At 30.5% G+C, this 123,351-nt stretch overlaps 3 protein-coding genes across 4 annotated transcripts; 2 read left to right on the top strand and 1 right to left on the bottom strand.

Annotated features, from left to right (window-relative positions):
- Window positions 1-3,871: 3,871 nt before the first annotated feature.
- Window positions 3,872-11,282, top strand: LOC142321626 (replication termination factor 2). 2 transcript variants are annotated; one of them, XM_075359876.1, is made up of 5 exons: window positions 3,881-4,217; window positions 5,340-5,519; window positions 7,783-7,995; window positions 8,761-9,010; window positions 10,973-11,282. In XM_075359876.1, exons 1-5 carry the CDS (start codon window positions 4,149-4,151, stop codon window positions 11,161-11,163), a joined length of 903 nt encoding a protein of 300 aa, XP_075215991.1. In that variant the 5' UTR covers window positions 3,881-4,148; the 3' UTR covers window positions 11,164-11,282. The 2 variants fall into 2 exon arrangements, with proteins under 2 accessions (XP_075215992.1, XP_075215991.1); XM_075359877.1 differs by lacking the exon at window positions 5,340-5,519 and having other exon boundaries at window positions 3,872-4,217.
- A 1,737-nt stretch (window positions 11,283-13,019) lies between these two features.
- On the bottom strand, window positions 13,020-91,705 carry pigeon (gamma-secretase activating protein pigeon). The gene is made up of 17 exons (XM_075359874.1): window positions 91,457-91,705; window positions 85,712-85,854; window positions 77,649-77,718; window positions 73,849-74,052; window positions 65,923-65,966; window positions 63,580-63,810; window positions 55,545-55,715; window positions 47,035-47,197; window positions 42,493-42,845; window positions 39,817-39,993; window positions 38,844-39,053; window positions 34,587-34,769; window positions 30,641-30,825; window positions 28,284-28,498; window positions 26,428-26,640; window positions 19,011-19,082; window positions 13,020-15,200 (listed from the first exon to the last, which is right to left on the bottom strand). Exons 1-17 carry the CDS (start codon window positions 91,521-91,523, stop codon window positions 15,127-15,129), a joined length of 2,775 nt encoding a protein of 924 aa, XP_075215989.1. The 5' UTR covers window positions 91,524-91,705; the 3' UTR covers window positions 13,020-15,126.
- A 48-nt stretch (window positions 91,706-91,753) lies between these two features.
- ND-23 (NADH dehydrogenase (ubiquinone) 23 kDa subunit) lies at window positions 91,754-92,554 on the top strand. Its single transcript, XM_075359875.1, has one exon. The coding sequence runs from the start codon at window positions 91,789-91,791 to the stop codon at window positions 92,416-92,418; it is 630 nt and encodes a 209-aa protein (XP_075215990.1). The 5' UTR covers window positions 91,754-91,788; the 3' UTR covers window positions 92,419-92,554.
- Window positions 92,555-123,351: the final 30,797 nt, after the last annotated feature.

Genomic DNA, 123,351 nt, shown 5'->3' with positions numbered 1-123,351 from the left:
GTTACTAGTGGTGGGATAAACGATTCTTTCGATTCGATTCTCAGAAAAGATTCGTAAAAAAGAATCGTTCGTCCGATTAAATGATTATTTTCCTTCCCACCCTAACAGAGCTGTAAACTCTAATGCGTATGCTCTCTTTCTCTTCTTCAGCCAAGTTTAGCAGTTCATTTCTTTGTACTGCTGTTCGATTCAACTGATGCATACATACTAAATGTCTTCGATTCTTCTTTTTTCAACTCTTATTCTTCTCCTAGTAAACATCTGATTCTTTTTCAGTTCAATACGATGTTTAGTAATATAAACTTAGAAGCCTATCACTTCTAATGCGCATGCTCTCTTTCTCTTCTTCACCCAAGTTTAGCGGTTCATCTCTCTTCATACTCCTGTTCGACTCAATTGATGTATACCTACTAGATGTCTTAGATTCTTCTCTTTTCATCTTTATTCGACTCTTAAGTAAACAAACATCTGATTCTTTTTCGGTTGAATACGATTTTTAGTAGCCTATCACTTCTTATACGCATGCTCTATTCCCTTCCATCTACCCAACGATTCTCCTTATTTCATCACTTATTCGATTCCTTTACGAAAACAAGCTTATATAAACAAACCTCATCGCTAAACAGAGAAGGGAAAATTTAAACTGTTACGCACACATTCTATATGACATCATTATTCTTTTTTCTTTTAATTTCATTCGGGCGGGAAGCTATGTTGCACAATATTAATTACTGTCGTTCTTTTGCGCATACTACCATGCTCAAGATATATTTTACATCTTAGTAGATATCTTTTTATTCTTAGTAGACGGATAAAAGACGACAGTCGATTCTGTTTTCATGGTGAATAATTTTTGCGTGTTCTATTTAGAGTTACGTTTTTAGTTTGTTTACATTTTTTTTTATTTGGGCCTACTCAATTTCCTAAGATTTTTTTACTTTATATAATCAGAAGACGATTTTTTTTCTAAATGTTATCGGTATTATTTTTTAAATCATTAGGTTTTACGTAAGTAGATATTTTATAAGCACTTTTAAAAAAGAATATTTTGTTTTTAAATTTATAAACATGAGCTGCAGAAAAAGAAGTCACATCTGGACTTGCTTTTCCGAAGCAAGCTCTGGAAAAGCTTTGCGTAATCTTTGCCGTAGTTTAGTATCCTATGTCGGTGGGTCGACTAGTAATCTTATCTCGTCATATTAAAGTTAACCACCCAGGAGTTGATATTTCAAGACAAAATAATCCTTGTCCTGATTATGTTTCAGAAATGCATTATAACTTAAATCTTACTACGTTTACTGCGACTGAACCAAATGAATCGCAGCAATTAGCCCTTAAATTAACAAACCTTGTTGAATCGCCTAATCCTTCTTCTGTGCTTCCAATAAAATCTTTGTCCTAAAAAAAACACAACAGTTGTCCCTTACTTCCTTTGTTGCAAAACCTGTCCCTCAAAGTAAAAGCCGAGCGTTAGATATTCAATTAATTAGGTTAATAACTAAAGAATATCAACCTATTTCACTCGTTGAGGATGAAGAATTCAAGAAGTTTGTTCACATGTTAAACCCTGGGTTTTCGCTTCCTTGTCGGAAAACAATTACAACTAGTTTAATTCCACAATTATATGATAGAATTTCTTGTGAGATTCGTAAGTCATTATATAATATAGAAACATGCGCAATAACCACTGACAGTTGGGCATCAGTTTCAAATAATAATTATATGGCCATAACTATCCATTTCATTGACCATGATTGCAATTTAAAAACCCAATTACTTACTTGTATGGAAATCTAGTCAACATACGGCTGAAAACATTGCCAATGAATTTACAAGGTAAATTCAATGAATGGGCTATTACTGACAAAATAGGAGCGGTTGTTAGTGACAATGCAGCAAATTTAAAAGCTGCTATTCCCAATTGTCAGCTACGCCATATTCCTTGCTTAGTGCATACAATTAATTTAATTGTCCAAACAGCAGTGTCTGAAGTAAAAACAATTGTGGTAAAATCGAAGGCAATTGTCGAATTTTTTAAACGACGTTCTCATGCTGCCTCCAAACTGCAAAACATGCAGCGACAAATGAATTTTAAAGAATTAAAATTAGAACAGGAAGTGCCTACCCGATGGAACTCACTCCTGCACATGTTTAATAGATTATTAGAAACAAAAGAACCACTAATTTCAACTATCGCTTTGGTGAATCCTGTTCTAAATAATATTTCATTTGATGAGTGGACAGTTATAGCTGAAATGTGCAAATTATTGAAAATCTTTGAAGAGATAACTATTGAAATAAGTTCTCAAAAACTGTCACTATTTCAAAAAACTGTTTATTGGCGCGAGCGATGACAAGACATGTTTCATTAAATCTTCTACTCAGAATTCTGAAATCGTTAAGTATGTAACAAGATGTTAGATCAACTGCAACATAGATTTAAGGATGTTGAAAATAATAATATTTTGCTTGAAAACTTGCTATTAAGATCATCGCTTTAAAATACAAGGCTTTAAAGATGAAGCATCTTACCAAAATGCTTACACAAAACTTTCACATAAAGTTCGAAGTATTCAGATCGAACAAGGCGATAGGTTTGAAACCGAACCCTCCATTTCAACTGCATGGGATGATTTTGATAAAAAAGTAACACCAATTTTAACTAATTCAAACCCAACAGTAGCGGGAATTTTAGAGCTTGATTTATATAAATGAACCGCTAATCTCAAGAACACAAAATCCTCTCTTGTTGGAAAGAAAGGCGGTTAATTTATCCAAGATTATTTAAAATAATACAAACTAGACTTTGCATTCCTGCAACCTCTGTCCCTGTAAACGAATTTTTTTAAGCGGGACAGTTAATAACAGAAAGGCGAAATAGACTTACATAAAAGAATTTCGAAAAAAATTATATTTCTACATGTAAATATACAAAATACTACAAAGTTTATTTGAAAGGTATTAACTAATTATTTATTTTGCTTAATTTTTATTTTTTTGTGATAATAGAACCAACAATTTTTAAAAACAAAATTTTTGTGTGTGTGTGTAAGTAACTGTGCGCGTATTAGTAAAAACATAAAGTAAATATAAAATAACATCGATGTGATAAAAAAAAACAAAGACGGAATCAATGGGTCGCTCAAAAATAAGGTACGGTATAAGCTATATTATTTTAAATGATTCATTTTGTCATTTATAGTTTTAGAGAAATTAGTTAAAGATAAATTTTCTAGTTACAAATACTTTTACTTGGTCTAGCTAGTAGTGAACGCATTTACGCAAATCAGCTGAATCGAAGTCGAGAATTCTAAGGTTCAAGTCCTAATAAATGCAGATACTTTTTTATACGGATTTGAATACTAGATCGTGGATACCGGTGATCTTTGGTGGTTGGGTTTCAATTACCCACACATTTCAAAACTAGTCAAACTGAGAGTACATGACTAAACTTCATTTACACCCTTATTCACCTTCTGAAGTAATTCCTGACGGTTCTTCCGAAGGTTAACAAGAAAAAAGATATAAATACTTTTAATGAGTTGAAAAAAAAAAATTTGGCTCTTATTCGCTGTAGTTGATGATAAAAATTGTTTTATGGGGCTTAAGATAACATTTAATTGTTTAAGATTAACTCAGTTAACTAGCACAGTCAATGAAAATATTTTATAATCAGAAGTAATAAATTTGCCGAATGTCAATAAACATTAATGTAATAAGTTATATTTAAGTATTAAGTATGTAATAAGTTGATGTAATAAGTTATGCGTCACGTGTGGAAAACAATAAATAAATAAAATAAACGCAAGCTAGAGTTTGGTATGGTAGGAGGATCCACCACTACAAGCTATGCATAAGAAAGATTGTATGAATCGAATCGTAATTGAGAAAGATTTGGTTTCCCGTCGCCTATCCATTTCATTGTTAAGAATCGTAAAAAGAATCAGTTTCTCCTGCAAACAGATTCTCGATTCTTTCGTTCAGTATAAAAAATCGAATTGAAGGAACGACTCGTTCACGATTCTTCCCATTACTACTAGTTATTGACACCTGATTTCTTACTGTCATGGTTGTCTAGTGGTTGATCGGGTGTTTACAAATAGTTCGTGTAAGAAGTTTGGTTATAGCATATTGTTTATTTCTTTAGTATGGGTTGTGATGGTGGTACAATTCCTAAGCGCGATGAGTTGGTTCGAACAAAGAAAAAACCGGAACAGGTAGGTTTACTGTATCTTTTAAATTGCGCCTTATAACTGATAGCCTACTCCTAATTTATATTATTTTTATTGTTACAATTTTCCATATTTCATAAGTGGTAAGAGAGAAAAAGAAGTAGTCTAGTATAATTATTTATTTACAAAACGTGCGTTTTGAGTGATAAACTGCTTGGATAACAGAAAGAGAAGTTTGCGTAGTCGTCTACAATACACGATAAAGTTTAGATTTTTTCATATTTATACTATTGTTCACTTAATTACATACCAGTCATGAATGCACAATAGAAACACTGTTTCATAAAAATATCTCTGCTACAAATGATCAGTTTGTAATTTATGAATTTGTCGTTCGTTATTTACTTATGATATTGCTGTTACTTGCTTGGTCAAATTATTTATATAATTAGTTCCTTATATGATAAGTTAGTTATTCTATAATTAGCGTCTAAAGGAACTAAAAATTCAGTACAATTTTTAATAAAAAGCATGAATAGATTCTTACAATTTCTAACAGTCAAACAAGCAGCAGCTTACACAAAATAATTTTAAATAAAATTAAAGAATAGCTTACAAAGTTGCCATAAATCTTATAATGTATATCTCGATACTTTCAACATATTGACAAATGTATGTTGTCAACTAATTTGTATGTTATTATAATTTCAAGTATTAAAAAAATACAGCTGTTTCTCATATAATACATTGGTAACAATAACAGTAGTTGTTTGTTACTTTTGAATTAGGTTTTATTACTTTTTTTGGACTTTCAAAGTGACATCTCTTTTACTGTGATTTAAACGAGTTTATAGCTTTTAGAATTTTTTAACTCAAAAGGTACATGTTATGTAATTATTTAAAAAATATTAATCTTAGTAAAGAAAATGAAATTAAGGATTCTTACGGTACACTTATGACTAGATAAGTAATTTAACTTATGACATTGGATGGTTAGTATATGTACTTTTTTTTAGATTTGGTTATGCAGAGTTAACATAGCATTAATTTATCTTGATCCAGCCATACAACTAAATTATTTTACTTAGGTCAATCATGAAATATTCCTAGTAAGAAATTTTATTCATTATCTAATTACAAGTATAATTTTATTTATATTTTTTTCAGAAAGATAAAGATTCAGAATTATCTTTCCGATGGCGTCATTGCACTATTACTCAGCAGCAGTTACAAAAACCAATTGTTGCTTGTCAGTTGGGAAGGCTTTATAGTAAAGTTTCTGTAATTGAAGGTTTGCTTGATCGTTCAACATTACCTGAAATTGCATCACATATAAAATCTTTAAAGGCAAGTTTCATTATTCACTAAAAATGTTTATTATTATTATAATTTTGCATTTTTTTGTGCCATGACAAAATAAAATTGAAAAGTAATAATTGTATTCTTCCAGTCTGTTTTTTTGTGGTAAAAATGTATCTAATAAATGTTGTAAATATAATCATATAGTTAAAAGTGTTTTTTCTTCTTGCTCTTAGGTGGCAATGTATAATTCTGTGGTATTCATTAAGGTTGAGGCATAACTTATGAAGGAAAAACAATTTGCTGTTGTAAAATGTATTCAACCTTGTCTGTGCAAAGCCATTGAACACTGATGTTCTGCTCCTGTTTTTATAAAAATACTCAATGTGAAGTATTGGGAAGTCTTCTAGATGAATTGTCTATGTATTTTGTGTTTTCACCATCTTTGAATTGTGGTTGAAATGAAAGTGACTAAATTATAACCAGTTGAAAGATTTTTAATTAATCAAAGTACTATTTGTGTATGTCTTGAGATAAAAATGTATTGAAGCAACTGGTTTTAGTGCAGGCAAATTGAAATATAACTGACAATTATAAAATCATAGGCTTTGCTAGTATATTACTTACAATACATCTAACAGTGTTTAACTGACAACTCTTTGTAATCAGAAAAGATCTATGTAATATGTTGTAAAGGAAAATGTTTTTAAACATCATGTTTATATTATTTAAAGTTCATTAAGATTCATCTGTATTAGAAATAAAGATACATTGAAACAGACAATTTATATAAGTGGTGTATTAAAATTAAATAATACTCTTTTATTAATGATTGTATTCTGTTATTCCCTAGTTTTACTTGCTTTTGAAGGATTTTTTTATCATACAATTACAAATTTTTATTTTCTGGTAATAATAATAATTACACTGAAGAAAGTGTACACTATTTTTTTCTTTACCAGATCGTATTATCCAACCACCATAGTCATATCATATACAAATACTCGTTTGAACATTTCTATGAATAATTAATTTCATGGTATAAATTTTTTTTGTTTGTAAAAAATATTAGTTATTACTTAAGAGAAAATTAGTTAACTCTAAAAACGAACCGCAGTTTTTTCAACAATCATCTGAATTAGATTGAAGCATTTCTCTATTAGCACTAGAAATAAGAAGATACAATTATAACATTAGTCACAGCTAATTTTCTTAGTAAGCATGGCATGGGATGCTGGTTATCTTTACAATGTTATAGAAATTTAAGAAATTACTTGTATCTTGTCAAGTCATCCACAACCTCTAGATTATGACACATCAAACATCCATTTTTGAATCTCAGTATATTTGCTTTGTTCCTATATGTTCAATGATTTGGTTTTGCATTTCAATCCTTTTTCCCAACAGTTTTTACCTTCTTCACTTTCAATTACCTCTGAGTTCCACAATATATTGTCAACTAGCAAATTTATAAGATATAAGAATTTGCTAAAGGCATATCATTAGATATTATAGAATAAAATTTCACTGTATATTTGGTAAAATCTGTAATGATATCATAGACTAGAAACCAGTAATAGTAGTTTATTTGATACTTTTAATTTTCACATTTGATACATTACCAGGCAAGTGATTCTGTATTTATTCCAACAGTAAATGCTCTTTTAGTTGTATGTGTCTCTACACATGTACATTCTTATTAATGATTGTAGAATTTATTTATTTATTATTGTTACTCTTGACTTAGATTATTATTGTCATTGCCATGCATTGTAATCTTGTAATCTGTTACAATTCACTTTCTATTTATTTAAGTATGTTTATTCCAGTTAATGGGATTGTTCATATTTCTTGTTTACATCTAATAAAACTGAGTGTAGTGTCAGTTGATTCAGTGTAAGGCACTTTTGACCTCCCTTAAAATTCAAATTTATTAGTATTCATGTATACCACCTTGTAACATTAACTGCAAGGAAGATGGGATGTTGATAAACAAAGTAGGAGATTAATTAACGTCTGTATATGTTTATCTTACGTTAATACATGTATAAAAGAAAGGACACATTTTTATAGCTTAAGTGAAATGTTTTATTCTTTATCAGTTTTAAAACAAATTTTGTCAACTTTGGTCATTTATTTTTTTTGTCTTGGGTTCTTTTTTGAAAAAATATAGTGCATTGTTTTACAGAATCTGTCAAAACTTAAAATCATATAACACCTGTAATATGTACAAGTGTTAATTACTATTTTATTGTAAATTGTACTTTCAATTTAGTTGTTAACCTTGTTTTTCTTTTGTGTTTATGTCCAGGATGTGAAAGACTTACAGCTGACTAGTAATCCTGCTTATGAAGATGGTGTAGAAAAAGGAGATGGATATGTTGATAGACAAAGTTCGCCATTTATTTGTCCTCTTATTGGACTGGAGATGAATGGGAAATTTAAATTCTGTTTCCTTTGGACCTGTGGCTGTGTTATGTCTGAACGTGCTCTGAAAGAGGTTAAAACAAAACTTTGCCACAAGGTATAATAGAACATTTTTATTTATTTTTTACACTTCTGTTATGTCAGTATTATTTCCTTGTGTTACAATTTTCATTTTATACACAGTGGTTTTGTTTTTCCTTCTATATGATTCATTTATCTTAATAGATATTTTTTTCTAACAAAAAGATATTTTAAGGGTATTGTAAACATTTCATTCATAAAATTGAAGGTTTGTTCCAATAATTAATTAAAATAGGTAAAAAATAAATAAAATAGCCACTCTTTGGCCGTTATAATTATTATTACTTATTTTTTTCTAACATCTTTATCATAATAGTTTGACTCATTTTAATTCTGACATTTTGCTTAATCCCACAATGTACTATTTTAACATTCAGCTGTATATTATCAGTGTATCATGTAAAGCTGTTTTTTTTTTAAATTGCCATTTCATTTCATCCCTTGAAAAGTATTCATTATTTTTTCAAACCAGTCAAAATGTTTATTTTATTTTTTTATTGACAGGGAAATGTAGAGCTAGTTTCCAGAATGAGGCTTTCTCTGCCCTTTTTGACTATAAGGTAGACATAAGATTTAATTGTAATTAATTTTATTACAGCAGTGCCATAATTACTATTGATTTTATTTATAAAATATTAATATTTTTATCAGTAAATCAATAGATTTCTTACAATTACTATCATTAAAGTGTAAAAATGTAAGTAATTTAATTTTCATTAATTATTGGGATAATTGAAAATCCTGAGATTTTGATTTTTCAGTTTTTTTTTTTTTTTTACAGTGTCAAAAACCATTTACTGAAGAGGATGTTGTTGTATTGAATGGGAATGAAGAAGATCTCCAGTTAATGATGACTAAGATGGAATCAAGACAGGCTAGGCTAAAAGCAGAAAAGAAAGCCAAAAAGGGTATTAAAACTGAACCTGTTGAACATAGCATTGACTCATTGAATCAGCCTTCTTCATCTTCACTTAATAGCAATGTTGATATCAAAAAAGAACAAAAATCTTCTTCCAAACTTTTAAAAAATGGTAAGTTAAATGCCTTGTAGTTTTATTTTCCATAGTTCAAAGGTAAATTTCCATTTCTCAAGTTACAATTAGAGAATATTTCTGTTATATAAGCTAAATTTTTTTTAAAGATCTTCAAATTTAGTCTCTATTCAATCCCTGTTTGAAAATAGTCTTATCATGTTGTTATCACCAACACTGTATTTGCATCATGAGTTGACCTAATATGCATAACTTGCTATGTTCCTTCATTAAATCAGTTAACATTTTAAGTGTATTTTTTCTTTCTTTCATCATTCATGCTTGTTTTAGCTAAGCTTCCTCCTTTCTTTTTACAAAAAATTTAATTAAACATTTATTGGGGAAAATATACGCTCAGTAAAATTGGTATTGTAGAACATTTTCATTTACTTTTTATTTTATGTATATATATTTTTTTATTTTTTTGGGTATATTCAGTTTTCGACCATGACAATATCACTACCTCTTTTCACTAACTCAGCTAAATATTAGATGATGCAGAGACATTGACTAGAGTGGTTACAGTGCAGGTTGGGTACAACGCATGCTAACTTGTAACTGGTGATAATCAGTTTCATCTTGCTGCAACATTTTTGAAGTACTCTATGTACACATCTTATTCATTACAAATCACTGCTGTATGGTATTAATTATTTATCAGTAGAAATAATTCTAAGGAAAAATTAAAATAAAATTAAAATTAAAATTAAAAATTAATTTAATCTGTATATTCCTTTAAACTTCACTTCCTTCAGTCTTCTTTTATCAATTTTTATTTTCCTTCTTGTATAGAATAAATATCATTTATTTATTGTATTATTTGTTTAAATAAAAAAAAAACAGTAAAATTAAAAAAATGAATCCTATCCTAAAATTATATCATAAATAAATTACGATAGTAAAAATAATTGGATTGTGATGAGTTCTTTTGTTTAAAAAGTCATCACAATCAATGAACTGAATAGGATAGTTTTGAAAAGGATTTAAATACTTGTAAAAAAGTGGTTTAAATAACCAATTATTTTTATTATATTTACTATGGTTAAAAATCTGTTAGTTGTGAAGTAGACTTTTTAAAGAAAACAAAAAAAAATCTGGGCAGCTGTTGTGGGGGGTCACTGTTTTATATATATATATATATATATATATATATATATATATTTCATTTTATTATATTTAATAGATCAACCCAAGTACGGAATAATTGAAATAGGATTTCATTACATAAACAGAAGCGCTTTCACTTTCACAAACTTAATTTGCATCATCAGCTGGATTAAATTTGTATTTATATGTTTCAAAAAAGTCATGAACTCGCAGTATATAATATCATATTAGTTTATGATGTTTTTTTGAAATATATATAAATGTAATGCAGCTGATGATGCGAATTAAGTTACTGAAAGCACTTCTGCTTATGTAATGAAATAAGGTAAGTAATCGCTTGGGTTATTTATCTATTAAATATAAATTAAATTGTATTGGTACAGAGGAGTATAGTTCATAAAAAAAACTGCTTTTAAAAATGTATATATATATATACATTTAAATTTAAAGAACTTAACCTTAAGTACAAAGATAAAGTAAGATGACGCCTACCTTTTACCTGAGTTGTTATCCATTTTTTTAAATTGTTCATGTTATTGCACATAATATGTAATTTGTAGAACTTAAATAATCATTTTGCCTAGTTGGCATTCATTTAAAAAGTCATTTTTTTAAAGATTTCTAATATATGTTTGTGCGTGTGTGCAAACGCGTGTGCATAGTCTGTAGTCTCAATGATATGTACTGTGTAGATATACTATGTAATAACATATATAATACTATAAAATTATAAATTGTAAATTAATATACTATAGTTTTATTGTAACTATATTATTGGTAATGAGGTTTCTATTTATTTTTTTTTTTTAATTTTGGTAAGATGAATTAAAAATTTATTTTTTATTTTTTTTACAGGTTCTGGAAAGCGTCAAATTTCATCATACAGGGAGATTGTTGATCCAGAATTGAAAAAGACAAAAATTGATTATAGTGTAGCAAAAGACCCAAATGCTACTGCTGTTTATAAATCATTATTTACATCACATAAAGCAGCACAACAGCAAACAAGAGCTCATTGGGTAACATACAACCCATTTTACAATTAATTTTTTTTTTAACAATTATAGCACATATTATGAATGCATGTTTGTGTAATAAATTTCATTGTAATTAATGTAATAGAGTTTATAATAGTTATTAAAATTAAAACTTTTTCATTTAAAAATCTTATGATTTACTGTAACCCGTACACCTAAGATTTACACCCGTTTTCCCTTTAAGGATATATTGATGGGCAAGAAAAATATAAATATTTGAATCGTGCTAAAATTACATCAAACAAATTTAGTAAAATTACATCAAACAAATTTAACAAATTTAGTAATGGTGGTGATACATATATACATATAGAGTATATAAAAATTTTAGTTTCCTTAAACAAAAATTTTTACAACTTTGAAGAACATACATAAATAAATAAAAAAATAAAATAATCAACTTTAATATTTTGAAGAACATACATAAATAAATAAAAAAATAAAATAATCAACTTTAATATTTGGGAAAATTTTAATTTACAAATATAAGTATAAAAACACACTTATAAATGAATAGATAAATTGTGAAAATAATGAATTGCTTTACTGGCATGAAAGTTGGTTTATTATAACTAATTTTTTAATTTAGTTGATGAGTTTTAACTTCATTGTCAAAAATTATTGTACTGGTTAAATTTCTGTCACGCCTGTTAAACACTGTTAAATTTGATGTCACGCCTTATCTGTTCTCCTTGTTTTGTTTTATAGTTATCTTTTAATTTTATTTATCAATCTCCTGTTATCAGTAAATTAAGGTTTCTGATGTATAAAAGTACATCTGCTTGATTCTTGATTTGTTAACTAAGCTACTAAACTCTTGATTCGAATCATAAGCTATCTTATCTGTACAAGTTTCTTTTCTGTATATTTTTAAATTTAGATTAAGGGATTACTAAGCGAAGTATTCTACAGAATATGGAAGAAGAAGATATACTAGATATTATGAAAAAATACAATTGCTTAGAATATAGTAGGTACATGGGTGACACTCTATTAGTAATTAAAAGAGAAACAAATAATGAAGAAAAGATTCTGGAAGAAATAAAAAAAAATTTCACCATAACATTAAATATACAATGAAAAAAGAGAGACGAAACTATTATTTTTTTAGATTTACCAATAAAAAAAAAAGAAATATATGTTGAAATATAATAAAAATAAACTTATACAGATAACATCATAGCTTATTTTTTAAATAACCCAACGGAGCATATAATAGCTATTATAAAAAGAAACATAAATACAAATAATATACTAAAAAAGATTTTTTTTTTTTTTAGTACTATTGAAGAAAAATTTACTTATAATAGTAATGGTATATACAAAATAAAATGTAAATTTAATGCAACATTACATACATTGGACAAACATTAAGAAAATTAAAATTAAGATATGAACACATGAAATCTTTTAAAAAGTAAAATAAAAAATTCACATTATGCAACTCATTTAATAAAAGAAGGACATACCCTAATGAAAATGGAAGAATCAATGAAATTAATTCACAATTGTATTAAAGGAAGAAGAATGAACATTTTAGAAAATTTAGAAATCTTCACATTAAAAAGTAACAATAAAATGATCATAAATGAACAGATCAACAACCAAGCAGATTTTTATTTCAAGAACCTCAATTTACTGAAAACAGGAATAAATAAAATTAAAAGTATAACCTTTAATAACAAATAAACAAGGAAAAGACCCGATAAGGTATGGTGTCAAATAAAGGAACAGGATTAACTAAACATTATATAAAGACAACAGAAATTTAAAAGTACCAGTACAATAAGATTTGACAATAGAGTTATTCTAAAATTCATCAACATATATAATAAAAGAATGAAGAAAAACATGTAATAGGAGAATAATAAAAATCATAATATTTTAGTAGAAAATGTAATAATAATTATCTTAATAACAACAAAGGTAAGGTTAAGTAATAACAAAACTAGCATTATTATATGATAAAAATCATGGTTATTAATAAATATTTATGTTACACTTTTTTTATGATGTATAACACAACCAACATTTGACCATAGATTAAAAAAGTTCATAAAAAAAGTACATCAGAACATAAAAACACACTCAACAACACTAAGTCACTCAAAAAAAAACACCTAAGTAGACTACTATTGTATTTCAAGAATCTAAACAACTAAAACTTTTTGTGGGATTTAAATGATATAAATAGAATAAATAAAACAAACATAGATTATTTATCTTATAATAATATTATAATCTTAAAATATACTTGCATCACATTTTTGCTACATCCAGTTTGTTTTTTAATTCTTTTTCTTATGACAGCACATTAAAAAAAAATTCCAAAAGTAACATAAAATATAAATTGGTAACATAATCTATGGTAAGAAAACAATTAAAAAAAGTCATCACTATCACAGCATTTCAATACAAGACATTTAAATTAGTACTTACTAAATTAACGTTTAATTCAAATTATTTAATATTAGCTATATAAGATGTATGAGAAAAGTAATGAGATTGGTAACACTGCGAGCGATCTGGCAATGCTGTGTCTACAGGTCTGTGCTAGGCCGGTTTGTTCATCCTTTTCACATGCTCAGTACTAGTTTCAACTGCATTCAGCGAACATATTATTTTTGACAGCGCCATCAGTGAAGTTGTGTTACGAAAATGGAGCATCGGAATTTAGAGCAACGTTGTACAATCAAGTTTTGTGTTAAACTTGGGGAATCTGCGAGTGTCACCTTTGAAAAGTTGAAACAGGCATATGAGGAACATTGCTTATCAAGTGCACAAGTTTTCTGCTGGCACAAATTATTTTTGCAAGGCTGAGAACACATTGAAGATCAACTTAAAAATCTGACGAAAACGTTGAGCATGTGAGGGTTCTTGTGATATCAGACGCTTGTTTAACAATACGGATAATAAGTGAACAGTTAAATTTAAACACTTTCACCATACATCAAATTTTGACAGACGATTTGGAGAAGCGAAAGGTTTGTGTGAAATTGGTGCTGAAAAACGTCACAACGGAACAGAAGGACAATCGAAGAAACGTATACGTTGATCTTCTTGAGAGGATTGACAATGACCAAGAATTCTTCAATTGTGTGATCACAGGTGATGAATCCTGGATATTTGAGTACGATCCTGAAACAAAGCGGCAAAGTGAAGAGTGGCACAACATTCTGTCATCTCCTCGACTGAAAAAATGTCGAATGAGCAAATCAAAGATCAAAACCAAGCTGATTTGCTTTTTTGACAGTAGGGGTATCATGTGTAAAGAATTTGTTCCTCCAGGACAAACTGTCAACCAAGTGTTTTACAAAGGTGTCCTTGAAAGGCTCAAGAAAAGAGTGATTTGCATGAGACCAGACATTGCAGAAAAGTGGATGCTTCATCATGACAATGCCCTGTGTCACACAGCCATTTACATCAGGGATTTTTTGACCTCAAAACGCATTCCTACAGTTCCTCAACCCCCCTATTCACCTGATTTGAGTCCTTGTGACTTTCCTTTTCCTGAAATTGAAACTTGTCTTAATGGAACTCTGGAGAACATTCAAAAGACTGTGACCGACCAGTTAAAAGCCCTACCAGTTGAAGCCTTCCAGCGCTGCTACCAGTAGTGGGAACAACGACTCCGCCAGTGTATAGCTGCCCAAGGGATACTATGAAGGGGATTATATTGTTTGAAAAAAATAAAAACTTTGGTAAGTAAAAAGTCAGTCTCATTACTTTTCTCACACACATCGTATAAAACATACGTATACATCATATATACGTTAAGGATTCAAATGTAAATGTTAAGGTAAATTTAACTTATCTAGTCAATATTACACCATCAGATAAGTATTACAAATGAATTCACCCAGTATTATAATATCTAAAAATGAAATTATATATTAAAGATACCAAATTTTTATTGGTATAAATAATTTAATATAAACAAAAATCATGATAAGACTTACTATACCAGCAATATTAATCTATGAAATCTTCAGTTGATGCCATTGTTGCTTCTATCAGTAAAGTAAAATCCAGCTCAGCTAAGCTTGCTTGAAAAAAATAAAAATTCTATTAAGTGTGTAATTTTTTTAATATATAGCCGCATATTAAACAAAAGAATTCTTTAAACACTTAAGCGGAATCGATTCACCAACAATGTAGATTATTTTAAATAAGAGCCAGCAATATCTTGAAAGAAAATCAAATCATTCTGGCAGTTTAAAAAAATTGTGTATCACATACTGATTCACACTTAGGATTAATATAGAATCAGATTTTAATCAAATATATATGCTTCTTCAAAAAGCATTTAAATGTGAATGATAACTACCAAGCGTTGTGTAAAAGTATCCTCATAGTGCACACATCAGTTGTCCTACAGTCATTAGGTGTTTGTAATAGGTGTGGGAAACATTTTTATTTTAAGCATAAGACAGAAATTACAAAAAATGTGTAATGACAATGTATGCTCATTAGTAAGTGTAGTGGTAAAGTTGAACTTATTTTACCACATAAAGTTCTGTGAAGAAGATTGTAGATCACATTGAGCCTGCGCATCACATTTAAACATCCAAGAACTGCTATAAATTAAATTTTTCTATTTGCTTGTGAAGCATATTATTTACAAAGTCAAGTGTAAATAATACAACATAAATGTAAATTTAAATTGGATAAACGGAAAGAAAATTAAAATTAAGATATCGCAAAGCTAACATGAAATCTTTTAAAGATCAAAAACAAGATTCTAATTATGCAATGCATTTAATAAAAGAAGGAGACATACCCCAATGAAAGTGGAAGAATCAATAATAAAATTAATTCACAATTGTATTAAAGGAAGAAGAATAACATTCTTCTTCTTTTAGTTCTCCTTCTTCTTTTAGTAAGGAAGGAGGACCTTTACCAGAAAGTATGAACCTAATTTTGTAAAATTTAATAACACAATGCGAAAAATTAGGAAATTCATTTGAAAATTGTGGAAACATATAGTCACAATTTTTTCATTTACCTTTTCCAACAAATCATTTGTATGTGATCACGGATGGGCTACTGTTAGATTCTTCAACATGAACATTTATCTTGACTTTTCGAAATAAATGACACCATTTTTTAAACACTTATGTTTGGTTATAAACATAGTAAACTTTTGCTCATTACTCTGAAGAAATAGATTATTTACTTTTTGAACCTCACACTTGTGGGCGTTTATTTTAGCACTCATTTTAATTAGAATATGTACAGCAACTAATGAGTATGACAACTATTGACATCAGATGATTACTAATACAAATAAATTGATATATAAGCACTATCTGATTTTTTTTCCAAGTATAAATCCACAGTAAAGTTAACTGTCCTAATTTAAAAAAACAAACTTCATAAATATTGGAGCACCAACTTTCCAGCACAATGACCATAACAAGTGGTCAATATGCTAGCATTGACAGAAAAAACAACTTAATTGTGTCATCTAGTCTAGTTTATCCAATTCTTCACTAATTAGTAAGAAATACTTTTATCAGTATTGGCCATCATTAATAGTGGATTTACTTTTCTTTTTTAATAAAAATAATTTCAATAGGATATATCATTTTTGTCGTCACCACATCTGAATACTTTAAGTTTTTAACAAAACATAAAATGATGTTTGACAACATAAATGTAGCTTCCTCAGACTGGGCAGCAAAGTCAGAAAAATTTAGCCCTAAGTCCCAATGTAACAACTGGTTACATTTTTTGACAACCAAACTCTTTCTAGTTTCATTAGAATTCAATACATCAAGCATTAATACAGATTGCCACAAGATTGCAGCACTGTGATCTACTCTTAACAACTTCCCAGTATCACTCAGAAGACAAAGATGGCTTCCTCCAGCAAGTTAAAGTGAGCTTCAATCGTCAAAGTACAATATTTTTACTTTATTGCAATGTCTTTCTGAAAAAACAAAAATAATAAAAAAGAATGACGTTTTTTAATTATTGGTATATCAATCATCATGGGTTATTTGAAACCCCAAGGATTAGAATATATTGGGCTGCTAAAACCAGATTCTGTCTTACAGCAGACCAGATGACATGCAACTGTTTGAGATGAAATTTACAGTGTCGTGGATGCGGGACAGAAAGAAATATAACAAGATAAATTTTGGAATATTATTGGAATATTAGAAAATCCCTTAAGCCACAATGTATCAATTGACAAACAAATGCTTCCAGTTTGGGGACATGTTGCTACACTCAATATATGAGATTAAAACCAAACCTTTGTGTCTTTCAAAAACTTTATGTCCTTCACTGATAAGCTTATCTTAGATTTTTTTCTTGTACGAAAGTAAAGGCAGTGAAATTAAAGAGAACACTGATGGCAGTCATTTGGATGTTGGTGGTAAGACAGTAATGAAACTTGTCCATAATTTACCAGATGTTTGTACTGATACATTGTTGAAAAGAAAGGGGAGAGAGGGAGGATCTTTTGTTTGGTTATTAGTTCAAGATATCAGTTGTCAATAATCAAATGATCTGACAATAAGCCTATTATAATGGCATCATGTGAATATGGAATTAAACCAGTTTGATAGTGACCAGTAATACAGTAAAGTGATTAAAAAATATGTTGATGAAGAGTGTCCATTTGCATTGGCTGATTATAATGAAAAAGTGGGTGGTTTAACTCCACCCACTGTTTCATTATAAGTGGGTGGTAACTCCACCCACTTTTTCATTATAAGTGGGTGATAACTCCACTTTTTTAGTATCTTGACTACTTGATTCCTACGATAGAAAATCTGGTCGTACAAAGGAAATGGACTGTGCATGTTTTCTTTCATTAAATGGATTTTGCCATAGTTTATTGTGATCAAATGAAGGAAACATGATGAAGCTGTTGAAATATGTAGGCAACATCATCTTGATTTCTGATCTGAAGTTGCTAAATCACTCCCCAGCTATTGAAATACTGCAGATTTCTATCACTTTCTTGATCTTTTTTGTACATGAATTATCAATAAAACTAATTAAAAATAATTTCCGAAAATTCCTTGGGTCTGAAGAGTACCAAAAAAAAAAAAATGTAACCTATATGTTATAAACAGACTAAGGAAGGTAGGTTTAAGGAAAAGTCATTGTTAAGAAAATCATTTTCATTATGGTATGTATGAGAGAATCTATTTTTTTAACAATCGTTTAAAAGTTTTGGAAATGTAACTCTCTTAACAACCTTCTAATTTTAAACAAACAATGAAAGAAAGAGGCCCAGAAGACCTTGTGCTTATTATTTATTTGAACAAGTAATTGTCTAAGATTACCACATTTGTTTGACTACTAGATCTGTAAAAATTACAGAAAAACTAGCTCCTCTAAATGGAGTACAGTAATGGCTAAATTTTACTATTTTTTCGGTGAGAAGGAATATATTTTTCTGTCCTAGATTTTAAACTAGGAAGAATTTTAATAAATATGAAAGATGAAAATGATAATAATGAAGATAAATCTAACAACACAAACTAAAAATTTAATTATGGGCTTCAGCAAAATTATATGTAGGAAGGCAATGGAAAACAGCCCTACACTATTACAATTTTTTTTTCAAATTTTATACAAAATTGTATATTATTGCACTTTCTACTTTATTAACTAGGCTTATAGCTATGATAACGATATATGTATTGTTATAACAATATTATGTATTTACATGGATTTTATACTTACTATATACAGATAGTTAAGTTTTTCTTAACTTTCCATTTTTGATAGTTTGGATTAACTGGGCCTGCTGTTTCATTAGGCCAAATTGATATGATTCCAATAAAGCAGTCTACTGTATATTAATTTAAAATAAGGTTTATTTATTAACTGCTTACCTTTAGCAGTAAGGAGATCAAGAAATGTATCTAATGGAGAAAGTCTATCAGCTGAAGGAAAAGCAGCAAGACCTAAAAAATGTAAAGTTATTACCCAATTTAAATACGAAAAACATTTTAATTTTTATAAAAGTATAAAAGCTTTATTTTGAAACCTTAACTCATTACTTACTTTTATTTCCCTCTATGTGTATGATTACAAAGGGTTTCAATTTAAAAAAGGAATGAACAATACATATGTGTACTCTGATTACACTGATAAACAATGATTTTGTTAAATGAGAGTGAATAACTGATTCTTAGAGTATTTTTCATGCTGATTTCAAATATGAAATCAGAATTCTTTTATCAGGCTTAGTTTTTTGTAACTATCACTCTTATTTTTGGGTAGTATCATGCATGAACCATAAGCATAGCATTTTGTAAATGTAAATATTCCCTCTGCAATACAACCAGTGCCATATAGCCAAGAGCTTCCAATTCCAGTATTACCAGATACATGGAACTTCGATGATGAAAATGTCAAATCTTGTGCTGATGTATCAGACAATGAAGAAAGAGATCTAAAATTTTTACTGAATCCCACTGATTTAATTAATCAGTCAGAATTAAATGATCTGGTTAATGATCTAAATTTATCAAAGAATTAAGCAGAAATACTGGTATCAAGACTGAAAAGATGGCATTTTTTACAACCAAACACTAAAATAAGTGCTTTCCATAACAGACAGTCAGAATTTGAACATTTCTTCTCTCAGTACAATAACTTAGTATACTGTAATGATGTGGACTCTTTACTGGAAGCTTTGGGTCATATGTATCATCCTGACAATACTTCATATTGGAAATAAATACCCATCAATACCGTTAGCATATGCTGTTCACATGAAGGAGTCTTATGAAAATGTGAAACTTGCATTGAGCAGGATTCAGTATGGGAGATATTTAAGGCATATTTCTGGAGATCTTTTTCTTTAACTGCAACTTTGATACACTATGTTCTGTTGCTTTTTGTTTGAGTGGAACAACAGGAATAGGAAAAACCATTACATAAAAGAGCAGTGGCCAAACAGAGAGGTACTGACTATAGGAAAGAAGAATGTTGTTTGTCAGGCATTAGTAAAACCAGAAAAAGTTTATCTTCTACCACTACACATTAAGCTAGGATTATTCAAAAACTTTGTTAAAGCAATGGATCATAATGGTCCACAGTTTCAGTTTCTAAAAAACAAATTCCCTAATGTAAGTGATGTTAAAATAAAGGAAGGTACATTTGTTAGACCACAAATAAGAAAACTAATGAGTGATCCAGCGCTTGAAGAATGTTTGAATGACATGGAGGTTGCTGCATGGAAATCACTTCAAAATGTAGTAAACAACTTCCTTGGAAACCATAAGGCCAGTAACTATAGAGAACTTGTTGGTGAACTCCTTCAAAACTATAAAGAACTTGGGTGTAACTTGTCACTCAAAATCCATTTCTTACATTCACATTTGGATTTTCTCCCTAACAATTTTGGTGCTATCAATGATGAACATGGAGAACGCATTCACCAGGAGATATATACAATGGAAACACGATACCAGGGTTAAATAGAACCCAAAAATATTAGCTGATAACTGTTGGAATCTAAAGGAGGATCTATCTACAGCCAATTACAGCAGAAAATCCAAAAGAAATAGATTTTAGTTGAGTACAAAATTCATGTAATGTACTGTCACATTATGTTCACCATACATTTTTTTTGTTTCAAAAGAAATTTCAATTACAAAAATACTGAGCAAAAAATTAAATTTTGTTGAACAGTATTATTTATAACAGATAACGTAGCTTTAAAGTAAACAAACAATAAATATTTGTATTCACATGAATAAATGATAATAAATGAAACTACTGAAAAAACCGGGGGAGAAAGGACAAATTCTTGCCATGAATTGATGGCAGAGACACAATTTAAAAAATCTAGTAACTACTACACTGAATGGAAAAAAAATATTTATTAAGGATAACTGGTCTTTTGAATAGATCTATGCATGTAAAAGAAGTCTCGGAAATTCAAACACTGAACTTATACATTTGAAAGCAAATTTTCTGTGAATGCAATTTTAATATCTGAAACTCATTGTGTCTCCAGTCTACTTCGCTATGTTGTATTACTGCATAACATTAAGTATGCATTGGAAAAACCACCAATAACAGTCTTGTGAAAAGACCTCGATCAGCTTTCTCTAATGATGATAATTGTCCTTAGGTAAATAATCTCCCTCTATGAATCATGAGACCTTGCCGTTGGCGAGGGAGCTTGAGAGCTCAATGATACAGAGAAGCTGGACCGAAGGTGCAACCATATAGGAGAGGTATCTGTTGAGAGCCAAACTAAGGAATAATTCCTGAAAGAGGGCAGCAGCTCTTTCAGTAGTTGTTAAGGGTGTAGGTCAGGACGACTTAAATGGCCATATCAACATCACTCAGTCCTCTGAGTACTGCGCAGCTGAAAGCAATGGAAAACTACAGCTGCTTTTTTTACAAGAAAATGTAGCTCTCTGCATTTTCATATAGCAATGATGGAGGCGCCTTTCTTGGTAAAATAGTCCCCCATTTGGATTTCCAGGTAGGAAGGGATCACCAGAAAATTAAAAAATAACATTCTATGAGTCGGGGCGTGGAATGTTGGCAGGTTAGAAAAAAAGGTTTGTAGGTTAGAAAATTTAAAGAGGAAAAGGGATAGGATAAATGTAGATGTAGTAGGAATTAGCAAGGTTTAGCGGGAAGAGGAAAACGACTTTTAGTCAGGTGATTTTAGAATTATTAACTCAGCTTCAAATAATGGGCAGGCAGGAGTAGGCATCGTAATGAACAAGAAGTAGAGAAGAGAGTAGAGTATTTCAAAATGCTTAGCGATAGAATCGTTGTAATAAGGATAAAATTGAAACCTAAACCGACAACGATTGTTAACGTCTATATGCCTACAAGCACCCATGATGTCGATGAGGTAGTATGTGTATACGAAGAAATTGACAATGCATAAAAGGGCATGAAAATTTAATAATAGTTGGAGATTGGAATGCAAGCATTGGAAAAGGCAAAGAATATAGTAAAGGTATAATGGGTGAATACGAGCTGGGCAAAAGGAATGAAAGACTACTTAGGCGGAACAAAGAGAAATGGTAGAAAACCTTGGATTTCAGACGATATATTGCAGATGATGTATGAACGTAGAAAATATAAGAATGCTAGTGATGAAGAAAGTAAAAGGAACTATAGACAATTAAGAAATACTATAAACAGGAAGTGCAAAATAGCGAAAGAGTGGATTAAAGAAAAGTGTTCAGAATTGGAAAGAGAAATGAACATTGGTAAAGTAGACGAAGCATACAGGAAAGTTAAGGAAAATTTTGGGGTACATAAATTAAAATCTAATAATGTGTTTAACAAAGATGGTACACCGATTTATAATACGAAAGGCAAAGTCAATAGGTGGGTGGAATATATTGAAGAGTTATATGGAGGAAATGAATTAGAAAATGGTGTTATAGAGGAAGAAGAGGATGAAAGGGGAGAAGCAATACTGAGATGTGAATTTAAGAGAGCATTAAAAGATTTGAATGGCAGGAAGGCTCCTGGAACAGACAGAATACATGTAGAATTATTTGCAGTGCAGGTGAGGAAGCGATTGATAGATTATATAAACTGGTGTGTAATATTTATTAAAAAGGGGAAGTTCTGTCAGACTTCAAAAAGAGTGTTATATTCATAATACCAAAGAAAGCAGGAGCCGATAAATGTGAAAAATACAGGACAATTAGTTTAACCAGGCAAGCATCAAAAATCTTAACTAGAATTCTATACAGAATTGAGAGGAGAATGGAAGAAGTGTTAGGAGAAAACCAATTTGGTTTCAGAAAACATATAGGGACAAGGGAAGCAATTTCAGGCCTCAGATTAATATTAGAAGGAAGATTAAAGAAAAACAAACCAACATACTTGGCATTTATAGACCTAGAAAAGGCATTCGATAATGTAGACTGGAATAAAATATTCAGCATTTAAAAAAAATTAGGGTTCAAATACAGAGATAAAAGAACAATTGCTAACATTAACAGGAACCAAACAGTAACAGTAATAATGGAAGTACATAAGAAAGAAGCTGTAATAAGAAAGGGAGTCTGACAAGGATGTTCCCTATCCTCTATACTTTTTAATCTTTATATAGAACTAGCAATTAATGATGTTAAAGAACAATTTAGATCCGGAGTAACAGTACAAGAGGAAAAGATAAAGATGCTGCAATTTGCTGATGATATAGTAATTCTAGCTGAGAGTAAAAAGGATTTAGAAGAAACAATGAACGGCATGGATGAAGTCCTACACAAGAAATACTGCATGAAAATAAACAGGAACAAAACGAAAGTAATGAAATGTAGTAAAAATAAGAAGATGGACTACTGAATGTGAAAATAGGAAGAGAAAAGATTATGAAGGTAGAAGAACTTTGTTATTTGGGAAGTAGAATTACTAAAGATGGAAAATGCCGAATAGCACAGGCAAAACGAGCTTTCTGTCAGAAATATAATTTGTTTACATCAAAAATTAATTTAAATGTCAGGAAAAGATTTTTGAAAGTATATGTTTGGAGTGTTGTTTTATATGGAAGTGAAACTTAGATGATCGGAGTACCTGAAAAGAAAAGATTAGAAGGTTCTGAAATGTGGTGCTATAGGAGAATGTTAAAAATCAGGTGGGTGGATAAAGTAACAAATGAAGAGGTGTTGCGGCAAATCGATGAAGAAAGAAGCATTTGGAAAAATATAGTTAAAAGAAGAGACAGAGTTGTAGGCCACATATTAAGGCCTCCTGGAACAGTCGCCTTTATATTAGAGGGCCAGGTAGAAGGACAAAATTGTGTAGGCAGGCGACGTTTGGAATATGTAAAACAAATTGTTAGGGATATGGGATGTAGAGGGTATACTGAAATGAAATGACTAGCACTAGATAGGGAATCTTGGAGGGCTGCGTCAAACCAGTCAAATGACTGAAGACAAAAAAAAAAGGTAAATAATAATTTAAATGGTGACAAATCCCACCTGCAATATGCAAATGTCAGATCTGTAGTTACTACAGAATAATCAGAAAGATGGTTCCCTTCATAAGGTTTCACCTTTCCTGATCAATAAGGTAGTAACTAGTTCATGCAGATCCCCCAAGAATGTAAGAAACTGAGAGACGGATTGATACAATAGAGACTTTCAGTGATGAGCAGAGTTGATCATGCTTATGTCTAATCAATATGGGCGTTAAAAGTGCAATATGTCATAAAACGTAGAATACTAGCCGAGGAGTAATTTTTTGCCAGGATCTTCTTAAGATGAACATTAGTGAAATTGTCGAAGAGCTTTGTCCCAAAGATGTTTTAGAGCTGAAGAGAATAATGGAATGTCAAGAATAGGATGCAAGAATCTACTCCCTCTCTTATTTTAACATTCAACCTTCCCACACCAACAGAGAAAATTGAAGTAGATACCTCTATTGGTTAGAATATGATCATTCATCCCTAACCAACAGTGATGTTTCCAGTGTCAAAGGTACGTGGCCATACCACAACTTCTTGCCCAAACACAATATGTGCTAGATGTGCAAAAGAACGCTACAAAGATACTAATGTCAGAAGGAAGAAAAATGTATTAACTGTGGAGGATCGCATTCTGGTCGCTCGAGATTTTCCAACTTTTAATGAAGAAAAAGCAATTCTCAAAATATGTACTGAGCAGAAACTATGGTTTCCGGCTGCAAGAAAAGAACACAAAAAGACAATGAACTCCCGGAACCTAGTTAAACCAGACATCTCTTTTGCTGCCACTACATCAAGCCAAGCCCCTGCAAATGCAGGTAACACAATCTGGAACCTGCAGTGAATTAAAACAGCTTGTTCAAATTTTTTCTGATCAAGTTGCTTCACTCACAGCAACTATTACAGAGCTACATAAGAGTACAGGCAAGAAAAAAGGTATTATTAGTGGAAAGACAGACACGTGATTTACTGAAAACCATTTTAATTGCTACATCACCTATGCAGCACACTACCAAGATTCCTTTAAAGATATATGTCAACAAATCAATGCATCTCCAGTTTCCAAATCCAAATTGGAATAATTATCATATGGCCCTCCCATCACAATATAGCAATAGTGCTGACGCCCTACATCAACTTTCCTCTTTTACTTTCCTGGTACTCAAGAATGCTAGTAGATTCATTCCACAAACATAAAAAAATCCAAGACGTCCCTCCATTCCCTGGTTGATTATCAAAACACGATTAAGAAACAACAGCATTCAACGTGTAAATTTAACCGTAGCAAATGATGAACATCATTAACCGTAGCAAATGTTCAGATGAACATCTAAATTTATATTGTAGAGCTAGAGCAGAATGTCGACATGTATTCATAGAAGCTAGGAGAAAGTCATGAAGTAATTATACACAGACACCATCCACGCACTACTCCCATGTCTCCTGTGTGGTATCACTGGAAACAGCTATCCAAAATGGTTTTCTGTTCTGCCAGCAACTCATTGCTATTTTCTTTGATATCAGGAGGGCGTACAACACAGCCTGGCGATGAGGTATTTTAAATACCCTTAAAGAATGGGGGGAGTAGTGGGTAAAATGCTTGTCTTTATTAGGAGTTTTTTAAATGTCCCATTTTACTTGAAATTGCCAATGAATGTGATTTTTGTATTATGAAGGCCAAACCTTTCTTGTTTTTAATAGTTGTAGACAACCTGAATTAAAAGAAAAATAGAATAACCATTCTTATTAATAACAATCATCCTATGTTAAGCTTAGAGTGAAGGTGGTGTGGTCTCCAACTTCCTTCTTCTTTGAACTAAATGCACTGATGCACATCAGCATGCCAAGCCCTCTGAAATGCAGATAATATTCACTCCCACATCCCACAGGTGATGTGTTCACTCTGTTCTCCACACATATAGTAATTAAATGAACATCATTTATCACATCAGAAAACAATGTAAATGGAATTACATTATATACTATAAACTTCATTTCCTGGTCATAAAAAATAAATAAATAAATATGGCCTCTGGATAGTCAGAATATTACAAATGGAAAGTATTTTTAAACTTGTTTGTAAACCTGGTTAATCAACAACTGAGAACTACAAATAAAGTAAACAATTATCATTTACAACTATAAATAAAGTTAAAATCATTACATAATACAATTATAAAAAGAACTTAATCTATAAGCAATTAAAAATATGAATTTATATTTCATATTTGCAATATAAATTCATATTTGAATTTATATCTTTTATTTTTAAAGCAAAATATAACTTGTATATAATAAAATTACTGAAGTAGTATAACTAAAATAGAAACAGCTACTTTATAAATTACCTCTGTTAATAGATTGATTCCTAAGACGATGGGGATGGCCACGAGCATGTGCTCCTTCTACCCCAGAAAGAATGTTTAAAGCATGTTCTCTAGCACGAATCATCAAGCTGGCCGGATGAGACCACTGATTCATCAAGCGTTTCCCTCTTGATCTTGGAAGAATTTGTAATAATCTGAGTTTTTTTGTAAGCCCTTCACCAGTATCGGGCAAATCTGTAAAAATGTTAAAGATATAAATTCAATTAAATAATATAACATCATCCAGCATAACATTACATTTGTAGATGATCTAAATAAGCATAAGTTGGATCTACTGTATGCTTACAATCTGATGTTATGGAACATCTCTGGAATAGCATCCTGAAAATTGAAGCACGTGAAGTAAGGATAAATCAGTCACAGTAATCTAAGCTACATTTAACAGACTGGTTCCTATAGATCACTGAAGTTACACAATGCTGATTAGTGTCACTGCATACTATTTTCAAAAGTCTATAGCAGTTGATGTCACTAAAAATTAAAAAATTATCATAAGTTTTTTAAAAGAGAAGACAAAAAGGTTTCATCAGTAACTGGATTATCTAACAGATTAAATCTAATAACCATTAAATTAAACTGGAAATTGAAATTGTTATGAGAATAATAACAAATGGTTTGAGCTTGGTCACTGATCTGCTCTTAGAACAGAACATAAATGTTTTGGTGGTGTAGGACCCATACTCAAAAGCTATGTTAGGATTTACTCCATCAGTAGGAGTTCCTCTATCTATGGAGTTTAGAGAGAGATTCTACCTTAGGGCCAAGTTATTTACTATTAGACAAATGACAGCAAAACTAATAATCTTATTAATTTTCTTTCACTTGAAAGAAAGATAAAACAATGCTGTGAAGCGTGCAGTAGATTAGCAGAAAAATGGAACAACATAAAGTGAACATGTTAATGAACAAAATGCAGGCAGTACTAGAGATCTTCACTTTCTGAAAAGCATTCAAAGCAACAAGAAGAACCAGGATTATTACTGTTAAAGATGGTAAAACTACAGAGACCAAAAATAAATAATTAAGAACAAATTAATAGATTAGACTAATAAAAGAAATGCTCGATTTAAATCTGGCCACCAATTCCCTTCAAGGTAGTTTATATGCAGCAATTCATAGCTCTCAATGTTTCTCCAACCACTGGAATGCACTGATGAAGCCCTCATTATTCAGTGAATTAAGCAGCTTCTGTGACTAACCCCAGCTTTTATCTCCTTTACGACCTGAAAACAACCTTCAGCTTCATCCTAGGAAAAGAGGAAGTTACAGGAGTCCAAATCTGCAGGCTACAATCAATGGGATGAGATGACCAAGCTATAGAAATGTCTTTTATGGTGATCAGAAGTCATCTATCTTTACACACAGTATTGTAATTTTTTCAAGGTCATCTGACTTCATTTAACTTTTAATGATAATCTGATCCTCTTAAAGAATGAATGACACTCAAAACACCTAGCATGGCTACAGCTTATTTTATTGCAATAGGTCTGCTGAACCATTTTGAAGGTTTTTTCCACAAATTTTCTAAGTCTGATGCAAAATTTGAATTTTCTGCTCTATCTTGCATTTCATAATGAAATCACAGTTGGAATTGTGATGTGGTCACAGAAATTCATGTAATACAGGTGTCACCATGTACACAACTTCACCACTTTGCATAAGGTTATATCTCACCATGACTGGCATACAAGCCTTTAATATAACAACATATTTTCATCATCAAAGTTTTTATCACTCATAAGCCTAGAAATTTTTAACAACATCAAAAATATTATATTACAAATAGAATATTTAAAAAATAATACTGGTATAAATACCTGCCATAATGGCCTTCATAACATCAACTTGCAGCTGTAGAACACTAGCTTGAACATACTGTAGAAACATTGGGAATGGTAATGTTCGATAACCAAGATATGCCATAAAAGAAGGAAATCCCTGTGGAAGTGGAAATGCCAACATCTCAACAGCCAGATTATAACGTTCCATTAATGCAAACAAAACACGCCTTTTACCTTCTTCAAGACCATCTCTTTAACAGAAATCAGAAAAATAAAGATGAAGAAATAATCTTAAAATAATAATAAGAGACATGTGCATATAAATAAATCACAAAAACAATTTGAAACAGAATAACTATTTTGATCTATGTTTGTAGTAGAGAGAAATCAAAGTTTACAGTGTGACATGTAGCTTCAGTTGTAAAGAATCACTAAAATCTCCCTACCTAGAGAGTAAATTTCTTTTGCCTCTCTTGAACTCTTAAATTCCTATTTAGAATGGTTTACTAAACGTTTTGTGTATTTAGTATTATAAATAAATGACTGCACTGTAAGGTGACTATCCAAGAGTAAATAATCAGGTAATTTCTATTTTCAACTGTAAATCATCATATATTAACTACAGAGTAGAATCATCCACGTATATGGAATTAGGCATCATTTGAAATTCAATATTTCTAATATTGGCATTAAGAAATAAAGTGCTCTAAGAGCAGTATACTCTGTAAGGTTGATTGCAAGATTACAAACTTCTACTCACCAACAATGTATTACTCCAATAGTTCATAAATAAGAACACAATAATTAAAGTATATTTTAACCTTACATAAGTTTGAATGGCATAATTTCTTCTCGTATACTCATGGATATGAATACATAACATACTGTGATGTTTCTCAAGTATAGTTTTACATGTCATGCTCTTCAATTAATTTCATGAAACCAACTTCTATACAAATTTATTTATTGCTTTTAACATCTTTTCATTATATATTTATAAATTTTTCGGTTGCTGAAGTTACACAGAAGCTTGTATGTGGAATATGGAAATGGAATTTTGTAGTGTATGAAAAATGCCATACCAAATCGGGATTCAAACTTGGGACCTCCAAGTTTGGTTTTTTATATACTTAGGTTTTTTTATATAAATGTAATAAATAATTCAGCATGTTTGGTCATTTTTAATACTACTGCTATTATAATTAGCAATATAAAAACAATATCATTAATTATATATAGTTGCAATAACAGTTATAAATATTTTGTTTACACACATTCAATGCATGGATCTGCAGTCCAGATTTGCAAATAGCCTTTCAAGTACATTGGCCACAGCAATCAAAGCATTCAGTTACATAAAACAACAGTTCTACATTATGCAAACTAGCAGCGTTCCAAAAAAAACTAAAATAATTAATAATTAGAACTTGCTACATAATTTCATATCAATTGATAAATGATTGAATAATTAAAAATATTTACAGGCAAAACAATGTAAGATCTTAAGAATATTCTGCTTAAAACTGCATTGGTCCAATGCTGTATTACACAACATATTTTGTGAGTCACTGGCTTAGTATGTTGACTATTGTAAGCTTACTAGGAACTTACATAACATCACTAACGTTGTTACTGATGTTATCTATTATTTATTAAGTATTTATTGTTATACATTTTTTGCATATTGGTGGCTATATCATCAGTACTTGATATTAATTGTATGACTCAGATAAAGACGAAAATCTTCAAAATTTGAGATTTAAATAATTTAGAAAAGGTTTTTTTTATTATTTATTACTCTGTTTGCAATTACAGACACAAGCCTAAATACAACCACAAAATAATTTAAAGGAGGTGATCCCCCACCATCACTAAAGGGGTTAATGTTTAAGACCCTTTGAAGACTACATACGTTCAAATCACCAACCTAATAAATTTCAATATTGAAAGCTTTTCATATAGATAACAGTGACAAACACCTACCTAGTTTTCTTTCAAGCTTGACCAAAAAGATATTGATAGTCATGCTGTGCACAACGAAATTCTGCAATGTAAGACCTCATTATTTTTAGATGAAACAAAGAATGATTTTAATAATTTATGATGGCAAACTATGTGATCAGACTTATCAACAGTGGTTAGAGCTGCATTCAGCCACTTTCCTAGTACCCACACCCACTATATCAAAATTAGATTTCTGCACATGTTATAGCAAGAATTTTTTGCTCCACTTCTTAATTCTACAATTTAAATGGATTTTTTTTTTTGTTCCATTTTACAGTTAAACACAAATATTTTACTAATTAAAATATTTCAAGTTTTATATTTAACTAAATTTCTATATAAAATTAACATTTGTATTCTTTCTAAAAACTCAAACAATTCATACTAACACAAGAGGAAATCCTCGCTCTTGATGAACTGTATCAACTGCAGATGATTTTGTGACAATATGACAAAGATGGTAGGAACTTTCTAACTGGGCAGCTGCATAACGAGTTGCAACTGCATGCACTTGCATTGGAGATGTGATTCCTTTGCTACGTTTCAAAAGATGCATACTCACTTCCCTCAAATTCTGTAAGATAATGAAGACAACTTTTTCCATTAAAAGTTTTCTCCAAAAAGACAACACAAGTTTTTATGATCAATTAATACAATCTACTGGCTCTAAAGTCTTAAAATGATGGACAAATCAGGTGTTACCCATCTATTTAAGCTTCAAAGTCTTCTGTCTTATTTTTATTTGTATGTGGTACAGTATCTCCAAACAGCTACATTGATTTTAACTCAATATTGTAAGCATAAAATTCATTGATTCAATCATGTGATTACATAAGTATATGCCAATTAAAAAATATTATTTAGTAATCATGAAGAGCACACCAAACATTTCTGGTCAAGAGACACATCATTTCCTTTCTTACATTTTTTTCATTACAAATATTTTTATTGTTTTTAAAGATGTGTTGACACAATTTATATTTATAATAATACTCATTTATAACAGGTTTACATTATAAAGATAACTAAAATGGAGGTTTTGGTATGTTCACAATAATTGATAACAGTCTGTAAAGGAGCTACAACAAACTAATCATGAACTATTACTGTACATTGTACTAATTATTAACTTAGTTGCTGTTCTCCACTTCTGTCTGCAATAATCATACTGATACCATATTATGTCAACAGTCTATTATGTATTGAAATCAGTACAGATTTCAGTGCTTACAGTGACCTGTCATCGTCTTCACATGTGCCTATACTGTCTGGTCCACTGGCTAACTGCAGTTTTCTTTTAACTAACATATTTTTTCCTTGTGTGTTATTAAAAATTATTCATTATGAAGTGATTTCTTTTTTTAAGTTTTTGCTAACTTAGTTAATGTTTTACTGTAATATATTAACATCTATTATTTTGAAATGTTTCAAAATAACTATTATAAAATAAAATACAAATACATGAAAAAGTAATTAAAAGTATGCAAGGCTAAAATTTAAACTGAAAGTTAAAATTTAAAGTATGCAAGATTAAACTGATAAAGTTTATTGTATTTTTTAACTACAATAAATACATACAAAGTTAAGGTAATAATAAATCCCTATTTAAAATTAACTGCAACTATAATAATACAACTTTTGACTGCCTGCCATAATAAAATATTTAGAATTGAGATCAAACTTCCCTAACAATGTTTAAATCATTTATCAAATAATGTGGAGCATAGTTATAAAGAATATAATAAAGGTCAACTACAAGAAGGTATTTTTCACTATTCAAGTTATTGTTTACATGTAAATCTCCCCTACTTTCAAGAATGCAAATTTACGTTGAATTTGGAAAGACTAAGTAATTCCAAATACAAAATTGTTACAGGAATTACAAAAAAAACTTAAAAATTATTAAAAAGTTTTAAAAACCTAAATTCCTTAAATTCATAACTCATAAATTTTATTATCTTAAGGCTGAAATAAACAGCAACAACAGAAAGAATAATGTTACTAGAAAGCATGTAAGAGTTGAACCTATGTTTTCTAATGACAATTCATTACTGATCAACTATTGAGATGTTTATAGGTACGTTTAATTTCAATTATTTTTTATCTTATATGAATACCTATTATTACAGTTATTTGACAAATAACCTCAAAAATTGTGAATTTCAGACTGGAGAAGGCTGAACTGAGCTAGAGCCTGTTGTGAAGCATTATCTCAAAATAAACAAATCGGAACTCATATAAATTCTGACAATTTTATTTTATTCTAAATTCATTTACCATTTCCATTAACAAACTATAAACTGACCACCAAATAGTGGTTAACATATTGAATTCTCATCAGTTAGTCAATATCGGAACCATACCCGGTTCCGATATTGTGTAATTACATATTTTGACTGTAATTGGTACTTTCCCATTATAATAAAATGAACTGAATTAAATATAACTAGCATGTAAAGATAATTTTATTTAATTAATAATAATTTCTACATAACCTATTAGAAAACATTCCAACATCATTGTCAATAAATTGGAATTACAGCTACTGCAATACCCAGACTTAAACCTTCATAAACATTTACTAATCTTTAAGTGACTATCCCAAGACAACAGTGCATCAGGTTTGATCATCCTGGAACTTTACATCAACAGCCAAAAAATAATGAATCTTACAGCTTGACAGGTGAGAAGTAATATACCATAAATAAATCCTTAAACTCTGTCGCAGTAAGTACATTTAGAAGGACAGATTTCCAGTTTTAGTTAAGAAAGAAACGATGTTGCAGTGCTGTAATGATTTTTGAAAAGAATATTACTTTCAGTGTTTTAGCTAGCTTATGGTGAATTTTGGATTTCATGTTATGTTAGTATCATGTGTTCAAAACAATTAAAGCTTTAAAACTGATTTTTTGGATAACAATCCCTTTTCTTCATACCAGATATCAAATTTTTTATTGTTGCAAAACTAAAGTACTATAGCAAAAATAGCTATTTTTTTTCTATGTAACTACGCTTTTTTTTATAGACTTTTCAAAAAAGTATGATATTATTTTCGGTTGCATGGTGGGAGTGAGGGATGAAAATGAAATTTCTCCACATTTTGAGGTATAAAGAGTACAAAAATCCATTCGCTTAAATTGGGGTTTCCTTACATTAAATATATAGACCTACATGTAAACTTTTGTGGCTAAAAAATTTCCAAAACTACCAGATCAATTTTACTGAAATTTAGATATGCTGTAGTAGTGTATCTGGAGTTGTGCAAGTGAAAATTTGATGAAGATTGGTGGGGTCGTTCATGAGTAACACTCACTTTAAGATCGAAAAAGATCATCATTATCTGTCACTTTTTTTTTTGCCTTCAGTTACTTGACTAGTTTGATGCAGCTCTACAAGATTCCCTATCTAGTGCTAGGTGTTTCATTTCAGTATACATCCTACATCCCTAACAATTTGTTTTACATTTTTATTATTTTATAACTGGTTTTAAATTTTTATCTGTCACTACTAAATTAAATCATACACTTAAACTAATGCTTCCATAAAAACTACAGCTTCATTTAAGTATAAATCAAATAAGCTAGACTGCAGCAAATACAGTTTTATCAAAGGCTTTTTTAAGAATTGTTATTACTTTATTTTACTTTAAATATTAAACTAATTATTCTGCATTTTTGTTTGCATTATTGTTGATATAATTTTAAAAATAATGTTTATTATACATTACATTTTAAAATAATTAGCATAATATTTTATTTAATTCAGTGGCGACAGATAATGAAGAAGATCCAATTAAAATAACAAAAAGTCTGTCTTTTTTTCTGTAACTCCAGTTGCTGTGAACCAATTCACCTGAAAATCAATAGGATTCTATTCCTAATAGGTTTACATCAAGTTACAAAGTTTCATCAAAATCTGTTAAGATTTATTCCCTATGCAGCAGACAAAAAAAATCTTATACTTACATATGTATATAATGTTTATATACATATTTCAACATATATTGACATATATCAGCATGACTGGGTGCTACTACACCCAGTCAACATGAACTAAACTTGAACCAGTATTTATTCAGAATAAAAATGTCATGTGTTTATAATTTCATCATAAACTCTGTTTATGGCTAATTGCTCCTTTCTCTAAATAATAGAACTGCATTTGAATATCATGCTGTAATCACCATGTGAATAAATAAATGTGATTGGGTACAGTAACAATTCCCAAATTCTTTAGAAATCTGCTAAAAACTTGTTTATGGAAAGACAATAAAAATCCATGTAAGGTAATTACAATTGTAATTACTAAATATTTAACAACTCTTGACTAACTTACAACAGAAATAACATGCTCTTGTTTGCTAGCAGCAGATGATTCAACTTCATAAAATGGTAATGGATCAGTAATCTGTTTTGCCCTGTTACCAGTTATCATAGCTAAATCTGAAAGAGTGCCACCAGAACCCATAAGAGGACCTCCAGGAGATAGTGGTGTACTACATCGTGATAATGCTTCTGGCTGAAATAAACAGAATATTAATTTATATATCATTATATTAATTTAATATTTTCATTTTTAAAGTTACTGAGAACATTGAACAAAAGAATAATTTGCAGCCAATTAATACATTTTTTTTTGCCACAAAGTAAAACTAAATTTTTAATAAATAATACAAATTTTAATATACAGAATTACTGTTTAAACAGTATTATAACTATAGTTATTGTGGTATACAAAAACATGTGTTGAGTCAAAAACACTAAACAATTAAAAACCAAAATGTTTTAAAAACAATTTGTAGTTGTTTTAAAAACAATTTAATTTATTCAAATTAAACATGATTGTTTTAAAACATTTTTCATCATTCAAAATTATTAACACCTTTGGTGTTTTAACAACACCAAATGTAATGAAGTTGTATTTAATAAATATTTTTACCCACATATGGATATAATAAACAACCTTCTCAGTGTCATCACTTTAATAGTATGTTTTGCAACATGGTTGCAACTGAAATTATTTTTTTTTAGATTATGATGTAGTTAAAATATGAACTAAACTTGTTCTCATATTTATTTAGAATAAAGATGTCATGTGGTTATAACTTCATCATAAACTCTGTTTAACATACAAAAGCAATATGCTCCTTTCTCTGTATAATAGAACTGAATTTGAACATCATTCTGTAGCTACCATGTGAATAAATAAATATGAAATATTAAAAAACTGTAGATTTATGCTGTGAAAATGAATTTTTAATCTTCTTTTATTTTTTCCTCTTTGTGTTTTTAATCATATGACAATATTATCAAAAAATTATTTTAGAAAATTCACTTATTAAAACTGATGTTAAAAAAATGTGCTACTGAGATTGAAAGTGAATTACAATGTGATTTTAAATAAAATTATTAATAGAAGAATTGACCTGCTCAACAACCTACTTGCTGAGTAATTACCCTTTTAGATAATATCTGAAGGCAAACAAATGCTCTTAATTAGCCATCTTTACTCCTTTGATCAACCAAAGCTCAGCAAAAGTAGGTTTCATGGTATGTAAACATTTGCACGATTTGATTCATGTCATGATAACCAGAAATGAAACATCCTGAAAATAGCACAAACATCCTCAAAAATAACAAGCATCTCTTGTCAGACTTACTACAAAAGGTGAGAAGTGAACTGGTTGCTAATGCCTTGTTCACCAAGCAAAGTAAATATTGAGATCAGGATGTTCCACCAAAAAGTCACTGATATTCAGTGCCATGTGACACTTTCACTCTGTTTGTCATGGGGACTAGTTGGATAATAATAATCATTAGTCTAACAGAAAGGAATTTGAACAACTGAAACTTACACCTCAGATATTTTACAAGCAACATAATCATAGAAAAGACTGGGTGTCAAATAGTATAAAACAAAAAATATACCCGTTTATGTGAAAAACAGTGTATTATACATAATCAGCCTCTACTCAGCAGAGGACATACTAAATTACATATACAACAAAGTCTTTCTCTTAACTCTGCTTTTACTTATCAACCAACTGAATGTCAGTTTTGAAACATGCTGTAACTAAACATATTTACTGCTACATCTCTTCTATGTGTACAAAATCTATGGTCTTAAATAAAGTAAAATATCATGTAAAATAGAGATATGTTTGTTTTTATATCACATGCATGCTTAATTAGATACAACATAAGCAATAATTCAAGGTTATTTCAAAAGACTCCTTCATAAATGAAGACTAGATTAATTAAGAATTCTTTGAAGCAATTTTCAAGTAACAAAAAGGAAGATACATTATTAATGATTTTTTTCATCCTGCACAACCTAAGGTAGCAGCTATTAATGTGCTAGTTTACAAAATAGACCAACTGTCACTTGGCCTGGAGCTTTATCACAGAGAGATGAAGTTTATTGAACATATAACCCAGTCATGTTATCGGTATAACAGACAGAAAAGAATCAACAAAACATTATTTCAGAATAACAGAGAATAAGGACAGTAAAAAGCACGGACAAAAATTTCATGGAGTCCTCCATATAAAAGTAAGGTAAAAAGTATTTTATAAAATTACAACTTCATTATTAACTTTAATTATTATTTTATAAGAGGCTAAGTCTAAAAATTTATGCCTCTGTCTTCAGAAATCTTAATAGTTAAATGAAACCCATTGAAAGGAGAAGCATTTATAAACTGATCTGTAAAGATAATAAATAATTGAAACATGTTACTTGGAGAAACTGAAAGAAAAATTGAAACTAGAACAAAAAAGTATTTTGGCTCATTATAAATATAGAAGAAATTGGTGACAGTCCAACAGTGCCTGGAAATTGGTCTCATCAATAACTACAAACAAAAGTTCATTGATGAAAAACAACAGAGGACCAAATCTAATAACATTTTAGAATTTATTAAAAACTGTTGTTTCTACCAAAAGAATACTAAATGGTTAAATGGCCTCCATTTAATTTTTATTCATTGGAAAGGATATCTATTTGATTGGTTTAAAGTCATACTAACTTTAGCCTTCCTTGTGATAAACTTTTACCTTACCCACCAAGTCAATATATTGGGCATGCATTAGGTCATAGTAGGCAATCTGAGTTTAGGGTTTCAGTTACTTAAACATCTTTAAACTTTTAACTGGGCATACTTAAAAATGATAATCTTCCCCTCTCAGGTTTATTCACTAAATACAGTTAAAAACACTCATTATACAATTTTTCTTCCTTTTTTAACCATTTTTTTTTAAATTTTTATTTGTACATTTTTTACCTCCTTGTACAAAGTAAAGGAAGTATTATGATCATGAAAAATTTCGGTTTTCAGATTTCATCAGAAATATCCATTTTGACTAGTTTCGACATGATGTCTGTATATACATATATGCATACAGATGTATCTCACATAACTCAAAAATCATTAGCCGTAGAATGTTGAAATTTTGCATTTAGTAGTACTTAAATTTTTGATTGCATAAGTAGTACTTATTCTCATTGGTTTCAGAGTTATAACCAAATAGAATTTTAATTAATGAAATATTTGGATCTTACAGGGGAAGGCATATCGGTTTAAATCAGATTTCATCTCCTTTTTTTTTAACTATTTTTTTTTTCTTTTTAATTTAAATATATTGATTTATTAATAATTATTATAGTATAGTATAGAATAGTATAGTATATACATATAATAAAGTGACAAATGAAGAGGTATTGCGGCAAATAGATGAAGAAAGAAGCATTTGGAAAAATATAGTTAAAAGAAGAGACAGACTTATAGGCCACATACTAAGGCATCCTGGAATAGTCGCTTTAATATTGGAAGGACAGGTAGAAGGGAAAAATTGTGTAGGCAGGCCACGTTTGGAATATATAAAACAAATTGTTAGGGATGTAGGATGTAGAGGGTATACTGAAATGAAACGACTAGCACTAGATAGGGAATCTTGGAGAGCTGCATCAAACCAGTCAAATGACTGAAGACAAAAAAAAAAAAAAAATAATTATTAACCTCAGAGTGTAAAAAAAATTATGATAAACAATAGCAATAAAAAAAAAAATATATATATATATATATATATATGTGAAAAAATATCACAAGTTATTAATAAAATAAACTTTTATTACTTCTTATTTAAAAAAAAAAATGTGTATATGTAATTTAATAGGTGTACAAGGAAGTTATGTGGTGTCCAGATCAGATTTTTTTATATATTATTTCCTCACTATCTATTGATGATGATGGTTTAATAGTGGAAAAGGCCATTTACTTATATATATTAATTTTTTTTTTTTTTTATAAATGTTTATTGAGTGTTTTTGCTTTCTAGTTTATTTCAATAAAAATTTAGCTTATATCTTTCTTTATAGTTAATGTAGTAAAGATTAATTAATTAAAGTGTAATTACATAATCATTAAACAAACTTCTACTTGTTGATGCAATATATTCAATTTATGTCTTTTCTAAACATAATATTATGTAATGGAGATAATGTGTCATGATTACATGATATGTTTTCTTATTTTCGTTTAGAAGTCTCAAGGAACTGCTTTAAAAAATAAAATTGATAGGGTTAATTCCTGACCTGATAACAAACAAGTGAAACCATCAATTTCTCAGCAACAGTAGCAGGTCTAAATCTAGATTCTTTGGGAGCTGAAAGTACATCCCAAAGTGCTGTCCACATATCTGCTCTGTAAGGCATTAAACGTTGACGAGGTGATAATAACATAACAGATGGATTCCAAAGATCTTCTTGTCTTAATGACATGCTCAGTCTTGTAGTAGGCGATACCTAAACAAAATACAATATCTAATAACCAATATAATTTCCTATTTAAAAAAAATTTCAGTTGTAAATCCTTAATGACTAATTTTTATTAAGCATATGCTAATACACTACTGCTAAAACTCATAGTACAATTTAGGTAAAACATTAAAAAAATGTATTATTTTTTTTTAAAGTAAGGTTTTAAATTGATATAATTATAAACATAAACCTGCTCAAATCAACAGTCAATCTTTCAATAACAAATCAATTTAAATCTTATTTACCTTTTTTTGAAAAATGACATAAAAGTCATAGATTAATGAATAATTATGAAAGACTGAAAAAACAATAGAACTGATTGATAAGGTGTAGTAAAATATTAAATTATATTGATTGAAACATACATATTCAAACTTTGGTTAAAGATGAAAATGAAATGATAGTTAAGATTTACAAATCCAAAATATTGAACTAGAAGGCAAATGAAACGGAACTGGAAGCCAGACAAGGGAAACATGGCTAGATAAAGTTAAAAAGGTAATAGGATAGATAGATAGGATAGATGTGGTAATAGGATAGAATAGATTGATATTCTTTACTCCCTGCCCACAACCTAAGATACTGTATAAGAGAAAAAAAATGTTTAATACCAATCTAATATTTAACTGCAGCATTTTTCTTATGAATAGACTTTAATGTTAACTATCTCTAACAATCAGGCATTTTACAGTTAACTTAAACAAATAATTAATTAAAAGTAATGAAAACTTTGTGTAAATACACAGACCTTTATTTGCATAGTTGTGCTTGGACTAACTGTAGTTAAAGGTAAAAGATCTAATAACGGAACAGCATCGGTAGGTAAACCTCTTAAAGTAGATGCATATGCAGAACCAACCAATACTTCCTGCATGAGCTTTGGTAAATTCAAATCTGTACAGTTTTTAGCCAGTGGTATCAGCAACTACAACACATCAATGAAACAGTAAAATATCAAATTACTTAAATTATTAGTGGTTTTAAACACCAGCTACCTTTAATACAGTTGAATACTGTATATATCTGTCTGTAAAAAATTACTCTGATGTACATAAAAGTTGCACCCTTTATTGGTCTCTGTGCAAATCTGTTTCAACCAAAGATTTTATTTACTTCTTTTCTATGTTTTGGTCAAAAGTGAATCACTGAGCACATATTTTAGAAAACATATATGTATGCTCAAATGTTTTTATAAAAAAAAAGAAAAAAATACATAAAAGTGCATAGAGATATTTTTTTTAATAAAATTAGAGACTGTAGCTAGTAAAAAAAAAAAAATCTTTTTGACTGTCATGAGTACAAAATTGTATTAGCATTATACTAATTGAAAAGCACTGTACTTCCAAAAATAGAAAACTCCACAATTTAGTAATAATAGAAATTATATAATTTTACATAAGCAAGAGGAAAAATTTAAATACAAAATATAACAAACATGGTCATGACCATTTCATTGCATTTCACTGACACAGACTAAAAATGTATTGCGTTTTATAAGTTTTCCTGAAAAACATTATTCATGATGAAAAAAGTTGTTTAGAAAAAGAAATACAGGAATTTGACTAATCAATAATTTTCATGAAAAATAATTTGATTAATCAGTTGCACAGGTTTGCTTATAAATAAAAACGTATAAATAAGAAACAAGCTGTTTCTAAGTCTTTAGAAACAGCTTTGTTTCTAAAGACTTCAAAAGAATTAAAATTCATGAGGTGAATGAGGATACAATCCTCCACTTCATACAGATCTAAATCAATGATTTATAACTAAGTCTATTTCTTATAGATTTATATTTCTCTAAGAATAATGATGATGTTTACTATACATATATTCTTTGTGATGAACAGAGTGAAGATAGAACTGATTACAGTGCATTTGGCATGCTTATGTGCGACAGTATGTTTGATTCAGCAAAGAATTCATTTTTCTTAATAAGGTTAGCATAGGATGCTTTTATGTTGAAAATAGCACTGCCAGTTTCAGAAGTGATTTTATCTCATATTACGTGGTCCAAAATATTTTTAGTTAAGGAACCCAACATATATTGAAGAGAATTACAATCTCTAACAAATTATCTGGTTCCTGCAAAAAGCTAAATCAGCACGGTTGACTACCATGGTTGTAATGCTAATTTCTTTTATTCACAAATAAATATTCATAAGGCTACAATAATGAAGAAAATTCATAATTTCTTTCAAAACTGACATTATTACCTCTGAGAAAGAAGTAGGGCTTGTATTTCTCTGCTTAGACCCAGTACACCAAAACCCATTTTTCACAGAACAATTAATCTTAGAAAGTACATAAATTCTTGGAGCTCCAAGGTAAAATCCATTATATTAGTAAGTTATTTTATAATATACATATTATTTATTATATTATATTATATTATATATTTAATATTATATTATTTATTTTTTTAAATAAATAATTAAACAATGCCGATTTTTCTTATTTGATTCTTGTAAGGCAAAACTCATCTATAAGACTGGAACGTCAACTTTTTGTGACTATCTAAAAATAATACAATAGAAGCATTTAAAAACTGATCTGTAAAGATAATAATTGAAACATGTTATTTGGAGAACCTGAAAGAAAGACTGAAACTAGAAGAAGTGTTTTGGATCATTATAAATATAGAAGAAATTGGTGACAGCCAAACAGTGCCTGGAAATTGGTAAGTTAAAATTGGAAATTGGTTAGATATGATATTCTTAGAAACCTTTATGAAAGACATTACTGTCAATGTATCTAAAGGCTACTGTATTACAAATTGCAAGTGATGTTTTCTGTATTCATTGCTTGCAGAGAAATTTCCTTATAAATAGGGAAATTACTGAAATTTGTTTACAATTTATAAATAAACTACCTTCTATTTTTAAATGTGTGAATTATCAGGTTGTACGATAATAACAACCTCGTACAAACAAAATTAAAGAATACTAGTTGAAATATTCAACCGTTACTTACCTTTCTAACTAGAATTAAAAAATTTTTTTTCAGTAATTTAAAGAAAAATATTTGTATAACGAAATAAACAAGATAATATCATAAAAATTAAAAGAAATAATGACTCTTAATAAGTAATTAATGTGTCGAAACCAGCTTTGACATGAACAGCAATAGTGTTCATTTCTCTTAATTATTCATTGTGAATTCAAACCACAAAAGCCATACTACAGGTTTTAATCACATTTTGTTTATCAAGAGCAATCAACACAAATTTGATGTTATCAACAACTCACTAATAATATTTTCTTAAGCAGTATAATTGAATCAAATTTGATATAAATTAAATGAGATAGATGGAATCAAATATTTTAGAATTCAATAAAAATTATATTAACTTTCAAGCAAAGAGTTATACATACAAATAGAAAAAAACTTAGTCCTAAAACATAATTAAAATAAAGTTAAAGGTTACCTCAGTCAGAAGATTAGTATCTCCAACATGTATTAAAAAATAATGTAGTATGGATAATTTATTTTCAAGAATCGCATCTTCACATTTAAATGCTTTAACAAGATGTTCTGAAGTAACATGAAGTGTAATAACATCCATTGTTGTCATGTTTAATAATAAATTATTGATAGAAGACTGTTCAGAATAAAATGATGAATTTGACAGTAGTTTTACTAAACGAGATGATGAAGATGATGATAATGGTGCAACATCACTCATACTGCTTAAGGCAATATGACAACATGGTTCATGATTTGGGCCAATGTCAAGTAAATGAACAAACAATCCTGGAGTGTAAACAAGCAAATGCTGATCTGAAATAAAATTTAACATTCATTTCAGTTTAGTTATACCATGAACAAAATTAACCAAATAGAAACAATTAATAGTATTAAAAGAAAATTAATGAATAAATGATACACTACAATGTTAAATTTCTGTTTTGGGAATGATATTCAGAAATAAGTACAGAGAATGATAAAATTTAAAAAAAAATATGTAATAAAACATATATTTCTTCTTCTTCTTCATTAAGGATTAGGCACACATGCCTGTATCAGTCAATAACTCTAACATTTATAGAACTGACTTTCTTCAAAAGCCTCCCTACACACTCTTTCATCAGGCCAGTAACTCACAGTTTCTCTAGAAGCAAATATAAAATAAATTACATGTTGTCACAGAAATGCACCTCCAGTAAAAGACTTAGCTATCACAGAAGTGTGACTCTGGTAAAATAAAAATTAATTAAAGCATGAAAGCACATAATTCAGCTGTAAGCCAAGGATTCAATTGTTCATATGATCCTGCTTGTGATATGTGTTGATCAACTGTGTTGATTTTTACCTAATATTCAAATAAAATAATCTTTTTAATTATGTATTTAACAGTTCTAAGAACCAAATTGAAACATGTTCAGTTGTGCATAAAAGTGAAAACCACCAAAAAAAAAAGTAACAAAAGATAATGTTGAAAGTAAGAGTCCAAGACTGCAAAGCTGACTGATTTTTTTGAACAAGTTCCATATGATACATTAATCCCGGATTAGAACCAATCTCAGTCATCAGAAGAAGATACAAATATCACTTTGATCAATTCAAAATCAAAATATGATGCTGTTGATATCATCGAGATGTCACAAGCAAATTCATCTAGGACATCTCACTACTGGCCTCACTTTGCCTGTCAATCTCTACTGCAAATGCCTGATACCTCTATTGCAAATTTTAATATAAGTTGCTTTACAAAACATTTTGAAATTGAAATAATTTTTGAAAATGAAAGTTTAGTAGGCCATGGTGATGTTGGTGAGATAATTCAGTATACAAAGGATGAAGTAAGTATAGCAAAAGATCCACAGATGTGGCTTGATTTCACTCTTGATGTGGCTTACTTGACTGCTTATGTACCCAGTGACTGTCAATACCACAATGGACCATTTGACAAATCTTTATCAACATTTCAGTAATGGCAAACCAATAAGGTACTGCTCACAGAAACTTTTTCTTGTGGACAAAAGTCAATGGTGAGAAATAAAGCAGAAACTAGTTATAACATTCATCATTAATGGGATCAGTTTATTGTCTTGTTAGTTAACGTTTTATGTCTAAAAATTTCTCACATTTTGTTACAAAAGAAGGTTTCAGTGACTGATAAAATAATATTGTAATTGTTCCAACATGAATAAAGCACTTCTCACAGAGTCTTTATGATAAGATAATTAACCAGCAAACAAGGAGAAGGGTCAGGGCAACTGTTGGAAAAACAAATTCTGAAAGTTTACTTATTGGTAACATGTCTTGAGGCTTATCACAGCTGTTATTTGCACATTAGCTGAACGTGGTTTGGCTTTTGGAGAAACAGAAGATAGATTTGGATCATCATTAACTACAAGTCTCTTACAACTCTCAGGTTTGTTCGTTTTTTTAGGTGGACAATAACCACTACAGGAATATTCATTAGGGTTGAGATATGGTTTCCACGAGTACTGGCGATATAACAGACTACTCCAGTAGAGTGTGCGTGTACTGCAGCTAGAGCTTCATACAATTGGGTTCAACCTGGTGCCCAGAGAACATCATTTAAGATTTACTATGTAGAGCCATACACCCACTGGCACAATTGTTTCCACCTTGGGTTACAGTTTTGCAACACCTGCGGTGTTGTGAACAAGGTGTTGCAACACCAGCAAGTGCAAACGTAAGAAGAAAGAGTGTAGGATGTTGTTAATTGTGTAAGGGTATAAGGTATATGTTGTAACTGGTGTAGTGTATGTGTATAGTGTAAAGCGTTTAGCAGCTCTGAGTATAGTAATAAGAAAAGCTGCATAGGCTATGGCCAAGGGGATGTCAACCCCAAAATCTTAAAGAGTAAGACTCCTCATCAGAGAAGTTGTACTGGAAATGAAAATGTCTCTACTGGAAATAACAGCAATTTTGACATTTTTCCTTCAAATTTTAGAAATGTATAGCTGAAGACCTGCCACAAAAGGGAGACACTAGAAGAAAAGAAAATGATATTATAAATAAGATGCAAGAGCTAGAATTCATTATTATGTCGAATTCTTTGAATGAGATTCTGCAAATTTTCATAGAGTAAGCCAAGAATGATAATGCTACATCCTCAGATGTAAACCAAGCTGCAGAATGAGGATGTAAACATAAAAACAAGTGCAGATCTGTATGGATCATTAGCTGACTAACTGTCCACATCACATATTGAATTTGAAAGATATGAAATTTTGTTTGAAATGAATACAGCAGCTCTACTTGTGCTCAAGAAACATTTGTATGACATGTACACAAGTGAGTATATTCAACTAACAATATGAATGCTTTATGTTATACACTTTTTTATAATTCAACTCTCAAATTTTATAGTAAATAATTGTAACTGAAATGCAAAAGCTGATATAAAGTAAAACATATCAAGCCATACCACATATGTAAGGCAAATGTATGTTTTATATATAATATATATGCACATTGTAATCCAAAAGAATCCAGACCCAATGATTTGGTGACCAGAAAAATGTGCCTGCAATCTCTATAATGAATAAAAAATTAACCTCTCTATAAAAAATTTATTAACCTCAAATAAAAATAAATAAATAAAACAGAACTGAACTTTTACTTTTAGAAGTTAAATAAATTTTTATTTTCAATGTTTCTACTGGCATAAGAACAACTATCCAACAACTTGCAATCACCAATCCAAAAATGAAAATTAATCCCAACACTGCTTAACTTTGATGATTAATTAACTTATGCATCACTGTACTAACTTACTTTTGCATAATCTGTCAGTTAGAAAAAAGTTCTTCTGACTGCACTTTAATAGCATCACAGTGAATATTTATCACTAAGTTTCAACTAAAGGCAATTCAGCTTAAATCACAACATTAAATACAAGAACTAAATTACTGTAGTTCATACAGACTGTTATACACTAATTTCAAAAAAGGATTTAAAAAATAATAATTCTCTTTTTAACAGATTCTTTTTAACAGACTCTCAGGTGAAATTAAACGCTATTAAAATTGAGAAATAAACTGAGGGCTAAATTTGGTTTTTCTTTAAGGTTTTTGTTCTAAAAAATTGAATAAAAGTGGCCTCAGACCTCTACCTCACTTAGGTTTTAAGAAAAATGGGGTAAAACACAAAAATGCTTTGTCGGAAAATACACTTTTTTAAGTTTGGAGTAAAATAACTTTGTTAGTTTATCAGTAATAAACAAATAAAAATTTCTAGTTAACTTTATAGAGAAGTTAATTCTGAGAAAATTGATATAAATAACTGTCTATTAAAATTAAATAAATTTGAGAAACTCAACTTTAATTACAAACAAAATACACCAACTGGATCAGAAAAGCAATTTAAAATCACTTTATCAAAAATAATTTTTGTTTACTTTTTCTAAAAACCTGCTGCAAATAACTGTGCCAAATATCAATCAGCTTTTTAGTTTTTAAGGGAAGGAGAATCAGCAACGAGTGAGTAAATAAATAAAGCTGTTCCATTCATTCATTTACATAGATTCACTGAAATATACTATAAATGTTAAAAAATATTGGGGTGGCATCAATCACCCCTTGACACTAAATCTCACACCATCATTTACATACCAAATTAAACTACAAGATAAATACTGCATTATAAACTTATTGTGTGAATTACATAATAAGCCTCAGCTGGCATCAGCATTTAAAAATTTAAAAAAAAATTGTTGATGCAATTTTATTTAAGAAAATCAGAGAAAATATTTATGTGTTACTATGAGTGTTTTAATACATTATAATCCATAATACTGCAGTATGTTTCATAATATAATTAATTCAGAAACATTATCATTACATATCAAAATAATTTATAACATACTCAATTAAATGAAACACACATACAAAGATTAAAAAACAAAAACCAAATAAATTAAAAAATCAATATTGCATACTATAAATGCTCAAAAAATAATGGAACCTTCTAATAAAAAAACTACTAAACTTACCTCCCTGCATAGTGAAAGTAGGTCGAAGAGTAGAGGCTTGTGAGAATGGTACACCAGGCATAACACAATGAACTACTTGACCATGATGTAATAAAGTAACAGAGTATGCAAAATGAACTGTTTGACTATCACATAACATATCTGATGCAGGTGGTTGTACTGGCTGAAAATAAATATAGTAAATTAAATGAAAGTAAAAGGTAATTCAAATTTAATCTTGTGTATAAAATTTGATTATAAAAAAATTATATTAAATTTTTAATATAAAAGAATTCTACACATCAACAATTTCTTTATAGTAGATTAATGAACAATATTCACAGCACACTCCTACAATATTTTAAGAAAAAGAAACAAGTTCCACAAACAAGTTATAATCCATAATAAGTAAATTTACATAAAAACCTCAAAATTTCAAATTATATGGAAATTGCTCTTTTGTTCTGCCAAAAAGCATTTGGAACTGTCTATGCAGTTCCATCAATGGAGTTAGTAGTGGTACAATTGTGAATGGAGCCTGCTTTAAAAATGATTAGGAAGCTCTTTTAGGTTTAGTTGAAAAATATTTTTGATATATGATGTATTTGGTTTTTCTTGTCAAACTTAGTATGACTGTAAATGTCATACTGTACCAGCATGTTAAGAATCTGAACTTACATATGCTTTGTATTAAGTTTTCATGATGTGGTTAATGTCTTGTATTCTGTCTGTATGAAGTGACTTACAAAATTCTATTGCTATTGAACTGAATGTGACTTTTTATCTTAGAGTCTATGAGTGAATTTGTGTCAGTCTGTCCAGTGTCTTATCCACGTCATTTTTAAGAGAATGAAATACAATTTTAATAATTTAAAAATATTATCACATTTTGTCATGTCATTCAACAAACAAAATAAAATATATTAGTATGAGTAAGACAACAGAAAAAGTAAAATAAAGTATATTAGTAAATGAAGCCACATGCCAAATATTAATAGAATACATATTATTCATATATTTAAAAAAAAGACCATTAGTTTGGCATTATTATTATAATTCAATCAGCATAAATCAATATCAACCATAAATCAATATATCTTTCTTTCTTTCTCTAGTACAAAAATGTGAAAATCCTAAAAAAAGACAAATTCAGAAATGCACATAAAAGAAAACTTGATTTCTGAAAATTTTTAACAAGTTGAAGAGTAAAAGAATTTAGAGAATCTAATAAAAACAAACAATTATTTGAGATCTAATTTTTATTGAAAAACTAAACTGATCTTTGTACCTCTTGATTGGAGGTTAAAATATTGTAGAAATAAGATCAAAATCGAAATATGATTATAAAATAGTAATAAAAAATAACAGATTGAAAACCTAGCCAAAATAATGCGGTACAGCCTTAACTTATTGCCTTAGAAACATTTTCTTTAAGTAAACTTTTTAAATTTTATGATGACATTCAGAAAGGAAATAGAAAAGGTGCAGTTAAATTATTTATTGTTTATGATAGTTAATCTCAACAGTTAGCTTAATATTATTTTAATTTGTAACTGACTAAAGAAATTGCCTATAAATTTTAGGTTATGTTTTTTTATTTTATGTTATGTTCAAGTTTCACTTTCATAAACTGGACCAATTCAATTGGTACTTATTTTACTTTGTAGAGAGTTCCTCTGGTAGTCCTGTTTTTCTCAGATAACTTAAGTGGAAAAACTTAACAGAAAATTCAAATTTTCTACACACGAATTAAAGATTTTTTGCTTTGTCTGTCATCACAATTGTTGGATATTTTACTTTTACAGTATAATGATAAATAATGTAATGCCAATGTGATACTAACAGTATTTTCACATACAAATTCAAGAAAATTAATTTGAAAACTACGGTAAAAAACCCATCAACATTCTTGCATTCCAAAGACTTACAAAATCTTTATATATTTCTCTGTATTCCTTTTCATCAAAACTCAAAAAAAAGAGCTGGCAATGAATTGCATAACTTTCCCAGTTATGACCACGCTACACTGGTCATGTTATGCAATCAATTTTTAATCTTATTTTTTTTCAATTCAATCATTGCAAGCTAAAAAATTTTTAATTTAAAGTTCTGAAAAATTAGAATTTCTTTACTTTTTACTAAACTTATTTTAAAAGTTTAATATTTAAAGTTTTATTTACTTAATGTTCAATTTTATACTTTCATTTATTTGTCTGTGTCGAAAATATACATTTAAAAATGAATATTATTTTCATAAGCTATCAAAAACAATTTTTTTTTTAATTTTAAGCAACTACCACATATTATTAAACATAAAGTTACGACAAAACAAAATCACATAATCAGATAAAGACTCATAATTATACTAATATTATATTATTACAATATAAAAGCAATATTATCTATAATTAATTAATGATATTATGATACTTAAGATACAGTAATAATGTGTCAAACTACATAAAAATTGTATTATTAGAAAATACACAACAAATAATTGTTGTGTAGTTAGTAAGGACATTTTAATAAAAAATCACCATATTGCATAATATATACAATAAATTAATTATCATTACTAAATGTTATTTACATATATATTAAATTAACTGATATTAATATGCTTTACTTAAAATATTACTAACATTTATAGCAAAACAGCTAACTTCTTTCTCCTAGATAATAATAATGTATTTACAACTTCCTTGAGTTCCGGTTACAGATCTGAAATTTAATCCCATGAAATTAAACTACTACAAGAAATAAACTTCAAAAAGACTATTTTGTAAAAAAAAAAAAAATAAATAAATAAATGAAGTAACTAACTAAACTGTTTTAAATATAATAAATAAAATAATTGTTATTAAAAATTTAATAACCAACATGTGGGTTGATAAGTGGTTAATATGATTACTGATCAACTAATGACATCAACAATGTGTGTTACCACACACATTGAGGTATATGTCTTAACACACACAGATTTACTTTTAGTTAACACATTTAGTTCATTTTGAACTAGATCTATGTATGAAGTAGTATATTGACACCATACTTCTGATTTTGAGGATTGGTATAATATTAACTGTTATGTTGGTGACACTAATTCAAGAAACTTAAACCATAAAATAACTAAATAAAACAACTCTTACTATACAACTGAATACAGTTTTTTCTTTCTTTTTTCCATGACTGCTTTTTTTTGTTTTTTTAATCAAGTATAATAATTACAAATAAAGTATTAACTACTTTTTATTTTGCGAGTTTTAATTGCTGGATCATAAACTAAAATATCTTTCTATATTTAGTTCTGTTTTAATACTTTGTTAGGGAATTGACTTATTAACACCAATAAATGTGCAAGCAAGTGCGCACATACACACATGCACATGTGTGTTGTGTGCATGTGTGCACATATGTAGTGTCAAAGTATTATAATTATTATCTTTTATTATTATTATTGTTGTTGTTACATTCTTTGTTAATCTATTTTTACTATTTATTTTTATATGGCATTATTTCTGTAACCATTTATTTTATTCATTAATTCCATTTGTAATTCAAATACTTTTTTGTATATATTATACAATAAACTAATAAACGAAAATGTTGATTTCTTGCTACAATTTGTTTTCATTCATTATTTATTATTTAACTTCATTCCATGCAAATACACTTATGCAATGTGATTCATGTTTATCATGGAACAAGAGATAAATATTAAAAATTAAAACTGCCAAAAAGAAATTGCTCTTTAATGTGGGAAAATTAAAGAGCATGTGGATGAAGATTTTGTTTACAGTATTAGTATAAAGTATAATTTTTTCCAAATTTATTTAATTTATCACAATATATATATATAAGGGTTGTCTGAAAAGTTTTTTAGTCTAATATAGAAAGACGTATTTTTTCTGTCAAATATAGTTTTATTTTTCAACAAAGTCTCCTTTCAAGTCGATACACTTTTTACAGTGATGCTCTAACCTTTTTAATCCTTCCAAATAGTAGCTGGCATCTTTCTCTGCAAAATAGGCATTTACATATGAAATGATAACCTCCTCATCCGATGAAAATCTCTTTCCTCCAAGTGAAACTTTAAGGTTAGGAAACAAGAAAAGTCGCTTGGGGCCAGATCTGGTGAATACAGTGAAAAGTTAACCAATTCAAAGTGCAATTCGAGAATTTTAGCCATGGCGACTGTCGAGTGTGAGCAGGAGCATTGTCCTGATAGAAAAGCACTTTCTTCTTCAACTGTAGTTGTTTTTTTGCAATTTCTGCCTTCAGCTTGTCAAGTAATGATGCATAATACTGCCCCGTTATTGTTTTTCCTATTTGAAGATAATAGATAAACAAAATTCCGTTACTATCCCAAAAAATAGTCCCAAAAATCTGGTCCAAAAAAAGGGAAGACAGTTCCATCCCGTCTTCCCTTTTTTTGGACCAGATTCACCCTATGCAGTCTACTGTTTTGTCTGTTGTTTCGTCTCAGGAGTGTAATGATGGATCCATGTTTTATCTACAGTTATGAATCGCAAAATATCATTCGTTTTGCTTAAACTGCTCTAGCAGGGCCTTGCAAATATTCATCTGAATGAGTTTTTGGTTCAAAGTGAGCAAACACAGCATTGAACATGCAAATAGCTTATGCATATCCAATTCTTCAGTTAATATATGACAAACATATTCTTTCAATATGCCCATAGCCTCTGCTATCCCTCTAACCTTAATTCATCGGTCATCCAGTACCATTTGATGAACTTTTTCTATGATATCGGTGGTGGTTGTTCAGTTCCATGTCCTCCTTATTAATGATAAACAAATTATGTAACTCTTTTCTTCTTACTTATGTAAGGAATATGTTAATATAAGTTGAGTTCAACAGCTGTTTTATAATACATTTTTGTCTTTATAATAATATTGTTAATTAATTCAGTTTTTAAAGATGTATTAATACTCAATTCAATTCAGTTAAAGATGTAACTTAAATGTGAATCTAAACAAAATACTTTAATATAATACTTCTTAAAATATAAATAATGTATATGTACATTAACAATGTAATAACAGTTAATTTATATGAGCATTAACTACAACAATGTGAAATAAGTTACTAATAAACAATATTAAAATAAATGAAATGTATCTAAACCTGTTATAAATGACATATAACAAGGTATGATCATACTAACAAGGTATTTATTGAAAGATGTTAATGATCCAACGACATAAGTTCTGAATACTGGAAGGTGCATTTAGGCACAGTTATTCAAAAAGTGGTTGCAGTTTTTGGCCATCCCAAACACTCATAATCAACCAAGCTGGTACAACCATGTTTAAATTCAGCTGCCCATCTTTTCACGGTGGAAAATGATGGGACAGAGTCCCCGTAAACAGCCCCAACTTGGTTTTAATTTGCAGAGGCATATTGCCTTTCAAATGCAAGTAATTAATCACGGCACAATATTCGATTTTTTCCATTTTCACAAAAACACTCACACTGACTTACTCAAACTATTATAAACAACAACTGAGCATCCAAAATGGCTGAAATTTTAGCGAATACCTTTCAACGCATGTGCGAATATATTCCCTATGTTTTGTTGACAAGTGCTGCCATCTTCATGTTGAGGCTCAAAAATTTTCAGACAACCCTTGTGTATAAATACAAAGTGTTTATAAAATGGTGGGCTGGCTATACTTTTTCAGATTTTACTTGTAAAACTAAACAAAAAATATCCTTAGGAAAAATGGCAATTTCTCCTTTGTTCTCCTCCGGACTGCCATTTTGTTATTTTTATATACAAATTTAAATCTCCAGTTCGAATAAACAAATCACATTAATATTTGGAAAGCGTCTTGGTAATAAAGTTTTAAAGTAGAAAAAAATCAGGAATTAGATACCTTGGCAAATTTAAAAAGTGGCGTCCATGTTTATTCTTCAATCCGTTATATCTCTGTAAGTATTAGTTTTATTAAAATTTATGTAATTGCTAAAATATTAAGCCTTTTATTTTGAACAATTTTATTTTTTAAGATCAGTTAACAAATAGCCTAATTATGGAAGAAAATTGATGTAATTTTATGTTTGTTTTCATGTCCTCCACTTTAAGTTCTATTTGATTAAATATTGTTTTTATTTATTGTTAATTCTAATATTGTAAATTAGTATTAGATTAAGTAATAGACCTAATAATTAAAAAATAATAAAATAATTGATATTAATTTTTCACTTTTGAATAATTTTATACAGCGACTACTACTGTTGATCATGTTAACAATGTAAAAATGAAGCTTTCTTCAACAAGAATGGTGTTCAAAACGATCACAACCAGTGTACCTGGAGCAACAAGAATTCTCATGGTACCTTCCAAAGTACCCATCAACAAAGATTTTCCCTGAAAATATGGGCAGGTATTTTTAATGACTATCTTTTTGGTCCTGTCGTTCTACCAAATCGTTTAAATCATTGATTCCCAAAGTGGTCCAGGTGGACCCCCAGGGGTCCACGGGAGACTCGATGGAGGTCTATGTTGGCGTAGTGAAGAACTAAAATGTTGCTTATTATTTTTAGTTTGCTTTTTACCACTCTGAATGGGAAGTTTTCTAAATAAAATAAGTGAGAATTAATTGCTTTCATGTGCTGTGAGTAGATGTCAAAAATGTAAAGTTGGATGGAAGCATTTTTTTTGATTGGCCAACTTTACTTTTTTGACATCCACTCACAGCACAGTCGATCAAAAATTAACCAATCAATTCTCACTTTTTTTTCGGAAGCTGTTAGTTCGTGGAACTCCGCCGTAACGCAAATTTTCATAGTTAGATCTAATCTTCACATTTTCTGTCGTCTGGAAATATGGCAGAAATGTAGCTGCAGGGGGTCCACCGGAACCAGCAAAATTTTGAAAGTGGTCTATGAGAAAAATAAGTTTGGGAACCTCTGGTTTAAATGGAGAAAATTATCTTGCTCATTTAACCTAAAATCTTCAATTTTTTTTGGAAAACCTACTTCTACAATTAAGAGGAAATATGTGGTTTCACCACGATGGAGCTCCAGCACATTTCAGTCAGTTTGTATCAGATTTCCTGTATGAAACTTTCCATGAAAAATGGATAGGCCGCACAGGGCCAGTGCCCTGACTACTCAATCGCCTGAATTAAACCCTCTTGACTTCTACTTGTGGGGCCATTTGAAATATATTATTGTTTATTCAACTACATTGAGGATCTTCAACAAAGGGTCCAAAATGAATTTCAAGAAATTAGGAATACTCCTGGAATTTTTGAACGGTTAAGACAATCTCTCAGTAAAAGACTGGAGACTTGTGTAATTTCTAATGGTGAACACTTTTAACATCTCTGTTAACTTTTAACAATTGTTAACAATTTAATTGCATCTAATGTTCTACAATAATTAACGTAAGATTATCACAGGTAGTTGTTTTATTTTTTAATTATTAGGTCTATTATTGTGAAAAAATTATTACTTAATCTGATACTAATTTACAATATTGGAATTAACAATAAATAAAAACAATTAATATTTAATCAATAGAATGTAAAGTGGATGACATGAAAACAGACATAAAATTATATAAATTTTCTACCACAATTAGGCTATTTGTTAACCGCTTTTAAAAAATAAAATGTCATTTTGTTCAAAATAAAAGGTTTAATATTTTAGCAATTATATAAATTTTAATAAAATTAATATTTATGGAGATATAACGAATTGAAAAATAAACATGACCACCATTTTGTAATTTGCAAAGGTATTTAATTCCTGAATTTTTCTACTTTAAAACTTTATTACCAAGACACTTACCAAATATTAATGTGATTTGTTTATCCGAACTTGAGATATAAATTTTTATATAAAAATAAGAAAATGGCAGACAGGGGGAGAACAAAGGAGAAATTGCCATTTTTCCTAAGGATATTTTTTGTTTAGTTTTACAAGTAGAATCCAAAAAAGTATAGTCAGCCCACCATTTTAGAAACCTGTTCACGCGCACACACACACGCATGCGCACACACGCACGCACACACACACACGCACACACACACACACACACACACACACACACACACACACACACACACACACACACACACACACACACACACACACACACAGGATATAGTATATATATATATATATATATATATATATATATATATATAGCCAATGACAATCCCGCTAATGTAAGGATTCCAGGACAGATTCATAGGTTCATACATCTAAATTGGTTCAGCTGTTGAGCTGCAATGGTAGAATAAACATACATACATTTACACACCCTAAATCATTACATTCCTTTTTGGGCTGTCATCTAAAAAACTTTCATCATAAGTTTTCTGCTATTAGGAGTCATTTATCTCTTAATGACAGTTTTACTTTCACTACGAAATAACAAATTTAAAGAAAAAAAATCTTAATACAAAAATTAATAACTAGGTAAACTTAAACGAATAATTTAAATATTTTAAAAGTGTTTATTTAACATATTAAATTTAGTTAAATTGTAACAAAGTACCTGGTAAAGGTAGTAATGGCAAATACAGAGGATTCCTTTGGAATCAGAAACAACAGTTACATCTAACAAACCATCATGAACTCGTAATGGTACTGGAACATCTTCATAGAGACCTTCTTCTATAAGAGATTCTTCACCAACCATTCCAGGAAGATTTAATGGTGTATTCAACTGTTTTAAGGAAACAGAAAAAGAATATTAAGCTACTATACAAAGAGAATATTTACTTCCATTTTACATAAACTCCCAAATCCAGAATCTTAATCCTGTAAGATTTTATTATACTACATTAATAAAGTAAAGAAGGGATGGATTTCAGGAAGTCTGGGCATGTAAAAATCTTTTACCTGTAAATGACACTATCTAAGAAAACTAACTAAAAAAAAACTAACAGTTTTTTTAGTTAGTTAAATAAGTTAGTTAAGTTATCACATAAAGATTAATTAATGATATTATAATACTTAAAATACAATAATCATGCTTCAAACTACAAAAAATTTTATTATTGGAAAATGCTATTACACAAGTAATTTTTGTATAGTTAAGTAAGGAAATTTTAATAAAACATCACTACACTGCATATTATACATAATAAGTTAATTATCATTATAAAATGTTATTTATATACATATTAAATTAACTGATATTAATATGCTTCACTTACACTATTACTACAATTTATAGCAAAACAGCTAACTTCTTCCTCCTAGATAATAATAATGCATTTATAACTTCCTACTATTATTATTATTGCAAGAAAAACATTTTTTTAGGCCTTTGTAAATCTTCACTTAGATTATAATGTAAGATGACTATTTAAGAAAAAAAAGGTGTGCACACTATGAAATTAAAATTAAACAGCATGATTAAGAGAAAAATTGTAAAAACCAAAGAGCATCATTTAAAAATAGGAATTTACCTTAACAAACAAGTTCTTTAATAAACTATAAGATAATAGTAAAGAAAAAACACTTATCTTTTTTCTTTTATACAGTCTTGGAGAATGATAGAAAGAATACTTTATATATAGGTTATTAGTTTAAAACAATGAAACAAAGGTTTGGGTAGCAGTGAAGAAAAGAATATGTGAAAGGAAAAAGAAAATGTAATGAAACTGCAAAAAGAAACTACTTACTGACTGGAATATAGGTAGAAATAACAACTTCATGCTAAGCAATGAAGATGAGAGAAAAGCAATAAGAGAGGTATATGAAAACAACAAAATAACATTATGGAACACCTTACAACACTTACAGGAAACTGAAAAAAAAGCAAAGAACAAAATAAAACATGGAATAGACTAGTAGTCGCTCAGAAATCAAAACATTATGACCAAAGAATCATACTTGTATAAGTATAGGCAACCCTAGTTAACATAAGAGTTCTGCTTATTGATTTGAGATTTCACTATTGAGTTGAGGCAATGTACACAAAGTGAGGAAAGTAAGGAATACATTAATTTTTTGCTTCACATTATCTATCCTAGTCTTCCTGAGATTCATGTAAAGCATCAAAAAGTTATAAGTGACACCAGCCAAAGTTGTTGCCTCTAAAAGTAATAATGTTTACATCAAAGTCCAAAGTTAATCCTCATTGCAAATAAAGTGAATATATCACTAGTATAATTAGGCATAAACTCTACTGCAATAGCCTTACTTTGCTCATTTGTAATAGAATATTTGGCTCATTGAAGAATGCTTGTTATTCTTGAGAAAAGCTTTTTTTGTAATGACTTGAAACTTATGTCAAGCCATCTAAAACTACTACAATAACGGTAACTAATACACATAAGAATTTGGCAGAAAAAAACTGGCACTTAAAAGAATGGACTTTTGGGAGAAAATAGTGTACAGAAATGAAGAACTGGAGAAAAAATTTCAAAGATGAGGATATTTTTCCAGAACAAAAATAGTTTTTATTTAATGATACTTCCTAGTGACCAAGAATAATAAATAGTATTCATTGACTAAAAATAATAACTATATTTTCTTTACATTTAATATAGTTCATATGCTAATATTTTAATTGTAACTTTCAATAATTGGATGATCATATTAACATTCTAAAATTTATTTGATAAATTATCAAAAATTTCAAAAAACATATTATTATGTGTAAGTGTGTTTGTGTGTGGGGGGGGTTTAGGAGTGAGATAATATATATCTCTGATAAACAAAGAGTGCAACATCAACTTGTATCTACGCTTAAAGAGGACTGAGAAGTGGCAATTAAATGCTTCTTAAAGATTACCGATACAGAGTAAGGGATAAACTTGTTAAAATATTAATGTACAGTGGAAAAACACGTACCACTCTTTTGAGTGAGAATACAAGATCCTAACAGAAGAAATGAGCTTTATTTTATCAGAAGTATGAAAGGAAGAAGTAGTGGATCTCAAGGAATAAAGAAATAAGGATGCTATTAGGACATGGTTAGAGAATAAGTGAAAGTAGAATAACATGAATGTTAGACAGAAGGCCAAGATGTAGATATAGGTATAGATAGAATGAGAAAGCATGTGAAAAAGAAAAGTAATGAAAGTTAAAGGAATGGTAGAAGGATAGATACAAGTACAGACTCTTTACTCATTACTCAATCCAATAAGTTGAATATAGGGCACAGCGGGTGATAATTTCTGATATATGCTATAGTTTAACTTGTAGTGGAATCAAACCCATTACTCAATACTCATTTTGTGTAATAGCTGTTTGAACACAAACTTGCTTCAACATGCATTTTGTAAACATAACTACCACTGTAATTTAGGAGTTACACCTGTATAATTATTTCAGTATGAAATCCAAATAACTCATGAACATACACACAAATTCCTATAAAAAATTACAAAATCTAAAAAAAAAAATGAATTTTATAACGCTTTATAATAATGTATAAATTTTGCAATGCGTGGGTAATGTATAATACCAAATGTTGGTTCTTTAACCAGCTTCTGAATGTAAAAAGGATATTTTAAAATTAAGAGATATTTATTTCCACAACATATAAATAAGTAGAATATTTAGAAGGACTGTGATTTCCTTTATGAATTAACTAAACATACACATTTTAATTATGAAATAGATTGACTATACATATCTATGTATAGTCATCTATTATATCATTCTTGAATTGAAAAATAAGGTAAATTGGTTGTTAATAGTATCCTACACTATTCTAATCTGAACTGAACTAGATAATACAATACATATCACAACAATTTATATTGTGAAAAAGAGGAAAATTACAAGATCACAGATCTCTTACAATAATAGAAAAAAAATAATAAACTTGATTTCATGTCTTAACATACTGCTCAACAAAAATCAATTTTTAGTTCAAATGTCTTATATTAAAGCAAAGTAGTGAATAAAACTTAAATGAGTGAATGCCTGAATAAATAAATCTTTGAATAAATAAATCTTGAATGAATAAATACTTGAATAATTAAAACTTTAATGAATAAATCTTTGAACAAATCTTAAATTAAACAAAAAAATTACATTGAATGTAATACAAAACCAAAAAAAGAAAAACCATTTATCAAAACACTGAATTGAGTTAGTTATCAGAAATTGGTAATATCACAATTTATGAATTGATCTATGAATAATTCCAATGGATGTTTAATATCTGTGATATGTATGAGACTGTCAGATGCAAGATATGTTTTTTTCAATTACACCATAATTCCACTGTAAAGGAGAAGTATTTTCATTTTGAGATTATTACTGAATCACCTGTCCAGATATTAGTTTGAGGAGTTTGCCATTTGTGTCACTGTTGCAACTGATAAACCTTCGACCACCTTTTCCAAATAAATTAAATAAATTCTTGAAGTAACTGCCGATGGCCCAAACAATTGATAATTTCAGTGGAATTTCAGTGACGTCAGCTTCAGGAATTGAAGTGATAGCAGAGGCAATAAGAAAATGTCCAGGTGTTAATGGTTGTGGATTCTTTGAATCAGAATGTATGTAAATAAAGGATGAAAATGTAAACAAACTTCGATTTGAGCAAATGCAGTGTATAATTCTTCAAAGTTAAGAATATTTTGTCCTACTACACGACAAAGATAGAATTTAGTGCTTTTTATGTTACTTTCCTAAAATCCACTAAAATGCAGAGAAGAAGTTGGAATGAATGTCCAATCAATACCTTGTGATGTTGTAAAAGACTGAATATTGGATTGAATAATTTTAGACTTGACTAGTGTAAATAATTCATGAAGAGTATTATTTGCTGCCCTGAAGTTCGTTCCATTATCGAAGAATATTTGAATAGAATGAACTCATGAAGACAAAAAATTGATATTTGACCAGAATGATGAATCTTGTAAGAACTGAAGAGGACCATACCATTACGAATCTAATTTTTGAAATCGTTCAGGATAGCAATCACAAATAGAATGTCAGCAGCAATCTCAGCTGAATTTATACGATGCCATATGGCATTAGAGTTAAATCGTTGAATTTCTGATATCCTCTTAGCAATATTTTCATTCCATTTAGACAACTCACCTTAAATTCAGTGCAGTGCAATCATAGTGTCAGAATATAAATAAATTTCATTGATGGTAGTATTTAAAAATATTATATCATTTACTGAGTCAAATGAGCTAAGAGTAAACAAGCACGTAACTCAAGCCTTCAAGTCTTGATAGAGAAATCTACTTCAGTGGTGCAACTCTAGATTTTGAACACAGTAAGTTAGGTGATATTTTTCCAATAGAGTAAATGATTCTGACATAAACACAACTTGCATAACCCTTGAGTGATGAATCAGCAATTTCATGAATTTGAAATGATTTAATGCAACTGTTTTTCTTAATTGATCTATTAATTATAATATTGCTAGCTAATCTTAACTGATTGTATAGAAACTGACAATAAATTATCAGGTAAGATGTCATCCCAATGACATTTAATTTGCCACAATGTTGCATAAAATGTTTGCCATAAGAATACTATCATCCCAATCAAGCCTAGTGAGTCATAAATTCCAGCAATGATAGTTAGACATTTTTTTTTTTAATAAGTGTGTTAGTCCTTTTTATTAAATTCGAATATTAATTTGTCTGAATGAATATTCCATTAAATTCCAAATGTACGTCTATTTTCATTTTTGCTCCATGATACATTGAAGTCTCGTTCAATGGAATTAATTACACTTGGATGAATACCAAATCATTGGAAAACCATATTGTATCAACAAATAACTTCCACCCAATTTTAATTTTTTTTTTTACATCTAGATCATTGCATCTTGCTTCAATGAATGATACACTAATTATATGAACTGAGTTCAGACATATGACCTAAGTTTAAGTATTCATGAATAAAATCAGAGCAGTCATTCTTAAAAGTACAATTACAACTAAGTCTATATTCCAAATTTAGAAATCTTTGTTTGGCATTGCCAAGTGAATCACCAAGTTTAATAGCATTTGATTTCTGAAGAAGTGCGATGAAAAATCTTCCATGTTTGGAAGATATGTGTTTTCGGAAAAATAAGCTTACACAAGAAAAGTTTTCCTTTGACAGTCATTTAGAAAAATTAAGTTTTTCAAGTTCCTAAAATTTCTCCAAGAAGGATAAAAGGTTAGAATTGTCATTTTGAACAAAGAATGATGAAATGGGTTGTTTATTAAGTTAAAAAAAATTCCAGCAAGAATGTAGCCTAACCTAGTTTCCTGAGTGACTGGATACTGAGCATTACTGAGTGAATTTATTTGGTTTGATATGGCTGATATTAAATTCAGACCAAGAAAAATGTCGATTTTAGAAGAAATGTTAAGTCTGGATTGGATAAAAATAAATTTTTATATAAGTTAAAATTACTGTTGAAAGACTCTTCTGGAAGATTGTCTGTTAAGTTTGGCAGTACAGCATACTGAACTTCGAAGCTGAAGTATTCATAATGGTAGTTTAATTTGAGTTTGATGCTATATTTGGATCGACAAAAAGAATTATTAATACCGGAGATCAGAAATTTACCCAACTACCAGAATCTAAGCGTATTCTGCAATTTCCATATTTAGTTTTTCTGCAGTTTCCATATTTATCCATAGTGTTACATAGCACAATAGATAAAAGAACAATTTCTGTTTTTCTGCAATTTAAAGGAACAATGTGTATTAGAGTCACTTTTAAAATTAATGTTTTATGGATTAATGAATGATGTATCTTCAAACAAATTTTACACACATGCTTGTTGAGACAGCCCTTAATAAGATGACCAGGATGAAAACTGTTAAAAGAGCTGTCAAAGTTCTTTATGTTTGTCTATACATAGGTTTAAGAATTTTTTACATGTATATAAGTAATGATTTGATTTAAACATGTGACAAAAATACCTTTTAAACTTACATGATAATTGAGTGAATTGTTTTTACAAGTTTTACTAAAATATCACTGTGAGCTGTTTTGATTACTGATTGGTTTAGTACCAAACATATGTAAAGTAATAGCTGATGAATGAGATATAATGTTAGGTTCCATTTTATCAACCACATTTTTCATTAATTGTCTTCTAGCTTCAAGAAAATCAACTAATTTCTAAATTAGTGACAAAAATTTCAAAATTTGTGACAAGCAATCTCTTCTTCCATTGCTTAGCTATGATAGGATCTAGTTTGGAAATTAACAATTGCATGGAAAAAAGTTCAAAGACATCCACTGGTAAATTCATGGTCTTAAGTGAATTTACGGTTGAAGTAATTCAGTAAATAAAATGAGAAATGCTAGATAAAGATTCTTTTTCCACTGAATAAATTTTTAGAATATTATCAGAATGATGAGTAATTTATTGTTAAAACTATTTTTTAATATATTAATTACTATTAGTAGTTTTCTATTGGTAATAGATAAATTTTTAATTATATTAGATGCTGTTCCCTCGAGCATAGTACAGAAATAATGGGGGTTTTTAAATATCACATAAATTACTTCCGGAATGTACCAAATCATTGAATATACTAAAATAATGTTACCATTCAAGAATATTTCTATCAAAAGATGGCAATGTAATGGGTGGTAATTGAATCTGATTAATTGTATTGAGACTTATATTTTGATTTGTATTTGAATTAAAAAATTATTAATTAATGTGTTTAGTCTACATTCTATATTGCATAAATTATCTTCAATTTGAATTCTGTTATCTGAAACATTTTCATGAGAATTCAGTTCCTCATTTTGTAATTGAATAACATCATATTTTTGGGGTAATTCATGGAGATTTATCAGATTTATTTTCAAAGAGTAGCCATCATCAATTGGATTGTCAAAATTATTAACATATGTTTGTTTCCTAATGATTGAGAATTTAATGACAGTATGTTTACTCTTTAATGCAGTCGAAGCTGTCTGTAAGTATATTGAATTATTTATCATCATTTATGATTACAATTATATAAAATTGAATAATAATAATAATAACAAATATTGAAAAAAAAAATAAGGATGAGTTGTTATGTAATCCATGTGGCTTTAAGCAATGGAATGTCCTTAACTAATAATTTGTATCTTCACAAAATATCACATCACTTTAAAGAAATATAACTCGACACTGAATTTAGCTATCCAGCCCGGAGGAATAATTTTTATGTACAATTTTTGGCATGCTTATTTACATGGCTAATACATTGTACCAAATCCTGATTCTTTAAATGAATGTAAAAAACATACTGTAAAATTGATATTTATTTTCACAACACAAAAATAAGTACAATGTTTAGAAGGCCTATGCTCTGCAATGTCCTTTATGAATTAATTTAACATACACAATTTAATTATAAAACAAACTGACTATGCACAGATATTACATCATACTTGAATCGAAAAATAAGATATATGATGACTGTTGATAGAATCCTACATCATGAATGAATGCATTCCAAATTTGAACTTAACTGAACAATACATGTCACAATAATCTATATTCTAAGAAGAAAATTGCAGAGTCTAGGACTCTTATAAAAATAAAGAAAAGATAAGCTAGATTTCAAGTGTTAACAAATATTTATAAAAACACTTACTACAGTCTCGTGTGGCATATCATCATGAAATTGTAAAGCAGAAAGAGTTGGAGCAAGTTCGGTTTCATCATCTTGCACTTCTCCTTCAACTGGTACTGGTGGAGGCTTACGGTAATGAATAAAATAAAGTGACTGATGAATTGCATCCCACTGAGCCCAACAGAATGCTCGCACTATTGTCTCTATTAACACTGCATCGGTGTTATTCTCCTGGTCTACACACTTATCCTCCTAAAACAGGGTTATTAATTTATTTTATAAATTTTAAGTAAATATTTGTACTTTATGATAAAAGAATTTTTATGAAATAGTTCCATAACGAACTTTGAAAATATAATCCATTATTTTATGAACTTCTTTACCTGTGGTTGCACAAAGCAATAATTATAAACATTCTGCTTGATTACTTCCATATAAACTAAGAAAAAATATAAATGTTCCAATTCATAATTTTTAACAATTATTTTTACATTTTTAAAAATCAGCTCATAATAATAATTCTACAAACGTTTAAAACCACTGCTTTATAAAAAGCTGTAAAGTACTATATAGATACATAGCACTACATTTTACGTTTTAAGTAAAACATAATATCACACTGTTCCCACAAAATATATTATAATAAATGCAAACATAGCTTCTGGTAAAAATAAATAAGCAAACAGTATTAAAGTGATTACTTTAATACTTACAAGGCCATATACTGAACTCAGGAGCCTAACATTACATTCACAAATTTAAATTGATACAATATAATTTTTTATTCTAAACACAAGAGGGAAATTCCATCCTGTTTTCATTTAATCATCATCAAGACAATCACAAAAAATACCTCTGCAGAAACTGAAGATTCACCTACAAGAACAAAATAATTAACTAACAACCAATTGACTCCCACAATAACTAATACAACAAACACACTACCTCTACAATAGCAGGTTCTTAACTTTATTTAAATTATCAATTCCCATGGTCATTATCAAATAGATTCTAGTTTATCATTTTATTTTTTACATTTTACTGAAAATATTATTTCTAAACTCAGAAACTAGAACATTATTTTAACCTGAACTGCAAAACCAACAGAACTCATTACAAGCTAAAAAGGGGATATTTAACAGTGGTAATGGTGAAAATAATTATACAACAGGTTATAGCATTCAACAGGTATTGAAACGTAACCTTTATGTTTACAAGTTGAAAATTCACACTGCAGAAATAGTAAAGTAATGCAAGTAAAATATAGTTTACAGCGATGTGTAATTAAACATCTGTATGATTCTACATTTGCCATGTTTTTGTGAGTTTTAACTACACTGTTACTATAAATAATGATAAAAAGGGAGCTGTCCTAAATTACTGCATAATAGGATACTATTGAAGGTCATCACGCCAAAGATCACTATCCCAATCCCAATGGTCCTATATTTATACTGACAGCTCTTTGATAGAGGAATGAGAGTGCATTGAAGTTGCTATCTATGGTTCAGTTTTCAGTTTTTATTTATCTGTAGGATGACATCAATTCATTTTGATGGAGAGCAGGAAGCAGCAATTTGTTATAAAACAGCTGTTGGTCAGATCTGAAATTCCCAAGAAAATAGTATTGTTTTGCGATTCTAAATCTGCCCCCCAAGAGATTTTGTTTCCCAATAATGTAAAGAATATCTGAAATCAAGACATGATTACATGGTGGACTCTAGCAAACATGTAATCATGTCAAGGCAGTCTGTTGGTAGATTAGGTGAAATTAATGTTTGTTATCTTTCAACAGATACCGTCTAACACTGTAATTGAAGGAAATGAGAAGGCTGCCTCGTTATGGAAGCAAAGAACCTGAATAATAATGACTAAAACACATAGCTTGTATTACCTCTCCATTAAAAATGTTATAAACTGAACGTTTAAAGAAAAGTTCCTGAATTATATAACAACTCAGATGGAAGGTAAACAGTAAATAGCTCTAATTAATGGGGAGAATACAATTCCTGAAAACCCTTGAAGGGAATCTGTGGCAATCTTCTGGATGACTATGGATCATGACTATCCAGCAGAACATCTTTTCAGGATGAAAATCCTCACATCCCCTGCATGTGTTATCTGTAGAATTGAAGGTTCTGTTATGAATTGGAAACATGTAAGAATATGTAAAGAACTGATGAATTATAAATACATATCTGATGGAAGGTCAGATGTGTTTAGGCCTCCAGGGTAATGGAAAGCCAGAAATCTAATGACATTTTATCAATAGATTGAACAATGAATAAATAAATAAATAAATAAATAAATACTACATAGTAGTTTCTATCATCATTAAAGTCATACATTATAATCATTAATTACCTCATCAACTGGTTTGATTTCTTCTAATTGATACAACTGAATAGCTGAAAAATAAAAAAGTTACAATTTTTTAACCAGCAAATTTTTTTATATTAATACAGACTTAGATTAAATATTTTAAAATGAATAGGAAGCTCAATTTTACTTTCTCAGTAGTCTGGGTTTTAATTCAACCTCTGGATAAGAAACAAATTCCTCATATAGATATAAGTTATAATACAATAAGAGACTCGTTACATTCCAATTGCCACGTGCATCCGGCTTTCATTAATTTCCTAGAAAACATTACACTCAGGAATGCATTTTAGCTGCAGCCTTTGTCTTTATTAAATTAATATTATTCAGTACTTCTTAAGATCTCTTCATGTATGGATGTTTTTCATGTACGCGTTGATTAATTAATTAACATCCAATTTATTAATCAAAATAGTATGTACACCAATTGTAATAATTATAAATTATTGAAGTGTTTAATCAATAATATATTTTAATTTTTTAAGTAAATGTAAATTATTTGTAATATTAAAAGTCCTTTTCTAAAGAAGGCATCACTGTGTATTAACATAACTGGTGCAGTAGGTAGGACCCTTTAAATTGTATCAGTGCATATTTTGATTTTCAAATCATTAATAAAGGGAACTAAATAAGTCATCTGAAGAAGTTAATGAATATAATTTCTTTGATCTTCGAATCGTATATGAGGAGCAATGATTTCTCGTAAGAATTAATGAACATAATTCTTGGCTGCAGAAAAATCATCGGACAACAAGAATAAGAGCATACTACTCAACATAGTCCAAAAACAGCGTACGTAAGCGCATATCATTTACTGTTGATTACAGTCTACCAGAGTTAGAGTATATAATTCTTGGTTGACAATCAAGGACAACAATCCTGATCAACGAAGCTTGGGGAATTCTGTTCGATCAAAAACTTCAAGGGAAACAGTCCTGATCGGCTATGATAGAAAACATCGTAGCAACCAATCATCAAAGGTAGCACATAATGTGCATAGTAAGTGAAATATTTTTATATGTAAAGAAACATATTAAGTAATATATAATAATTAATAACTGAATATAATAATAGGTGATTGGATGTATATGAATATACTTGATTAAATATGATATAATATAATAATAGCTGATATAATTGAATATGGATAATAATAACTGAATTAATAAGTGAATATAATAATTAACAATTGATTATAATAATTGAATGTGGTTTTGAACATAATTAATAATTAGATATAATAATATGATTAAATATAATAATTGGTTAAATAGAACTGATATAACTGAATCATTTAGTTTGTATTGTATATTTTGTGTAGTGTGTTTAGAAAATATTAATATTTTGTTATAATGGCAACTCCAGTATTTAAAAAGAAATATTTGGACATGGTCCCTGATTTTTCAGGAAATCCATTATTATTGGGTCAATTTATTACTTTATGTGATGAAATAATTGCTAAATTCTGTCAGAGATAACCCTCATGATTTTCAAACTGAATATCTATTTTTTTTCTATTTTGGTAAAGATTAAATCACAAGTGTTAGAGTTAGCAGCAAGTAGTAATGCCCATGAATGGAGCGACATAAGGCAAGTTTTATTAGGTAATTATTCAGAAGAAGCATTGAGTATGTCTACCAACGATTTCCAATTCAAAATGAATTGATATAACTTTGTAAATAATAATAGTAGTAACAGTAATTTAAAAAAAAAAATTGCTTTAGTTACAAATCCCAGAGGTTTTAAAACCAATTAAAAACAAACACCGCAATATCCTAACCAATATCCTAATTATTACCAAATCACTATTCCAAAAAATTTCTAAACCAAACAACAATTTGACCAAATTTTAATTGACATCCTTTCCAAAGGACACCTTCCATGAGATAACAATTCAATTATCCCCAACCTAATTATAATCAATGCTCTATCTTCCAAAATTCAATAGAACCTAACAAAAACCCCACATTAAATCAGATGATATAACCCTATGAAGAATTTGAAATTAATATTTTTATTCACAAAATGAAATTAATTTTTAATGTTAGATTATTTTAATTTACAAAACGAGTTAGATGAGAAATTTGAAATTGATCATTTTTATTATAATTTTGAATTTGAAAACAATAAATTAGGTATAGATTATGATTTGGATGAAGAATTAGTAGAACCCCATGAAAGTATTTTAGAACAAACAGATTATTTTAGTTTACAGAATGAATTTGATGATTTTAATTTGAAAAACGAATTTATTGTAAGAAATGTATACGATGATGAACTTGATAATCTGAAACAGTCAATGTATCAGAAAGCATAGGCTATGATTTAAATGAAGAAATGGAAACCAATCATGTTTTAGGGAATGTGAGCCTCAACAAATTTTAAGATGAAACCAAATTTAAGTGAGAACTCTGCTTTATGATTTTTACATTTAATAAGGGGTATAGAACCAACAGATAATTGTTACTGCAAATGGTCAATATATAATGGTACTAATGAAACTAAAAATAGAAATAATGCTAGTAGAGAATCTAAAAATAATTTTTGTAATAATAATATTAAAAATAATACAACGCAGGATAACGTAAATAACAATAATTTAATAAACAATAATATAGAGTTAAAAATAAAGACTTAAATAATGATCAGGAAATTCAAACAGGAACACTTGTTATCAGACCCATTACATCAGGGGTGTCCAACCCTTACCTTGTGGCACTTTTGATGTGGCTCATTTTATCAACTCGGGTATGAAATGTCTAAAAATTATTTGGTCTACAAAATACAACACCGCAGTTAATGGTCACAGTTGCTCAGATACTTTTTTTTATTTTAATGTACAGAAAGAAAAAAGACATAGATATTAATTTGGTCAATTATTTGTTAAGTTTTTCGGTTTTATTAAATTATTACGCCACTGACCAGGAATATTTTCGTTGGAAAAATATTTTCATTTGGAAAGGACATCACCAAAGCACTCTTTGGGATGCACTGGTTTATCTGTTTATAGTGGCTGTGCGCTGACATTGACCAGTGGCTACCGAGAGGGCAGTAAGATAGGTTTGTTGAGTTATTTTATAATACATGTATATGCAGAACTTTTATTTATCAGAAGTTATGCATGAAGTAACAAGAGGTTTCATCCAGGTATACAAATATTTGTTTCTATTTATCACAACATTAGTCATTATTATATATAAGCAATTATTTTGTAGTTACCCTAATCATGTCGGCACAGAAACCAGAGAAAAAGAAAAAAACGTGTATGCAACTATAATTTTCACAAAGAATGGGAAGATAAATATTTTTTCATCTATTTTATAAACAAGTGTATTTGTTTGATTTGTGGTTCAAAAGTTACTGTTGGAAAAAATACAACATAGAACGACATTTCACAACATTTCATAAAAAATATGATACTGAATATACTCCTAACAGCATTTAAGAAAATTTAAATTGAAAGAAATGAAAACCGCATTAGTTGCCAAACAATCTGTTTACCAGGTCCGTTTACCAGGCTATGATTGCATCATTTAAGATTGCACATATACTTGCAATGTACAAAAAACCTTTTGAGGATGGCAACATAATTAAAGAATCAAAGGTTGCTGCATCAGAGATATTATTTCAAGAATTTAAAAATAAGAATGAAATTATGTTAGCTATCCAAGAAGTACAATTATCCAAAAATTCAGTCACTCGAAGAATAGAAGCAATGTCTGAGAATATCAGAGCAGAATTAAAAAATGATTTACAAAAATATGTTTTTCTAAGTTTATATTGTGAAGAATCAACAGATATCTGCAATGTAGCTCAAATAAATATTTTTATAAGGATGGTTTTTAACAATTGCTCAGCAAAGGAAGATATACTGTCAGTTTTTCCTTTAAAAGGAAATACACATGGGGAGGACATATACCAAGTTATTAAAAACCATATTACAGAAGTTAATCTTCTGTTCATAACAACAGACGGCACACCTGCCATGGTTGGTTCTGCTGCTGGCTTCATCACATTTTGCAAGAACGATGCTGAATTTCCAAATTTTTTTCACTACCACTACATCATACATCAACATTTATTATGTACAAAAGTGCTGCATTATGAACACATCATGAAAGTTGTTCTAGAAATTGTCAATTCTATTCATGCCAGAACACTTCAAAGCAGATTATTAAAAAAATTTATAGATGAACTTGATGCAAACTATGGAACTTTAATGTTACATTCTCAAATTAGATGGCTTAGTAAGGGAAAAGTCCTGCAATAACTTTTTAGAGCTTCTTCCAGAGATAAAACAGTTTCTAGAATCTAGAAACAAAAATTATGTAGAGTGGGGTCAATCCATATCAAATCAATCAAGTCATGAAACCCATGGTCTCAGAGTGAAAATTTGACATGGTCAAAATTTTTTTATTTGTTCTATTTCCCACCCTTATTTAACCATGTAAAATTTTATTTTGCCATCAAGTTTTTTTCAGTTATTAATTTTTTTAATTTGTTAAAAAATATGTTGTTGTTTCTAAGGCTTTTAGTGATTGTGACGTTGATTCAGTAAAAAACTCATGACTTTGTCAATTTTCACCATAACACAAAAGTTTTTTCACTAAAATTTTCAGAAAAATATACAGAATAAGGGAAAAATGCATTTAGCAACTTACCTCTAAATTGCTGCAGTAAATATTAACCTCAAACCTGGATTTCATAATTTTTTTGAAGAAAAAAAGATTTTTAAATACGATTCAAGATAAAAGGCACTACAGTAACCAGAGTATTTTTTAAAAATATAATCCTAAAAGTATGAGATAGTAGGTTGTAGAAGAAAATTTGTGGTTTTTTGACTACCAGTATTTTATAACCCTTAAATAATACACATTTTACTTCCTGAAAAACACATGTAATGGTTCATATACAAGATAATGAAATTATGTTACGAAACCTTATTTGATCCGAAGTTGTTAAAATATTTATGATACAATCAATTTAACATTGATTTTAGAATTGTTATAATTACACTTATTACACTGTGCAAATAAAGTAAACAAAGAAAATGCCAGGCATCTGTGAACAACAAAAACATGTAAAGAATAAAGATTAAGCAGTTGATTCACCATCAGTCTTTCCTTAGGTGTAGGCTTAACTGAAGCATGCTGCTTGTTCTCACATGAATAATTCAGGATTCAACAAGAATGCTCTGATTCTCCTCCCCAAACTACAAGCTTAGGACTTCACCTGTTAGTTTTATTTGGACTGTATTATTAATGAAAGTTTTTAAAGTGTATTTATTAAAATGTCTGCAAACCAATCTGAACAGTGTAGTATTGGAAAAGGAAATGGAACTGAATGCCATAAGTTGAATTATACACAGCAGACAAAGCTGGTCAGCATTACATAGTTGGAACAATCAGAAGTCTGAGGAGTGGGGTAAGTTTAGAACAATTAATTTCTGTCTGCAAGCACCACAAAGCATTTTTCTTAAACAAGTTTGAGAGCTACCAAAAATTCTGTATGGACCCATTCCAACCTCACAAGAAAAAAATATCAAAATCTTTAAGAGTAATAAGTTTAGAACTCACCCAAAAACTTAACAATTTACATAAGTGTGTAAAATCAGCCCCTGGGCAGAAAATGTGTAATATTTCTAAACAAAATGTTAACAAACATGACACACTATTGCTCGATGAAAGTGAAATTGAAGAAATGGTCAGTGACAGTGAAGAGATAAGCAACTTAGAACTATCTATTTCTAAACAACAGAAATTGGAAGAACTAAATTCATCCCCATTTAAACTTCAGAAAATAGCACCACATAGCAAATCAAGCTATACAAAGAGAAAAACTGAATCTGTTACTAGTACATTAAAGTCAAAAATAAGCAAAGTTTTAGAAAAGGAATTTACTTTAGCAGATGAATCTCCACTTGCATTGACAAAAGAAATTTAACAAAAAGTAAAGAATATTGGCAGACTAATAAACTTAATGAAAGAAAAGGTTAATGTTACCACTTCACAACGAGAAAAAATACAAATTTTAACCCTAGTTCCTGCTTCATGGAGTAGAAAAAATAAGCGAAAAATTCAATGTGAGTGAGTATACTGCATGTAAAGCTTGTACCCTTATTTTCTTAAAGATAATCTCTTCTTAAAGATAAGGGTATAAATGTACTGCCTGAGCCTAGAAAAGGACATCCAGTCAATGAAAATGTGATTAAGCTTGTCAAAAGTTTGAATATTCTCGAGTCATGCCAGGTGCTAAAGATAAAATATGTTTCAAAAAATGAATGCATTCAAAAAATGTTGTTAGGAAATTTGAATGAGCTGTACTGCGCTTTTAAGTTTGAACACCCAATCTTAAATTAGACTGTCCAAGTTCTGCATGCTCTGACCAAAATGGTGTGTATTAGCAGGTACTGCTGGTATACATTTTATTTGTGTCTGTACTATTCATGAAAATGTTTCACTATTGCTTTATGCTTGTTCAATTGAAGAAAACTACAATGAACTTATTGAGAAGTTAGTATGCTCAAAAGAAAACAGAGCCTGTATGTTTCGGCACTGCTCAAACTGCCCTTGAAGCGACAATCTAAAATACTTCATTATGGAGAAATTCAAAGGGTGGGATTTTAATGATGAGGTAACATATTCCACTTGTTTATCTACTGACAGAGCTCAACAGGTGCAGTTCACCGTAATATTAGAAAAATATCTGGAAATCTTAGCTGAAGGCCTAAAAAAAGCTAATACCTCACTCTTTCATTACATAATCACAAGCCGATATTTGAAAAATCAAAAGCAATCTGAAAGTAGATGAAGCCATGGTTCTTATTGATTTTAGTGAAAAATATTCTTTTGTTTTGCAAAATGAAGACCACAGGTACCATTGGACAAGCAACAGCTGTTCTCTCATCCAGTTGTGAACTATACATGTCATGACAACAATGAAGACCTAATAGTTTCTAGTTTGTGCATAGTGTCTGATGACTTGGAGCATGATGTACCATTTGTACATGAAACACAAAAGGTTGTTGCTGAATACTTGAAAAAAGTTTTCCAGAGGTGAAAAGCATGACTTATATTGATGGATGTGCAGCACAGTAAAAAAATTGTAAAAACTTTCTCAATCTGTGCTTTCATGAAAAGGACTTTGGATTAAAGGCTATGTCTTTTTTTGCCACTAGCCATGGAAAGTCACGTTGTGACGGTACTGGTGGCACTGTCAAGTTCATTATGACAAAAGCAATTCTCCAACATAGTCCAGGTAATGCTATTGATAATGCCCAAAAATTCTTTGATTTTTGCAAGTCAAAAATACAAAACATAAAATTCAGAATGAATAAAAAAGAAACAAAGATTTGAATGCCAAAAACTAGAGGCTCATTTCTCCAAAGCCATGGGACACGTAGTTTTCACCATTTTGAACCCAAATCTGAAAACTCAATTGCAAAAAAACGTGTAAGTTTCAATGAAAACTTCTGCACAGACTTCAATTTTTCTGAAGAAAACCCATCAGTGAAGATGTTAGACGTTGGTGTGCACAACTACAGTGCCTGCACTTTTGATGACCAGTGGTTTTTTAGATTAGTTTTATCAAAACATGAAGATGAAAGTGACATTAAAGTTAAATTTCTGCATCCGGGCCTGCTCCATCTTTTCACTGGCCCTCAAAAGAAAATATCTGCTGAATTTCTGTGAGCAATATAGTTTCATGTGTCAACCCCCAAGTCACAAAAGCATCTGGGAAAATGTATTATTTTCCTAAGAAGTAAATTACAAAGATACACTGAAATATTCCAACATCACAAAACACCAGTTCATTAAACTCTAAAAATACATAAACTACCATAAATAAATCAACAGTTAATAATTAAATAATTACATGTAAAAATCATTATTTGAGAAATGTTATACTTACAGTCTTGATGTGTTAAAACAAGAAATCTATCACGTGAACAGCCTTTTTTTCTGTACAAAAACTGAACCATAGTTTGTCTTGTTTTATTGCAATCTATTGGTTTAATTTCATTACTATTTATTTTTGTCAAAAATACTTTGTAATACCACGCATAATTTTCACTTTCATTACAATTAACCACATCTTTTTCTTTGGTAACAAAGACTAAAACAAAAATAAAAAATTATACAATAAGAGATAAACAGTTTCTTTCATACCTATGCATTGTATAAATTAAATACATTCAAATATAATATATCAGCTACAAAAAACACAAGCTGTACTATATTTGTATCAACTATGGTTGCTCCAGAATGGTTTAAATGCTTTGCTGATTTAACATAGCATTTAGAATAAAGTATATTGTAAGTAATATTTATTTATTTACCAAGTATTTTTACAATATTCTAAAACACACTTATAACTGTCTTAGATTACACATATATAAGTAAAATTGGAACTCATAGGAGGCTTATAAAACCTTTGTAAGAGCCCAAATAGAATTTAAAAAAAAAACACAAAGATCTTACCCTAAAAAAATTATATCTACTTCAGTTCCTGTCAAATATCCTTATAACTTCAACTTAACCAAAAATTAACCTAATAAAAATACTTCTTATATAATTTGTTACAAATGAAAAATACATTTTTTCCTGTATTATTCTATTTACTTATTAATAGCCACCTTTGTAGTTAAGATTTAAGTAAATTTTTGCATGTATTAAATAATTTCAAGTTGTTTGGTAAGCTATTAAACATTTTAACATTATACAAATGCAATAGATTTGTTTTTTGCTACTAGATAATTTGATTCAAATAATCTAGTAGTTTCAAATTATCACAGTTATACAATAATACTCTTATATGATCAACATCAGAAATTGTCTTTGTGATCTCCTCAGAGATCCGCCAGTCCAGGATCCGCACAGCTAATTCCAGCGAAGCAAATGTCAGATCTACAATGGATCCTGTCAGGCCCCTCCTGAATGTGTAAGCTCCTCCTTTGTTGAGGCAGACTATCTCTAGCCCTACAGCAGTGCCCATGACCATCCTTTGCACATATCCATCCTCACAGATCCCCACATCACCATCATCATGTGGGGATCTGTGAGGACGGGTGTAGGCATTAAAATCGCTGGCCAGCAATTACGTGTACATCCATAGACAATTCGATCAGGATTTCCTTGTACCATTCTGTGTGAATGTTGGGCAAGATTAAGCACAAATAGTGTTACACCCTACCAAGCCTTGCCCTCACACATATCCACACCCCAATGGATGTACTGCATTGGCAAGGATGCGCACAACCAAACAGCAGCAGTGCCATCCTTGCACATTATCCAATCTGCACCATGATGGGGCGCAAACGGCTCAAACACAAGTGCAATATCCACGCCCACCTCCAAGACATGCCATGCCAGCATATCGTGTGCCAACAATGAGCGATTCATATAAAGTTGGACCACCTCCATCAACATGCTGAGGATTGACCGGTACTCTCCCAGTTCTCCTTCCTAGTCTCCAAAACCTGGTGTCATGTTCAACTTCAGGTCACCCAGCATTTCTTGTCCAGCCACCCCCACCAGTCCTTGTACAATCACCAAGATTTGAATGTTGCTCTCCAAATCCCTTATTCTTAGAACGACTGATCTGGTCTTCATGTGGATGCTTCCTTCTTAAAAGAAGCAAACAAAACTAAATAAACCAAAATAATAAAATCATTACTAAAAAAATTAATATAAAAAATATAATGAAAAGAACCAATATTGATAAATAAACCTAGACACAAAATTAAAAATACATCACCAACACGATTTATTAATAAAGTAATAAGACCAGAATATAAATAAACTCTATTTTTATAATAAATAACCAAACAATGTCTTTGTCTTCCCTAACCTTAACTTCTATCCTGCCCCAACCTATCCTGATGGAAAGAATTTGCGTGGCTGCTGGGACAACCCCCTGCGACCTGATCATTTTAAGTAATTCTGTGTACAGTGTATTGGCTTTTACCATAAGTGTCTCTGTTTTGTGAATTTCCTGTGTTAGCTAAGCACTGCTCCATGCAGCCTACCCATTGGAGCAATGACATGAAACCGGTGTCTGGTCCTCCTGCCCTCGTATTCTAAAATTTTTTGGGTGAATGCCGCCGTATCTTGTCCATATAATTCGATCTCCAGCTGTCCAAAACAGTCGCAACTATATTCCCAACCTTCTGGAAAATATCGATAAGAGCCTGTATATCGACTTAGCCTGAGCTAAGTCGGTCCCATCGTCAATCCACATACATGACGTGGAACTTGCTGATGATTGGGGCCATGCTCTCTGCATCACCAATCAATCTGGCCTCCACTATGGCTGACACCACAGTCCCAGCTGTAATGCCAGGTTTATTCAGAAGCCAGGCCACCTGTGGGTGCCTGGCTGCCAGGGCCTGGAGCACCTTGCACTCCTTCATTGAGTGCACATCAGTTACAGCCAGCGTATTAATTGCCCCATCATTTCTATTAGATATTCAACAAACATGTCTGTTTGTCTGATTAACTGAAGTGTGGTCATGCCATTGTCTAGTGTGTCGGAAATGGAGGAACCAGTTGCAACTTGCGACTGTGTGGCCATGTCTGTTGCTTCACAATGCTTAAAGGAGTACTATTGATCAGCCTCCTATATTAATACTGTGGTACTAATATCTGTTTTGAGTTCCTTAATACTGCGCTTCACATTCTTGTCAATATTTTTTCATAACTCCTTAGCCAATCATTCAAACCATCTGACCAGTTCTTCTACCTGAAGAGGTACTTCCTCCTCATCAGTGGAAGAGTGCCTTGATTTAAGCCATTTGGCCCCTCTCCTGCTCTCCAAAGAAGGTCTAGGAGGGAGACCCTCGGCCTGAGCATCCGCCAGTGTTGTGTCAGTAATAGTCTGCACAGTCGCCATATCCATTTTGTCTTGCCTTGAGGTTGTTGGCTCTGAAGCAGTCTCCGATGCTTTTTCTGGGATTCCCTCCATAACGATAGGCTGGACAGGAAAACTTTTTCTCATAACTTTTGGGGGGATATGTATCTAAACACCCTGGTCATCTTAAAAGGAAAAATATCTTATGAATAATAAATTAAAATTAAATTATCATCAATGTTAATAAAGTAAAGTTAATAGCATGCAATAATAGCCTTTATTTCCTACTGGCAATAAAGGTAAAAAATATACACGCGCGCGCGCGCACATATGCACGAACGCACACACACACACACAGTCAAAATAAAAACCTATAAAATAAATTCAAAAAGGAAGAAAAAGACGGAGCGCGCTAACAATGTCCACATTCAACAAAATCTCCCACTCAACTCCAAAACTTGATCACGTGGAGTAAATTTAAGAAACTTTTAGTATTTTAATCAACTTTGTAACTTACAATTATAAAAGGTTGATCAGTTTTAAGGAAAAAGATAATAATGCTTTCATAATACATAATTTTGAATCGTTCAGTATTTAAAACACTTTTTAATTCATGAAACATAAGCCAAATACAACAAAGTCTTCTAAAGTTTTATCACTAATTATGCTGAGATATTTTGCATGTTCTTTTATTATTGCAGCTCTTTATTAGAACTGGTATTTAAAAATCTAACTTTTAGAGAAAATGCCTAATTGAAATACAACAGTTCATGTCATTTTTTAACAACTGGACTAAACAAATAATTACTAATCAGATGTTACTACACATCAAAATACAAATATATTTCAGAGAACAAACAAACCTAGAACTGATTTTGTAGCATTAATAGAAGCCTGGATCACATTTTTAACACAACTGAACTTGTAAAGTACCTGCAACAAAAAGAAACAAAAAGCAACTACAAACAAATGCATTTACTGTCTACATTACCAAATTACCAAAATAAATTACAAAGAAACATACTGAATTACCTTAATAATATACAGTATATTACATTAAAGTATTCTATACTATAACCAAGGTTAGTAGCTTGTAACAGTTTAAATGTCCTTCTTACGCACTACTGCTATACAAGAATAAATTCATCTCTATTGTGTTAACTATGTCGTTTTCCAAGGAAAAAGTGTTTATTATTGAGACTTTTGTGCATACAAATCTTACAAATAAATGAAAGAAGGGTTTTGAATAAAATTTCCCAATTCTTCAACTCCTAATAAGTTGACAATATTGCGTTTGATTAATAAATTTTGTGAGACTGAGAGTGTACACGATCGGAAAAGCACAGGTCAACCACCACTGTTACAGCAGAAATTCTGGAGGATGTGAAAGAACATTTGACTTGCTCACATAGAAAATTGCTCAGAAAGTTATCTTCACAGGCTGGGCTTTTACTACCTACAACTTTAAGGGCTAATAAACAATTACACTTGCATGTTTATCACATCGGTATCGTTTAAGAATTGAAAGAAGTAGATCACGGAAAACATTTTCAGTATTGTCATTGGTTTCAGATGTCGAAAAATGGTGCTGATTCTTTAAATAGATTAAGCCTTTATGATCTTGTGATTATAATTATTTTTATTGTAATTATAAATATTCATACGTGTAATGTTATTACCTTTATGTAAATTTATTTTATTTATAAATTAATATCATGTAATGAGAGTTGTTGCATCCTTGAAACTTATAATAGACTTGTAGAAGATTGGATGAGGACATGAATAGGGCTGTCTGAATAAAATGAGGAGCTTGCTTATATACTGTCTAAGGAGCTGCTGAATCGTCAGGTGCCGAAAGCATCTGAAAGGAGCCGAGTGAAATATCAACAGGAGTCGAGTGTGAATCCAACTGAGACCAAAGATCTTTAAATTTTAAAAGTCCTAATTTAAATGAAAATTAATGTAACTTATTAATAGTGAATTTTAAATAACATGAATGAAACCTTAGTCTATACATACCGCCTGCCAAAAATCATATGATATATAAATTTAAATTATTATAAATGATAACATGAATCATATGATTTTTTTTTTAACTTATAATTTTTTACAATTGCAAACAAGTTACATAAAAGATTCAATTTATAATGAATTATTTAAATGAATAACAATAAGTTTAGTTGTATACATGGACAATAACAAGATTAATATATTTTTTTAAAAATAATAATACAATTGAGTAATTTGCTTTTTACATATCATAATTAAACTAATAGAAATATGTAATTAAAAACAATTTTTATAAGTGTGTTCACATATTTTATAAAAATACAGCCAAATGAAATTAAAGAAAACAAGTGTATCAAATATTTAAATTGATCAAAACTAAATATATTATTTGAATTGATCACCTGTGTTTGGTAACAGGCACAATTTATGAATAGGTCTTCTTAATGGACCGTTAGCTGTTTGCAAATCAACTCTTACAAGATTGTCAGAGCCTGGATAAACCTGGTTGGCAATTCAATGTTTCCAACGCATGAGTAGAGAGTATTTATTGGTAACTAATACTAAGTCTCCAACACAATGATTACATGATGGAAAACACTTACGCAATAAATGGCGTTGCTGATAAATGAACAACTGTGAATTCAGAAACTAATTTTAAATGAATAGCTTTAGTGGTGAGACATAAAAAGTGCATATAAGATTTGCTTAATGTTTCAGACCTCTGCCCACCAAGGCGAATCATAATTGGACCGCCATAGTCAATTGCGCAAGTAAAAAATGGTTGGTAAGGAATTACTCTGGAAGGTGGTAGTTGACCAAACAGTTGTACTTGGGTTTTTGCATTATATTGAAAGCATATCACACATTTACGAATGATATAGAAAATAACTTTCTTGACATTTATTATCCAATATTTCTGTCGTAACGAATGATGAATAAGTTGAACACCAGCATGCAAGACTCACAAGTGATTAATAATTAGTTTATTAGGATTAATGATCAGTTTCGTGATGTTAGTATTAGGATGTAAAACAATAGGATGTTTCACTTGGTAATATAACAGGAAGTGTTGCAGTCTGCCAGCTATGTGTAGTAAGCCTGAATTATCCAGAAATGGCTCAAGTGAAACAAGTTTGCTTTGTTTAAAAATAGTTTGATTATTTTTAAAGTTATTTAATTTGTCACTAAAATGTATGTATTTTTATTGTTGAATAAAAAAGGTAAGAGTGTGGTTTAGTTCCTGAGTAGTTAAAGGACCAGAAATTCATTCTGATTGTCTTGATTTGGCATTATGAATAAATTTGAAACAAAAACTAAAAGTGCGTATTAAAGTATTACGTAGTGATGAAAATTGTTCTGTGTAATCAAATACAACAGTAGATACAAATGATGTTACAATAAGTTTGTGTTTTTCTATTAGACATTCAGCACTTAAATTACAGTTATTAAAGGTAATATTAATATCTTTTGGCCAATGAGCAGCAGTTTGTGAAAGCCAATGAGAACCATGCCATCAAAGTGACATGTCAATTAACTTACTTGGTGATACAACCTTACCTTTAACTTACAACCTCTAGACAATACATCTGCTGGATTTCAGAGAGTTTGACGTAATGCCAATTAGCATTTGTAGTAATTTGTTGAATCTCAGAAATTCTATTGCTAACGAATACTTTACAATTAGATGGTTGTCCATGAATCCAATGTAGTACTATCGTAGAATTTGTGTATAAATGGATTTCATCAAACTGTACGTTTAAGGCATTAATTACCTTTAATAATAAACGACTTAGTAAACCACCACAAAGTTCAAGTCTTGGAATTGTAATTTGTTTTAAGGATGTCAATTTTGACTTAGGAACAAAGTAAATTAGAGGAAATTGTATTATTAGTGTACACAGTTCTTATTTAAGTGTAACAACCATAACCCTTTATGGAGGCATCAGAGAATTCATATTCATTTTCTCATTCATATTTTTTTTTTATTTGAATAGAATTAATTCTACTACCAATGTTGGGTTTGATGGAGTAATCTATTTTAATGGATTTAATCAAATAGAACTGGTTGACTAAGTTGAGCCACTGTGTTAGTAATGTATTGGGTAATGTTTGGTCCCAATTAATTTTAAGTTGCCACAATGATTGCATAAAATGTTTATGTGAGAAAACAATAGAATCAGTGAGTACTAAAGGACCAAATACACCTGCTAAGATGGACAGAATATTTCTTTTAGTATCAATGACATGAGTAGTTTGGAAAAGTAGCTTATCTGAGGAATTATTCCATAGAACTCCAAAAGTACGTAAATTCTGTTTTTGATTTAAAGAAATGGAAGTGTTGTGTTCGGAAATAGAAATGATGCTATTATTGGAAAACCATTTATGGAATGGAAAACTATACTGTAATAATTTAGAAATATCAATTTTTAATTGAATAACTTCACTAATGTTGTCTGAACCCCCATTATGAGATCATCAACATAAAAATCACTTCGAATGGTCTTACATGCAAGTGAAAATTTATTTTTATTTTCATTTGCAATTTGAATTAAACACTGTATGGCCAAATATGGTGCACAAGCAGTCCCATTACCATATGTGATGCGTAGTGTTTTATCTCCTGATCTGGAGAATCACACTAGAGTATACATTGTAAATTGGAATCTAGATTCCAATAACTAGATTTAACTTGGTTAACTAGATTTAACGAATACTTGATGATACATTTTAACTATGTCAGAAGTAATGATATAATTATGGATTCTGAATCTAAGCAATATGAAAATTACATCTTGTTGAACTTCAGGAACAACTAAAAGAGTATCGCTGAGGGATAAACCATTAGTAGTTTTCGCCAAACCATCAAAGATAACTTGAATTTTAGTAGTTAAACTTGATAGTTTAAATACTGGAAGGTGAGGTAAAACACATTCGATTTGTTAATTATAAAATCATCAGATCTGAGTAGTGACATGACCTAAATCTAAATACTCCTGTATGAAAGCAAAGTAGTCTTTTTTAAGGTTAAAATTGTCGCTTAGCTTTCTTTTCAAAGATAAAAATCTATTTTTAGCGTTGACAAAGGAATGACCTAGTTGAATGTTATTAGCCTTATTGGTAACGACACGACAAATTTGCCCAGATTATTTCGAGTAGTATTGGTTTGAAAATATTTTTCACGTGTTGAGGTTTCTTTGCCTGAAGCATCAGTATTAATTTCTTCAAGTTTCCAGAAATTCTCAAGTACAGTAGATAGATTTTTATAAGTGTTACGTACAAGAAAAGATACTACATTGTTATTGCCCTCAATGTTATTAGGAAGGTTAACACTAATTACATACCCTAATTTAATTTCCTGTATAATAGGATATCTGAAATTACAAATGAATTTCCCAGGAAGGATAAGACTCAAGTAATATTGAGCTTCTATAAGGATGTCAATGTTATTTGGTATATTGAAACTGGGATCAGCCAGAAATATATTATGAGGTAATTTGATGTGTGAAATGTCAAATGCGGATAAAGAGAGGCTGTCAACAATATCTGGTAAACAGCGCATTTTACCTTAAACAAAAAGTTTTTATAACATGAGTGCAATGTAAATGTAACACTGTATTTGGATTGAACTAATGAATTATTTATGGCTGAAATAGGTAGATTATTTTTATTAAGTTTAAGACCTAATTTGCAGGCAAAACTAAATGTACAAAAATTTGACTGTGAACCAGAATCTAATAGTAACCTACATGAATGTATTACCATGTATATCAATAGTATTACATACACATGTTGACAGAATTATATTTTCATTTGACTGATTTCTAAACGAACAATATGTTATACTTTCAGGCTTATTGCCATCTGCCTTAGAATGTTTAATTTACTCCATATGAATGAGTGTATTATGTTTCTTATCACAAATCGTACATAGACTCTTTTAATAACATTGATTAATAGAATGGCCTTTACATAAACAATTTAAATAACAATTACTATTTGCCAAAAAGGTTTTACGATTTTACCTATGGACAAATTTAAAAATTCCTTACATTGATATAAGTAATGATTTGATTTACAAAATGAACATTGATAAAAATTGGATTCTGTATAACTAACATTATATCTTTTGTATTGTTTATTAGGATTTAAATTAAAATGTTTTGTTAAAGATCTGGCTGTATTTTTAAGACACTGTTCCTTGATTTTGCTATCTGTATTCACTTGTGTTTGAGATGGATGTATTAATACTTTCTAAAAGTTGTTGTCTAGAATTAAGAAATTCAATGAAATCTGTAAAGGTGGAAAACTTCTCATTTGACAAACCTTTCCTTCCATAATCTTGAGGTGTTATAACGCAATTTAGATGTTAGAAATTGGACTAAGAATAATTCATATGTATTAACAGGAAGTTGCATCGCTTTTAGCGAGTTCACATTTGAGGAAATTTCATTAATAAATTTGGACAAACTATCTACAGATTCTCTTTTTATAGAATCTGATCTTAAAATGCGTTCAGCATCGTGAAGAGCAATTATATATTTATTGTTAAATATATAAATAATTTAATAATTATAGAGTAACAAGATAATTTTCATTTGTTGCTGGGAGATCTTTAATAATAGCTACAGTTTCATTCTTCAGAGAAAATGTAGATACTGTAATTTTTTAATACTAGTCATCTCTTTTATGAACTAAATCATAAAAATAGTGCTGCCTCTCTAACACATTACCTTTTTAAATATGGGTATATTTATAAGTTGTAACTGAGCTTGTTTCAATGATGTATTTGTACTAATTTCTTGATTAGATGATCTTTGACTGTTATTTATTAAATGTTATAATTTGCATTCTATAGTACACAACAAATCTTCTTCTACTTGTTCCCAATCCAATAATAAAACATCATTGTTAAAATCTAATTCAAGTTTTAATTGAATGATGTCATATCTGCCTTGTAAATCAAGAAGATTCCTTCCTTAAGTTAATTTGCAAGGCATGACTATCACTTAGTGAAGGATCAAATTTGTAAGTAAATGTGGCAATTCTAGTTATAGAGACCTTTATTGATCTTTATTGTTCCTTTACCATAACAGTAACTTAAATGAATGTAAATTATTGATAATGTAAATTAAATGTCAAATAAATTAAATGATATTACAGTAATGATGATACAATGAAAATTAAATGTAAAGTAAATTAAAGATGTTAAGTAAATGATGTAGAATTAGACACTGTGAGCCCTTTTATGCAGTAAATTATTGAATATGAAGATTCTTGAATAATGTTTCTTCAAATTATAGATTTATATACATCCGTGGTCAGAGGACTGATAAAAATGTATGTCGAAAAATGGTGCTGATTCTTTAAATAAATTAAGTCTTTATGATCTTGCAATTATAATTATTTTTATTCTAATTTTAAATATATTCATATGTGTAATATTAACTTCATGTAACTTAATTGTATTAATATATGTAATGAGACTTTTGGAGTCCTTGAAAATTGATTCGTAGAAGATTGGATGAGGACTTGAATAGGACTATCTGAATGAAGCAAGGAGCTTGCTTATATACTGTCTACAGAGCCGCTGAATTGTCAGGAGCCAAGTGCATCCGAAAGAAGCTGTATGAACTGTAAGGAGCAGAGTGATGCCGACAGGAGCCAAGTGCGAATCCAGCTGAAGCTGAAGATCTTTAAATTTTAAAAGTCCTAATTTAAATGAAAATTAATTTATCTTATTAATAGTGGATCTAATATATCATGAATGAAACCTAAGTCTATACAACAGTATTGAAATTTTCGATCTTGCTTATTTCAGCAACGAGGTATGGTTTCACTTGGATGGATACATTATCGGTAAAAACTCCCAAATATGGAACGCTGAAAATCCTTATATGTTTCATGAATGACCATTACATGCACGTACAATTGGTGTTTGGTGTGCGATCTCCCAGCATCATGTAATAGGGCCTTTATTTTTTGAAAAATCTATAGATGGTGTGGTTTATCACAATTTAATCAAACAGATTATTGCCATGTTAGATTTACACAAACGACAGCATTGGTTCCAGCAGGAAAATACATGTCATACTGCTGCTGAAACGCTGGATATGTTACAGGAATTATTTGGTCATCATTTGATATCAAAAGGGTTGTGGTCCCCAAGATCCCCACATCTTACACCAGCAGACATTTTCCTTTGAGGGGTATTAAAAAAGTGTAGTTATTAAAAACAATTGAAAAGTAACACTGAAGGTGAGATTTCAAACATTACTGAGAAAATGATATTAACTGATGATATTATGATTTCAAACATTACTGAGCAAAGATTATGAAAAGTGGCTGCAAATATTATGAAACGTGTACAAACCTGTTTTGGGAACACAGGAAATCATTTTGAACATTTTACTGTAAATTTCTTAACAGTAATTTGAATATTGTTGTATTTTATTAACATTAATATGTTCATAATAAATTCAGGTCATCAAAGAGGTTGTGTCGTTTTTGAAACACCCGTTTGTTCCTTTACAAATTATTTTAAAGCTCAATACACACATAGTTCTTAGACATACCTCAGTCATTTTATTTCATTGTAGAACAATCAAAAACCATTTTTCTTTAGATTTGGTGTCAATAACAAATACTTTAAATATGTATAACAAATCCATAGCAAAATTTCATTTTCCCCCAAATTTAATTTCAGGATATTATCCTGAAAAAATAACATCTCATTTCATATAATTTCTTGCATATTTATATTTATTTACTTATTTATCATATGGTACACGGATGTGCTGTGTCCAAAATACCAAAGCAAACATTCAAACAATTATAGAAGAAACGAATATATAATACTTACGGTTATATATATAATATTAAATTAGTCAAACATCAAATTTAAAATTACAACACTTACTTGAAATTGATTAGAGGTGCTGGTAACATCAAAGAGACCAATAATTGTAGCAGGTTCATGACTAGCAATTAAAGATGACCACCTGATAAGAAGGCAGCCATCTTGTTCTTGACCAATCACTCGCCAAACACCATTTTCTTGAACTATTACAATTAAAAGTTTTAAACAAAAGATAATAACCATAGTAATTTTATTACATTCATGTATACATTAATTTTAAGTATCACATATGTGACGACTAATAACAAAGCTGGCTATGTCCAATTTTTAAAAAAATTGCGATTTTACTTTTGCATTATAAGTTGGTAATCCTGGCATCAGAATCTGAAAGATACAATATTTTAAACAATAATAAAAAATGAGGTTTTTTCAAAAACAGGCTATGTCCACGGGACACAGGTGTGTTTTTTTTGGAACTTGCCTTGTCCCTTCAGTTACAAAATTCGGCATGTCCATTGTATATCTTAATGAACACTTCTAATAGTTTCTTAAAACTTGCCACGTCCCTCCTTCCAAATTATAAAATTTGTTTTTATTTCGAAGAAGGTTATTAAAATATTACTAAAAAGAAATTAATATTATTTAAAGATTATTCATCTACATTAATATAATATAATAAAAGTTGGAAAAATGTCAGCTGATTTAATGACTTATTAACACTGTAGCTGTTAGACGCAAACATTATGAAAAAGACATTTAAGTAATTATCTTTATTTTGACTAGTTTTGAATTGATTTTTAAAGGTATTAGCTATAATGGACAGAGAAAAGAATGTTGCATTTAAGTCTGGAAAAGGCAGAAAAAAGCAAAAAGATCCACCAAAGTGGAAAGCTAATATCAGGAAAAAATGAGGTTAGTATTAACATGTTTATTTTTTGCCTACTTGTATCTAGATGATGATCCTCAATAAAAATAAATATTGAAATTATAAAAAAAAATTGATTTTTGAGTATGTAAACATTACTTTGTTAGGTATTAAAATCAATTTAAGAAGTTCCTTTCTTCTTGTTACAGACATTCAAGAATTCATCCACCTGTCATGCCAAATTGTGGTCATAGAACTGCTGCTTATCAGTGTGGTGAGTTAACGATCCAAGATATCAATCATTTTAATAAAATCTTTTATTCTAAACCAGAAAATATACCTCAAGACTGTTTTATTCTAAAGTATGCCAGTGCTTCTTTTACAAGTCGACCAAGATCAAGGAAAAATCCTTTATTATTAGAATGTAAAAAATCCTGTTCTATCAAATATTATGTTAAACAAGCAGTAATAAACGCAACGAGTAAGAAAACTTCTGTTCCTGTTTGTAGGTAAACGTTTCTTAATATCTTACAAGTATCGAAGGAAAGAGTTCAGCGAATTTGTAAGAATAATTTACTCCTAAGTACTCCGCCCAAGAAAAATATTATTGTCGGGGAACATGTAACTGTAGAGAATACCTGCCCAGTGATCTTATATTAGCAAGCTCTGGAGGTTTTATAATAATTCTGTTCCACCCAATATACAGGTTAAAAAATCAAATTTAGAAAATATTTCAAAAACAATTTTAATATTGCTTTCTGTAAACCTTCCACTGATGCTTGTTCACATTGTATTATGCTTAAAGAAATGATTAAAAAATCAGATCAGTCTCACAAGATGAAATACATGACTGACCTACGAATTCATAAGCTGAGAGCTTCAGCATTTTATGATATGCTATGACAGGAAATAGATTGCACCAAAATTATTTTATCCTATGATTGTCAGAAAAACTTAGTTTTTCCTAAGGTGGCAGACCAATCAGCTTATTATTCCTGCCAACTTTACTATTATAATTTTGTTGTATGTGTGAGAAATTCTAAAACACAGCAAAGCAAGGACAATGTTTTCTTATATGTTTGGAAGGAAACAGATGCACCTAAGGCTTCTAATCAGATTGCTTCTCAGCATTATACCATCCATCATTTGTGTAACACCCTCTTCAATGAAGAAATAAGTGAAGTTATTCTGTTTGCCAACTGATGTGGGGGGCAGAATAAAAATACAGCCATAATATCTATGATTTCCTACTGGATAATTAATAATGCTCCAAAGTCAGTAAAAACCGTCTGTTTGGTCTTTCCTGTGGTCGGTCATTCATTCCTTCCTCCTGACCATGTCTTTGGCCGCATAGAAAAAGTTATTAAAAACAAAGAAACAATCATTTTACCAGATGAATACTTAGAAATCTTCAACGACCATGGAACTGTTGTTAGACATGGAGAAGATTCTAAAATCTATGGTTGGAAATAAGCAAAACTATCAATTTTTAGGAAAACAAACAGTGGGATTTCAAATTTAATGCCTCCAAGCAATTCTTCCTTAAAATAAGTAACGTTCCTGGTAGAATTCTCATACGTGGGGACAGAATTACAGATATTGGAGTTTATAAAGGCATTTGTAAAAGGGGTAAGTCTATCAATAATATGGAGGTACATGAAGTTAACAACGAGAATGTTGTCAAAAAGGTTAAGCTTACTGATGTTGACAAATTGTTGCCAAAACATTTTGGTAATGTGGGGCAAGAAATAGAGACTTTACAGTGGTATAAAGATGTAATTGACAACCCTGTTGCTCTCGCAGAAAATGATTTTGAAGTGGAAGAAAATCAGTGTGAATATCTTGAAGATGAAGAACCAACTGTTTAAAAATGTTTAAATTTTTATATTATAGTTTTAATTGTTATAAAATGATGTTATTTACATTGCTGTTGTATTTTAAGTGTGTTAGTAATATTTTCTTCAAACATAACTCTATGCATTTTGTAGTTCTGTTATTTAATTAGACTGGTTTTGTATACTTTTTAAGGAATAAGAATGTTTTGTTTTATGGCAATATAATTTAATAAGTTTTTTTGTAAGCCTCAAAACCAGCTAAGTCCGCATAGGTTAGAAAACGAACCTGCCATGCCCAAACATTACAGTCAAAACCAGCCATGTTCTGTGCTTTTCCCTTAATAACTTGAGAAATGATGAATACATTTTTATAATACATAAGGAATCTGTCCATGATTCATCTTAATGAAACAATATGAACCCAAGAAATAATGTAAAGCTGCACAATTGTCAGTAATAAAAAATGCTCATTATCTCAAACTCATTTAGCATGGACATAACAAGTTTTGTCATTAGTCAACACATATCACATTCCCATTTTGGCACTTATAATTAACCTACACAATTTTCTTGCATGATCTTCTTTATCTTATGTTTACTACCTTCACGTCCTAAAACGCCTGTTTAAATTTCAAAGGTTTACTTTATTAATTATATAAATATTTTTACCATTATTTATTTTCATCAGATTTCACATAATTTTATGTAAGCTATATATATATAACTTAAATAAGGTATGTATGATTTAAATGTGTTAACATGCACAATCACTCACAAAAACAAACTTCTGAGAAGATTGTTCATATTAAAATTGACGCATATTTAACACATAGATATGCTACAGACCTGGCACATATTTTACCTTCTGGTCAGGTGGTAAAAAAATGCCCTACAGGCACCAGAGTTACTGCAAATAAGAGAAAATAATAAGCAGGTCTAACCAAAGTAACAATAATGTTATTTTTTCAAAACACTGTAATACTCTGGGGTGAAATCATGCCTAATGGCCACTTAATAAATAAACAATTATGTAATAATTAATACAGAGGCCTTTTGGTGGTAGTATGGCATAGAGAGTAAGAGCCATTAAATACATTCCCCCATAACTGAATTGGAAATTGGAGATTCACGTTCAACCTCCAGATAAAAGGGAATATTTAAATTTTATAAATTCAACAAATATAAAGACTCACTGACCATACAATGTATAAATCAGTCATCAGGCTAACCACTTATAACAGAATTCAATTATAATTAATAAACAGACAATACCACCAAATACTAACAGCATACTAGAATATTAATAGGTCCCTTGATTATATAGATGATTATTTATAAAGTTAATGGTCAACGGTCTTTTAAAGTTTTATTGTTAATATTAAGTTGATTGTCTTTGAAAATAAAGTTCTGATGAAACCTTTATTCATGGCTTTTTCAAGGAAAAATATGTGATAGAACAATAAGGAGTAAAATGATTTAAAGAGGCTTAAAACAGTGAGGCCCAAACAGTGTTCTGCTTCCCTTTAACACGTGGCTTTGCTTATTATTGTTAAAGCTTAAAAAGTTAATGCCAGAACTCAATTTTATGGCCTACAGTAGGCCAGAGTATCATTCTAACAGATGACAAAGAGAGACATATTTTAATGTCTTTCATTCCTGTGTGATAAGAATGGGGAAATGATAAGAAAATGGGGACATCAGTCACTGTAGCATCTCTCCATAAAACTATTCCCATACTCAGACATTCAATCAGTGTTTTCTCACGCAATCTTTGATATTTTACGGTTGTCTATCAACTACAGAAATTGACTGATATTCTGAAATGGTATTACCACATGAATGCTGAATATAGAACCACTCTCTCAGAATATACATGTAAAGGATCAAGTTTGCATCAGCAACTATTGGTACTATAGAATTGGGTTCACTCTTTGTATATAGGATTTCTTCATGACTTAATATAAAGAGCCATTTATCCATCTGCATGTCACTTTGGACTATGGCTATGGTTTAGAGTAAGAGTAAATCATAATAGCTGTGATATGATTGAGTTGAAAGATATGTTTATTGTTTTTTTTCTATTTTACGTATGGTACACATGCAATCTGCATATTCCAAACTAGTAAATGAAGATGAATTTTTTTCTCTGAGTTTTAAATAATTATTTTTATTACTTTAATTACATTAAAAGCTGCAAGAACTTCCAGAAGGATTAATAAATGCAATGAAATGAATCTACAACCTTTCCAATAGTAAGTACCTTACAATGTAATTGAAGTCTTTGTAAATAAACAATTTAGATTAATAATAGGTCCACTTTTATGCTGAAACCTGGTATAAATGTGAATAACTACTAACCTCATATAATAAATTGCAATCCCTTCAAAAATATTACTAATAAAAGGAGATTTGCTCTTTAACCTTTTTTCACAATGGTACACAAAATTACACAAAAACATTTATTTTCTGCAATTAATAATATAAATTACTCCTCTCTTTTTTCTTTTTATCATGATTTTTCTGTGAGATATATCTTTGAGTTTATTTTATTACTTATATTTTAAATTAATATTAAGGACCTACATATAATTTTAATATAAGTGATTATATACATTACACTACTGATTAAATTTATAAAAAAAAGAAAGCAATACCATTAAATACTAGAAGTCTACACACGTTTATTTCACAAAAAGGTATGCACAATTAAATTTACAATAACTGTAATAATAATGTAACACAATAATTAAATTTTTTTTTATTTTTTAAAGTTATGCAGCAATGAAATCGTGTGCATTGTACCAAAAGGGGAGCAAAAGTGACATTGTTATATTTTTAAGTACGTAACGTCTGTGTTTTTTAAATGAATTATTAATAAATGAAACATGGGGTAGAAGTTTTAATTGGGTAAACACGTTTTAGAAAAGACAGTTTACAAACTTGTTAAAAAAACATAACCAAACTCAGCGTTCTGTATGGTCAGCCATACTTATACGTTAGGTTTAATTTGAAAAAGGACACCAAACTTCCCTCCTAAAATAATTAGCTGCACGAGACAGATTAAGCAACAGTATTAGAATACACTCTTAATTATTGAAAACTTACTCTGACCGTTACTCAATGTTTGCAAGTGATGTTTCAAACAAGATAATTTAATTTCAACCCCTTCCATACAGTGAATATAGTATAAATTATGAGCTAAACTGCTGTGTAATTGAAATAGAATTTACTTCATAACGAAATGACAATCATACTTCTAAAAACATAACGATAATGATATCGCTAAACTTTATACAAAACACTTTTCAGACCAATAATAACAAACACTGGCGGTCGCAAACGTCAGCTGATCCATTTTTCTTATATCAGCTGTACAAATTGTCCTTCAACAAGCATCAGCTGCAACCCAGTGTTCGAAAGGTTAGTCGAGTTGAAAAATGGCTTCTACCATGAAGCTATACAATGTAGTGCGATTAAATTTTTCGTCATTGAGAAATCCTAACATTCTGTCCTCTCTTCAAGTCAGAAATAAAGGAGACTATATATGTGTCAGTTTACCTGAGCCTAGCATGAAATGGAAAGATATCAACGAACGCGCTATTCAGACGATGTTTTGGACCGAACTTATTAGGGGTCTCTGTGTCACGTTTGGTCAAATCTTCAAGGAACCTGCTACAATAAATTATCCGTTTGAAAAGGGTCCTTTAAGTCCAAGATTTAGAGGTGAGCATGCTTTGAGACGTTATCCTTCTGGTGAAGAAAGGTGTATTGCATGTAAACTCTGCGAAGCAATTTGCCCAGCCCAAGCTATTACTATTGACGCTGAAGAAAGGGCTGATGGAAGTCGAAGAACAACACGATATGATATTGATATGACGAAGTGCATTTATTGTGGTTTTTGTCAGGAAGCGTGCCCCGTTGATGCTATAGTTGAGGGACCAAATTTCGAATTTTCAACAGAGAGCCACGAGGAACTACTTTACAATAAAGAGAAACTGTTGAATAATGGAGACAGATGGGAATCTGAAATAGCATCAAACATCCATGCTGATCATTTGTATAGATAAGTGCTTGATGTAATCATAGTTGTTATTAATTCAAATATAGTTTAAAATTAACGATTCTGTATTTACTGTAATTAGTAGAATCACACTGTTGGCATAATTTATGTAAACGGTAGTAAAATAAAAGTGTTGAATTAAAGGTTTTCTTATTTAACCTTTCTTTGATATTTATTAAGTTTTAGTCGTAACTGTATGTTATAACGTAACATTAACTTTAATAAATCAAATGATTATTCAACCATAAAAATAAGTTTTATTAGTTGAGGTTAGGTGAGATAGGCTTTCAAAATTTATGAAGTGTACAATAGAAATAAACTTAGACCTATTAGTAAAATAAAAAATGTTATCATTCAGTATTTTGGTATTAAAACTGGTCTTACAATTTCACCTTTTTAATTATTATTACTTTATTAATTGTAAATGTATCCATTACAATTAAATTATTTTGGTTAAGGTAAATATTACTTTATAGTAGTTGAAGCACTTTAATTAAAAGATTCTGATGATATTAGACTACAGTACCACGACAATTAATTTTCTACACTGTAAGGTGTAGAAGTTTATTCTTTCAGTGATATATTTTTAAGAGGCTTATTTTGTCATTGAAATCAAAATATTTACCAACTAAAACTAATTTTGTATTAACCTAACTTTAGGAAGTTACCATTTCACTTCTCTGTTTAATTTATAAAAAATAATGTAAAACACTTTGAGTAATAGTGTCAATGTTTACATCAATTACTGTAATGGATAACACAAACTTACTTGTAATAATATGGAAAATTGCATGAAATGAATAAACATTATATAATATTCATTTTTTTTTAAATATTAAATTTTTTCTCTGCTCTATCAGATTTAACTTATTATTTGAAAACTGAAAGGCATTACTATATAATGACTGAACGCCTACATTTTTCATATTATTATATTTTTCATATTATTTTCATATTATTATTATTTTTCATATTATTATATTATTATTTGACCAAGTTTAGTAATTTGTATTATCTGTTATTATAATAACACAATGTTACCTGATGAAAATCCTAATGCTGGAAGGAATTGCCTAACTAATATCAAAATTTTAAAACCAGTTTTGTACTTCACTTATTGTTTTGGAACATTGCCATTCAGTTTAGTTCTTAGTCACAAGACGAATAAGTTAAGTATGTATATATTTATACATAATAATCTTCCAATTTCTCTTAGTTTAAAAATTTTAGACTAGTTTTTAACAGGTACCCACTGGATTGGTCTAATGGTGAACTCATCATCACAAATCAGCTGATTTTGAAGTCGAGAGTTTTAAGGTTCAAATCCCAGTAAAGGCAGTTGCTTTTATATAAATTTAAATACTAGATTGTGGATACCGGTGTTCCTTGGTGGTTAAGTTTCAATTAACCACATCAGGAATGGTCGACCTGAGACTATACAAGACCACTTCATTTACATTCTACTTATTATCCTCTGAAGTAATACCTTATGATGGTTGCAGAGACTAAACAGAAAATAAAGAAGTTTTTAACAGGTATATGATTTTATTGAAACTTTAAAATTGATTTTTAATTTATGTTATTAATAAAAACATCAAAACCAGATTCATTTATTATGATAGTTACAGAATCATTATAAAAGCAGTTAAATTTGAGAAGTAGATTCCTTTTAGATGCTAGGTACTAGCTATGAAAATTTTTTGAAAACTACCAAGTTGATTAAATGAATTTAAATCCCTGAAATGGGAAGTAAGTTTAAAACTACTCAACTGTATTTGATCAGTTTAAACATGTATAACTAATTTTATGAAAATCCCTTACATTTTCTGATAAGAAAAAGTGAACTTTCATATACATATATATATGATTGTCATTAACCATTTTACTGTATACATTGAGATCACCCAAGACATCCAAGCTTTGTAGAATATAAAGCTTCCATTCAGACATTAATAAGGAAGAGTGATATTGAATTGAAATTAAATTGAAAATAATGACATATTGTATTGGTATCCTTCTAGTGCATAGTAAAAATTACAATTGTTCAGTTATTAAATTAGTGTTCTTTCATAAAATATTACATACAATAAATATGCTTATTTTTGGGTTCTGTGTAGTCAGAACAATAATACTGTATGTTAATTATTTTGTATTCTAATTTCACTAATTTTTAACTTATTGATAAATATTTCTTAAATCTATTTTTTTGTACTTTCAATAATTTATAAGTCACTTCTGAGTATGCTAGTGTTCACTTCTTCAAAAAAATACAATCGCTAGAAATAAATTAGATATCCTTTAAATTAATGAAATGATTCTGTTGTTTGTTTTTAGAGTTCTATTTGTTAAGCACAATATTAAAGTTAAATTATAGCACAGTTTTCAGTCAATAATCCAGAAGAGGAAATGGTAACATTTTTACTTTTGATGTTAAGTCAGGGTTGGTTATAGATAAGATCCTCTGCTTGTAACCACACACCTCAAATAAGTGCACTGAGTCAGAAAGAATAGGAATGGATACAGAAGGGGTGTCAGCACAATTTCAAATTGTACCTGGAACATTAAAATTAAAATTTTAGATTTATTGCTTCTCGTAGTTTGAGTGGTGCATCCAGCACACTTGTCTAAATGTACTATCCAAAAATAAAATTATAGTCTAAGAGAATGGTAAGCTTCATAACAGTTTTCTACTTTGCATTACAATGAGCCCACACAACCACCTTACTGGACTTGACAATGTTGTACTCAGGTCCATGGCAGTCACAGAACCAAGCACTCTCTCGTATCGACTTGTTCATATTCTTTATTTTTATAAATAAATAAATAAAGTATTTTATTATACAGAAAGTTTACATATATTCACCACTGGGTAAGAAAGTGATTGAATCTTAACAAATAACACTAACTGGATCCTGAAAATTCTGGCCAATATTATAAGAGAAGAAAAGTATGAAGTGGATGATTGCCTCAATACTTTTATATTCTCCATATTCTTGTAACAGTTTTTTGCAGCAGTGTTGCAATTTTCACCTATCAGCTCTCTAACATCATCTTTTTATAGTACTTGGAAAAAGGCAGGCCTGTGACCTGCTGCAAAAATGTTAAATGGTTTATATTTCATTACACATGATTTTGGTAAATGTTTTTGCCAATTGTAACTAAATAACATTAATGAATTTAACGTACTAACAACAAGTACAAATACTTTTATAATGAAAAGCTTCAAAATCCTAAACATTTTTAGCTGTTTCTTGAGTTTTGATTTCTTAACACAGCTCTAACCCCAATGTTTTCCTTTTTTATTCCCAAAATGCAAGTATCATTTTTGATAAATATTTTAAAACAAAAATTAAATAATAAAAACATTACAATTTCAAAATGAATAAAAATAATAAAAAAAAATTGAACTAAAAACTGTGTAAGTTATATTGTGTACTATAAACAGTACATTATTTACATTAACATTTATTCTATACTTATTTATTTAATAAAATTTCAAAAAAAACTTATGTTTACAATAGTTTTTTCTTCTTAACTTATAAATAAGTATAATAAATGTTAATGTAAACAACATACTGTTTATAGTACACAATATAATTTATTATAAGGTTGTTAGTTTAATTTTTTTCAGTAGGTGGTAGAAACGCTTCATTCAAAATAAAAATGTAAGCACATACAGCAAACAAACCAACACACCATGCTTCTTGATACGAACGATTATAATAATTAATAGCATTTTTTAATTAATTCCAAACTATTTCAATGGAAATAAATTCACAGTGACAAGTAGTAATCTTAATTGTAATTATAATCTTTTTCTGTTGCCATTCCAAGGTATTTTATAATTTGTTCTTATACATATTTATCTGAAAGAGAGAGAGATTATTTTCTTCTCATTAAACTTTCATAACTTCCTCTTACTTAAAATCTAAAATTGCTTTATCTTCAAGCTATTACATGATGTAAATACAGGAGTTCTAAGGTTCAAATCCTATTAAAGGCAGTTACTTTTACATGGATTTGAATACTAAATCATGGATACTGGTGTATTTTGGTAGTTAGGTTTCAGTAAGCCATACACCTCGGGAATGGTCAGCTTGAGACTGTACAAGACTGCACTTCATTTACCTTCATTCACATATCATCCACTGAAGTAATACCTTATGGTGGTTCCAGAGGCAAAATGCCAAAAGAAAAGGAAAGTTTTCTTATGTAGTACATCCCTCCATGAAACAGAATAGGATTGATTGGATTGATTTACTGCATGTTATGCAGTCCATCAAAGCTGCCATTTCTATTAAAATGTATTGATATAGTTCAGTTTGTTTGCACCAACCACATAAGCATTGCCTTTTACAATATCAAAAGACTTATTAACTAATCCTGCTCTGTATATATATATATTTGCATTTATTATTTGATATCAAATCAACTAATATTTCACCAAAAAAAGTAATACAAAAGAATAATCAGAAGCTTATGCTACAACTTCTGTGTTACTGTCAAAAAATTGTTTTACTAATGGATACCCCGTGGTGGGATTTTAAGTATGTGAAGTTAGAATATAATAGCCTAAGTAATGTTCAATAAATTATTACCTATAGATCATTAAAGTAAAATAACTTGTTGAACATTAAATTTAAACAATTCTGCTGTTAATATTTTTATATTCTGTTTGCATTTATTTAATGGTTAATGGCAATAGTAGTTGGTTAACAAAAATTAATGAAAAAAAAAGTTTACCCTGGGTTCTCAAAAATTGGTCTTTATTTTGATTTTTTGGAAGTTTTTGGCATATTTGCATTATTGATCCACAAAAATATCTTATATGATAAACATCCAGAAGCAGTTAAAATTTGTAAATAATATTGTTTTTAAATTGTGAACACTTTTTCCCTGATAAATACCAATAAAAAACTTGTGAGTAATTTCTACAATGAAACAAAAGTATGTTTCTAAAATTATTCATTGTTCGTGTAAAAATCCAACAGAAAAAACATTAAGATGTGAGCATATGAAATAAATTACAGTGGTAAGTACGTAGTCATTGTATATATCTAATGAATATTAAATTGGCAGAACTGCCAAGCTGTTCATGATGTATTTGTTTACTGCATAAATAAAGCTCCTTTTAACTTCAAATTTTTTTACAATGCAGTAGCCATTTTCAGAGGTATTTCGGTTGTGGTGGAATAGTTAGCCTGTTAAGCTAAGTCCAGATAATTTCTTTTTCTGTACCGTTTAGTATTCATATGCAAGTTTTTAACTTGTGAGTTTTCCTCAGAAAATGACAGTGGAAGCTATTTTTCACTAATGTAAACATTTGCAACATTGAAAAGTTGAATATTTGTCTTATATAAATTTACTGCAGTTCTATAAACTTTAAGAATACATTTTGAAAGGGATTCCTTATTTTGTTTAAGTAAGATGTTACTTCCAAACTCATTTTTGAGAGCAAAAATATTACAAACAAATGAACAGTAAATATTCAGTAAAATTGCTATAAAGAGAAGCTATTGTGAGAAATGTGCTAGGAAGTTGCTGTAGATATTTAGTTTAGGTAATTAATTCTGTTAAAAATAAGAAAGGAAAGAAGTGGAACTATACTTCTGTAGTACTTTCTTCTGGTTAAGCAGTGAGTTTTTTATAATGTGATTAGATACATCATTTATACAAACTACATCTATTTTGTTTAGACTTTTCTGTAAAAGTGATCTTAAGTTTTGATTCTTGAATAAATTTTAACCATTACAGTGTAATTGTAGAACAGACTTAGTTATTATTAAATATTTGTGATCCACAACGTTTCCCATCATTCCTTTCACACTCAGAAATAGTAAAATTCCCAAAAACAAAGAATCTAGATGACAACATGAGACAAATTACTCCTGAAAAAGACATGGGCATTCTCAAGAATAATACGTCACATGCCTGGTTTATTAGGGTAAGTGAAGAATGTAGTGGTTTCCTATTGTCTTCCCTGAGCCAAATGTATGGTTGCATATCGGCATGTCAAACCTGCCAAAAATGTAGATAAGATTTGGTGCTGCAAATGAAACCTTTTCTCTGTTCACAACAGGGACTTGCTGTACAGTGAGCATTACTGATCTTACAAGTGCATGATCAGCTTACAATGGATTGATGCCCTTTGGCAGGATTGTTGGAGAGGGGAACCCTACTTTAAATCCAAAATGGCAGCTCCCAACATAGCTCCATTTTGGAGAAAAGAACATTTAAAGAATTTTGAGTGGTTAAAGTAGGTTATTTGAGTCACAGCAGCTGAATTGAAAGTGTTACAGTCTTTAAATCGAAAGGTCTCAGGTTTAAGTCTTAATGCATTTTTTAGCTTTCATTTTTACTTCCTTGTACGAAGTAAAAAATTTTGGTTTTCAGATTTCAACGGAAATATCCATTTTGACTAGTTTCAGCATGGCGTCTTTATGTACTGTCATCAAATGGCTTCAACAGCACATGGCACTTACTAACCTTATGGTAGCTCTGAGAAGGGCTGTTCTTGTCGAATGGCTTCGACGGATAGTATTTCATAACCTTGTGGTGGCCCTGAAAAGGGCCGTTTTTTGCATTAGCTCTGGAAGTTGGTCTGCACAAAGTCGGGGAGTTGTGGCTTGTCCATTGAAGTCAGACCGGGCTTTCTCTCAGCGGCAGTTGAATCACCACTACAGCGTGGCAGTGGTAGCCCCCAGAGCTCCGCAGTCGGCGTCAATCGCCCTTGGCCGAGGCGGTTCTCCCTGAGCCAGCGACTGCTGCCGAGTCCGCCGGCCAGAGCGATTGAAGCCCGGCGAGCCACCTATCTGAAGGTAGTGTCCGCACCCAGTGGCTCTCTCGGCGGGCCTGCTGCTGCGGCGGGGATGTTGGCATCTGTCGGGAGGTTCCATGTTGAGGCGGCCAGGGAACTTCTTGGTCTTCTCCAGATGGTGGTCGACGATGAATTGAAAATTCGGAATGGAATGGAATGCAAAGTTGGCAGGAGTTTATTACTCCCTACTCCATCGCAGAACCTGGACAGAGTCCCTTGCTGCTGGATCATTCTAATCGGGCTTGTTTTTTAAAAGGGTTAATTTTAAATAGCGGGTAATTTTTCAAATTTTGTTTATTATTATTTAGTGTTTTAAGGACGGATTTAATTGCATTCCAATCCGTTGTTAAACCAGCGTTATCGAACCCATTTTACGGGCCGACCGCGGAAGGCTAGGCTTATAAAGCCTGTCCTCCCGACGTAATTCCCCTTCAGACCGTCCACTGAAGTCCTTTCGGTGCTAACTCTTTAATAGGCTAGCAGGAATACGCCACAACGGAGCACTAGCTATAAGGAGGGAGCAATGCGTCCCCTTTTCCGGAGGAGTCGCAATTGCTGGGTTATTTTGTCTTACTGTAAGTTTTTTTTTTTAAAAAGGAGAGGTTGTGTAGAAGCTCTTCATCCGCTTCTGGTATGGCTGCCCTTCAGGACGCATCTCTGCTGGGCTCTGTTCCGGACTCCAGTCCATGATGTTGGGACGATCTTCCTTCTTCTTCTTCTTCCGAAGACCTCTTCGTTCTTCTTTGGCCTGCACTTTCCAAGAATTGGTAGTAACCGAAGTTACATACCATTAACCTTGGAATTCCCGAAGGGCTGAACGGGGGAAAGTGCAGGTTTCTTCGTTCTTCTGTGCTGTCAGTGGCTGCTGGGCAGGTGGCTGCTGGGCTTGCGACTGCTGGGCTGGTGGCTGCTGGACTCGTTCCCTCTTTCTTCTTTCTTGAAAGGAAAGGAAGGTAATAGGGAACTTACAAATGGTGATACCTATTCGCGATCGCGGTTTTGGGGCGGCGATTTTCTGGACAGAAGTAAACAGTAATTATTCACTCCACGTAATTATTAACCTTCAGACACACGTGTGTCTGAGAAGGGGTTGGGGGGACCGCATTGAAGAAACCATTTGTTTTTGTGGTGGCTGTTGGTATCTGCAACAAAAGAAGCAGAACACACACACACACGAGAAAAAAATTTTTTTTTAATTTAGACCGCGTTTTTGTTTTATGCGCGATTTACCGTATTTGAAGTCTTCAAACTATATAACTCGCGACCCCGGAAACGCGTCTGACGCACTATTCCGTTTATGGCTCATGCGATATGGAGGCCCCTAAGCCTGGTTTGTTGATTTTCGGCTACCGCACCGCAACATCACGGTGGTTCGTCCAGTACGGCGTGAGGCCGCTTCCTTACAACTGTCGGAGTTGGGTCCTCTCGGCAGATGTCCCGAAGATGACTGTGTTCGGACACAGCCGCTCTCCCGAACAGTCTGCGCGCCTGCGCCACCCGCAACTCGGACACGGATTGAAATCTCGCATCAGATCGGAGAGTGGCGTTCCTGACGAACCACGGAGCTCCAAATATCGTCCGCAACGCGATGTTTTGGACGGCCTCGATCTTCTTTTGAAGCGAGGAGCTCAACACTGCCCCCCATGCCGGGTAAGCATATGTTAGAATCGGCAGTACGTACAGCCGAAAAATGAGGAGCTTAGTTGCCAGTGGGAACGGGCTGGCACTGTTCAGCACTGGGTATAGCGAGGCTCTGGCGGCCTTAGCCCTCCGGGTCGCATAATTTACATGTTCGCCGAAGGTAAGCCGCCTGTCCAACACCACCCCCAGGTACTTAACTGTTTTCTCAAAAGGGATTTTCTCCCCTGAGATTTCCAGCTCTCTGGTCGGTTTTCGTGTCTTGCATGTGAACATCACGGCCACCGACTTTTCACCGTTGACCCTGATTCTCCACATGTCGAGCCACGGTTCCACTAAGTCCAGCTGCCTTTGGAGCCTCCGGACCGCGTAATCCACATTTCCGGATTCGTAGAAATATGCCGTGTCGTCTGCGTAAAGGGCCGTTTTGACCCCTTCCGACAGCGGCATATCGTTCACGTACAAAGTGTACAAGAACGGGGAAAGTACTGCTCCTTGGGGAACCCCAGCGGCTATTTCTCTGGTGGAGGAAATCGTTTCCCCTACGCGCACGACAAAATGTCGGTCTAGCAGATATGACCGCATCAGTCTGACATAGCGGTAGGGGATCGCCGATCGCGCTAGCTTATAAAGCAGCCCGCTATGCCAAACTTTGTCAAAGGCCTTGGCCACATCCAGAAAAACGGCTGCAGTCACCCGTTTCCTGTTCAGGCCTACGACAAGGTCGTCTATTATTTTTAACAGTTGGAGGGTAGTTGAGTGACCCTCCCTGAACCCAAATTGCTCGGGCCGCACTTCTCCCTCCATGTATCGCCTCAGTTTTTCGAGAAAAATCCTCTCGAACAACTTAGACAATACCGGTAACAGGGAGATTGGCCTATAATTCCCTGGGAAAAGTAAACTTTTCCCCGGTTTGGGTAAGCATACGACTTTGGCCGTTTTCCAACAATTCGGGAAATATCCAACGTACAAAATGGACGTGAATATCACCGAAATTGCTGTAATCACGGAGGCCGGTATGTTCCGGAATGCACGGGCGCTGATCCCGTCGACACCCGGGGCCTTGTCGGGGCTTGTGGCCTTAATGGCTGCGGAAACTTCCGCTTCAGTGACTTGGTCAATCTCTAGAGGGGCGTCCTCCACCTGTGAGAAATAATCTACAAGAAAGGATTCCACCTCGGTTGTGTGCTCGTCGTTCGGGGAGGGAGGGGGGTTTGGAGTGAACTGCTCCTCCAAGGTATCGGCGAAAACCTCGGCCCTCTCCGCCTCCGAGTATGCAAGAAAACCTCGCTGCCCCACAACCGGATGGCGAGGCTTCTTCCCTTCTCGCAGTCTCCTGTTCAACCTGAACACCGAGGAGATGTCGTCAGAGACCGAGGCGAGGTATTCGTTCCACGAATCCTCTCGATGGCTTGTCAGCAGTTGTTTTACCCTTTCCGTTTGATTATAAAAGGCCCGCTTATCAGCGGGGGACAGGGTGATTTGATATCTCCTCCTCAGTCTTCGTTTCTCCGTTATGGCCTCGGAGATATGAGGAGGGAGGTCGTTTCGAACAACTGCTCGAGTTTTGGCCGATGAGCTGCCTGCCAGGGCCTCGGTCATTGACGACGTGACGCGCCCGACAGTGTCGTCGATTTCCTCCGGGGTGTTTAGGAGCTCAGGATTTACCGGCCTGTACTCCCGCTGGAGGGTCTCGTAGAACCTTTTCCAGTTGACTGACCTTCGGGGTATAGGCGGGGGATCTCGGCCACCCCCTGCCTGACCTAGTTCCAACAGGACAGGGGAATGGTCCGAGCTGAGGTCTTCTATCGTTTCAATCATGAATGGGAGGGTACCCCCCTTCATGACTGCGATATCCAGCACGTCAGGCCTAGGCCTGCCTGAGCGATGCACGAACGTGGGCACCTCAGGGCCCATCCCAATTTTCCAGCACGACATCCAGATCTGCGCCGGTTACCGCGTCGTTCGGCTTGCTATAAGCCGAAACCAGCCGATACACCGTGCCCAGATGCTCCACATGCACACACGTTTGCTCCATCACGTTTGTATGAAGAACAACGCGCGTATGCATGTGGCGTCTGTGGACTAAAACCGCAGTTCCACCAGAGGTGTGAGATCCGGGTCGAACTGGCCTATCCGTCCTATATGTAAAATAGTTCCGAAGGGTCAGTTGCTTGTTTGGGTTCAAGCACGTCTCAGACAACAGTATCACGTCTATCAGTAGATCCTCGGCCAGACGGCATAGTTCCTCCGTCCGGCCTACTACTGAGTTGGCGTTCCACTGCAAGAGTCTGAGGGTGGGCCTAACCATACCTGGACAGTACAGCCATGAGGCACTCTATTAAGGACTGAATACAGTCCTTGAGAGATTTTGCCTGGAGCAGGCGTGGCAAAACCATCATTATGTCTGGCAGGATATCCTTCACTGTCATCTGTGACAGGAAGTCCATGCCAGTGGTCTCCAACGGGGTGGCCGGTTTCGGAGTACCGCTGGAGGTGCCTTTTGGCGCGGCTGCCCTTTTGGTGGGGCGCGGGGCCACAGGGTTTTTAACAGCCTGCTTGGCCTTCCCAGACGGAGCAGGCTTTGCCTTTCCCGTCGAGGAAGGCTTGGCCCTCTTCGCCGGGGCCGGCCTTGTCGCCGCCTTTTGTTTCACCACCTTCTTGGTGGTTGCCGCCGGTTTTGGCTTGGCGGGTGTTGGGGAGGGTACCTCCCCTTTTTTCACTACCGCCTTGGCCACAGGTGCCGGCACCTCCGGTTTGGGGGCTGATTTTCCCCCACCGGCAACACGGGCCCAGCTGCGGCCGTCTAAAGTCGCGGGCTTTTTAAGTCCCTTGACTTTATTTGTCTGCTCCTTATAATAGGGGCAGCCCCTGTAATTGGCCGGATGTGGCCCCTTACAGTTGACGCATGAGGCTGGTTCCTCACGCGGCTTGACGCAGGCAGAAGTGTCGTGGTTTCCACCACACTTCACGCATTGCTGGGCCCTCTGGCAGTAATTGGACGAGTGTCCAAATTTCTGGCATCTGTGGCACTGGGGTGGCCCCCCTCGTTACACAAATGCAGTCACTGCGACCTTGCAGTAAAAAATACTGCCAAGGTCATAAATGGTCCGGGCCAAAGGGGTCCTCTTAAGGGCCACTAGGCAGGTCGGGGTTTCCCGACCGTCCCTTGTGAGGAGCTTCTTGACTGAAGTCACCTCAAAACCAAGGGAGGTCAGTTCCTCCCTTACTTCTTCCGGGGCAGCCCCATAGGGGATCCCCCGTATAACTACCTTCAGCTCCCTGTCCTTCGGGAGCTGAAAGGAGTGAAAGGCGATTCCCTTCGAGTGCAGGAAACTCTGCACCACCCGGTAATCTGCCTCGCTGCCCAGCTGCAGCCTTATTGAGAGCCCGGTGCTTTTTGCCACCAGGCGCCCCCCAATCCTCGACTTTATGTCCCTTGCCAATGCTGGCCACTCTTTCGGGCAGTCCAGCATTATCGGCGGGATTTTCTCCCGCCTGACGGGTTGGCGGCTGCTGCAGCCCGCTACGGGCTCCGCCTCCATAGGAGGCGCGAAGTCCCGGCGTTTCTGGCGCTTCCTAGCGCCAGACCCGCTTTCCTCTCCACCGTCGGACAGTTCCGGGGTGTGGGAGGCCTTATTTTTCCTTCCATTGAGGAAAAATAAAACAGAAAATTAAAAATTTTAAATTAAACTTAATTTAGCACTTCTTAGTCTACACTTGCTGCAAAACAAAATCACTGACAAGAAAAATCAATTTAAAATAAAATTATTTTAAGACTAGCACAATAGTCCTATAATAATACGCTATTAACTTAATGTATTTGTAATGACTACAAGAGTTCACCTTACATTATTATAGCAATTTGAATAAAATAAAAGTAAAATTAAGAAAAGGATTATCCTTTTCTTAATGTAACTGGCCCGTAATCCAGGTAGCTGGCCGCCCGGCTGATGTCCTAGCAGACCCTTCTCACATTGTCTGGCGACGCAGGTAGAAGAACTGTTGAACACCTGGCTGGACTGGTTACAACTCACAATCACAGAGCACAATAAAAGACGACCTTCCACTAACAAAGCCAAGGATTGACTCACCACCAAAAAAGCCCACCAAAACCTTGAAAATTCACGCTCGTGTACGCCCTTTTATTGGGGTCTCTGAGAGTGGTGGGCCGTAGCGCCGCTATGGTGGGAGAACTGCACGGCTACCATGTTTTTCCACTGATATTAAATTAAGTATATATGTGGTAACAGTACATACACACATGTGTATTTCGCATAACTCAAAAACGATTAGCTATAGGATGTTGAAATTTTGGAATTAGGACATCTGTGCACCTCCCCTTTTGATTACAATCAACTGAACCAAAAAAGCCCAAAATCCAAAAAAAATTGGATTTTGTACCTTTTTTAACTGCAGTAATAAGCCCTCATTGAGAACTTTTCAACAATATATCATAAGTGGTACTTATTTTCATTGGAGTTCTAGCCAAATGAAATTTTAATTATTGAAATATTTGAATCTTAGAAGGGGAAGACACATCTGTTCGAATCAGACTTCATCTTTTTTTAAAAATTTAAATGTATTGATTTATTAGTAATTATTAACCTGTGATTGTAAAAAGATTTTTTTATGATAAATAATAATAAAAAAAGAAAAGTATCATAAGTTATTAATGAAATAAAATTTATTTGCTTTTCATTTTAAAAAATGCGTATATGTAATTTAATAGGCATACAAAGAAGTCATGTGGGCCACATCAGATTTTTTTTTACACATACACTAACAGAGCAATGATTTTTTTTAAGGGGTGTAGTAGAGACCATGCCAATATAATTTTCCTTTTTGCTTCTTTTTCTTGTATTTTCATTGTGTTACAGTTTTTTCTATCCATTTTATTATAGGCCTATAAATGAGTTTTTATTATGTAGTATTTATGATGATTACAAGAATCTGGGGAAAAAACTATGAATTTCATGTGTGCTGATTTATTACCTTATTTGAAAATAACAATTGATAACCTAACAAACAAATTTTAATTTTCAGCCTTTCTGTTACCATTCAGAAATACAGAATGTCCCATATAAAACGCAACCCAACCTTATATTGGTAGGTATTGAAATAATAAAAAGGCATGTGTAAATGTAATTTTTATTATTACCATCCATTACCTTACATTTAGAGTAAATGTTGGAAGTGGCCGCCATCTTCTTGAATACAATCTTCAATTCTTTTTACAGCGTTTCTTGCAACTTTTTTCAAAGTTTGTGGCTGGATATTTAATACAGCTTGTTCAATATTGACTTTCAAGTGTTCGTGGTTTGTTGCTGTAGGCTTTTTCTTTGAGGTAACCCCGTAGAAAAAAATCCGCCGCAGTCAAATCTGAAGATCTTGGTGGCCACAAGCCTCGACCGATAACACGATTACCAAAGAATTCCTCAACGAAATCAGAAGTTCAACCTGCGTAGTGCGATGTCGCACGTCATAGCCAGCAGTGTCTGTCTTCCTCTTCCAAGAGTGCAATGAACTGAAATAAAATATCCTGATATCATTCTGCATTAATGGTGTACTCGAAAAAAAAGGACCGATTATTTTCTTCCGCGATATCGCGCACCACACGCCCAACTTCTGCGGGTGTAATTGTTTTTCGTGATAAACGTGGGGATTTTCAGCACTACAAATTCTACTGTTTTGGCTGTTTACGTAGCCATCCAAATGAAACCGTGCTTCATCTGTGAAAAATAACGAATCCATAACATTAATTCCCTCTCGCAAATCGACGGAACCATTGACAGACAATATTGTAGCCGTTTTTCTTTGTCGGGCTCCAGAAGTTGATGAACCGTTTGAATGCGATAAGGTCGTAATTGTAATTGTTTGGTCGCCCGATGAACAGTTGATTTAGACAAATTAATTTCAGCAGACAAACGTCTGATCGATTTATTTGGCGAGGCGAGTAATCGGTCTTTGATTTCAGTGACTGAATCTGTATTCAACACTGACACAGATCTTTTGTGTTCCTTGTTATTAACAGAACCAGTCTCTCTAAATTTTGCAACTAACCTTAATACTGATGTTTTGTTAGGAGCTGGTTTATCTGGGTACTTATGGCGAAACAAATTCTGCACTGCAACCACTGATTTCGTACTGAAGTACGACTCAACAATGAAAACATGTTCATCTAGCGAAAACACCATCTTGTCTCTAGCATACACTGAACGTTATGATTACATTGTTGTTACTATCGGTAGTGTTCTACTGTGTCGCCGCGATGTTCAGATGTTGGACGAGTCCATTACAGTAACGAGTAGGGAGTAAGCTTAACTTTTTAAATTTCATGGATGAGTGCTTGCGTTTTATATGGGACATTGTATGTAACTACGCTTTTTTTTACAGACTTTTCAAAAAAAGTATGATATTACTTTGTAATAGCTGTTTTTGTCATAAATATTTATAATAATATTATATCTTATTGAGTGGAGTAATATATCTGCTTTATAAAAATAATTAATAAAAGGATAAAGAAAACAAAATTTTACCGTTGTTTTGTAGAAGTGAAGGTAAATATTTTTCAACTACTACAGGAATCATTTTTGCTACACCAGAAATTATTGATATCTTTAAATACATTTTAAAGACTTATGATGAATAATTAATTTATGAATATTGTAATAATAATGGTTTTGTTATATCTGTTGCAGATTACACAGTTAAAATATCAATAATTGGATTAACATTTAGTTTCATCCAAATTGTGATCTCTATCTTCATAATACCTAAACTATTTTATATTGTAGTTTCTAGTGAGAATGTTGTAACAGTTTATTTTTGCATAAAATTATTGGTTAACAGTGTTTGTAATTTGGTAATTATTTTAATTTTATTTTCATGGTTAAAAAAGGTTCAGCCTGTTTTAAATGATATCTTATATCTGCTTATTAACATCGACCATAATTATTTTCATAAATCATTTTTAATATCAAATATAGTAACATTCTTCTTTATCTTTTATGTTCTGCTGATGGTAAATTATTTTATAGCAGGAGCAACAGTATCAGTGTATGGATTGTCATATTATTGGATGAATTTTTCAGCATTCACTACAGATATTTTAATCATAGTATTAACAACAATATTATCAATAACTTATCAAGAAATGAATAACTCAATTGAAAAAATACATAAAGAAAATATAGCTGAAATAGAATCAGTTTCAATGTTAATCAATGATGTAATATTAAGACATTGGTATGTAGGTGAAGTTGTTTTAAAATTGATTTCATGTTTTGGACCTCATCTTTTGCTTTCAAATATCTCTACTTTATTCAATATGACGATGACGTTGTCAACGACATACTATATTAATATGTTTCCTGATGATAGATCACCTTTGTTATTAATGGCTTCTGCTGTGGAGTGTATAATTTTATTTACAAAATTAGTTCTGCTTTGTAAAAAATGTGATTCTGTTACTTATCAGGTTTGTATAAAAAAATATTATAAAAAAATTTGATAAGTGAGTAATTATGTGATATTTATTTAATTTAATTACTTCCATGTAATGCTATATATTTATAAAATATCTCAAGAAAAGTTGGTCAATTTATTAAAAAAGAAATTAGTGCTAAAACCCATTTTCTGAAATTGGAATTTGCCAGAGATTCTGAGATATCTTATCTTTCCAAACACCATTTTTGATGTGATCTACAGCGTCGCTAAACTAAAGAACCTAAGGGTTAATCACTGGGACCCTTCCATACAAATTTAATCTCTAAGCATTTTATTAAGTAACTGATAAACCAACCAAGGTTTTATAGTATGACTGTGATCAAATAATCAAATTTAATCTGAGAATAGGTGATGCGCTTATGAATAAGTAAGTAGATGCCTAGGTGAATTAATTGAAGTAATTTTTTGGTATTGATGAGATATAAAGAAATTGGTAAGACTTAAATGTTTTCATAGCATTTGAAGATTATTATTTTATTTTAATCTTGCAGTAAGAACAATACATTTTTTAAAAGTATTTGTGATTTTCTTATACCTTTTGAATAAAAAGGAATAAGAATGAAACCTCAATACTTCTGCTGAAACATGAGCATTCTGAAAAATGTGTTCCCAAAATATCTAAAATATTCATAGTTTCCGGCTACTGTGAACAATGGATATTTTACAGAATCAATTAGGATATCATAAGAAGAGAAACAATTAATCTGACATCTGCAGAATTGTGCATTAAATATGACAATTGTAATAACTGGTGAGAAGTTTAAAACCAAACCGAGCCAGCTTGTACTGCTGCTAGTTGAGAACATCTTTAACGTTGCTTCTACTGGCATGGTTGTGTATGTTACTATTGGTGTATGTTGTAAACTACTCGCACTTCAGTGCAGTATAGTTTTGTTCTTTGCAGTGTTGTTTTTCTAAAATGCCTTATTCAATTGAGGAAAGGGTTGCTAAAGTGGAACATTATGTACATTCTGGATCCTTTCAAGAAACACAGAAAAATTTCCAAATATCAATATCCCTGCAAAGAGCAGATACCCACAATTCAGTTAAAAGATAGATAGATATACAACAGGATCGGCCCAAACACAAAATGAAACCTTACATTAGGAGTCCAGAGGTTATAACCAAAATTCAAAGAAGAATTTCTGCTGGTCCAAAAAATCTATCATAAAATACACATCTTGCCTTAAGAATTTTCATGATTTACATTGAAACCGTATCATGTAACAACTTAAGAGAGCAGAAACCAAAATGTTTTAATTATTTCTTCTACATTCTCAAAAAACATTATTGATGACAGATAGGCCGAATGTTGTATTTCATGTCAAATGAGGCATGGTTTCATTTATCTGGGCATGATAATTTGTACAACACCTTTATGAATCAAACCTCCCCATACTATCAACAAATTCTACAAGAAAAAGACAGCGTTGACACCAATGTTTTGCATTAGAGGAGCTCTCAATATGCATGCGAATATCACTTGCATGATGTATGACTGGGGATTGCATTGCTGCCCAGGGTGTTCATCTTTTGTAATAATATAGTTGTTGTTATATAAACTTTTGCTTATGTAAATACAGAATTTAATTTAATTTTCATTTCATTCATAAAATGTTGCAACCGAGTTAAGTTTGTAGCCAGTCAATATTTCTGTTATTCATCTGAAATGTATATATGTAACTGGTTAAACTCTTTAAGATGTTTAATACAAATCTAATTAAAGGGTGAAGTAAACTCATATAAAGTAAACTACTCTGGTCAGTGGCAGTCTCCCAGCAGAGTAACCTCCTACTTATTGGCAGCCACTGTGCCTGTGGTGTTGTTCTTTGGGTGTCTTCTTTCCAGGAGTTGCAGGTTCATTAAAAGCCAAACTAGCAACTGAGGTGGCTACGGGGTAAAACTTAATTTTATTCTTTATGAAATTTAATTTAAGACACATGCAGTTTTCCCTCTTAGCTGTGAGTGCACACATGAAAAATATTTGCACACACAAACATTTTTCTCATGTCAACGCTTCAGAAATTAAAATCAGTGTGTTAGTTTTAAATTCAAATTAACTGCCACCTATAAAGTCTGTGTAGATGTCAGCAATCGTCAGTGGTGACTGGTGAGGCCGTGGAATAATGAAGCTCATTTGAAAGTTTTGCAACTTGTTCTGGGAATACCTGTCACGCTTATGGTGTCATATGTGTATAAGATTGCATCAGTGTTTAAGATAACATCTTATATGTATTAAAATCATAATTATGTGATTACTGACTTTTGTTATTAAATATTAACTTTACATTAAAGCTCATTATGTTTACTTGTGATGGAGCTTCTGTGATGTTGGGAAAAAAACTGTGTAGAAGCTAAATTAAAACAGTGTGTACCACATTTGGTTCAACAACATTGTGTTGCACATCGTGAAGATTTGTGCATTTCTGACGCTCGGAAAGAAGTTAAAGAGACAAAAGGTATTGAAACTGTGGTAAGATCTATTTATACTCTATAATCAAGATCTACAATGAAGAGAAGTAAATTTAAAAATATTATTGATGCTTCTAAAAAATGAAGCTATAGCTTTCAAGGCCATCAATGAGATTAGGTGGTTATTGAGGCATTTTAAAGTAAAGGCAGTAATTAATAATTATGAAGCACTAATTGATAATAAAGATGAAAAGATGATAAATAAAAATGATGTAATTTCAAAATTTTATTTAAGGAGATTAGAAAATATTGAATTTCAAATTAATTTAGAAATTTTAAATACAATTGTAGAACTTGTGCATTATATCTATTTTTTTGGCATCAAGAGCTTACACCACTCAATGTTTTTCAGGCTTGTGCAAAAGTAAGTAAGATAAAAGAACAATTTCTTATTGGCAACATTACCTGGAGCATTAAGGTAATGCTTACTTTTCTCTTTTTCCTGTTTAGCCTCCGGTAACTACTGTTTAGATAATTCTTCAGAGGATGAATGAGGATGATATGTATGAGTGTAAATGAAGTGCAGTCTTGTACATTCTCAGTTCGACCATTTCTGAGATGTGTGGTTAATTGAAACCCAACCACCACAGAACACCGGTATCCACGATCTAGTATTCAATCCGTGTAAAAATAACTGGCTTTACTAGGACTTGAACACTGGAACTCCCGACTTCCAAATCAGCTGATTTGGGAAGACGCATTCACCACTAGACCAACCCGGTGGGTTAAGGTAATGCTTACTAAAAAATGCTTAATGTCACGAAAAATGCTAAAGGTAATGCTTAAAGTAAGTTAATGCTTTTCCAAAAAGCTACTGACCAGAATATTGTAATAAATACAAGTAATATGTTAAAATTTATTAATTTACTAAGCAAAAATTTAGAAAAAAGCTTTCCAAAATATGAGGTAGAAGACTGAATATGCTTTGATGTAACACTCTGGCATTGTGCGATTTTGGTTATGGATTATCATGCATGAAACTGTGCTTAAAATATAAAATTTTGTTAGAGATAAAATTTGTAATATCAGAACAATATAATGACTTTAAATATGCTGTGTGCGAAAAAATTAAATTGAAACGAGTAAAAGACACTACAGACTTGGTAATGTTTTCTTTACATAACGAACAATTAACGACTTATCAAAATTATTAGATATTGGGGGTATCTTTTTGGCCAGTAGTGCAGGTTGTCACTCGCAATTTGCTATCAGCAGGTTGCAAGTGGAGCTTTAGTCTAATTAAAACAAAATATAGAAATTGATTAAAAAGTTTCATTTATATATGAAGATGAAAATAAAATCTTAAGTAAATGATGAAAATAATATTAATTTAGATCAACTTTATTCAGAATGGTTAAAAACAAAAGATAGGATAGAAATGTTGTAAAATTAATAGCCTTCAACAAGTGTTTTTTATATTAAATATTTTTAATTCTGTAATTATTTTTAAAAAATTTGAATAATATTAATAATAAAAATTGTGAGTTATTTATCTGCAGTCGGAAAAAAGTTATAACCAGATTATGTTTTTACAAGGCAAGTCACTAAAATATTCCTGCTTTTTCCATTCAAATTTCTTAACTAATTACTTTATGCTGATTTTAAAAGTAATTGTAACTTTAAAATTATAGTTGCACTTTTAAATAATATCTAATTTACCTATGGATGCCACAGAACTGTATGTTATGTGGTTAATCACATAGGCATCTGTTGTGTAGTAATATTACACTAATATTGTTTTATCTTTTTTTTTATGTTGTATGCAAAATTTGTTTAATACTGCACAAAGATTTTTTTTTTAAAAACCTGCACACACACAAAAAGAAATGCGTATACAGGTCACTCAAAATTAGAGGGAACACTGGACATATGCTACAATGCAACATACAAACACAAATGTTTAGAAGAAAATGTGTGCAAATAAAAGTCTATATTTAGAACAATGAAATAAAGATAGGTTAGAGGGTAATATGTCTGTTATAGAGGAAGAGATTCTGTGTGAACAAAATTGATTCCTTAATATTAGCCACAATAATTATATATTTTTGTTTATGTTCAACAGTCATATTGTTTTTAATCCTATAATGCTGACTTTTTTTCAGAGTAAAAGAACATCTCTGCAAATTCAAAAACTGATAAAAAACAATATTTATCTAGAAAATGGTGTTTTTGAACAGGTAAATTTATATAGTTATAAGTTCTTATTTTACGTGCACTGTTTTATTTTATACATCAAATTCTATTTTCGATGTTTTATTTAAATAACATTATTGGTAACAGAATGACTATTAATAACCAATTAATAATATAAAGTTGACTAAAATTTTCAGTTAATAATTTAAACCTTTTTTTTTTTTTTTACTTCAAAAATATTTTTATTTCAAAGATAGTATTCTTTCCTCATTTAGTGTAGAAATAAATTATATTTTGCATTGATTAATTTCACCCTGTGTCCCTTTAATTTTTCTCATGTAATTGCTTTGAGGTTGTGTTATACATCAGACTATAATTGTAATAGTTAATATATTTGTTAACTATTACATTAACAAGTGTAATAAGTTAACAACTATTACGTTTAATGTAACAATTGTTAACTATTAAGTTGAAGGCTACATCTGTTCTACCACAGCTGAGATTTTTTTGGATAAAAGATTTCACTAAGCCTGAGATTTCTTATCCAATCTCAGGCTTACTATTCCTCACTGGCATTTAACTGAAACTGAATGAGAAAAACAAGCATGCAAATTCAAGTAACATCTTTTAATCAGTTATGAGAGTTGTAAATGTTTTCTAAAATGATCATTTAAACTCACTTTCAATACATTTAGATGCAGTAGGCTACTAGCTTTTAATATAATAGTAGTCAATAGTAATACATAAACTGCATGTTGAAAGACAATTCAAATGAGTGGAACAAAATGTATCCAAGATGAAATATGATAGCAGAGCAGAATTTACTTAATGTAAATAAAAATCCTTCAATATTTTTAATGAGATGTAACATAAAAATTGAAAACAAACAAATTTTTACTAAGAGATATATTACCTTTCCCTTTGGTGTATAAATGTTAGAGATACATTATCAAAGATTACATTAAAATTTACATTTTGTCTGAATTATCAATCAAAGATTTTGTCAAGTCTATTTTTAAAAACTCTTATGATATACATGATAGAAGCCAACTTAATTTAAATTGCATTTCATCTGTAGACGCAAGTGGATGATAAAAGAATCAAGAATTTGTTGCACATGTGCATAAAATTTTTTTTTTAAATAAATTTTACTAAAGAAATAAGAATTCCTTTTAAAAAGATCTAGATGATATAAAATTTAAGCAGAATACCAATCAGTCGGTAGATTAATGAATCATTACTACTTCAAACTTTGTATATACTGCTAATAAATATGATTTGAAATTAAGAGTTTTTGTCTTCAGGCAAAAACAATATATCAGTATTAACCATCCTGTCATTATTCATTTTTCGTTCAGTTACATGTTCTCATACTACATCTGTTTTGTTTTATCATATTTTACACTAATTATCATTTTTTACATTAAATAATGATAGGATAATAATTAATACAGTATTAAACTTTAATGTTATTAAATTCAGATTTTTAAGCAAAGATGCTGGTTATAATATGTTCAGTTGAATCATAAATATAGCCAATAAAATCTATAATTTGTTACAGGTCAGCAATTTTCAAATACAAGTGAATAAAAGGCCTGTAGATATAACAGCCTGTGGATTTTTTAGAATGAATGCTTCATTTGCTGGAAAAGTAAGTAAATACATACTAAGTTCAATATATCTCAGGTATGGTCAAATATAACTCAGGTAATAACATGAGTACAAGACTTCAATCATATTCATACATATTATCCTCATTCATCCTCTGAAGTAATACCTTATGGTGATTCCAGAGGCTAAATAGAAAAAGAAAAAGAAGTTCAACATATTAAAAAGTACTTAATTTTTTGGGGTATTTAGTAATTTAATAAATTACAAAACAAAATCTGAATTCTGTCACCACAAAATCAGAAAATTTACAAATATATAAAATTAAATTGCTTTGAGCATTTGCCCCTGCTTTATTACAAACATTATTTCTTCTAAGTTTTCACATCTGATCACTCCACGTAGTACAAACATACAACATTTTCTCACTTGTATTTTCCAATGTACATACAAATCTCTGCTGACAACAAATAACTCAGACAAACTGTATTAAGGAAGTACATCCATACTTACAACTCCATGTTATAGAGAACAAAATAAAAACATATCAATCAACAGGAAATGCATAATGCAGAAATACATAGACCAAGATTCACACAGTATTTCTTACTCTTTCAGGTTACAAAAGATTTCTGAGTGGTTTTAAAAAACCAATAAAAAAATTATACCTTATAATACAACAAACTAATCAAAAAAATTAATTTATTTACTAAATGAATTTACAAATGATACGATACACTACAATTTCTATATAGCAATTTATGGTATAATAGATAAATAAATATAATTAAAGAATTCCACCCTCTGCATACATAACTCAAATCCCAAAACACAGATAATTCTTTAGTAATATTTTTCTCATTCATAAAGTCAATTTGATTCTTTTGTAATCTTTTTCACCAGTGTTTCATTATTTTGTATAATAATTACATTCCCAATTTTTAGTTTTGATTTACAAATACAATATTTGTGTAAATATTCCACTTCATCTTTTCATTCTCTTTCTCAAGAAAGAGTTTTCGTCTAAATTTCCCACTTAATTTTTTCTTTAAACAAACATTCTTCACCTAAGTTTCTTGCCTTACCTTTCATCTTTCTTTAAGAAGCAGTCATCATCCAAATTAGTTACCTTATTTATCATTACTTTTTTAAGAGATCTTTTTTTAAAATTTTTACTGGTTTTTTTTTACCACAAATGTTCTTTAATCAAATTTTCTCCTATTCTCTTACAACTGTTCTTGACTGAAATTCTCTACATAATTTTTTCTATTTTAAAAATGTTGCATTTTTATATTAAATTTAAATGTGTTATTGGAAATAAAGCCAAATATGCCTGGCATCTTTTCTTTTGTCTTCAAATATTCTGATTCTGTTTGTTTTTTTACTATTCACAATAATTAATTTTGATTGTTCTTTTCATAATATTGATTTAATATTTGTAATTTATTTTACATAGTCAAAATGAGGATCTTGAACAGGTCAAAATATGAGGATTTTAACATACTTGTATATAAATTCTGTTAGTATTAATACAGTAATTTATTCTTGTAAATAATCATTATTTTATTAAACAAGATTAATTGATTACGTTAAAATGATTTAATATGTTTTTAATATGCTTGCACAGATTGAGATTTATACTAAGATATTATACTTACATTTTAAAAATATATATAATACTTTTTAAATCAATTAAAGTGCGACATAAACATTCTATCTGAGTCGTTTGAATTAAGTTCTATCAAGTTTGAATTAGGTAACGACTTTTTTCTTTTCTTTTTCCTGTTTAGCCTCCGGTAATTATCTTTCAGATAATAATACTTCAGAGGATGAATGAGGATGATATGTATGACTGTAAATGAAGTGTAGTCTTGTACAGTCCCAGTTCGACCATTCCTGAGATGTATGGTTAATTGAAACCCAACCACCAAAGATCACCGGTTACCTAATTCAAACTTGTTTGACTCTCGGAAGAAGTAAGCTTTAGAGCAAAAGCTTACTCAGATGCAAGTAACATTTTTATACTTTTTTTTATACATTGTGTTGTACTTGACTTTTTTTTAAGTAAGATATTTCAGAGATTCAAAAATTCTAATCAAAAATTTTTATTTTAAGAATGAAACAGTAAGTCCCATTATTATCATTAATTATTTTCCAAATTGTGTAGATTTTTTTTTTATAGAATGTCTAAATGAGATTTAATTTTTATGCAATATTAATTCAAAGAATTATTTGCATTAGATTTTTTTTTTAATCCAATTTTTACCCAATGCTAGTATAAATGTAAGAGCAGAAAGTCCATTCAGATCTAGCAAAGTTAAGTAATGCATGTACTAACATGTTGTATGAATGCTTATTCTTGATAGGACTTCAACTGCAATCTAGAGAACAAAAAACCAAGCTGTTAGACAAAATACATGTTCTGCAGGTAGGAAGTTTATCAAGGAAACTTTAATGCAAATACATTTTCATAAAAAGGTTCCTTTTTCAAATCAAAACAAAGATAAATTACTTTAAATAAATTTAAACTTATACTAAAATATATTTTATTAAATTTTCAGATGGCATCTACTGTGCTCACATATTTTATATTTATGATTCAGTTCAAATGGGAAAAAAATTCATAGTAAATTATGTAGAAAAAATCATTAATATGGAATTAACTTTGCTCATAATTATTAATGAGCATTTTATTCCTGAATGTGAGGTTTGACTGCTACTAAACTTCATTAAATACTTTGTTTTGAAAAGAGTGTAAATCAAACTTCATGGATTAAGTTAATTATTTGTTGTCATCCATAATAAATTCAGACACATAGTCTTATACTGTAATACTTCTTTTCTCCAGAGAAGTTAATTTGCTAAGAAAAATTTTTGAATATTTAAAAATATTAATTTATAAATTTAAAATTTACTGAAAGTATTGGTTGAAAAGCCACCAAACTAATGTGATATATTGTGATTAATTATTGTCAGAGATTATTTTAAATATGTTTTCAAATAGAAATATTTGCACCACAGAAAAATTTCAAGTGTTACAATACACCACTGCAATGTATGTAAGATGGTGCACTGCATCTGTTACAACTTAATAGTTCTGGTTCGTTAATGTCTACAACACTTCAGGAAAAAGCACCCAGCAAATCAAAGGCTGTGAAGGATAAAATATCAATGGATAAATAAGCTGGTTCCTATTGATATCTGAAGTTAAAAACTGAAAATGCAGTTCACCACACTTTTAACATTTCTTACTGGCTAATGAGAGTAATAATAATTTTTTTTTAACTGAAATGTTAGTATTGTAACAAATCTGTATTTGCTTTAATAAAAGTATGTGTGCTACAACACTGGCTATCAGACTTTGTTTTTTTCTCATCTGTTTTTAGAAATATTTATTATAAAGTAACAACAAGCTTGAAATGAAATAAATTACCAAGTAGATAATATCACTTACAACTGTTAAGGTTATAGTGTTTAACACATATCACATGAGATTCTTTAGTTTAATTTGAAAGATTCTAACAAACACACCATACATACAGTATATCCAGAATGACTTAAAACTTAAAATTATATTTTAATTGTTTGTTCATTTTATGATTTAAAATGTATACCAGTAGCCATTTCAATACACTTAACATTCTAATTTCCCATTTATTATGCTTTTACTAAATGTTGGTAATACTGCTTAACCAGTTTTATTAAGATTTTTACATTACTGAACTAAACTGAACAAGATTCATGCTTTACAATAAAAATCATTTTGTAGCACTTAGTTTTCTCTTAAACAGGTAAATTTTGCTTTGATAATGAGGATTCACAATGTTCTTTAAATCATAATTAAACACATATATATGTAAGAAATTGTAAATTAAGCAGTTTATTTATATCAATGTAATTTTAGTTATTATAGTTCAATCATGGATATGACCATTACAGAATGAAGTAAAAAAATTTGCTACGATTATTTTTTTCAACCATACTTTCCTTAGAATAAATATAATATTAACAACAGCTGGATTTGTTTAAAATAATTTTATTTATAAAAAATTGTCTTACACATTCAGCAGTTAGAAAAAAAAACATAAATTTATTACTGAAGTACATCTAAAAAACTAATAACACATTATGATGATGAAAAATAAATGTTAAACATTAATTTGTACTTAACTCTTCAAATTTATGTTATATTATTATACTATTTTAAATATTGAAAATAATTGTTTATTACACTTAAATACAACTAAATTAGGATTCCTTGAAAACAAAAAAGTTACTTAAAATTAAACTAAGTGTTTGAAAATTTCACTTTCAAACAGAAAATTAATATTTAAACTTTTCACAATCAGAATAATAAGAAACCAAATAAATTTATTTAAAAAATAAAAATAAATAATTTTTTGACATAAGAGTGATCATTTTTTCAAAATAAAAAGAAGTGAATCTCAAAACAAAAATATTTTTTACAGAAATATTAATAAGTTATTGTTAAAAAAAATGTTGTAAATTAATATAACAAAATTAATGAATTTTCTCTTAACAGTGTTGCAGTTCAGCCTTGGGGACCGATCACATATTATAAAGCACATTTTTGTGATTTTTGGCCCCTTGTGAACAGAACCTACCCACTTTGCTTAGATAAACTTATTTTTATTTTACTATAGTTAAAACTTATTGATTAGATATACTGCCATCTGGACTAGTTAATCTTATCAACTGAAAATCCAGATACACTGATATACATTCATGAAACACATTATTCATTTAATTATGCATTTTTTTATCACATGCTGGGAAGTTAAGCAACAATGTGAGATATTACTACTTCTCTAAGAAGTAATAGTAGTTATCAAATGCAATATTTAAAAAGGTAGATGGTTTAATTTTTATGAATAAATACGTGATCTTTACATCCTAAGATGTGTGTTCTATAATTGAAAACTTTTTTTCTAAAATGTAATCTCTTAATAAATTATTGCATTAATAATAATAACACTTTCTCTGTTCGTGGAATTGCTTTTATTCTGCATAGTATGAACTTGTGTGACACATAACTATAAAAAATATGGATAATTTAATTCTTAATCAATCTAAATTCTAATTCACTATTACATATTACACGGAACTGAGAATTCAAACAATGGGCAGATATCTGATATCAGATGGGTAATAAATTATTAAACAAAAAGTAATACAAACATCACCTAAAAATAAGTTAATAGCAAAGTATTTTGTATGTACAATCTGAACTGAGAGATTTGTTGAATAATGAGTTATTAGAAATCAAATAATATGTGGACTGTTTATGTATATAATTTTAGGTGACTAAAAAATAAATGAAGTAGTGCATGGATTGTCTTTCACATAATGGTCATTGGGAAAAGGAGAATTAACTAGCTGAAAATGATATGATAAAGATTTTTTAATGTAGCATCATAGAAAGAACAGAAATTGAATAAAGAAAGGCCAGTCTGGATATAATTGATAACAGAAAGATGAACTGATAACTGAATATCAGATAAATGTAAAAGAAAAACAAGAATATCCAAAATATTATGAACCTCTTGTCAAATCCCTCAGCTAGAGGAGTAGATAACACCACTATTGATCAGCTATTATGGAACTATTATAATGCTGCAGAACTTAAACTTACGTCCAATCAAAAGTATAATTAGTTTTAATAGGATGTCCTTTTATAGAATTTAAATGATGCACTTTGGCCATTAAACTATAATTTAAGACCCTATTACAGAAATAGTCGATTTGAAACTTAACTAGTAAAATCTAACAGGACTAATGGCTTATAAATCAGTTTCTAAAGTACAATTTAGTAGATTCAAGGAAGAGACTGGACAACAAGGAGACAGTTGGCAACCTATTGAAATTTAAATATTTTTTTTTTTATATAAATCTACTGGAATGGGAGACTCATGGTCCAAAAACCGTTTTTAAAAAGTAATTTAAAATCTAACTTTTGAAACTATTAATTTTTTGGAAATAGTTTTTGGACTGACTTTCAATACCAATAACTGTTTAGCATAGCAGTTTATTTGTGAAAGTAAGTTGATTACTTTAACAAACAATTTATAGTCAATGTTCAAACAGTTCTGCAATGAAATCAGCAGCTATTAATACAAAACAAGTTTTGTGAGTTCTAAATATTTATTAAACATAAATTTTCTTAAATAAAAATAACTGTCTTGAAAAAAGATACCAATATTAATATATATATCTACCTCCTTAATCTAATTATCTACTTAAATAATTTATGAAGTGGTATCTTTTTTTTAAATTTAAAAATATGAAAGGAATAGTAAAGTAATAAGTTTGATTTTTTATTTCTCTTGGGAGTTTCATTCATCCATCTTATGATGCATTTCAACAAGTTCACAGTACCAGGTAAAAAGTCGTAATATTTCTTTATGAATATGTATAAATAAATAAAATAACAAATAAAGTAGATGATGACTTTGTTGGAATCTTATCAGTTGTTCTTGCATCTGATAGGCTGTGGCCTAATTTTAAAATTTTGCTCATATAGTAGTCAACTTTTTGAGAAAAGATTTGATTGAATTTCTTCATTAGGAATAATGTTTAATTTAAAAACTAGTTTAGCTGAATTAACAAAAACGTTTTGTCTGAAACTATTTTTTTAATATTTCACCATGGAAGGGTGAAATATTTCTGTGATCACTTAAAACTTGTCTGAATAGCGTATTTGATTTTGCTGTATGATTTATTCTAGAAATGGTTTAATTTCAGACTATGAATAATTTTTTAAAAAAATGTTGCAATATGTAAAATGAGAAAGAAACCGTGAATAAATGAGATAGGTGAATGTGTGGTAGATGTTCAAGCCATATCACAATTTGTTAGTAAATAAAAAACAGAAGTCAGTAATAATAAAAGCCAGTCAACTGGTGTCAAATTTAAATCACTAGATGTCATAAAATCAGTGTAACTGTTTAATAGATGCTAAAATGTCCCAACTAAATTTACATAATAATTAAAGGCAAAGAGTAGAATATTATTAATAAATATTAAATCAGATCTTGCTATAATGATTTTAAAACTTAGAACATCAGCATTACATTAATGATGGACTAAAAAGAAGAAGATCACCATGCAAATAAGAGACACAGCTGTTATAGGCCCCAAATTTAGAAAGCTGCAATAGATGTAGAGTGTCCCACACTCTATCTCCCAGATGTCATAAATCAGTCAAAAGCAATAATGCATAATATACATATATATATATTTTATTTTTAATTAAAAATAACATAGAATAGAATTTTACAAAATTCACATAGTAAAATTTCTTACATCAATAGGAGAAAATTTACCTCCACTCAGTTGACAGATGGTATATATATAATGCATTGTTCACCAGAGAAAAGGGTACGTTAATTTGCTGCATAATTGTAAATCAGCAAATACTAGTAACATTAGTCAAGATTTGCTTTCTGAGAAAGTAATGATGTTCATTTTACAGCAAGTTCCAGTAGTGAACGTAATGAAGTCAAATGCAGGGTTGAATGTCACCTGTATATTACATATTAAGTGAGCATATGAATATCACCTAAATAATTTATGTATGTTAGTGAAGGTGGCAAGTGAAAACTCTTTTTCTCATGTTTTCTAGGAAGTTTGATGTGGGTTTTTTTGTGGAAATTGCTTAGCCTTTTTGAGACTGCCAGATAACTCATTTCAGGTTGCCATCATTTAAGTTACAACACCTAACATTTATACATAATGAATCTACAATCAGAATAAAAGAGGTGGTTTTTAGTAAGACAGTAAACTCAATCTTTTCCATAATGATGGATCCAGGAGAACCTAAAAATACCTACAAATAATGTCATAGAAAATAAAATGTGTTAAATAATAAGAAAATGCCAAACAGCTCTGACTCTTATTTAATAAACTGATTTCCATAAATTACTGAAGTGAAACAAACGCTGACTACAGTTTCCCTTCAATGTGTAAGTATTTAGTAATGCCTTTTGGTCACAGTCAAAGCCACTTAAAATAGATTTTTTCAAGTAAATTAATTGGAAAGATTCTAAACTACAACAAAACTAATATATTTTGTTTCTGGAAGGATTGAAAAAAATTACAAAAAAATATTGCATTCTAATTAAAAATGTTACACAATTGTAAATATTTATTGCCAGTGAAACTTATTTTGCAGGCTATCTTTAACAGTTATCAGGTTAATTTTCATTAAATTTAAATACAGTAAAGCATACACAATATTAGCAGTAACTGTAAACAGGCACATAGGTAATCATTTAAAATTATCCTAACATTAAACATACAACACAAAAACTTATTTAATTAACACAAGAGAAAAAATTTCTATTTTTAAACATAGCATTGAACATTATAAGTGTTTAATTCTGTTCATTAATGATTATATAACAACATATTTACATTATTTATTATTATTTTAAGCAGATAAGCTTATAAACCAACATTGGAATAAAATTATTAAATGAAAATTATTCAAAAAAACATAATTCTTTAAAAACAGTAAAACTCCAATTATTCAGATTAACTGACACAAAAGCACATTTGATAAAGCAGATGAGCTACAAAACTGTCTTATCCTTTCTTTTCTGATTTAACAAGAAAGCATTGTACTGTATTATATTCTGGACAAAACAGTAAACTGCATCCATGTGACATTTCACAACACCTAAAATATCTCAGGGTACAGCATCTTGAAAAATTAAGGGATCTAAAGAAAGGATAAAAATCAAC

The sequence above is a fragment of the Lycorma delicatula genome, chromosome 3 (assembly GCF_047948215.1).
Source record: "Lycorma delicatula isolate Av1 chromosome 3, ASM4794821v1, whole genome shotgun sequence".
Classification (NCBI taxonomy): Eukaryota; Metazoa; Arthropoda; class Insecta; order Hemiptera; family Fulgoridae; genus Lycorma; species Lycorma delicatula.
This window is presented reverse-complemented; position numbering and strand designations above follow the sequence as displayed.

Excerpts from the sequence above, each read along its gene's own strand:
- pigeon (XM_075359874.1), bottom strand. The coding sequence starts at position 91,523 with ATGGAAGGGGTTGAAATTAAATTATCTTGTTTGAAACATCACTTGCAA. Across the intron at positions 42,846-47,034 it reads TACTTTCACTATGCAGGGAG|ATCAGCATTTGCTTGTTTAC; the intron begins GTAAGTTTAGTA and ends ATTTTATTTCAG. Across the intron at positions 34,770-38,843 it reads TTTCACTTGTTTGTTATCAG|CCAGAAGCATTATCACGATG; the intron begins GTCAGGAATTAA and ends TGTTTATTTCAG.
- ND-23 (XM_075359875.1), top strand. The coding sequence starts at position 91,789 with ATGGCTTCTACCATGAAGCTATACAATGTAGTGCGATTAAATTTTTCG.
- LOC142321626 (XM_075359876.1), top strand. The coding sequence starts at position 4,149 with ATGGGTTGTGATGGTGGTACAATTCCTAAGCGCGATGAGTTGGTTCGA. Across the intron at positions 5,520-7,782 it reads CACATATAAAATCTTTAAAG|GATGTGAAAGACTTACAGCT; the intron begins GCAAGTTTCATT and ends GTTTATGTCCAG. Across the intron at positions 7,996-8,760 it reads AAACAAAACTTTGCCACAAG|TGTCAAAAACCATTTACTGA; the intron begins GTATAATAGAAC and ends TTTTTTTTACAG.